Below are 131,752 nucleotides of genomic sequence, written 5' to 3'. Positions count from 1 at the left end.
GTTGTTGAAGTCAGGAGCCCGCCTGTAGAACAAAGTTTGTTATATTTGAAGTTGATGAAGTCAGGAGCCCGCATGTAGAATGGAGGTTGTTATATTTTCAAGTTGTGGTTGAAGTCAGGAGTCCGCCTGTTAGAACGGAGGTTGTTACAATTTCAAGTCGAAGTCAGGAGCCCGCCTGTAGAACGGAGGTTTGCCATATTTGAAGTTGAAGAAGTCAGGAGCCCGCCTGGAGAATGGAGGCCGTATTATCTTTTAAAGTCAAGTTGGAGTCAGGAGACCGCCTGTAGAACAAAGGAGTACACATTCAAGTTGAAGTCAGGAGTCCGCCTGCAGAACAGAGGGATACATTTCAAGATCAAGTCAGAAGTCAGTAATGCGGAGGGTTACAACAAAAATACCCCCAGCATGAATCCCAGTTCAGAAATCAGAAAGAAGACTACAAGAACAAGTCGGAGATAGATGAGATTTTGTAATCCCTAGTTTAGTCTAGCTTCTTGTTTTTCTTTAGCACGGTGTAATAAGGAGGTCGAAAAACAGTAGCAACAGCATGCAGTAACAGTAACAACAAAAATGCAGTCCCATGGTAGTCCCAGCTACCAAAACTTTCCGAACTACATTGACCTGATTCCCTTTTAGCCAGGGATATGTAGGAAACCTATGAAGCAAAGGTTCAGTTAAATCTTTTCAAAAAATGCTTCACACGGAGTATTCCAACAGGCAAAAATCGCTCACTTTATCTTTGCACGAAAACTCTTTGTGTTTTCGGACAAAGAGGGGCAGCTGTGAGCACGTGATTTTTGCTTCACGAAAACTGCTCCCAAAGAAATCGAAAAATAAAATAAATTGCCTTTGGGTACAATTTTGAGAACTTTGCGTGACATTTTGGATAATTATTTTTGTCTGTGAATGTTTAGTTTGTTTTAATTAATTAAAAATACAAAAATATATGTTGCATGCATATTTAAGATTTAATTGTGCACTTAAGAATTAATTGAACCATGTTTGGGTTTTAAGAGAAAGCAAATCACAAAATAATGTATTTTTCGCATTTTTAGCATTTCATGTCCAAGTTATGTAATTTTATTCGATTGTGTGTGTTAATTGTTATTAAAAGTTAGTAGTACTTTTGTAAATTAATCTAGTCCTATAAGTTAATTTAGGATTTTTGGAATTTTTAGTTTTATTAGTTTAAGAAAAGAAAGACAAAATAAAAGAGTGTTAAGTCATATTTGGGCCAAATCAATTTAAAGTCCAAATAATTTTTCTTCCCCTTTGAAATTGAAATCCGGATACCCAGCCCATATCCCATCCCCAACCCGGTCTGCCCCAAAGCCCAAACAACCACCCCCTTTCTTCATTTCATTTCCAAACCCCTAACAAAAAACCCTAAACCACCTGCCCCATCTTCTTCCCCTTCTCCAAAAGACCCCTCCAGCTCCCACGTCCATGGCTGCCCTCCTCCTCTCATCAAGCAAACGACCACCCATCGCTGCCTCTCCGTCAACCAGCCTCCCGCGCAGCAGCAAGTCCGGCAACAAACCAACAGCTTTCCACCTCTGGCCCTTCCAAAAACCAACGAAGAACAACCAGCTTCACGCCAGCTTTACTACCAATGCCCACTGCCACACGACCACCTCCCGTCAACAACCCACAGCCCAACGACCCTCCAGTCGCTAGCTCCAACCTTCTCCATCGACGTCCAACGCCATCTGAAACAGCCCGCCTCACCTTCTCCATAGCCACCCTCCAGTCGCGAGCTCTAGCCTTCTCTATCGACGTCCAACGCCACCTAAAATAGTTCGCCACTCCAGCTCCACAATCGTCAACCAACAACCATGAAACTCTGGCTCAAACCTTTAAAACCCTCCATTAAAAAATGACTCATTTTCAGTCTGTGAGTTCGAGTTTCCAACGGGGTCTTGGTTCCAGATTTGCTCGAGTTTCTTGGAACATTAGCTTGAAGCTTTTGTTCGTTATTTGCCTTTTCTGTACAGCTCTGCTCAAAGAGTTTTCTGTATTCAATCACTTGGGAAATCCATTTTTGGCAACAAGGAAGGTCCATTTCCTTTTTCTTTTCATCTTGTCTTTTGGTTAAACTGATATCAATGAGTTGCGTGTTTCCATGATCGTACGTAGTGAGTAGCAGTACAAGTTCATGAATCTGTCGTTCTTCTTGCTTGTTTTAATTATCTTGCCTTGTTCTAGTTTCTATCTTTCTTAGTTATGTTATGTTGTTTCTTTTCTTGTCGTTGTTCATCATTTCTTGCATATGAAGTCAGTTTGTTTTCATTCAGTATGTTGACAGTATTCATTTGTTCTTGTTTAGGTTTAATCTAGAAGTGTGTTAGTTTAATCACTGAATCTTTATTTTTGATGAATCTTAATGTTGTTCTGATATGAATCTGACCATGATGAATTGATTCCTAAGTGTTGTCAATTGGGAGTTAGTCTCATATGATTAGTCAATTGTTAGGATTTCTCAATTAAGATTGGTTATAGCTGCTATAGTTTGGTTAATTGATTAAGAGGATTGGATATAGCTGATGGAGTAGAATGGTAATTTCAGTAGTTTCAGGGGTATTTTGGGATTTAAAGTTTTAAAAATGATTAATTTGAGTGCTCTATCCACTAAGCACTAATAATATTAAAATAAGGCATTGTTTAATACATAGCGGGGGACAAGACATTTGCTAGTGGGGGACAAGACATTTGCTAGTGGGGAACAAGGCATTTGCTAGTGGGGAACAAGGTATGCAAGAGTGGGGAACAAGGCATGCAAGTGTGGGGAACAAAACATAATGGTATGAAAAGCTTAAAAGGGATTGATTAAAATATGTTGCCCATACCTGTTTTTGGGTTATAAATAGGGTCATTTCAAGACAGAAAAGGGTGGTTGGAGAAAGAAAATCGGTTATCTTTCATTTTTTAGAGAATCTAGGATGGATTTTTAACATTTAAAAGTTCAGTAATTTGAGAGTAAAAACAGGCTGGTTTTTTAATCCAAAAGGTTCAGTGTTTGGAGAGCTAAGAAGCTGAAAAGTGGGTCTTTTCTTTTACTGCTGAATATCAGAACTAGTACTGTTGCTGTTTTCATTGGGTGTTGCTGGAACTCTGCTGGTTCCTTCCTTTTTAATCTTTCACTGGGTTGTTCTGTCACTGCGTTGCTGTGTTATTACTGTTGCTGACTGCTCATTCATCTTCTTGTATTTCCGTTATCCAGGTACATGTTCTACAACTCTCAAATTTAAAGGAATGGAAGTAAAGAGTTGTTGGAATGGATTTCTGAAAATAACTGTTTCTTTGTGTTTAATTTGATATATAAGCAGTAGTTCATCTGATATTTCATAGTATGTATTGGAATGATTTTGAAATGCATAAACTGGACTGATTGAATCTATTTCTACAAACATGGAATATCAATTGTAATTAATCTTAGTTGGTGATTACTAGTTATGAAATATACTGTATTTAATTCTTTTGTTCAGTAGTCGTGAAACAGTTTCAAATAGTTTATGTCACAAAACAGGTTCAAATAGTTTATGGAAATCAGCATGTTGGTTTAATAGGTATAATTCTGAAATTGCGAGTTCACTTGAGTAAATAACATCATTTTAAATAGCAACATAAATAATGTTAGTAACTAATGTTAGTTCTCAAATGTTAGTGATTAATGTTAGCTTGATGACAGTTTTTTTTAAGCATTGATGCATTTTTCAATAAATCGTAAAAAGAGCTCAAAAATTGGCTTTGTATTCCACATAGTTAATTCCAATAGTCCAATTCATATAATAAAGCTAGGTTGAACTGAATCGAAATGGTAGTTGGTTTGTTAATATTTACAACGGCAGGCGGCGAATCTTAAGTTAGGTAGCGGGTTCAAACTAAAGGGTGTTTCTTTTTGTTTGGACCCGAACTTGAACTTGAAGCCCGAACTTTTAATACTAATTGATTAGGATTTTCTTTATTTTTAGAGGCAAATAAATAGAAAATTAGTCGCTTTAGGATATCCTTGAATAAAAATGAGATGCACCTCGCCGAATAAAAAATACAAAATTACGGGGCCCTCAATAAATATTTGTTTCAAAATACTTAGATTTAGGGACGGGCCGTTCAGCGAATTTCATGGCCTTCCCCAAAAGATAATAACGCGCAAGTAACTTCCGGCGCGCGTTAAAAATTTACTCTCTTAAACTCGGGTGCACATTTATGTGACCCAAATCCAAATCTCAACGAAGTCGAAATGTGTCGCTAATCACGGGTACATTGATTGTGACGTGGTTCGAGATGCATTTCCACGACGTTGCAAATTCCTTTAAAAAAAAATAATGAATGAGACGAGCCTCGACAAACAAAAATACACAAGTTGCGGGGCCCTCTATACGTGTTGGTAAAATTACTTAGACTTCGGGATGAGCCGTTTAGAAAAATTTCACGGCCCTACCCAAAAAAATAATGATACGCTAGTCGCTTTAGGCGCACCTTTAATAATTTACTTTCTTAAACTCGGGTGCACATTTATGTGACCCAAATCTAAATCTCAACAGAGTTGAAATGTGTCAATAACCACGGGTGCATTGATGTGACGTGGTTTGAGGTGAATTTTTACGACGTTGCAATTCTCGTTAAAAATAATAATAATAAAAGCGTTAAACAGTTAAAATTTGCACATAGGTTCAACATGTATTAAAACCAGATAAATAAGCCGAATATGACAGTTGAGCGACCGTGCTAGAACCACGGAACTCGAGAATGCCTAACACCTTCTCCCGGGTTAACAGAATTCCTTACTCGGATTTCTGGTTCGCGGACTATAATACAGAGTCAATCTTTTCCTCGATTCGGGATTCAACCGGTGACTTGGGACACCATAAATCTCCCAAGTGGCGACTCTGAATCTTTAAATAAAATCCTGTTTCGATTGTCCTTTAATTGGAAAAACTCCATTTTACGCCCCTTTGCGGGGTGTAGGTGAAAAATGAGGTGTGACAATACAGTCTCAAACTATGAATGTCTCAAAGTTTTGAATTTTGGCGCCCGCGGGGCGTCGTTCGTCCTCACCGCGGGCTTTGATGCAAGGCCCCTTTCCAGCTGTTCCAATTCGTACATGATTTGCTTCACAAATATCATCACCGCCGAGAAGAAAGTAGTGTGGTTCATGTTTTCACACACCCGACATTTCCTGGTAATAGCATGAGCAATAGTCAAAGTCTTGTCCTTGATGCGGTCTTTCTCCAGGAGTAGGCATTCTATTTGATCCCCTCTACCCTTCAAAACCCGAGAATCATGCAGATGTTGTTTCTGTAACTGCTGTATTTCATCTTCCATCAAGGCCATTAGATCATAGCAGTGTTCACTTTCGGTTTCAAAAGCCTTGGCTTGTTTAGCCGCCTCGCTTTCTAGGGTGGTCACCTTCCTTTTTAGCCTAACAATGGTCTTTTCATAATCTTTCCTCGCCTGCTGTAAGTACTGTGTGCGCTCTTTTGTTCTTTTTGCCCATTGTACCTGGAGTTGTGCTATGATACCCTCAGATTTCTTCAGATCATTCCGGCACTCACTGATTTCTTTTTTCAACCCTTTTATTAACCGCTCATCCGATCGACTCCTTTGTTGGTTGTAAGCATCTATCCTTATTTGTCGGATTTGGGCTTTCAGCGCCTCATTTTCTTGGGCCAATTTGTTCTTTTCTCCTTGATCAATGTCAACTTGCAGACTATTTTCAAATTCCAGGTCTCTAATCTGTTGCCTCAGCTTGCCTATTTCTGCCCTGTAACTCTCTTCTTTAGCCAACCGATCCCACTGTTCTTGCGACGCCTGGACGAACTCCTGGAGATGGGGTCTTTTGGCCGGTCTCCCAAACTCGATTTCTCTCCTAAACCAAGCACGATATCCCGGCGAAACTTCACCTTTGGATCGATCACGTACACATGTATTGGCTGTTAAGTATTGACATTCGCTCTAAATTTGACGGACTGCCGCTTCATGAAATTGTCCGTTGGGCCCGATCTCAACTACTTGGCCGCTAAGATCTTCATCTTTCGGAACTATTTGGCATCTCCCCAACTGCCTCAAAACTCGATATGGGGCATAGGGCTGGATACTCCTGAGCCCCATCAAAAGGAAATGGGGTCCGGTGGCTGGCATATATACGATTTCATCCACAGGTAGCCATCCAAATGTCCACTCTATTTGACTCACAATGACAGAACGGAGGCGCGCTGTCCACTTTGTGACCCCTTCTGGTAAGCTGATTCCGTCAACCCTCGTAGGAAATTCCTCTATGCACGTTTTCTCCGTCGACCCATAACTCATAAATTGAGGACGACGACATAGGTGTTCGATCATCCACATCTGCAGCAACGCGTTGCACCCCTCAAAAAAGTCTCCTCCGGCTTTGCAGCTGTAAGAGCGCGGAAGATTTCAGCTACTATCATGGGTGCGAGGGTACTGTTGGCTTGAGTAAGTAAAGTGCTGACAACTCCAGATACTCGTGTGTCAATGTTCCCGTCTTTTCTAGGAAACACCAGGAGTCCCAAAAAGGCTATCATGAATGCAAAACACCTATGTTCTTCCCACTTAAGGCGATTTCCTTTGCTACAAATTTTGTTTTATGGCTTGTTGAACCCCCCTATGTGGCCATATATGTTGTATATAAACCGCAAAGTACAAAAACCCGCTGCCAAGTCTGGATTGTGAACCCCCCTGCTTATTTTCAAAGAGTCTAAGAACTTGTGTACGGCTACGGCCCTTGGAGCAATCAGGTACTGGTGTCTCAGAGGAACCTTGGGACCCCCGATGTATCCGGCTATTTCTTCCAATATTGGGGTAAGTTCAAAATTCGAGAAGCGAAATACGTTGTGAGTCGGGTCCCAGAATGCGACCAAAGCCTTTATGATATCCCCCCTAGGATTAATCTTCAGCAACCTAGTGAGGCCTCCCAGGTATAGATTGACTGTGTCATGCCCTGATTCGCCCAAGTCATCCCACCACATCTACAACTCCAAAGGGATCTTGTTCACAATTGTTACGTGCAAATTTTGACTTGTTCTCATTCTGCACATTTATTAAGGTGATTAAGAAATAAATTTATTTGACTCAACAGATTGACTATTTTTTTTTTAATTTTTCACAGATTAAAAGGAAAATTCGGTTCCGAACACGGCTTTTCAGCACTTCGGGAATGAAAATTTTAAAGCTGGGTGAGTCAACCGGTCAAAATTCCAAATATGACTAAAAGTGGCCGTTTATGCAATGTCAGCCTTCCGACGTCCCTTTCGGGAACATTCGGCTATTTTTGCCAAAAACAGAATTACTCGATTTATTATTGACTCTTTTTTTTCTTTTTTCTTCAAATTGAATTAAAAAACCCGGTTGAAAACACAGCCTTTCAGCGCTTCTGGGAGGAAGATTTTAAGGCTGTGCCTGCAAACCATTTAAAAATGACTCAGGGTGGTTGTTCTTGCGAAAACAGCCTTCCGGTGCCCTTTTGGGGACATTCGGCTTATTTTATGCAAGAATGGCGTCACCCGACTTACTTATGACAAAAGTTTTGACCTTTTTGTGAAAGGTAGGTTGGACCCGATGAGGTTGCCTACGTATCTCGCACCAGGTGAGAATCAAACCGGCGTAGTTCGGGCCGCCAAAACAAACATCTTTTGAAAACCAGACTCTTTTCATTGGCAAAGAAAACTATATATTTTTTTTCCTTTTTTTTTCCTTTTCTCAAAAATTCAGCAGAGTTTCGACACTATTTGGGCATTGGTTTTTTCAAAACAGGTGATTAACTCTCTTTAACCCTCATACCGCTATTTCTCTTTCCTCAAAATATTCAGAAGTCGGTCAACATGCAAGTCCGAAGCAAATAAATGCACAAGTAGCAAGTAAGATGCATCAGGATGGTCTTTTTCATTTTTGGTACACCTGCCCTAGACAGACTCAACCCCTGTGTTGAGCCTCCAAAGTCAAATGCACGTGATGCAAACAAACGTTCCTACTAGGGATCCGACATGAGGCTGCGTTATTCTAGGTTCATAACCTGGGTATTTGTTCTAGACTGTGTACCCAAGCGGACAACTCGAGTCGAGGAGGGGGCTATGTACCAGGAACCAAAAGGCCATCCAGCTTAGTAACTTGTCCGAGCCTCTTTTTTACTTCAAGGTATGACATTAACAGAATAGAGAGTCTCAACCAGTGAGCACATCCCCGAAGATGAGAAGAGAAGGGTTTCATAGCAGTTTATATACAGTTCAGATAATATCAAAGCGGTAAAAGAAACATTTAGCACATTAGGCCCAAACATGTGAATAAAATCATATAATAAATAAATCCAAATACAATAATTATTCTAAGCTCGAATTCTGAACCCTGAACCAGAAATTCTGGGTTCGGTCCCCAGCAGAGTCGCCAGAGCTGTCACACCTCCTTTTTACTTGCGCCCGCATGGGCGTATGGGAGTTTTTCCACTTAAAGGACAATCGAAACGGGATTTATTATTATTTATTCAGAGTCTCCACTTGGGAGATTAATGGTGTCCCAAGTCACCGGTTGAATCCCGAACCGAGGAAAATATGACTATGTTAACAATCCGCGAACCAGAAATCCGAGTAAGGAATTCTGTTAACCCGGGAGAAGGTGTTAGACATTCCCGAGTTGCGTGGTTCTAGCACGGTCACTCAAATGTCATATTCGGCTTATTTATCTGATTTTAATACATGTTGAACCTATGTGCAAATTTTAACTTTAACCGCTTTTATCTATTTTTTAAGGAAAATTGCAACGTCATTAAAGCAAGTCTTGAACCACGTCACATAAATGCACCCGTGGTTTTTGACATATTTTAACATCGTTAAGATTTGGATTTGGGTCACATAAATGCGAACCCGAGTTTAGGAAGGTAACATTATTAAAATACGCGCCTACAGAGACTAGTGCGTTATTACTTTGAAAAAAAACCGTGAAACTCGTTAAACGGCTCGTCCCGAAATCTAGGTATTTTTATATATACATTTAATGAGGGCCCCGTAGTTTATTTGTTTGTTTAGCGAGGCTCATCCCATTTTTTATTATTCAAAAGGCAAGCCTAAAAGCTATGGTGATTTTCCTATTCTTACTTGTCTCTAATAATCAAATAAAACCTAACTAATTATTATCTTTTAAGAAATACTACATCTAGATCTGCAAACTCCAAACAGTCTACGTGAAGGAATCATAATCCAGGCCCAGCATAAACTGGACCAATCGCAGACATGGGTCCAGGCCCCAAACAGATATGCATGTCAGACCCAGGCCTGGGCCATTTATTTCGGCCCTGAAGCTTACACTTTATGCAAAGGGGTTGTCGAGCCCCAGTCGTTAAATTAAATAACGCTTCAGTTCAATGTGCACAAGTGTTCACTGAAATTTTTAGACCCTCCAATTTAATGAACTAGCTCAACGAGATGAACAATTATTCTGATTTTTTACCCCAACCCTTATGCTAATCAAAATTACCAACTCGAGTTCACGTATCTATCAGATTTAAAGCCGTTGTTCGTGCTAGAAATTAACACAGACAATCATAAAAAAAAACTTAACTTATTGAGGTGATTAGATATTATACCATGTTATTCGTACAATTAGTCATGTCTAAATTTATACCCGTTTGTGCTCCCAGCACCCTAAATATGGAAGCTATATCAATTAGCTATTACGATCCAGATTCACCTTCACATTAACGTCATATTTAACTAAATTAACTACAACAAATCTGAGTAGCTCATACAGTCCAGTATAGATTCATGGTCATATAATCAATAATCCACAATCTCCCTAGTTTAATTACAAGACAAGTTTCAGAAATTACTACTGCGTATTGGAAATCTATAACTACAAGCTATACTAATAGTGAAATGCAGAAGCAAATTCATATGGTGGCAGTGCCTCGTCATTTGATTCCATAATCGTTCAGATACATCGAATGAAACTTCAAGGCATTAGAGACAACAAGGTACCTGGAAATATAATCGAGTAGAAGAAGGAGTTAGCAACATAATAGCAAACAGCAGCAACCAGGAATTCAAACAGCAACCCTCACGGTTCAAGACCAATTTTTACCCAGAATCAACTCGATCACAACCCAGAACACGTTGCAAAATCAATAGCAACAGCAAATATCAACGAACAGACTCAATAGAGTTTCAATTAAACCAAAACTCAATCAGTAGGCTACTGAACCACTGCAGTAATGAGAATCACTGTCCAGAATTCAACTTACACCTAGGAATGCAATGAATCCCTATATTTTTCTGGTTTTATGTCCTTAAACTCACCAGAACTCTAAAAAAAACTGAATGTCTTAGCTTTTAAAATGTTGTCTGAGACTGCCTCTTCAAAGAACTCTCAAAAACTCCCTCTTTTCATATTGCTTTTCTCTTCTAAGGTTTGCCCAAAAGAAAAACCAAGACCATACTGAAGGAGCTCTCCCCTAATTCTGTCCAGACCCCTATTTATATCCAACACTGACCTTGCTCCCCTCTCAAAAGCATTCAAGCAGAATTCTTAAACTAATTCTGCCCATCATCTTCTTTTAATTCCACTAGAGTATGTCTTTTTCCCATTATCCCTTGTCCTTTCCTTATTTAAATTCAAATAGGTATGAACACCTATTTCTTAATCCATTTCCTGTAAACCTTCCCCTACTATTATGTTTTGTTCCCTATTAGCACTTAAACAATTCATTAGTTTAATGGTACTTTAGTACCTTACTGTCAGACTATTCAACTTAAACCAATTTCAAACCTTTTAAATCCCAAAATACCCTCCTAGAGTCCCTGAAATTACCGTCCTACCCAATCCCTTTTATCTCATCAGCTATAACCAATCTCTTTAATCAGATAACTAAACTGATTCCTAATTATCACCCAACTACAACAACTATAACCAATTTAATTCAATTCACCTAGTAGTTCGAACTTAGAACTCAGATTAGATCAAATAGCAGACTGATGTAAAGCTGCTAAGATGCACATGTATATGGGAATAACTGACTGCATTCACAATTCTAAATCAAACTTAGGCAAAATGAACGATCACTGTAAACGCACTGAATCGACAAACAAACTGAACTCATATGCAAAATGATGGACAACAAAGACAAGGGAACCAAACATCACATAAAATGAAGCAATTCGAACCAATAATAACAGCACACTCATAGTTCTAAATTAGCCTTAAACACAAAATGTAGGGGCCCTGAGGATATATTGAATGGAACCCTGAGGCTGAGAACAAAACAAACGACACCAAACAACTTGATGAGAACTACTAAACTATATACATGAATAGGTCAATCGACCAAGATGAGAAAAACTGGACCAGAAAAAAGGTCTGGAGGAGGAGGAGGATTAATTGACCTAAATGACGAACTAATCAGTCAGAAATAAAATAAAAAAAGAAAAAGAAAAAGGCAAACAAAAAGAAATACCTCGAAACTTCAGACCAAACCTAATCCGTTTCAGTCTGAACTTTGTCTTGAAACTTTTGAAGCCCAAACAGACCTTAATCGAGTGTTATCGACTGAGAACACTCGACTAAAGTCGGTTAAGACCTCAAACCTTTAACCTCGTACACAGTCTGAAGTTGGTTCCTCTAGGGTTTGCCTTCGATTTGAAATTCGAAAGGCTCTAACAAGATTTGGACAGAACCTGGGTGGGATTTGGGACGGGGGTAGCTAGGTGGTTCAGTGGTGTAATTTTGGGACTGATTAGGTAGGTTTGAGGTTTGAGGTCTTGCCTTCGATCTGAGATTCGAAGCAGTCGGCCACAATTCGAAGGTGATGGTTAGAGGGGTTAGGTTGGGGAGGTCGAGGGGAAGTTGTGGTGTAATTTTGGGGCTGTTTGGACGGATTTGGGTTTGGTTCGATTCTTTGATCTAAGATTCAAATCGTTGGGTACTGATTCGAGGAAAGCTGATAAGGGATTTGGAAAGAGGACGTCGTGGGGAGGCTATGGTGCTGTTTGGACCACCGGAATCACCGTGAGGCGATTTTCGGTGGGCGAAGAGCGGTGGTTGAAGGCGGCGGGTGTTGGGGCCTGTCTCTAGGTTAGAGACGAAGGCGAAGGGGGGGGGGTATGGCTTAGAGGGCGGGGTATGGTTTAGGAATATATAGTGGGGTGGGGATTTGATCTTGGCCGTTGGATCATTCACGATCAACGACCTTGATCACTTCACTAAGGAGGAACGGTGTCGTTTGGAGTAGTACTAGGGCGGTCCGAGTATTGGAACGGGTATGGGGAATGGGTCAACACGGGTTATGGGAGGGGTGATCTGGACCGTTGGATTGGATGATTGAACGGTCGAGATTGATTGGCGATGAAACGACGTCGTTTGGTATGGTCTCTTGGACCGGCCGGTTGGGCCTGGACATGAGGTGTGACATTGTGCCTGAACGTTTCCTTTTTTAAAACTGGCCCAGTCCGATTTTTACCCTTCTTCTCTTGTTTTTTTTTCCTTTTATCTTCTTTTTAATTCCTAATTACTAAAAATTCCAAAATAAATTGTAAAGCCAAAATTAACTTTAGAAAAATACTAATTAAATTTGATATTAAACGCCAAAAAATGCAAAGTACATATTTTTGTGATTTTCATTCTCGCAAATCCAAATATTGTTTAATTAACTCCTAATTGTAAAATTAAATCCTAAATGCACATGCAACACATATTTTTGTATTTTTCTTAATTAAAGTAGAAATAAACATGCACAGACAAAATACAAATAAATCACAAACAACACAAAACCATTTTATTTTGAATTTTTGGGAGTAGTTCTTGTAGGGCAAAAATCACGTGCTCACAAACACCAGCTCAGTTCAGTCATCAGTCAGGTGGTGGGTCTTCCTTCAAACGTACTCAGAGTAATGGAAATCAGTCTTGCAGAATCAGAATTTTAGGACATCATCCTCACATAGCCAGAATCATGTTGAGCAACATTCACACCAGCAAAGTCTTTGTGGAACATGTAAGCGGCAACATTCAGGTCAGTGTAAGCTCGGGTTTCATGGTTGCTACCATTGTGGAGACATTGGTCATATAAAGGCCAACTGCCCAAAGTTGCGACGTAATCTCAGTGGTGGACCAACTCGTCCTTCTAGTTCCTTAGCTACTGCAGTTGCACCACCTCAGGCTTGTGGTTCTCATAATCAGATCGGGCGTGGAGCAGGCAGAGGTGCAGACCGAGTTACTCAGGGAGGGGGACAACCCCGTTTGTTTGCTACACTTGATCGTCAGAGTGCAGAGGCATCTGCAGAAGTTATTACAGGTATACTTTTAGTCTGCTCACATAATGCTTATGCCATAATGGATCCAGGTTCAACACTTTCATATGTGACTCCATACTTTGCAATTAACCTCGGACTAGAACCTGAACAACTTAGTGAGTCATTCCTAGTATCTACTCCAATTGGCGAGTCAGTGAAAGTCACCAGAGTCTATAGAGGTTGTATAGTTTCAGTCCAAGGTCGCAACACCAAGGCCGATCTCATAGAATTAGAAATGGTGGATTTCGATGTGATCATGGGTATGGATTGGTTGTCTTCCTGCTATGCCATGTTAGATTGTCATGCCAAGATAATCAGGTTCCAATTTCCAAATGAATAAGTCTTAGAGTGGAAGGGTATTTCAGCATCACTTATAGGTAAGTTTATTTCTTACCTTAAGGCACAACGAATGATCGGTAAGGGATGTCTCGCCTATTTGGCCCACATTATTAATCCAGAATCAGAACCACCAGCTCTTCAGTCAGTGCCAGTTGTTAGAGAATTTTTAGAAGTTTTCCCAGATGACCTTCCCGGACTTTCTCCCGAAAGAATCATAGACTTCGGCATCGATCTCATGCCAAGCACTCAGCCCATATCTATACCTCCTTATAGGATGGCTCCAGCAGAACTTAATGAGTTGAGAGAACAGTTGAAAGACCTTCTTGACAAGGGTTTCATCAGACCGAGTGTTTCACCGTGGGGTGCCCCGGTCCTGTTTGTAAAGAAGAAAGATGGGTCTCTCAGAATGTATGTCGACTATCGGCAGTTGAATAAAGTTACCATTAAAAACAAGTATCCACTGCCAAGAATTGATGATTTATTTGATCAACTTCAGGGTGCAAATTACTTTTCAAAAATAGACTTGAGGTTGGGGTACCATCAGTTGAGAATCAGGGAAAAAGATAAATCTAAAACAGCCTTTAGAACTCGCTACGGGCACTATGAATTTCTAGTGATGTCCTTCGGGTTGACAAATGCCCCAGCTGCATTCATGGACCTCATGAATAGAGTTTTCAAGCCATTCCTAGATACCTTTATTATTGTGTTTATAGACGATATTTTGGTGTACTCTAAGAGCAAGGAAGATCATGCAGAACACCTCAGAATAGCCTTGCAGACCTTGAAGGAGAATGAGCTTTATGCCAAGTTTTCAAAATGTGAGTTCTGGTTGCAGTCAGTGGCATTCTTAGGCCATGTGGTATCTAGTGAAGGAATAAAAGTAGACCCTCATAAGACAGAAGCAATCAAGAACTGGCCTAGGCCGACAACGCCAACCGAAATCAGGAGTTTCTTGGGGTTAGCTGGCTACTATAGAAGGTTTATAGAGGGGTTTTCCTTACTTGCAGCTCCATTAACTAAGTTGACTCAGAAAGTAGTTAAGTTCCAATGGTCAGATGCTTGTGAGCAGAGTTTTCAAGAGTTAAAGAAGAGGTTGACCACTGCACCTGTATTAACCTTGCCGATAGGTTCGGGTGGGTTCACAGTGTATTGTGATGCCTCCAGAGTGGGCCTTGGTTGTGTTCTTATGCAAAATGGAAAAGTTATTGCTTATGCTTCCAGGCAGTTAAAGAATCATGAAAAGAACTACCACACACACGACTTAGAGCTCGCAGCAATGGTGTTTGCATTAAAGATATGGCGACATTACCTTTATGGCGAGCATTCTGAAGTGTTTACAGACCACAAAATCCTCCAGTACATTTTCAAGCAAAAAGAACTAAATTTGAGACAGAGAAGGTGGCTCGAGCTATTGAAAGATTATGACATCAATATCCTTTATCAACCAGGCAAAGCTAATGTGGTAGCAGATGTACTTAGTAGGAAGTCAATGGGCATGGCCCATTTTGCAGAACAAAGGCGATCTTTGGGTCGAGAAATTCAAAAACTAGCAAATGATGGAATTAGACTGGATGAGACCGAAGAAGGAGATATAACTGCTTATGCCTTAGCGCAATCCTCCCTTGTTGCGCATGTTAAGTCTAAGCAAGACGAAGATCCGTACTTAGTGAAATTAAAAGAAGGAGTCAGAAACAAAGAAATCACTGCTTTCACTCTAGGAAGTGATGGAGTTTTAAAGTTGAATGATCGGTTATGTGTGCATGATGTAGGTGGTCTTAGGAAGGCCATAATGGAGGAAGCTCACAGTTCGAGGTACTCTATCCACCCAGGTGCTACCAAAATGTATCTAGATTTGAAAGAGTTGTATTGGTGGAAAGGCATGAAGAAACAAGTAGCAGATCATGTGGCTAAATGTTTAAATTGCCAGCAAGTCAAAGTCGTGTATCAGAGGCCTAGTGGCCTAACTCAAGACATAGAGATACCACAGTGGAAGTGGGAGATGATTAATATGGACTTCGTAGTAGGTCTACCTCGCACATACCGTAAACATGATTCAATCTGGGTTATTGTAGACCGACTGACAAAGTCCGCACATTTCCTACCAATAAAGATGACAGATTCTGCAGAGCAGTATGCGCAGTTGTACATCAAAGAAATAGTCTGATTGCATGGTACTCCAGTTTCAATCATATCTGACAGAGGCCCTCAGTTCACGATGCATTTTTGGCAGGCATTTTAGAAAAGATTAGGTACCAAGGTCAATTTAAGCACTGTTTTCCATCCACAAATCGATGGGCACGCAGAAAGGACCATTCAGACTCTCGAAGATATGCTGCGTGCGTGTGTTATAGATTTTGGAGGTAATTGGGATGATCACTTTCCACATATAGAATTTGCTTACAATAACAACTATCAAGCCATCATTAATATGGCACCTTATGAAGCATTGTATGAGCGGAGATGTAGGTCTCTAGTGGGTTGGTTTGAACCAGCAGAGGTGTCGTTGATTGGTCTAGAGTTTGTTTGTGAGGCCTTGAAGAAAGTTCAGCTAATTAGGGAAAGACTTAAAGCGGCACAGAGTCGTCAAAAGTTTTATTCTGACAAGAGGCCTTATGAGTTAGAGTTCATGGTTGGTGATAAGGTGTTTTTGAAAGTTTCACCAATGAAATGAGTTATGAGGTTTGGTAAGAAAGGGAAACTTAGCCCTAGATTTATCGGACCTTATGAAATTCTAGAAAAGAAAGGAAACGTGGCTTATAAGCTAGAACTACCCATTGAGTTGTCCTCTGTTCATCCTGTCTTTCATGTGTCTATGCTTAGAAAGTACATTCATGATGAGTGGCATATAATACCTGCCGATACCATAGAAATTAAAGAAGGCTTGACTTATGAAGAGGTACCTATAGAAAATCTTGATAGGCAAGTAAGGAAGTTGAGAACAAAAGATTTAGCATCGGTAAAAGTTTTGTGGAGTAATCATGATTCAAAAGAGGCTACATGGGAGGTCGAGAAAGATATGAGAAAGAAATATCCATATTTATTTGAGGAAAAAGGTATGTGAACCTAAGTTCGGTTTTACATTTATATTCCATTTATTAAATACAAGTTAGCAAGTGTTTATGTCCTTCCTAGACTATATTTAGTTGTCTTAGTGATTTGGTTTATGTCAGAGTATATTTAATTCATTAAAGTGATTTACTTTTGCTAAAGTGTTGTGCTTTAGATTCTTGTTAGTTATTGTGGTACCTCCTTGTCGGAGTGTGAGTAATTAATTTATGAGCTGCGTATGGTGCCTATAAATGGCCTGTTATGGTATATTTGGTTGCTGTTGGTGTATTTGTGGTATTTGTGACAGGGATATTTTTGGATAGTTCAATTTACAAGGGAATTTCTGGCGAAATTTTTGAAAACTTAGGGAGTTAGCCAAAATTTTGAGTACCTTGCAAGAGTGAGTAGTGCTAAGAAAATTTAAGAGGTTCAAGGGCCTAAGGAATGATTGTTAGCTTAAGAATAAGGCCCTAGTAACATTCGAGGACGAATGTTTTTAAGGAGGAAAAATTGTAACACTCCTCAAATATATAAAAGTTTCGAGACACGCTGTTTATAAAATTAAATTATTATTATTTATTTCTTCTTGCCCACAGTGAAATATATATATATATATATATATATATATATATATATATATATATATATATATATATACAATTAAGTAGTTGGATGTACACTTAGGAGAATATTAATAATTTTGTTATTATTAAATATTAAAAGTATGTTATGTATAAGTAATACTAGTTAAGTTAAAACCAAAAAAAAAGGAAAAATAAATTTAAAAAAAAAGAAAGAAGGGAAAACGTGAACCTAAAAGCCCATAAAGGGCTGTTGGGACCAAAAAAGGGGTTCCTTTGCACATAAAAATCTACTGTTCACTCTAGAACAGAGAGTAACGAAAGCAGGAAAAAAATCCTATAGACTAGAATAGAGAGTAACGCAATAGAGGCAGCAAACCCAGGAAATATTTCACGCAGATAATACGGAAAGATTCTAGGGTTCTTTACAAATCATTAATTCTTAAATTCAGGTATATAAAATTCCCTATTCTCAATTATCCTAAAGTAGTAATATGTAAGAATTGAATAGCTAATTCCCTTCTTCCTCTATATCAACAATAAATTTCATATTTAGGTGTAGTACTTTAAAATTGATTAAAATATACTGGTTGTTGTAGAATCGATTGGTTGACTGGTGTCAATTTGACTGGGACTACGTATTGGCTCGAGAAGTTTTGAGGTGAGTTGATATAACCCTTTACTAAAGTGGTTTAACTCACAAAAACACGCATACAAGGTGTTTGACGAATTGCTTAAAAGAGTTTATCTTTATTTAATTAGAGCGAGTGAGTACCCATTAATTTAGAATTGTTCTAGCAAAAGTTTAGATGATCTATTATGCTATATGTGCTTAAATTTTCAGATTTTTGTGTTATTCTTATATGTTATTTTCATGTTGAAAATTATGAAGAAGAAAGAATTTTTAGAAATATTTTTATATGTTTATTTCATTCTTATGCCATGCTTTACATTTAAGGACACAAATATGAGCATGTGCATAATGTTCTATAAAGAAAATATTTAGACTTGAAAAGTCACAAGAAGAAGTTTTAGAAAGAAAAGATTTTTGGGGAGTATCCTTTATTCTGAGAAGGGGTCATCGTCCAGGCCGAGGGTCCTGACCAAGGCGTTGACTTCCCGAAACTACTTGTGTCAAAGTAGGGAGCATACGAGCCGAGGGTCTCATTGCTGAGAATTTACTTAGCCATGCTAAGGTATGATACATGAGCGCTGAGAACCATGAAGCGAGTGGCACCTCGTGGATTGGGCCTATTCGATCAGGTTGGGATCGAACCCGTGCCGATCACACGGTGACTAAGACAGAATTAAGTCAGGATAGTTGGAACTCCCAAAGTATAAAGTGAAGTATTTTTTTTAAAGAAAGAAAAAGAAAAGAATTTCTTTTAGGATATTCATAAATTGCTATTATGCAATTATTTTAGAATTATTCTTATAAGCTTTATGTTTTACATGCATTTAGAACCTTTGCTCGTAATGTATATGTTATTAAAGTTTCTCCCCATGTTGTTGAGACTCATTGAGTACAGTGGATGGTACTGACGTTCTCTTTTGGGAATCTACGTTGGTCTGCGGTACAACGTAGGAACCGGATTTGCAGGCGAGCAGGCTACGAGTTAGGACTTCCTTCCCTTCCAGTGATTTTGGTGAGCTCCGCTTTTGTTCGTGGAGTATTCTTAAAGTCATTTTCGTTTAGCTATTTCTTTGTTTATTTAGAGAACTGGCTAGGAAATCTCGTGTCCTGAGCAGTGCGTCAGTTTATCAGTAGAGGATTCATAGACATAGTCATTGGGTTGAGATTCAGATGTTATTTTATAATAACTTAGCAGTAATTCAGTAGTTACTACGAATAAAGCTTTGAAGTTGATTTACTTAAATATTTGAATTAATCAAAAGTATTTGGTTATAGTATTGCTTTGTTGCATATAAATTTTGGAGTTATAATAGGTTTGATAAGCAGAGATGGTTCGCTCGGTCATGTTTAGTGATCGAGTGCTGGTCTCGGCTTGTTCAGAAAATGGGTCGTGACAGGAAGATTCCACATTCCAGAAAGATTTTTACACCTGACGAGTATCCTTCTTGGGTTGTTTTCTCCAATCAGCAGAAGGTCAGTGTGTGTGTGTGTTTAAACTTATCTTTACTTAATGTTTCCTTATCATATTTGTGATTAATGTTTTTGTGAAAACAAAGTGTCTTTTTTTAATGTTTGTTTCATGTTTTTGACTCTTACAGTTGAAGTGGCATAATTCTCATCTTAAAAAGCTCTGGCCTTATGTAGATGAGGTTAGTCCAATTTGGTCTTTTGTTAGGGTGTCAGCATTTCTTTTTTAAATTTCTAATATTTGTGTTTTTTCCTTTTATTATTTTTTTGGTTAATTGAGTTGGTTCTGGTAATTCTTATTCAGGAAGCATCAGAATTGGTAAGGTCAAGTGTGGAGCCAATTTTGGAACAATATAGACCTATGATTTTGGCATCATTGAAATTTTCCAAGTTTACTCTTGGTACTGTTGCTCCTCAATTCATAGGTTAGATGATGACTCGTAATAAACTTTTTTCAGCAATTGCTTTTTACTTCTGTGTGTATAAACATGTGGTTTGGAAAATAATTTCTTATTGTTAGAAGGGAAGGAAATACATAGTACTACTTACTATTTAAAGTAGTTGTTCCATTTCCAAAACGAAAGATAAAACAATGAACATGTATTTAGCTTTCAACTCATCGTCGTCCCAATTCATGCTTTCCAATGTGTGGCGTATAAGTAGCTAATGTCTTCTTACATTTTTCTTTCACTCATGCTTTTCTTCTTACATTAAAAGCGCTTGCTTCTAATGGTAGCGCTTTTCTTGTAAAAAGGAGACTCACATTAGAAAAGCGAGAAGCGTCGCGTTAGAAAAAACGAGAAAAAGCTTGCTTAAGCGAGCAGAAGGCATCAACTAGGACTTTTTAAAAAATTTGGGTAAATAAACATACGAGCAGAAGGCATCTGATACCAAAACATACGAAGGTCTTCTTCTCCAGTCCGGCGAACTTCAGCGACGACTTCATCTCCAGATCTCAGTAAGTTTCTTCTTCTTCTTCTTCTTCTTCTTCATGCTCTGTTTTCTATCTTTTTCTGTTATTCTTCTTCTCTTTTGTTCTTCTTTCAATTTTTTTCACTTTTTAAGCGCTCATTTTTTGCCCTAAACGATTTCTTTTTCTTTTGTTATACTCTGTTTTCTGTTATTAAAAGTGCTCTTTATGCTCTGTTTTCTGTTTTTTTTGTGTGAATTAATTGCTATTAAAAGTGCTCTTTATGCTCTGTTTTGAAACATTTGCTTAATATGTTATTTTTAATGAGTTCTTAGCCATTTATCTATGCCTATTATATTTTTTTTATTTATGTGTAAAATTGCGCTTCACAACAAAAAAAGCGCGCGCTTCGCTTCTTGCTTCTGTGAAGCGAGGCCTTGTCGCTTTTTTGCGCTTAACGCTTTTCAAAACACTGCTCATATTACGTTAATACTCTTTTTGTCCTATCTTATGTTTCTGACATTTGGTGGTATACAAAGTTTAAGGATATGTCACAATTGAATATTATTTTGGTGGTAGTATAATAAGACACTTTTTGAGTACTAAATTCATTAAGTAGAGAAAATATCATATCATATTTAGAAAAGAAAAAGAACTTGGATTGTTTGAAACTTGTGTGGTTTGGACATTGTTGCTATTCATCTGTAAAATTGTGCCAAAAGAAGTGTTAGAAGATTAGAAATAGTGTCTCATAGGATGGAGGCTCCGTGCAATGTTAATGCCCTTTTATATCCTAAATAAGGAAGAATTTTATTGAAGCAATTATGGTTAGTATAATATTATTTACCAGCTCATGGTCCAACTCTTTTTTCTTGCACTCCTTTAATTCCCAATCTCTGTCTCTCCTGCTTTATCTCTCAAATAACATTGATCCTGTACTAAACAACTTTGAGCATGTTTTTCCTTGCACCAATTACGTTTTCTTTGCCATTAATTTACTTTTAGTTTATATATTCATTTGTACAAAAATTCAAACAGGCACATAGAGTGTTTGTTCTGTTAATTCCTAATATATAAATGGACTTATTTTCCAAAAAGGGATAGAAAGACTTAAAAGTGGTCATGGAGCAGGTAAAGAGAGAAATTATCGAGCTTTATACTCGCCTTGTTAGAGATTGCAAGTCGTCTTTTGTTTTTGCTCAAGCTGTTGGTTTTCCTTGAGCCTGTTATACTAGATTTTATCTTGCCTTTTCTGCTTATCCTACTTTCCCCTTTGATCCACCCATGAGTCTTGACTAGTTCCATAGATGGCAATTTGACCAGTTCTATTGACGCTTCATTTAATTATTCTAAAATTTTGCATATTAGACTACCTAAGAAATTACATCAGACGAGTTTTATCCTAATCGAAAGTCAAAAGTCATTACCCCTACCTCACTGTTGGATTTGTCATAATATTTCTGCAGTAATGTAGTCTCCGTTAAAGTTTGACAGAAATGTTTGTCCCACATCGGTGGGAAAAGAAGAGTTGGGGGGATTTTTCCCCTATAAAAGAAGGCTTAATGTTTAGGATTTAAATACACATCTCATTTGCCCTCTCATCTGTTTAAGGCATTTGTATCTTCTCTTTTTAGTATTATTTCACTTGTATTTTTGGAGTGAAATAAAATATTGGTTGTGTCCGAAGAGTAGGCAAAATTAGCCGAACCTCGTAAATTCTGGTGTTCCCTTTATTGTCTTATTTATTATTTGGTGGCTGTCATAATTTTTGGTATAGTAGTTGTGACTTATTCACACTATATACATTTGGCTTCCGCAACAATTGGTATCAGAGCCAAGGTACTGTCTAAGTATGCTCTGTGGTTGCAGCATAGTTTGATCTTCCACATCAGAAAAGATTTATCTTGGTAACTGAGTCAAGGTTCTGTCTGAGTATGCTCTATGGTTGCAGCATAGTCTGATCTTCTACATCAGAAAGGAAATAATCTTGATTTGTGTCGTCAGCTATTAAATAATATTTGTATCAAATATGAGAGACAATAAACAAGAAGAATCTACATCAAGTGTCAATAATTCGTCATCATTGGCATCTTCGCTTATGACAAGAATTGTGTCAAATGCGAAATTTGCGGTAGAAATATTTGACGGGTCCGGACATTTTGGGATGTGGCAAGGCGAGGTTCTAGATGTCCTTTTTCAACAAGGGCTAGATCTGGCCATTGAAGAAAGGAAACCAGATGTTATTGGAGAAGAAGATTGGAAGATTCTCAACCGTGTTGCTTGCGGTACCATTCGATCCTACCTTGCTAGAGAGCAGAAATATCTATACACAAAGGAAACTTCTGCAAGTAAATTATGGAAAGCACTGGAGGATAAATTTTTGAAGAAAAATAGTCAAAATAAATTGTACATGAAGAAGAGACTGTTTCACTTCACCTATGTTCCTGGTACCACGATGAATGAACATATCACCAGTTTCAATAAGTTGGTCACAGGTTTGCAAAATATGGATACAACTTATGATGATGGTGACTTGGCCTTGATGTTGTTGGCGTCACTTCCTGATGAGTACGAGCACCTTGAAACTACTCTACTCCATGAAAATGACGAAGTTTCTCTCGGAGAAGTTTGTTCGGCTTTGTACAGCTATGAACAAAGAAAGCGAGAAAAATAAAAGGGTGGAGAAGGAGAAGCACTATTTGTGAGGGGTCGTCCTCAAAATCAAACGAGGACAAAGAAGGGAAGATTCAAGTCAAGATCCAGACCCAGTAAAGATGAATGTGCCTTTTGTCGAGAAAAATGGCACTGGAAGAAAGACTGTCCGAAGTTGAAGAATAAGGCCAAACATAACAATGGAAAGGCCATTATGGATTCAAATGTAGCTGATTGTGATGATTCAGACTTCTCATTAGTTACAACAGAGTCATCAACATCATCAGACATATGGTTGATGGACTCGGCTTGTAGCCATCATATGTGTCCCAACAGGGACTGGTTTGTGGAATTTCAAGAAGGAGAATATGGAGTCATCCACACAGCGGATAACAACCCTCTTACCTCATATGACATTGGTTCAATACGATTAAGGAACCATGATGGAATGATCAGAACATTAACAGATGTTCGATTTGTACCGGATTTGAAGAAGAATCTCATCTCTGTAGGAGCCCTAGAATCAAAAGGGTTCAAAATCATTGCAGAAAATGGAGTGATGAGAGTATGCTCCGGTGCACTAGTGGTAATGAAGGCTAATCAGAAGAATACTAATATGTACCGCTATTGTGGCAGTACAGTTATTGGGACAGTGACAATAACATCTAGTGACGACAAAGAGGCAGAAGCAACCAAGCTATGGCACATGCGCTTGGGACATGCTGGAGGAAAATCCTTGAAAACTCTATCAGATCAAGGATTGTTAAAAGGATTAAAGGCTTGCAACTTGGAGTTTTGTGAGTATTGTGTCAAAGGGAAACAGACAAGGGTTAAATTTGGTACAACGGTCCATAATACTAAAGGCATTTTGGATTATGTACACTCTGATGTTTGGGGTCCTTCCAAAACACCTTCATTGGGTGGGAAGCACTATTTTGTAACCTTTGTTGATGATTTTTCCCGAAGAGTATGGGTGTATACAATGAAGAGTAAAGATGAAGTGTTGGGAATTTTTCTCAAATGGAAGACGATGGTGGAGAATCAAATAGGCAAGAGGATCAAGTGTATTCACACAGACAATGGAGGTGAATACAAAAATGATCATTTTAATAAGGTCTGTCAAAATGATGGCATCGTCCGACACTTCAATGTCAGACATACACCACAACAGAATGGGGTGGCAGAACGTATGAACCGGACCTTGCTAGAGAAGGTACGGTGTATGTTGTCCAATGCTGGCTTGGGCAAAGAATTTTGGGCTGAGGCAGTTACATATGCATGCCACCTCATTAATCGCTTACCATCTGCTGCTATTGATGGCAAGACACCATTTGAAAAATGGTATGGAAAGCCTGCTGTAGATTATGACTCTTTGCACGTGTTTGGCTCAACTGCATATTATCATGTGACAGAGTCAAAATTGGATCCAAGGGCAAAGAAGGCTATTTTTATGGGAATTACTTCTGGAGTCAAAGGATATCGCTTATGGTGTCCTATGACAAAGAAAGTAATATTGAGCAGGGATGTTACCTTTGATGAATATGCTATGGTAAATAAGGTAACAGAAGATACCAAACAAAATAAAGGTGCTTCTAAGCAGGTGGAGTTTGAGGGAAAATTTATTTTTCCTACACAAGAAACAGAGGAGGAAACAAATGAAGATTACCCTCTGGAAGGAGAGCCAGTAGAGGAGATTCCAACTCAGGAACCTCAACAACAACTTGAATCAATAGCAACCAGCAGGCCAAAAAGAACAATAACGAAACATGTTCGTCTCATAGAGACGGTTGCTTGTGCAACCTCAATTGTAGCTGATGATGTTCCTACCACTTATAAAGACGCTGTCCAAAGTTCAGAAGAAGATAAGTGGAGGATTGACATGAATGATGAAATACAGTCCTTCATCAGAATCATACATGGAGATTGGCTAATCTCCCGAAGGGAAAGAAAGCAATTGGGTGCAAATGGATATTCGCAAAGAAAGAAGGATTTCCTAACCAAGTAGATGTTCGCTACAAAGCAAGATTGGTGGCCAAAGGATATGCTCAAAAGGAGGGAATTGATTACAATGAAGTGTTTTCTCCAGTTGTAAAATATTCCTCCATTAGAATTATGTTGGCTTTGGTAGCACAATTGGATTTGGAACTAGTTCAGATGGATGTAAAAACTGCGTTTTTACATGGAAATTTGGAGGAGGAAATCTACATGACTCAGCCAGAAGGATTCAAAGTTGCTGGAAAAGAAAAATATGGTGTGCAAACTTGAAAAATCGTTGTACGGATTGAAACAATCTTCTAGACAATGGTACAAGCGATTTGACGAGTTTATGTTGCGGCAAGGGTACAAGAGAAGCAAATACGATCATTGTGTGTATTTGCACAAGCTTAAAGATGGTTCCTTTGTATATCTTCTCCTATATGTTGATGATATATTGATAGCTTCCAAGAATTCGGAACAAATTGATAAGTTGAAGATTCAACTGAAGAAGGAGTTCGAGATGAAGGATTTGGGTGAGGCAAAGAAAATTCTTGGCATGGAGATAATTAGAGATAGACGTTCAAAGAAACTCTGTTTATCTCAAAAGGAATATTTGAAGAGAGTACTTCAACGTTTTGGCATAGATGACAAGACTAAGCCAGTTAGTACTCCATTTGCTTCCCATTTTAAGCTAAGTACTACTATGTCGCCAATGGATGAAGCTGAACGAGAGTATATGTCAAAGGTACCATACGCAAATGTTGTTGGTAGCCTGATGTATGCAATGGTTTGCACAAGGCCTGACATTTCACAAGTTGTTGAAGTTATTAGCAGATATATGCACAATCCAGGGAAGGAGCATTGGCAAGCTGTGAAGTGGATTCTACGGTATATTCATAATACTATAGATGTCGGGTTAGTTTTTGAACAGGAAGACAATCAGTCTGTAGTTGGATATTGTGACTCAGATTTTGCGGGTGATCTGGACAAACGAAGATCAACTACTGGTTATGTGTTTACTTTTGCAAAGGCACCAGTTAGTTGGAAGTCTACTTTGCAGTAAACAGTTGCTTTGTCTACAACAGAGGCAGAGTACATGGCTATTACAGAGGCTGTGAAAGAGGCAATTTGGCTTCAAGGATTGCTAAAGGAGCTTGGTGTTGAAAAAAAAGGTATCACAATATTTTGTGATAGTCAAAGTGCTATTCAATTAGCGAAGAACCAAGTTTATCATGCAAGGACAAAGCACATTGATGTTCGGTATCATTTCGTATGAGAAATCATAGAAGAAGATGGAGTCACGGTGAAGAAAATTCATACTACGAAGAATCCTGCTGATATGCTGACAAAGGTGGTGACTGCGGTCAAGTTTCAACATTGTTTGGATTTGATCAACATTGTTGAAAACTGAAGATTGAAGATGAAGACACAATCAAAATTTGTTATTGAGAGAAAATTGAAGATGTGGAATTTTGCCAAGGTGGAGATTTGTTAAAGTTTGGCAGAAATGTTTGTCCCACATCGGTGGGAAAAGAAGAGTTGGGGGGATTTTCCCCCTATAAAAGAAGGCTTAATGTTTAGGATTTAAATACACCTCTCATTTGCCTTCTCATCTATTTAAGACATTTGTATCTTCTCTCTTTAGTATTATTTCACTTGTATTTTTGGAGTGAAATAAAATATTGGTTGTGTCCGAGGAGTAGGCAAAATTAGCCGAACCTCGTAAATTATGGTGTTCCCTTTAGTGTTGCTTTATTGTCTTATTTATTATTTGGTGGCTGTCATAATTTTTGGTATAATAGTTGTGACTTATTCACACTATATACATTTGACTTCAGCAACAGTCTCTTTGAGAAGTTAAAATGCGACAAATAAATTTGGAAAGAAAATGAAAGAAGAAGACAATTGAACCTGATGAAGCTATTTGAATAATAATCTAGTGCGTACTGTCATTTAAGCTCTAATAAAATATATTGCTTAGGGGGAGAAACACATATTTTATTCAACACATAATTGGTGCTCCCACCTGATTTTTCTTTACAAGAATTTCTATTCTTGAAGATGGAAGTGAAGGTATTACCATGGAATCAGAGATGCAATGGGATGGGAACCCTAGCATTATACTCGATATCAAGACATATGTTGGTGTGGTGTTACCAGTGCAGGTAAATTAGTTGGTAATTGCAGCTTAGACATTATACTAAATAGCTTGCGCTCCTCAGAGTAGTGACATTTTTCTTTCATTGCACACTCAATGTGATCTTAATTCGAATTAACATGCTAATTGCTTCTGAGATACCAATATGTTGCCATTGTAAATTACTCAACTTAAAAATGTCACTGAGCTCTTTGTTTAGTATTTGTGTTTATTAATCTCAGTCACAGCTACTTGTTAATATCTTTGAGCCTGTATTTTATTCCCAAATCTGTCCATTTCCGACACACGGTTCCACTCACAATAAGAGAAACATAATGAAACCTTCACAACATTCTCAGTAAAACCTATTTAAGCATACATAAATATCTCTTAACAGAGCATCCAACAAAAACAAGGACCGATGTAAGTACATGGAGCAATCTTGGCGTAACCTATACAACTTTGGATGATATGTATAGAAAAAGTCTGAAAAACATAAAGTGTTAGCTTCCACTGAACAAGTGTGGGGCTCATCAGAAGCCTTAACTATATCGGGGATCCGGGCTCTCTCGGCAAGCTTACTCGTCGAGAACAACCTTAGTCCCTGTATCTGTACGAAAGAGTCAGGATTGAGTCATCTGACCTAGCAAATGATAGAAAAAAAGTCATTATATACCTGGGAAAATTGTAGCTTTAAAAACATACATAATCGGGAGAAACTTCTCCACAGAATAACTGATAGTACGATATTGATAAAAATTATCTCAATACATTCTCCTTGTACTTTTTGTATTACATACCTGGTGTCATGTGTGCATTTTGCGTTCTATATTTGGAAGTTATTTCATGGAGTACAATGTTTACCATATTTTTGTATTGTGTAATGTATGAATTCAATTATAGCTACTTGCTTCAGCAACAATATTGCTATAATATTAAGGGGTCGTTTGGTAGGGCGTATAAGAATAATGCTAAATAAGATGCATATGTAATGCAGGGGTTAGTAATGCATGGGTTAGTAATGCAAGCATTAGTTATACAGATATTATTTCTTATGCATTGTTTGGTGTGGTGTATTAAAAATTAAAATGCATTGCATAATTTTTAAGAAATTTAATTGTTTACAAAAATGCCCTCCATATTCTTTAACTTAAGGGACTTTAAGGATAATTTTGTCTTTAATCATGCTAATGCATGCATTAATAGCCTTTGTCTAGCTAATGTCATGGTTTTCTATGCATTAGCTATATATAGGATAATACCAAATAGAGTGTATAACTAATGCTTGTATTAGTTATACATAGGTTGACAAAGTGTACCAAATAAAGCATTACTAATACACAAAGCTAATGCATGCATTATTTTCTCTAACACACTCTACCAAACGACCTCTAAGTATTCAGGATTAGCTTTTGTCTGTACATGGTGTCTTTGTTCACATGGTTGTGGTTGGCTACAGTCAACGCAATTAACAAGTCTTCTCAACTATCCTCTAGACATTCTATTACTCTAGTGTTCTCTGGTAGAGTTCTTTTTCCCGTTAATTCCCTGTAGTATCTACTTGTTCAAGGTCTCCATCTTAGAAAGATAGCTGGACCTATTTTCCACTTCTTAACTTGTATTTAACATGTTTTCTTGTCACCTTTTTTCCGACTTCATTTAGCTTACAAAAGTTTTCTAGCTTTTCTAAGGGAATTTGATTTCGGCAAGTTAATGTTTCCTTCTGTTTTAGGTGAAAAACATTGGGTTTACTGGGGTTTTCAGGCTGATCTTCAGGCCGCTTGTTGATGAGTTTCCCTGCTTTGGAGCTGTTTGTTATTCACTAAGGCAAAAGGTGTTGTATATACTTCTAACTTCACTTGTATCCTTCTAAGGTTATTGAGCATACTGAATTACATATTTGTTACCATACAAGTGTGTGCGTGTCACTTGTGTACATACAAGTACAGAATCAACTTATGAATGTCTAAAGCTATTTCTTGGGTTTAGAGTTAAATATTGGATTTGGATGATTTCTAACAGCAACTTGGTCAATAATTGATGGATTTGCCAAATGGCTTATGGATTAGATGCCGATCCTCCACAGTAAAGACATGCATGACACTTAGCATGTCAACATTAATCATCCTGTACTTGGTTTTGCTTGAAGTGTAAGGTTCACACAGTGGCAGAGCCACCTTAAGCTAAGAGGCGATACCCCTTCACCGAAAATTTACACCGTGTAGCTAAGTCAAAGTTTTTTTTAATATATATATATATATGCACACGCTATATGTTGAAGCTGCTCAATTTCTTCATGTGTTTACTTGTATTTTGACACCCCTTAGTAAAACTCTTGTCTCCGCCACCAGGTTCACAGTCACATAAGATGCAAGCTAACCTGGACAGCCACACACATGTACAACTAACACCACTTCTAAACTTAGTAGAAAAAAATAACTCGGAGATTTTGTGGTCTGCAGAAAAAGCTGGATTTTACGCTTAAAGTGGTTGGTGGTGACATGACAGAATACCTGGCATTTCTGATGCAATTGAGGTTTGGGCAAAATTTTACCATTTAATTTGTTTTTGTATATAGTCACATCTTGTTGTCCTTCAATAACTTCTGATGCTGCTTGATTAGATATAATAAGTCCCTTAGATGCTCGAAGTGCTGGAAATGGATAATGCTGGCACGGTCCACGCTTTATCTGTTCCCTCTCTCCTTTCCAGAAAAGAGTGAAAGAACTGAATGAATACTAAGTATCTATGTGATTGGTGGTGGGTAATAGTTACTAGTACATGTGCTAGTAGGAGGTAGCAGGTACCAGTGGAATACTCGAGGTGCACGCACGATGGCCCCGACACCATCGATATGAAAAAATCTATGTGATTGGTACAAGGATAGGTTTCTATGTGATTATACAAGGATATCTCATCTGTTTTGCATTTGGTTTCATAGTGTAGCTATGCACATTAATGATATGTGATGAGAGCGAAGGTGAAAATTTTCATCATTTTTTTTAATAGTCTCTTGGTGCATTTCAATATTTCATATCACTATCCTCATTGGTAAGAAATGAGAGGACAAACCGTTGGTTTGTTTGAACTGTTTTCTCATGTTTGCGATTTTTGCACTCAAGGTTTGGGAAAATTCTAAAATGCTTCTTATGGTTTGATACTATCCAGGTGTACTAAATGAATTTCTCTCTACAGGGCACCATCCGCGATGCCATTGAAGACTCTATCACATGGCCGGTTCGAAAAATTATTCCCATTTTGCCTGGAGATTATAGGTATTCTCGTCAATAAGGGAGCTTCAAATTTTAGTTCCAATCGAACACATTCGCTTCTCATTAAATATTATAAGGAACTTCTTCGATAAGATATCAGAAGACGGAATTTGGAATTTGGATATTGGAGAAGTACCCAAAATGCGGGAGAGTAATCGGCATGACTTTCTTCCATTTTGCTGATCAGTTTCCAACTTGAAAAGTTAACATGTTTAATTTCATAATGACCTAATGTCTTTGTGGAAGTTGTAAAAGTTAAATTTTGTACTAGATGTTTATCTAAATATTGACCTTAGCAGGACAAGTAAACGTTTGAACTTTTATGCAAAACTTGAACTTTGATTGCATTTTCAAAGTCTGAGGTACAGGTTTCTGTTTAACATTCTATTTTGTTGTTATTAGTGATCTTGACAAGAGGGATTACTCTGATGGTAAGCAACCTCCACTTCCAACCAAGAGGTTGTGAGTTCGAGTCTCCCCAAGAGCAAGGTGGGAAGTTCTTGGAGGGAAGGATGCCGAGGGTCTATTTGGAAACAGTCTCTCTACCCCAGGGTAGGGGTAAGGTCTGCGTATACACTACCCTCCCCAGACCCCCACTAAGTGGGATTATACTGGGTGGTTGTTGTTGTTGTTGTAGTGATCTTGAACTGAAGCCTACTGGAGTGTTGGAGGTGAAACTTGTTCAAGCAAAGGAGTTAACAAACAAAGACCTTATTGGTAAATCTGATCCTTTTGCCGAGTTATATGTCCGCCCTATACGAGATAGAATGAAAAAGAGCAAAACAATTGTAAGTTTTTCATTTCATCTGTTTGTACGGAAGAGATTTGGTAATACACTGATCAAGTTTAACATTAAGTAACCAATTGTTCTTTTCAGAACAACCAATTGAACCCAGTGTGGAATGAGCATTTCGAGTTTGTAGTTGAAGATCCGTTGACACAACACTTAGTGGTAAAGATCTATGACGATGAAGGGCTTCGGGCAGCTGAACTAATCGGATGCGCACATATCCGTTTAAATGAGCTTGAGCCTGGAAAGGTGAAGGATGTGTGGTTGAAATTGGTGAAAGATTTGGAGATCCAAAGAGACCAAAAGAATAGGGGACAGGCGACAATTGCAAACATAAACAAATTCATGCAATAGTCTATTTTACCTCTTTGTCTAAACTATCTCTTCATCTTTGGTTTAGGTGCACTTGGAGCTATTGTATTGTCCTTATGGCATGAAGAATGGGTTCAGTAACTCTTTTGCGCCGAATGTGTCAATGACTTCACTGGAGAAGGTATTTAAAAGTGGAGCAGAAAAAGAAGCTGCCCAAAACGGGGGTGAAATCAACAGGCGAAAGGACGTAACAGTGCGGGGTGTACTTTCTGTAACTGTGATATCAGCTGATCATTTGGCCCCAACGGGGGTGAAAGCTGATCCTTATGTTGTGGTTACTATGAAGAAGACTGAAACAAAGAACAAAACCAGGGTATCTTTTCTTCTTTTTAGTTAAATGTTTAGTTAGGTTTAAAGTTGTTTTAACGTTGCCTTCTTTCTGGTAAGCAGAGACAAGGACATTTTGTTGTGATACTCATCGCTTGGATTTCCGTCTAATATATCAAAGAATACTTTTCTAAAGTGATCTGCTTTAAACTTCATAATTCATAACTAAGTATAATGCTGATTTTTTCTTTTCCATATGTAGGTTGTGCCGGAAAGTTTAAATCCAGTGTGGAATCAGACTTTTGACTTTGTCGTTGGGTTACATGATATGCTAATTCTAGAAGTGTGGGACCATGACACCTTTGGAAAGGTAGAGTATCTTTCCCTATAACCAATTCCAAGTACTTATCCTATTACTATTGGTCTTGGTACAATATTTCATTAGCATTAATCTATGTTACTCGGACTCTCCAAAAATGTCGCGGGGCGTGTGTCGGATTCAAAAGTAGTATATTTTTGGCGGATCCAACACCAGTGATTCATTATTTTGGAGAGTCTGTGCAACATAGGCATTAATAAGCCAGTAAGTATTGTATCTATTCAGACACCAATGTTTCCTGATGTGAGATTTTCTTTAGCTGAAATAACCTCATTAAACCCATTGCTAATTTTTGCTTAAATTTAGAACAGGTAAAGTCTCCTATGCCTTGTTTGGAGTTGTCAGATGATCTGGGACATACTAGAATCTTTTTGGAAAATTCAAAGGCTTAATTGTTCAGATAGATTTAAGAAACCGACAACATAAGCAATTGAAACATTAAAAAGTTGAACCTCGATATTACAGATGTGTTCATCAGTTACCGTTTTCTTGAATTTTAATTGAATGATCAGCATCTAAATTTTGTTGATAAATTCAACATTTCTCTAGATTGTTGTAGGTGTAGTGGCTGCAGTCTGGGATGATAGAATAAGGGCATGTCCTCGGGTGGGGCAGAGTGTGGGGCTGGGTTCAGGGGGTGGGTCGGGTAGCAGGGGAGGTAGAGGGGGCAAGGGAGCCTATAGGTTGAGAATCGGGTCATGGAACATAGGTTCACTAACGAGTAAATCCATAGAGTTGGCGAAAATCCTGCAGAAGAGGAAGATTAATATAGCGTGTGTCCAGGAGACTAGGTGGGTCGGATCGAGGGCGAAAAACGTGGATGGGTATAAGTTGTGGTACTCTGGTGTCCAGAGGGGTAAGAATGGAGTGGGTATCCTGGTAGATAGCCATCTTAGAGAGTCCATAATAGAGGTCAGGCGGGTGAATGATAGACTAATGACTATTAAGTTGGTGATGAGTGAGGGTACTTTAAATGTCGTTAGCGCGTACGCACCGCAAGCAGGCTTGGATGAGGATATTAAAAGGCGCTTTTGGGAGGGGTTGGATGAGATTGTTCGTAGTATACCGCCTTCTGAGAGGTTATTCATAGGAGGAGATTTCAATGGTCATATTGGGTCATCTGCAGGTGGGTACACTGAGGTGCATGGCGGATTTGGTTTCGAAGAGCGGAACGGAGGGGGCATTGCGCTGTTGGACTTTGCCAAGGCTTTCGATCTAATCATTGCAAACTCGAGTTTTACGAAGCGGGATGAACATTTGGTTACTTACCAAAGTTCGGTGGCAAAGACTCAGATTGACTATCTCCTCCTCAGGAGATGCGACAGAGGGTTGTGCGAGGACTGCAAGGTTATCCCAGGTGAGACCCTCTCGACGCAGCATAGGCTTTTGGTGATGGACATTTGTATTAGGATAAGGAGGAAGAAGAGGTCAATACAAGGACGCCCCAGGATTAGGTGGGGCGCCTTAACTAAGGATAAAGCTAAGGAGTTGGAAGGAAGGCTATCGACAATGGGAGCTTGGAGAAGTAATGGGGACGCAAACATAATGTGGTCGACGACGGCGGACTGTATAAGAAAGGCGGTGAGAGAGGTGTTAGGGATATCTACGGGCCACAATGGTGGCCACAAAGGAGATTGGTGGTGGAATGCAGTTGTCCAAGGTAAAGTGGAAGCAAAGAAGGCGGCTTACCTGCGGTTAGTAGGGAGCACTGACGAGGAAGAGAAGAGAGAGAACAGTCAAAGGTATAAGGTAGCTAGGAAGGAGGCGAAGATGGCAGTGATGGAGGCTAAGACGACAACTTTTGCTCGTCTGTATGAGGAACTAAGGAACAAAGGTAAGGAGAAGAAGTTATTCCGACTCGCTAAGGCGAGAGAGAGGACAACTCGGGATCTGGACCAAGTGAGGTGCATAAAAGATGATGACGGCAAAGTTTTAATGGGAGATGACCAAATTAAGAGGAATTGACAGACCTACTTTCATAAACTTCTAAGTGAAGAAGGGGATCAGGATATTATACTTGGGGAATCGAGGAATGCCGACAGTCACCATGAATTAAGTAATTGTAGGGACATTGAGATCGATGAAGTCATGGAGGCAATGCGTAAGATGAGAAGGGGCAGAGCTACCGGACCAGACGAAATTCCGGTTGAACTGTAGAGGTGCGTGGTTAGAGCAGGCTTGCAATGACTTACTGCATTGTTTAATGTTATATTCAAGACTAATAGGATGCCTGAAGAGTGGAGGTGGAGTACAATGGTCCCGTTGTATAAGAACAAAGGTGATGTCCAGAGCTGTAACAACTATAGGGGCATCAAATTACTAAGTCATACCATGAAAGTTTGGGAGAGAGTGATAGACATGAGAGTGCGAAGTGTCACACCTCCTTTTTCCGCGCCCGCGAGGGTGCGTGGGGAGTTTTCTCCAATTAAAGGACAGTCGAAACGGGATTTGTTTATTTGTTTCAGAGTCGCCACCTGGGAACTTTAAGGCGTCCCAAGTCACCAGTTTTAATCCCTGAATCGAGGAGAATATGACTCTGTTTGTTATTCTGCGAACCAGAAATCCTGAGTAAGGAATTCTGTTAATCCGGAAGAAGGTGTTAGGCATTTCCGAATTCCGTGGTTCTAGCACGGTCGCTCAACTGTTTTTATTCTTGGCTTAATTATCTTGATTTTACTAAATACCCTTTTTCTTGCTACTTGATTTTATTACCGCTTTTGTTTAGATTATTTACAATTATATAAACGAATTACGCGTACGTATATTCGTATTATATACCTTTTATAATTGCAGAGAATCGTGCCTCGCATACGTGTACACAAAAGGTTGATAATATTTTTTATATTTTTATTATATAAAAAAAATCATATGTTCGAAGTTAGAAATAAAATTAAGAACATCGTCGCCCTTGTATGATTAAACAGTGATCTGCACATCTCGGGTTATATGAAATTATTTTAACATCCTTGGATAAATCCCTTTTATTAAATATTCGATTGAAGTTGCGCGAACGCATAATCCGAATTTGCTTTTAGAAATATAATCAGGTTACGCGAATGTATCCCTAATCACAAAAATATTCTTGATGGTAGTGTAAATTTGTTTACAAATTGTTTATTACATCCATATTATTTTTATATGAAAGGTCATGGTAAATCACTATTTGAGACGCCTCTAAATTTCTTGAAGAGAATTCTCAATTTATTGAGTGTCAACCACAGATTATATATATATATATATATATTTTTATGAATTATATTCCGCAAAAACCATTCGTATTTATGGAGTAAAAATGAACAACGAGTAATTAATACTACCATTTTTCTCGTAAATGCAATACATATGTGCCAAAAATGAATTGCGTATGAAACTAAAAAAAATTGATTTATGAAAGGAAAAGAGATGTTTTCGAAGAATTTTCATTATTTTATTTAATGCAAACTCTATTTCTACATACCATTGATATAAAATGTTGCAATTCGTGCTTATACATCCCATCTCATTCTCATATACTTGTTTTTAATCCAAAATTTGTAATCGTTTGGTTAATTTGTTTACGATGGTAGATAGGCATCAAGTTGATAAGAAAGGAATTATTATACAAACCGATTCAATAAAATTGTCTTACATGCAACCTAACTGTACGTCGGAAACATTCATAACATTCTAACATCGTAACGAGCTATATCAAATCACCTTTCGCTAATGGTTATACCCACATCTGTTATCTTATATATGAAAAACACCACCAACATCATTTTAACCTTATTTAACAACAGAGGTTAGTAATGTAGTTTTCTTGATATTTCTACATTACTCTTTACTTAGCTAACAACACCATACAATTTAAATAATGGCCAACTTTATGCCATGTTCCCTACCTTGACAACTTAATTATATCTTCCCTTAATGAAAATTTCGAAAGTAACCTTATTACAACACTTATACAAACTTCAAGAAATGACATTTAACTTATAGTCATCACGTAAAAATATACTACTATTTAACCAACATGAAACAAAGCTGAATTTTAAACTAATGAGCTTAAACGAATAGAAGACAGTATTACAATTCAAACTTCATTTATTTGTCATGTTGAAGCTCTTCACAACATGAGTTTAAAAGATATGTACCTGGAAATGAAGGTAGAAGGAGTAAATTTCAGCAATAATAGCAGCAACAAAACACCGGTAGAATATACCAATAACACAGCAAGTCTGAACAAGACCCGTTAAACCAGATGAACAGTGACAGAAACTTGAGAAAAATTTCAGATTTGAACTGAACAATATTCACAAGCAAACAACAGACAGATTCTGGAAAAATAACATTTCAGATTTCAGTTTCTTTCCTCTATCTGTTTCAGATTCCTATTTCTGATTTTTCTGTTTCTGCTTTTGTATCTGTTTCAGATTTTGTGTGTGTGTGTGAATGTTCTCTTTTCTATTTCTTTTTCTGTTTTCTTCCTCTCTTTCTTTTTCTTTTAAAAAAAATCTGAGCTCTTTTCTTTTCTTCAAAATCTCAGTCCTTAAAATCTCTTTCAAAAATCTCTCTCTTAAAATCTGTCATGTTTCCTGTATTTATACAGGTCTGCCCCTTTCTTTTTAAGTGCTGACTGGACCCCCCTTTTGTTATCTAAGGCAGATTTTCCCTTAAAATCTGCCACTGAACTGCTTTTTCTTATTCAAACAACACTAAGGATACCTTTACTTTATTTTCAGCCCCTCCACTTCCTTTGGTTTCCTATTATCCTATTAGATTAACAGCCACTAACATTCCACTTCCAGCACACTAGCACTAACACTGTTTTTTACTGTTTCATTCCCAAAAATGCCCTGAAATCCTACTGTTATTACTGCCCATTAATACAAGATCAGAATCTATTACGAAACAGATTTAAAAATCTGTTCAAACCTAATTATCAACCTGATTTAAAACAGCTAATACCAATTCTCTTAAGTTTTTAACACAGTTGTATCTACCCAACAATTGTGAAATTGAATTTAAACCTAACATCACAACAGCATTATATTGAATTCAGCATATCAATCAAACTGAATTTCAATAATGGACTAAAATCAAACAAACACAGGAGCATTGTCAGTTTGAAACCAACTGCCCAGAAATCAATACATAAATGATCGACAATCTTTCTGAATTATTAAACAAGAAATAACTAGTTGGGAAGAACTAATTAACTGACTTCAACAAAAAATGCTAACAACCAAAATAGACAACAGAGTATTACAATCAGCATTAAAGGCAATAATAATTTACAAAACAACTAATCGACGAACTTAATCGAGTCGATTACACATATTATAAACAATCATAATTAACAGAAACAATAGTATAATTAGGATCAAATAGACGGGTATAAGGCAAAATCACAGAATTGACTAGAAAAATATGAAAAATTATACAGACTAATGAAACAAACATAAAATACACGTAGAATACACAAAAGAAATAGAAAAAAATACCTCTGAATCTTCAAATTTATTCAGACACAGACTCAACTTGGATTCGGACATTTTTGAGACTGAACAGACTTTATTCGAAGTATTCTCAGTTGAGAATACCTCGATTAAAGTCTCTTAGACCTCAATCCTTCACTCGAATCGGAAAAATTCCAAGATTGGAAATTTTTTAGGGTTTCAGATTTTTGGATCTTAAATCCGAACACTTCTGGGCAGATTCGAATCAAACCAATGGTATTCTAGGCACGAGGGAGGTCAGGTAGGTAACTGGTGTGAGTTTGAGGTAGGTTGGGATAGGGTCAGGTTTTACTCGAATCTTCAAATGAAGATTCGAGCAGTTCCAGTAGGATTCGAGCCATACAACTAACAGATCCGTGGTGAGGGTATTTAGGGGAAGTTGTGGTGTTATTTTGGAAGCCATTGGAAAGGGTTGAGTTTTCAGACCAACCTTCGATTTAAGATTCGAAGAGTTGGGGTCTGATTCGAAGGAAACTAAGGCCAGATCCGTGAAGAGGAGGTTGTGAGGAGTCTGGGGTGTTAAGGTGGTGACCGGCGGCGTTGTTGCCGCCGGGTTTCAGGCGGTGGGGAATGAGGGCGGCTAGGGTTAGGGGTATGTTCTTGGAGACGATGATGAATAGTGGAGATGGGGGTGTTTAGTTAGGGGGCCGGGGTAAGGATTTGGATTTATATAGGGATGGGGTGGATTGATTTCATCCGTTGGATCAGGCAGAATGGATGGCTAAGATCTATTCACTTAACCAAACGATGTCGTTTGGTTTAAGTTGGGGGGACGGGTTGAACCGGGGCAGTGGGTCGGGTAAGGATCACGGGTTAGGGTGATGAGATCTCAGCCGTTGGATGGATTTAATCCAACGGCCATTGATGAAATACGCCCAAACGCTGTCGTTTTGGTTCGTTTAAATTGGACCGGACATGGGAGTGTTGGGATTGGGCTGTGAAGGGGATTAATTTGGTTGGGCCTGATTTTGTTTAGAAATTTTGGCCCAGATCCGTTTTTGCCCATTTAATTTCCACTCTTTTTAATTTCCAATTTAATTCTTCAATTATTAAAATCCTAATAAAAATTATAAAAACAAAATTACTCCTTCAAAATATTAATCAACCTTTAACAATTATTAACACATAGACAAAAATATTAATCACATAGTGAAACATTAAAATTAGAACAAATGCATATTTTTGTAATTTTATTTTTAATCAATTATTAAATACATAATTAAATCCTAGATATGCATGAAACATGTATTTTTTATTTTATTTGTTGTTTAATTATAACAAAGCAAACATTTACGGACAACACAAATAATTAACAAACACCACCCAAATTCTAAAAATTGCACAGTAAAAGAGATTTATTTTATTTTTGATTTATTTTGGAGTAGTTTTCGTGAGACAAAAATCACGTGCTCACAGCTGCCCCTCTTTGTGCGGAAACTCAAAGAGTTTTCGTGCAAAGATAAAGTGAGCGGATACGAGCGATTTTTGCCCGTTCAGATACTCCGTGGGAAGCATTTTTTTTTGAAAGATTTGACCGAACCTCTGCTTCAAAGGTTTACTACATATCCTTGGCTATAAAGGAATCAGGTCAATGTAGTTCGGGAAATTTTGGGTAGCTGGGACTACCATGGGACTGTGAAGTTACTATTGTTTTGTGCTGCTTTTACTGCTTGCTGAACTCCTTATTACACCTTGCTTCAAAGGTAATACAAAAAGCTAAACTAGACTATGGTACATGAATTATAAAATCTTATCTAGAACATGCCTTTGCGTTTCTTGTTGTCTTGATATCTTGGTGACTCTTGGGCATTTGGCTTATTCCGCATTCCCTTTCATTGTGTCCCGTATTTTCTTTCTCTGTTTGGGACTCTTGTTGTTTCCTGTCGGGGACTTTGTTGGACTCCTCTGTTTTATTAACTCTAAGTGTGCTCCTTTCTCATACGAGCGGGCTTTTGATTTCAATACTTCAATTATATTCCCTTGTTCTCCAGGTGGGCGCCTGACTTCTGTTGCTTCAATTCTTCATCCTCATTCTCCAGGTGGACGCCTGATTTCTTCTTCTTAAATTTTTCATCCTCATTCTCCAGGTGGACGCCTGATTTCTTCAATTCTTCATCCTCATTCTCCAGGTGGACGCCTGATTTCTTCTTAAACTCTCATCCTCATTATCCAGGTGGACGCCTGACTTCTTCTTAAATTTTTCATCCTTATTCTCCAGGTGGACGCCTGATTTCTTCAATTCTTCATCCTCATTCTCCAGGTGGACGCCTGATTTCTTCTTAAACTCTCATCCTCATTATCCAGGTGGACGCCTGATTTCTTCTTTAACTCTTCATCCTCATTCTCCAGGTGGACGCCTGACTTCTTCTTAAATTTTTCATCCTCATTCTCCAGGTGGACGCCTGATTTCTTCTTTAATTCTTCATCCTCATTCTCCAGGTGGACGCCTGACTTCTTCTTAAATTTTTCATCCTCATTCTCCAGGTGGACGCCTGACTTCTTCTTAAATTTTTCATCCTCATTCTCCAGGTGGACGCCTGACTTCTTAAATTTTTCATCCTTATTCTCCAGGTGGACGCATGATTTCTTCAATTCTTCATCCTCATTCTCCAGGTGGACGCCTGATTTCCTCTTAAACTCTCATCCTCATTATCCAGGTGGACGCCTGATTTCTTCTTAAATTTTTCATCCTCATTCTCCAGGTGGACGCCTGACTTCTTCTTAAATTTTTCATCCTCATTCTCCAGGTGGACGCCTGACTTCTTCTTAAATTTTTTCATTCTCATTCTCCAGGTGGACGGCTGACTTCCTCTTTAATTCTTCATCCTCATTCTTCAGGTGGACGCCTGACTTCTTCTTAAATTTTTCATCCTGATTCTCCAGGTGGACGCCTGACTTCTTCTTAAATTCTTCATCTTCATTCTCCAGGTGGACGCCTGACTTCTTCTTAAATTTTTCATCCTCATTCTCCAGGTGGACGCCTGATTTCTTCTTAAATTTTTCATCCTCATTCTCCAGGTGGACGCCTGACTTCTTCTTTAATTCTTCATCCTCATTCTCCAGGTGGACGCCTGACTTCTCTTAAATTCTTCATCCTCATTCTCCAGGTGGACGCCTGACTTCTTCTTAATTCTTCATCGGGTGTTTCCTGACACAAATGTTGTTTTTGCCCCTGTTTTAAATCAAAGAAAACTTCGTTAGTTTAAAGCAGGGTGGTTAACTGGGGCATTCTTGCCGATGGTGGGGCTTCTCTTCGTCTTGTTTTATCGCCTTGGAATGGTTGAAAAGACTGTTTTGTCCTTGTAATTGATCCTTGACTATAGGATCACCAACTGTTGTTTTTTACTTCAAACCCTTTTAATCGTAATCATACGTCTCTCCTGACATTGCTGATCCACTTTTGATTCCACTTTTCTTCCACCCATATCTTATTTTTTATCCTATTACCTCTGCCCATCCTGGCCGTATTTCTGTCCTATGCAACCCTGAATTTTGGTAGTATACCTTGACATTCCTTCTTATTTGTTTGGAATAAAACTCATCTCAAAAACTTTAGAAGAGTAAGATTATTAGTGACGAAAACATGATGATTTCGACAATCTAGAATGAAAAGAAAAATCCAATGGATGATTGTTGGAGAAAGAATAAAGGACTTATCTGATTGGAGTCACTGGCGCCAATGATCATGGTATGCAATTTGGATTAATCAACCCAGTCTTTTAATCAATCTCCTTTTAATTGTCTCATTTTGTTTTTCCAAAATTTCCATAACCCAACTTCATTTTTTATTTTACAGACATGTTTGACTTGCCATATCTCAAAGAGTTTTCACCGACAAACCTTCCTCATTTATTTCTTACTTCCTTTTCGCCTTATGGTGCCTGTGAAGGTTTTCACCAATAAGACTCTCTCATTTTATTTTCTCTCAACTTCCGTCGTCTTGTGGTGCCTGTATGGGTTTTCACCTATAAGACTCTCTCATTTTACTTTCTTTTCTGGTTTGTACCAGAGTGTTATGAACCATCTTCATTTGCTTGACTCAACATTTTTCTAAGATTGATCAAAAGGTCTTTTGGTATGTGGTTGGAAATGAAAAGGTATCAAAAAAGTTAAATAGTTTTGATATGGGTTTAAAATTACAACTCTTGGAATCTTTTTCTTATTTCCAATACAATTCCCGCCCCAGTTTCTTGATTGGGGTCTCTTAATGTTTCTTTTTGTGCACATTATGCATATTGTGCACCCTATGACCGAGCCGTGAGGCGCCTACATATCCTTCTTTGAGGAATCAGGTCAAACGTAGTTCACTCAATAATAGTGATTTTTTTTATTTATTATTATTTCATATTTGATTTTCGTCGATTCCAAGAGAGGATAGGAAAGAAACAAATATGGATCAAAGGGGAACCAAAGGGTGTAGTGTTTGGATAGCAGAATAAATTGTCTTTGTCATTCCAATCTTCGAAATAATGCTAAATACAAACATTCAAAAAGTTATGCATAATATCTCTTTACCGCGTCAGAATTGATAGTCATGTCTATGCATTTGCCTTCAATATCTGTTAAGCATAGTGCACCATTCGATAATACTCTGGTCACAATGAATGGTCCTTGCCAATTCGGGGCAAATTTGCCTTTTGCCTCAACCTGATGTGGAAGAATACGTTTCAGCACATGTTGACCCACTTCAAACTTCCGGGGACGCACATTTTTGTTGTATGCTCTTGCTATTCTTCTTTGATACAATTGGCCATGACATATTGCGGCCAATCGTTTTTCATCAATCAAGTTTAACTGTTCCAGACGGGTTTTGACCCATTCATCATCATCAATCTTTGCTTCGGCGATGATCCGAAGTGAAGGAATTTCAACTTCTGCAGGAATTACTGCTTCAGTGCCATATACCAACAAATAAGGAGTTGCTCCTACTGAAGTACGAACAGTAGTGCGATATCCCAATAACGCAAATGGTAGTTTTTCATGCCATTGTCTTGAACCTTCTACCATTTTCCGAAGTATCTTCTTTATATTTTTGTTGGCTGCCTCGACTGCTCCATTCGCCTTGGGCCGATATGGGGTAGAGTTGCGATGTGTAATCTTAAACTGTTGATATACTTCCCTCATTAAGTTACTGTTAAGATTAGCACCGTTATCTGTGATGATCACCTTTGGGATTCCGAATCGACATATGATATTTGAGTGAACAAAATCGACCACAGCTTTCTTGGTCACTGATTTGAATGTTTTGGCCTCAACCCATTTGGTAAAATAATCAATGGCTACCAGAATGAACCTGTGCCCATTGGATGTTGCCGGCTCAATTGGTCCAATCACATCCATGCCCCAGGCGACGAAAGGCCATGGTGCTGACATTGTGTGCAACTCGGATGGTGGAGAATGAATCAAATCTCCGTGTATCTGCCATTGATGACACTTGCGCACAAAACTGATACAATCTCGCTCCATGGTAAGCCAATAATAACCAGCTCGGAGGATTTTCTTTGCCAATACATATCCGCTCATGTGGGGTCCGCAAACTCCCGAATGTACTTCCGACATGACAGCTGTAGCTTGTCTGGCATCTATGCATCTTAATAATCCAAGGTCTGGTGTTCTTTTATACAAAACTCCTCCGCTTAAGAAGAATCCATTTGCCAATCGCCTAATGGTTCTCTTTTGATCCTCTGTGGCTTGTGCTGGATATATCCCCATCTTGATATACTCCTTGATGTCGTGGAACCACGGTTCACCGTCAAATTCTTCTTCAACCGTATTGCAATAAGCGTGCTGATCGTGGACTTGAATATGTAGTGGATCCATGTAAGCTTTGTCTGGATGGTGCAACATTGATGCCAAGGTAGCCAATGCATCGGCAACCTCATTATGGATTCTTGGAATATGCCGGAACTCCACTGATTGAAACCGCTGACAAAGATCATGGAGACATTGCCGGTATGGTATGAGCTTCAAATCTCGGGTTTCCCATTCTCCTTGAATTTGATGTACCAGAAGATCCGAATCTCCCATGACTAAGATTTCTTGGATACCCATGTCTGCGGCTAGCCTTAACCCCAAAATACAAGCTTCATATTCAGCCATATTATTGGTGCAATAAAATCGCAATTGAGCCGTAACAGGATAGTGATGCCCTGTTTCAGAAATGATTACAGCTCCTATCCCGACTCCTTTCAAGTTAGCGGCCCCATCAAAGAAGAGTTTCCAGCCAGGTATTTCAATTCGCTCGATCTCATCGATATGCATTATTTCTTCATCGGGAAAATAGGTTTTCAATGGCTCGTACTCCTCGTCGACCGGGTTTTCGGCTAAATGATCGGCTAATGCTTGGGCTTTCATTGCAATCCGAGTCACATAGATGATGTCAAATTCTGTGAGCAATATCTGCCACTTTGCAAGTCTTCCTGTTGGCATCGGCTTTTGAAAAATATATTTCAATAGATCCAGACGCGAAATGAGGTAAGTAGTGTAGGATGACAAATAGTGTTTCAATTTCTGAGCTACCCAAGTTAGGGCGCAACATGTCCTTTCCAGATGAGTATACTTAACCTCATAAGCTGTAAATTTCTTGCTAAGGTAGTAGATGGCCTGTTCTTTTCTGCCGGTGAGGTCATGTTGCCCCAATACACAACCAAATGAATTTTCCAAAACCGTTAAGTAAAGAATCAGAGGTCTTCCTGGCTCTGGCGGGACCAACACGGGTGGGTTTGACAGGTATCCTTTTATCTTATCAAACGCCTCCTGACACTCATCGGTCCATTTGACCGCAACATCTTTTTTCAACTATTTGAAAATAGGCTCACAGGTTGTCGTAAGCTGAGCAATAAACCTACTGATGTAATTCAGCCTTCCCAACAAACTCATTACTTCAGTTTTGTTCCTTGGAGGTGGCAATTCTTGGATGGCTTTGATTTTTGATGGGTCTAGCTCGATGCCGCGCCGACTGACTATGAATCCCAGCAACTTTCCAGATGGAACTCCAAATGCGCATTTGGCAGGGTTAAGCTTGAGGTTGTACCTGCGAAATCTTAAGAAGAATTTCCTCAAATCCCCAACGTGGTCGGCCTGATGCTTTGATTTTATGATCACATCGTCCACGTATACCTCAATCTCCTTGTGTATCATATCATGAAACACTGTGGTCATTGCTCTCATGTAGGTTGCTCCGGCGTTCTTCAAACCGAATGGCATTACCCGGTAGCAATAAGTTCCCCATGGTGTGATGAATGCCGTCTTTTCTGCATCCTCTTCATCCATTAGAATTTGATGATACCCGACATAACAATCCACGAAAGATCCTATATCATGCTTGGCACAATTATCGATCAAAATATGGATATTGGGTAATGGGAAATTATCCTTCGGACTTGCTTTGTTGAGATTGCGGTAGTCGACGCATACTCTAATTTTGCCGTCTTTCTTTGGCACAGGAACGATATTAGCTAACCAAACAGGATATCGAGTGACTCGAATGACCTTTGCTTCCAATTGTTTGGTGATTTCTTCCTTAATTCTCACACTCATATCAGGCTTGAATTTTCTCAGCCTCTGCTTGACAGGAGGCACCGTTGGATCGGTGGGCAATTTGTGAACCACTAAGTCAGTGCTCAAACCTGGCATGTCGTCATACGACCATGCAAAAACATCTTTGAATTCTATGAGTGCTTTAATTAACTCTTCCCGTATCTCTGGTTCAAGGTGGACACTTATTTTAGTCTCTTGGATGTTATCCGTGTCCCCTATATTGATGTCTTCGGTATCACCCAAGTTAGGTTTGGTTTTTTCTTCAAAATGAATTAACTCTTTACTAATCTCTTCGAAAGCCTCATCCTCATCATATTCTGATTCTTAATCACAATATATTTCTTGAATTATTATTTCGGAACCAGATTGATTTTTAAGACTGGGCTGAGGATTCCTCATGCATGCCATATCACTAGAGCCAGCGTAAAAAGAACTGTACAGGAAAGAAGACATTGGATGATGAAAGATAACAAGGTTTGCACACTTCAAACAAACTGTAAGATAGACATTGGGGTTATAACCCTGAAGTAACCCAAACAAACTGAAGGAAAATCAAAATAAACTACCAAGACCCCTTTCGAACGGGGAGAGGAGTGGTTTCCCAATTATTGAGCCTTGTCTCTGGCCTGACGAATTGCACTTCTGTGTTGCTAGAACTTTCACTGCTTTCCACCATATTCACATCGTCGAACAATTTCTCGAATTTTTCAATTAATTCCTCCTCAGGCTTTACCAAGGATTTAGGAATTGTTGTTATCGGGCGATTTTTAGCAGCGATCTTGACAAAAGACTTTGATAGATGTGGGACTGGTTTTGGAAGAACCCATGCCTTTTGTTTCAGCTTTCTGGCCTTTCTCACGTCGGTGACAGTGGGTATGAATCCCAAACCAAATGTTCCCCAGTTCTCGGGGAGAGATACTGGTTGTATAATTCCTTGCAAAGATGAGCCCAGGCCTTTGCCGGGTATAAAACCATTTTTTAACATTTCATAGGCTACCATGACTGATGCAGAGGTTATCTTTGGATTCAGAATGTACTTCCCCTCTGGAATTTTCTCTACCGACACTGTGTCGGACACCTGGTAAACCCATGGTCCCTGGTCATTTTCTATTCCCTCGATCGGTACAATGGTACTGCTGTGAGCATTTAAACTTTCTTCCCCATGCACAACTATTTCTTGATGATCCCATTCAAACTTGACCGCCTGGTGTAGTGTTGACGGGACTGCTTTAGCAGCATGGATCCATGGTCGACCCAACAACAAGTTATAAGAAACAGTTATGTCCAGTATTTGAAACTCCATTGTGAATTCAACTGGCCCTATTGTCAGTTCCAACACTATATCGCCAAATGAATCTCTGCTTCCACCGTCAAACCCCTGTACGCAAATACTATTCTTCTGGATCCTCTCCTCTTTGATTTTCAATTTGCTTAAAGTGGAGAGAGGGCAGATGTTTGCACTTGACCCGTTGTCAACCAATACCCGGGTTACTACGGAGTTTTCACATTTCACGGTGAGGTAAAGAGCTCTGTTGTGCTCAGTCCCTTCCACAGGCAATTCGTCATCAGAAAATGTAATTCTGTTCGCCTCAAAGATTCTGTTGGCTATTCTTCCCAAATGATTTACAGAGATTTTATCGGGAACGTGAGCCTCATTCAAGATTTTCATCAAAGCCAGCCGGTGCTCCTCTGAATGGATCAGTAATGACAATAATGAAATTTGAGCGGGCGTCTTTTTCAGTTGATCCACAACAGAATAGTCATGGAGCTTCATTTTTCTTAAAAACTCTTCCGCTTCTTCTTCCGTCACAGCTCTTGTTATTGGTGTTGGATTATTTTTAGTTTTTCTTAACTCTTCGGGAGTAAAACATCTTCCCGAACGAGTCAAGCCTTGCACCTCACAGACTTCTTCCTTGACTTCTTTTCCCTTGTACATTACAGTCACCCGTTCATAGTTCCATGGAATGGCTTTGTTGTTGATCACTGGTAGCTGGGTTACAGGTTTGATAATAACCCGATCTATACTGGCTCCTTCCACGACTATAATGGGTTTGCTGGCAACCCCTGGTACTATCACTTTCAACCTTTCCTACTTTGTGTCAACTTTGCTCGGAGACCCCTTTTCGACTACCACAGATGGTTCATCACCATTTCTGTTCTACTTAGGTACCGGCTTCTCCTCTGTTAACTGCTTATCTGGCTTGGCTTCATGAGACCTGATCATCATGACAGTTTGTGACGGCTTCTTTGTCTCCCCATCAACCTGTACTATTTCTATCATATTAGCCTCCTGATGGGCTGACATTGGATTTCTGTTGATATTGGGAGTTTCGGGGGTTTGAACCTCGATTTTATTAGTATCAATCAGCTCTTGTATTGCATTTTTTAAATGCCAGCATTTTTCCGTATCATGGCCTTGTGTACCGGAACAATACTCACAGCTAATGGTGTAGTCCAAATTCTTTGGAGGAGGATTGGGTAGCTTGGATTGTATTGGTCTTAGCATGTCCAGCTGTCTCAACCTGTGGAACATACTAGTGTAAGACTCTCCCAATGGAGTGTAGGTTTTCTTTTTCTGTTCCCTTTCTCCCCTGAATGCTGGCCTAGGCCTGAAACCTGGTCCGGGATAGGCTCGTGGGTAAGTACCTGGTATGGCAGGAGCACGCCAATTAGTGTGAACAGGTGGCTGATTGTATGCTTGTGCATAGTTAATGGAAAAATGAGGTTCCGAAGGATGATAGTAGTGTTGAGATGAATTGTGGTGGTGAGTTGATTGGTGAGGTCGATGTTGATTATAGTAAGTAGGTGAGCCTCTTGATCCCAACCAAGTTCCTGAATCAACTACCGCTGCTTCTTCCCTTTTCTTTCTTCCGATTCCTCCTACCCCGCCTTGAATAGCTTGAGTAGTTGCCTTAATTGCTGAATAGCTCATAATTTTATTTGTCTTGAGGCCTTCTTCCACCATACCTCACATCTTCACTACTTCGTTGAATGATTTCCCTACCGCTGAAACCAAATGGGCATAGTAAGTTGGTTTCAAGGCTTGGAGGAAGTAGTCTACCATTTCACTCTCCTTCATAGGGGGATCCACTCTTGCTGCCTGTTCTCTACACCGGAAGCCATACTCTCTGAAACTTTCATTGTGTTTCTTCTCAAATTTTGTCAAAGATAGTCGATCTGGGATGATTTCCAGATTGTATTGGAAATGGTATGCAAATGCATGTGCCAGGTTATCCCAGGTGTACCATCTCTCATGGTCCTGGCGTGTATACCACTCCAAAGCTGATCCACTTAAACTTTGATTGAAGTAAGCCATCAATAATTCGTCCTTTCCCCCAGCTCCTCGCATCTTGCTGCAGAAACCCCTTAAGTGGGCTACTGGGTCGCTGTGCCCATTGTATAGGTCAAATTTAGGCATCTTGAAGCCAACTGGTAATTGTACATTTGGGAACAAACACAAATCCTTATATGCTACACTGACTTGCCCACCTAACCCTCGCATGTCTCGGAACGATTGTTCTAGACTTTTGACCTTCCTGAACATCTCTTCTTGTTCAGCATTTTTGGCTGGCTTGTCACTTTCGGTTGGGAGGTAAAAACGAGGAGTAATTGAATGGATTTCGGAGGCCTTGAAGGTGGGTTCCGGGGGGTAATATTGATTGTCCTGGGCCTGGAATATGGGCTCACTAGGAGATTTGTGGAATGTAGCCGGGGGAGGTGCTACGAAAACAGGAGTCACAGGTGGAGGAAAGTATGGAACTGGTTTCGGAGGTGGAGACTGCGGTGTCTGAGAGGTGGTGCCTCGGTAGTGTTGGTAGATGGGGAAATTTGGGGATAATTCAGTGGTAAGATTATCCTGAGTTTGGGCCATTGATAGAGCAGGATTAGTTGGGTAAGATGGGGGTAACTGCCCTGTAGACCAGGCCTGGTACATCTCAGCCATTTGCTGCTTGAGTTTAAACATCTCTTCTTTCATTTTCCCGACATCCATCTCCTCTAGCTCAATACCTGTGTCAACATCTGGGATAGACATACTTTCGGGTATTGGTCCTTTTGATCTCGTGTGATAATGATAATATGCCAGTATACTCTTTAGAGAAACTAACTGCTTGAATTCTGGAAATGAACAAACTTGTTAGTTTTGAGAGTTTAACACATATATAATTACACGTTGAGATGCAATGTTCCTAGACAAGTAACCCCTTTCTATTATGTACTTTCTTGGCTGCTTGTGTCGTCCCAGCTTTCTTGAAATTTTTACTGTTACTCACTTTTATTTTATTTATTATATTCCTTATTGTGGTCGAATCTTATAGAGATTGCTTACGTGTCATGCCCCTGCATGAATCAGACCTTGCGTAGTTCGGACTGTAAGGCAAACACTTTTATTCATTATACAAAGATGGAACAAACATTACATTTGAAAACCTTATAAGAAAATGGTTTGAAACACACACACTTAAATCAAAATAAAAGATACAACTCTTAACATCTCACAACATGCCCCACTTTCCACTTTTGTTGTCAATTATTGGATTATCTGCTCAATGTGGGGCTTGACCTGGATGACCTCCCAGTGTACGATACATCCTTTCCAACTCCATTGCTAGATGACGGGCAAAAATGGGTGCATGCTCTGTAAACCTTTCATACTCCATTCCTTGGCAGTTTACATAACTTTGAGAGGTGTAGACCGCCAGGTCATGGATTTGTGCCCTGAAATCTTGGAGACGTTGGTTTTGGTTCTGCAATTGCTGCCGGCGAGTGGTGGCTATATCTCTGACATGGTCTTCATGATCTAGAGCTGACTCTAATAGAGCTCGGAGTCTGGCCTGCTCTAATCTTGCCTGCGCTCTTTCTCTGTCGATGTCCGCTTGTTGATGTTCTCTGTTGTATCTTCTTGCCTCTTCTAGTTGTGCACGAAGTTGGTCTTCTGATCGTATCCAATGGTCTTTTACCTTCTTAAATTGTGCCCTGTCTTCTTCGGATTGCCTATCTTGGCGTTCCTTATTAGATCTGGCTTCTTCGTTTAATTGTTGGATTCTTTCTTTTGCTTTGCTCAACGCCCTTTCGTTTGTAGCAAGAATGGAATCATAATCTTGCATTCTTTCAAAAAGATTGGCGATGGTTTTTTGATCCTTCCAACTCCTCATTGGTGTTTCAGAAGCCTTTTTCATTTTTTGGAATCGAGCATGAAGATTTTCATTCTCACAAGCTAGACTCTTTTTCTCGCCTTCAGCTTCTTGTGCTTGCAAATCTTTCTCCAAACTGAGGCTCCTCAGATTTTCCTTAAGGGCATGGATAGTTGCTTTGTACCCTTTTTCCTTTTCTCCCCAGATTAACCGCTCTTGGATTTTATCATTAAAGTTTTGAATATGGGGTCTTTTTGTTGGCCTTCTTAGCTCAGGTTCTGGTACATCATCCACGCGAGACCGTTTCTCAAACCACCTTACATATCCAGGATTTATCTCACCCTTTGTAGTGTTTGGGACTTGAGTATCACTTTTCAAGTATCGACATCCATTCCACATCTGCTGAATTAGAGCCTCGGGAATAGTGGCTTCCGGGTGTAATTCAATTACTTGCATACTCAAATCTTCATCATCAGGAACTACTTGGTATCTCCCTAGTTGTCTTAGGACTCTTAGTGGCGCATATGGCTGGATGCTTCTCAATCCCAATAGTAGCAGATAACTATTTGAGGTTGACATGTGTATCACTTCCCTCATCGGGAGCCATCCCAAAGTCCACTCAATTTGATTTGCTGTTAAAGCCCTTAGATGAGATACCCATGCTTCTATCCCTTCTGGAGACTTATAATCTTTTATTCTTTCCTCATAACTCTCGATGCAATTATCATTGCTTGGCCCATATTGTATGATCTTGGGCTGTTGTTGGAGATGTTCAATCACCCACATTTGCAACAAAATTTTGCATCCTTCGAAGACTTTCGCTCCTGATTTACATAAAGTCAACGCCCGATAAATGTCTAAGAGAATGATGGGGACAGGGGTGTGATTTTCCTTGGTGGTGAGGACCTGTACAACTTTTGCCGTGCGAATATCAATTGTTAGCTCTTTGTTTGGGAAGACCATGATTCCTAGAAAAGCCACCATGAAGGCGAAGCGACGGTGAATCTGCCAGGTATCTTTGTTTTGCTTGTTAGTAAGGCCTTTCTCATGAATTTCAAATCCATCTGGCTTTCCGAACCTTGAATACAAGAAGTTGAAAGAACAACATCCATTGATGACATTGTTTCTCCTGATTTGACTGCTGATGTTCAGAATACCGAAGAATCGATGTACCGAGGGAGCCTTTGTGAATATCAGGCTTTGATTTCTTAGACTTCCGTCAAAACCAGCATATCCAGCTATCTCCTCTAATGTAGGAGTAAGCTCGAAGTCAGAGAAACGAAAGACATTGTGAACAGGGTCCCAAAAATTTACTAACGCCGCAATCAGATCATCACGGGGTTTAACTTTCATAATATCCGTGAGATTTCCCAAATGCTTGACGACCTATTTTTGACCATCTTCGCCTAATTCATACCACCACATTTGAAGCTGAAATAGAAACTCTTCTGTATTCGTGGATGGGGGGTTTTGTGTGGTGCTCATTTTGTATCTGAAATTTAATTTTAATAAAGTCAAGACTCATTTTGAAAATATACACTAAAAAAATCATTTTCAATTTTTTATTTATTAAACACCTTTATTTCAAGATTTAAAACTATTTTTGGGAATTTTTTAAAACAACCCATTTTATTCCTCGGTTCTCACAATGATTTCAATTAAGCTGGTCAACAAGCATGTTCGAGGCAAATGAATGCACAGGTAGCAAGTAGGATGCATCAGGATGGTCTTTTTATTTCGGGTTCACCTGTCCTAGACAGACCCAACCCCTGTGTTGAGTCTCCAAGGTCAGATGTACATGATGCAAATAGACGTTCCTACTAGGGATCCGGTACATGGCTGAGTTATTCTAGGTAAAAACCTGAGGCATATTGTTCTAAACCTGGCTTACCCAAACGGACAGTTTGAGCCGAAGTGGGGCAACGTACCGGGAGCACAAAAGTCTACCCGGCCTAGTTACTTGTCCCAACTTCGTCTTATTTGGTATGACCTTAACATAAAGGTAGGCCACGCGCACGTGTACACCATAAATTCAGAAGACTCAGAAAGAAGGGGGTTTCGTAGCAGTTGTATATATTCACAATTCAAATAATATTAAAGCGGTAAAAAGCAACATTTAGCATATTAAGCATATAAACAGTTGAAAATCATATAGTAAATAAAGTCAATTATCACAGTTATTTTAAGCTCGAATTCTTTAAACCCTGAACCAGTGGTTCTGGGTTACAGTTTTCACAATACTTTGTTCCCCAGTAGAGTCGCCAGAGCTATCACACCTCTTTTTTCCGCGCCCGCGAGGGTGCGTGGGGAGTTTTCTCCAATTAAAGGACAGTCGAAACGAGATTTGTTTATTTGTTTCAGAGTCGCCACCTGGGAATTTTAAGGCGTCCCAAGTCACCAGTTTTAATCTCTGAATCGAGGAGAATATGACTCTGTTTGTTATTCTGCGAACCAAAAATCCTGAGTAAGGAATTCTGTTAATCCGGAAGAAGGTGTTAGGCATTTCCGAATTCCGTGGTTCTAGCACGGTCGCTCAACTGTTTTTATTCTTGGCTTAATTATCTTAATTTTACTAAATACCCTTTTTCTTGCTACTTGATTTTATTACCGCTTTTGTTTAGATTATTTACAATTATATAAACGAATTACGCGTACGTATATTCGTATTATATACCTTTTATAATTGCAGAGAATCGTGTCACGCATACGTGTACACAAAAGGTTGATAATATTTTTTATATTTTTATTATATAAAAAAAATTATATGTTCGAAGTTAGAAATAAAATTAAGAACATCGTCGCCCTTGTATGATTAAATAGTGATCTGCACATCTCGGGTTATATGAAATTATTTTAACATCCTTGGATAAATCCCTTTTATTAAATATTCGATTGAAGTTGCGCGAATGCATAATCCGAATTTGCTTTTAGAAATATAATCAGGTTACGCGAACGTATCCCTAATCACAAAAATATTCTTGATGGTAGGTAAATTTGTTTACAAATTGTTTATTACATCCATATTATTTTTATATGAAAGGTCATGGTAAATCACTATTTGAGACGCCTCTAAATTTCTTGAAGAGAATTCTCAATTTATTGAGTGTCAACCACAGATTATATATATATATATTTTTATGAATTATATTCCGCAAAAACCATTCGTATTTATGGAGTAAAAATGAACAACGAGTAATTAATACTACCATTTTTCTCGTAAATGCAATACATATGTGCCAAAAATGAATTGCGTATGAAACTAAAAAAAATTGATTTATGAAAGGAAAAGAGATGTTTTCGAAGAATTTTCATTATTTTATTTAATGCAAACTCTATTTCTACATACCATTGATATAAAATGTTGCAATTCGTGCTTATACATCCCATCTCATTCTCATATACTTGTTTTTAATCCAAAATTTGTAATCGTTTGGTTAATTTGTTTACGATGGTAGATAGGCATCAAGTTGATAAGAAAGGAATTATTATACAAACCGATTCAATAAAATTGTCTTACATGCAACCTAACTGTACGTCGGAAACATTCATAACATTCTAACATCGTAACGAGCTATATCAAATCACCTTTCGCTAATGGTTATACCCACATCTGTTATCTTATATATGAAAAACACCACCAACATCATTTTAACCTTATTTAACAACAGAGGTTAGTAATGTAGTTTTCTTGATATTTCTACATTACTCTTTACTTAGCTAACAACACCATACAATTTAAATAATGGCCAACTTTATGCCATGTTCCCTACCTTGACAACTTAATTATATCTTCCCTTAATGAAAATTTCGAAAGTAACCTTATTACAACACTTATACAAACTTCAAGAAATGACATTTAACTTATAGTCATCACGTAAAAATATACTACTATTTAACCAACATGAAACAAAGCTGAATTTTAAACTAATGAGCTTAAACGAATAGAAGACAGTATTACAATTCAAACTTCATTTATTTGTCATGTTGAAGCTCTTCACAACATGAGTTTAAAAGATATGTACCTGGAAATGAAGGTAGAAGGAGTAAATTTCAGCAATAATAGCAGCAACAAAACACCGGTAGAATATACCAATAACACAGCAAGTCTGAACAAGACCCGTTAAACCAGATGAACAGTGACAGAAACTTGAGAAAAATTTCAGATTTGAACTGAACAATATTCACAAGCAAACAACAGACAGATTCTGGAAAAATAACATTTCAGATTTCAGTTTCTTTCCTCTATCTGTTTCAGATTCCTATTTCTGATTTTTCTGTTTCTGCTTTTGTATCTGTTTCAGATTTTGTGTGTGTGTGTGAATGTTCTCTTTTCTATTTCTTTTTCTGTTTTCTTCCTCTCTTTCTTTTTCTTTTAAAAAAAATCTGAGCTCTTTTCTTTTCTTCAAAATCTCAGTCCTTAAAATCTCTTTCAAAAATCTCTCTCTTAAAATCTGTCATGTTTCCTGTATTTATACATGTCTGCCCCTTTCTTTTTAAGTGCTGACTGGACCCCCCTTTTGTTATCTAAGGCAGATTTTCCCTTAAAATCTGCCACTGAACTGCTTTTTCTTATTCAAACAACACTAAGGATACCTTTACTCTATCTGTTTCAGATTCTGTCACACCTCCTTTTTCCGTACCCGAGAGGGTACAAGGGAGTTTTTTCCAATTAAAGGACAATCGAAACGGGATTGGTTTGTTTATTTCAGAGTCGCCACTTGGGAGTTTTAGGGTGTCCCAAGTCACCAATTTTAATCCCGAATCGAGGAAAAGAATGACTCCATATTACAGTCTGCGTACCAGAAATCCGGATAAGGAATTCTGTTAACCCGGGAGAAGGTGTTAGGCATTCCCGAATTCCGTGGTTCTAGCACGGTCGCTCAACTGTTATATTCGGCTTGATTATCTGATTTTATACAAATATGAACTTATGTGCAAATTTTAACTTTTTACCGCTTTCATAATTGTTATTATTATTTTCTACAAGGAATTGCAACGTTGTGAAAATATATCCCGAACCGCGTTACAATCAATGTACCCGTGGTCGTCGACACATTTTGACTCTATTGAGATTTGGATTTGGGTCACATCAATGTGCACCCGTGTTTAAGAAGGTTAAATTATTAAAGGTGCGCCTAAAGCAACTAGTGTATTGTTATTTTGGGAAGGCCGTAAAATTCGCTAAACGGCCTGTCCCGAATTCTAAGTATTTTAATATATACATTTAGAGGGCCCCGCAGCTTGTGCATTTTTGTTTGTCGAGGCTCGTCTCATTTTTATTTAAAAGGATAAACCTACAGTGACTATATTTTCCTATTAAGTTCGTCTCTAAAATAAAAGAAAATCTCTTAATTAATTACATGCTAAAAACGTAACTTATTAATTATTAGTTTACGGCTAATGCGAATGGAAAATTGCGACCGAGTTTGTACAAAGAAAAACTGCTTTCATTCTATATTCTATTATTCAATAATACTAAAACGTGAGATTGACACACCATAATATCAAAACAGATTAACTATTCTTTGATTAATTTAAACTAACATTATTAGATGAAAAAGTTATACATATGTGACATCGTTACTAATTTAATCAATCAACTACATTTTTATACAAAGAAAAGAAAATTATATTCAACCACAAATCTAAACAGGAGGAATTCAACAGGAACAAAGCCTGATTAATATTTCATTTTTGCTTCAAGCCGAGATTGTACAAATGTGTACCTGGAAACAGCAGTACAAGAACAAAAGAAGGAGAAGTCAGCAGCAGTAATAACACAGCAACAGCAGATTCAGCAACACCGCAAACCAGTACAGTAGGAATAGCAGAAAACCCAGGAGACTATAAACGACTCCAAGTATAGAGAAGAAGTAAAAGGTAGGAAGGTTCTGACTATTTCAGATCTTAAGCGAGGCAATGAAGCAGTAACTATTCTTTTTCAACTTCAAAACTCTCCAAAATGAATTCTGCCCATGTATATTCAGTGTATCCAGAATGTATATCGGGTGTATACTTCTCACTCCGCCCCCTCTTTTTTCTTCTCTCTATCTAGTTTTTCCTCTTTTTTTCCACCCTTCTTCCTAAATTTTCTCTTCTATTTATAGCAAAATTTCAGAAATTTTCAGATTTGTTTTTTTATTATTTTTATTATTTTTCTAATTAAAAGAAATCCCACTTACAAATTGCTTTTATTTTTTTATAAAAAGAAATCTCACCTTTATTTACTTTTATTTTTAAAATTCCAACTTTAATTACTTTATCTTATTTAAAATCCCACTTTTTATTTTTTTAAAAGAGAATCTCACTTTATTTAACTTTTCTTTAAAAAACAAACCACTATCTTTTCTTTTACTTTTAAAAATGCTACTTTCAATTACTATAAATTTTTTAAATTTTCAGATACCTTTATATTTATTTTTTAATTCCATTCTTCTTTTACTTTTAAATTTTTTAAAAATTTCCACAAAACTTTTTATTTTTTTTAAAATTTTGTACATTCTTTTACTTTTTAAAAAAAAAGAAAGAGAATTTCACCTATTTTTACTTTTATATTTTTTTTTATTCAATACTTCCCTTTTTCTTATTTTTTTAAATCATTCCCGAAATTATTATATATATTTTTAAATAAAAATAAAAATAAAAATAAAATAAAATAAAATAAAATATTTTCGGATTTTTTATATATAAAAAAAACAAAAAATAAAACTATTAATAGTGATAATTCACCTTTTATTTTTTATTTTTTTTGGTTTTGTTTTGTGTTGGACAAAATGAAGAAGAGGTGTTGGGTTAATGGAGCGGACCGGGTTGACCCGGTTTGAAGTGGACTGGGTCATGGGGAAAGTTGGGCAATTATTTGGGCCTGTGGTTTGAAATTGAAGAAATGGCCCAATCCGATTTTTCTTTGTATTTTTGTTCTCTTTTCTTCTTTTATTTTTCTAAAACTAAATTATAAAAGTACTTAAATTATTATTAAGAACTAAATTAAGTTATAAAAGCGCAAATTAACTTTCAATAACAATTAACGGACAATTAAGTAATAATTAAGCATAAAATTATTCATTTGGACATTAAATGCTAAAAATGCAAAAGATGCATATTTTTGTAAGTTTTAATTTTTGTAAACAAATTTAATTACTAACAATTGTAGAATTAAATCCTACATGCAAAAATGCGACATATTTTGTATTTTTTATTAATCAAATAAACATGCATAGACAAACATACAAATAGTTACACAAAATATCACAAAATATCACAAAAATTGCACACCAAAAAAAATTATTTTATTTTTGAATTTTTTGGGAGTAATTCTCATATAGGGCAAAAATCACGTGCTTACAGCTGCCCCTCTTTGCCTGGAGACACGAAGGGTTTTCGTGCAAAGATAAAGCGAGCGATTTTTGCCCATCCGAGTACTCCGTGTGAAGCATTTTTTTTTTTGAAAAAGATTTGACCGAACCTTTGCTTCAAAGGTTTCCTACATATCCTGGGCTAAACAGGAATCAGGTCAATGTAGTTCGGGAAGTTTTTGGTAGCTGGGACTACCGTGGGACTGCGATGTTACTGCTGTTGCATGCTGTTATCACTGCTTACCGATCTCCTTGTTACACTGTGCTTAAAAGAAAACAAGAAGCTAGGCTAGACTAAAATTTGTTCTTGTTGCCTTGCTTTCTTGTCGGCTTGTGTTTCCTTCGGTGCTTTTCTTCCTTGAATTTTGGAATGATACTGGCCCTTTGCTTTTCTGAATACCAGTTTTCATCATTTTGCTCGGTCCACTGGGGACATGGCTTTCTTCATCAAGCTTTTCGGCGGTTCCTCTGGTGGGTACGGCTTTCTTCATCTGACTTGTTATGCTGGGCATGATTTAATGTTCACCAGCTGCTTCTTTCAAGACACGTCATTTCTTCCTTTTGACTCATGCGCCTGAATTTGTGCTGGGACATCTTGTTGCAACCTTCTGTTTCCCGGTGCTGGGGATTTTTATTGTTTCCTGCTGGGGATTCTTGTTGTAACCCTCTATTTTATTGTTTTCTGACTTGATCTTGAAATGTATGCCTCTATTATATGGGCGGGCTCCCAACTTCAACGCTTGTAATGAAAAAGACTGAATGTATTCCCGCATTATATTGGTGGGCGACCTAGAACATGAATGTATTCCCGCATTTTACTAGTGGGCGACCTAGAACAGAATGTATTCCCGCATTTTACTGGTGGGCAACCTAGAACAGAAAGTATTCCCACATTTTACTGGTGGGCGACCTAGAACAGAATGAAAGGACAGAAATGTATGCCTCTGTTATATGGGCGGGCTCCCAACTTCAATACTAACTTAGGAGGAAATGCCTCTCCTATGGGTAAAACTAAACTTAGGAGGAAATATCTCTCCTATGGATAAAATAAACTTTAGGAGGAAATGCATCTCCTGTGGGTAAAACTAAACTTTAGGAGGAAATGTGTCTCCTATGGGTAAAACTAAACTTAGGAGGAAATGCATCTCCTATGGGTAAAACTAAACTTAGGAGGAAATGCGTCTCCTATGGGTAAAAGTAAACTTAGGAGGAAATGCATCTCCTATGGGTAAAATGAACTTAGGAGGAAATGCGTCTCCTATTGGTAAAGGCGTGGAATGTATTCCCTTGTTATACAGGTGGGCGCCTAAAATATGAAATGGACAGACAAAAAGTATTCCTCTCGTTATACAGGTGGGCGCCTGGCTTCAACAACAATTTAGAAAATAAAATCCTATTCGAGGGCGGATGAACCCAAAATATCCTATTCGAGGGCGGATGAACCCAAAATATCCTATTCGAGGGCGGATGAACCCAAAATAACCTATTCGAGGGCGGATGAACCCAAAATATCCTATTCGAGGGCGGATGAACCCAAAATATCCTATTCGAGGGCGGATGAACCCAAAATATCCTATTCGAGGGCGGATGAACCCAAAATATCCTACTCGAGGGCGGATGAACCCAAAATATCCTACTCGAGGGCGGATGAACCCAAAATATCGGATGAACCCAAAATATCCTCTTCGAGGGCGGATGAACCCAAAATATCCTATTCGAGGGCGGATGAACCCAAAATATCCTATTCGAGGGCGGATGAACCCAAAATATCCTATTCGAGGGCGGATGAACCCAAAATATCCTATTCGAGGCCGGATGAACCCAAAATATCCTATTCGAGGGCGGATGAACCCAAAATATCCTATTCGAGGGCGGATGAACCCAAAATATCCTATTCGAGGGCGGATGAACCCAAAATATCCTATTCGAGGGAGGATGAACCCAAAATATCCTATTCGAGGGCGGATGAACCCAAAATATCCTATTCGAGGGCGGATGAACCCAAAATATCCTATTCGAGGGCGGATGAACCCAAAATATCCTATTCGAGGGCGGATGAACCCATCTTCAAAAACTTGGAATTGTCTTACCTCCGACTGTCTTTCTTAGAATCGTGTTGTCTTGCTATCTCTTAAAACTTGAATTGATTTCCTCGTTCCTTCGAGAAAATTTTCGACAAATGGCAGAAAATTTTTTGCCCCAGTGTTGGTGCTTTTCCTTGTGGCATGTTTTTTCGCCATTAACAAGATTTCCTTTTCCTGCTTCAAATCAAAGAAAATTTGTTAGTTTTAACACATGGTGAGTGGTCGTGCCACTCCTACTGGGGATGAGTTTTTTTCTTTCTCTCTTCCCCGCTCTGTGCTTCATTACGCTATCAAAACTTGCTGGGGATGAATTTTCCTTTTCTTCCTTCCCCATTCTGTGTTGTCCGACCCTCTTGGAACTTGGTCGAAAATCTGTCGGGGATGCTTCTACATCTCGATGATCTGCTGGGGGCCCTCTTGGAATTAGGTCCACAATTTTCTCAACTGTTGTTTTCCTGTTTTTCTCCAACTTCCCTTGGAAATTTGGTCCTCTGGGGATCTAGACCCATTCATCATTTGGTGTTTGCGACCAACTTCTTTTCACTTTATCGCCTTATCTTTGGCCTATTGTATTCGCCTTTTGCTTTGCATCATTTTGGTAACTGGTAGTAAACTCTGAAAATCCTTTTCAAAAACAAACTGCTGGGGAGGTAAAATCTTTAAACCAAGAAATGAAAAAGTGAAGAATTTCAAAAATAGAAAAAGAAGAAGTCTTTCTGAACAAATGCTGGGGAAAAGGAAAGAAAAGAACTTATCTGAATGATATAACTGATCCCAACGATCATGTCACGCATTCCGGATTAATCAACCCAGTCTATTTGTATCAATCAACCCTTCGGACGGCCTCATGTTGCTGGGGATAAACAGGCACCCAACTCTTTGCTAAATGCGGATCCTTCCCGCCAATCTTGTCTTGTCGCCTCATAGTGCCCTTCGAGGGGTTTTCACTAATAAGACTCTCTCATTTCTCTCAACTCTCGTCGCCTTATGGTGCCTGTGAAGGTTTTCACCGATAAGACTCTCTCATTTTATTTTATTTTTCAGCTGGGGATTGGAGTGCTGCCGATATGACTCTCTCTGTTGGGGGATTCTTTCGGCTATCAATTCATTTCCAGCTTATGATCTTCTTCTTTGCTGGGGATCAGAGTGTTATTCCCGACTTCCATTTGCATTAACTTAGCACTTCTCAGTTACTGATCGGGAGGTCTTTTTTGGACATCAATAGAGGTTTTTGTGTATGGCTGAAAGGAGAAAGGGTATCCAAAGTTCAAAAATAATTTTTAGGGGTAAAATAGTACAACTCTTGGAATCAAACTTTCTTGCCTAAAATTACAAGCGCCAACTTCTGCCCCAGTTTTTCTTGCTTGGGGATTTTTATTTTGTCACACTATGTTATCTTATGCACACTATGACCGAGCCGTGAGGCGCCTACGTATCCTCTTCGAGGAATCAGGTCAAACGTAGTTCCCAATTCCTTTGTTTTTTTTTGTGTGACTTTTCTTTTGTTCTTATTATCATTACTTTTTTTTCTTTCATTTTCATTACTGATTCCAAAAGAGGGGTATGAAAGAATAAATAAGGCTCAAAAGGGGAAGCAAAGGTTAAAGTGTTTGGATAGAAGAAAGAATTGCCTCCGTCATTTCATTCTCTGATAAATGCTAAATACAAACAAACAACAATTACAATCATACATAATATCTCTTAACTGCGTCAGAATTGATAGCCATGTCGACGCATTTCCCTTAGATATTTGTTGATCACAAAGCGTCATTGGGCTTGCTCTGTTTAGATTGCAATAATCAACACACACCCGGATTTTCCATCTCCTTTTTTTTTTTACACTGGCACCACATTAGCCAACCAATCAGGATATCGAGCGACCCGAATAACCTTAGCGTTCAGCTGTTTGGTTACTTCTTCCTTAATCTTCACACTTACGTTGGTTTTGGACTTCCTCAATTTTGCTTGACGGGGTGAAATGCTGGGTCAGTGGGCAATTTTTGAACCACTAAATTGGTGCTTCAACCCGGCATGTCGTCGTATGACCATGCAAAATGTTTTGAATTCAGTAAGTGCTTTGATTAGTTCTTCCCTGATGTTTGGTTCCATATGGACGCTTATCTTAGCTTCCCTGATGTCATCCGCATCCTCTAGATTGACAGCTTCCGTGTCAGTTGGGCTCTTTTTTTAAATTGGCTCAACTCTCTGTTAATTTCTTCGAAGGCTTCATCCTTATCGTATTCCGACTTATCATCACAACCTTGTACTATAAGTTCTAAATCAAATTGATTTTTTAGACTAGGTTGAAGATCCGTCGTACATGCCATGTCATTAGAACCAGTATAAAGAGAACTGTTCAGAAGAGAAAAATAAGAAGAAAAATTAAAACAAAATAAGGAATGAGGAAAAAAACTTTCACTTTATTAAAATACGGGATAGCAAGGTTTCACACTTTGGCGAGCACAAGAAAAATCTGGATTACAACCCTGGAATAATCCAGACAACAAAAAAGAAAATCAGAGCCCACTACCAAGACTCCCTTCGTATAGGAAGAGGAGTAGTCGTTCAATTGTTGATTTTTGCTTTCAACCCCACAAACTGCACATCTGCCTCGTTGGACCCTTTTCCAACACCATAACTGGCTTGTCATCCACCTTTTCCAACTATACCACCGCTTTTCCACTGGTTAACATTTCTTTTGAACCGACAGGATCATCATCACTGTTTGTGAGGGTTTCTTTAGCTCCCCTCCTTCGTGCACTAGCTCAATCATGTGGGTTTCAAGGTGTGCCGGCAACGGGTTCTGATTGATGTTGGGCGCCTCTGGTGTCTGAACCTCAATCTTGTTGGTGTCAATAAGATTTTGTACTGCATGTTTCAACTTCCAACACTTCTCGGTATCATGTCCGGGAGCCCCCGAACAATACTCACAGCTTACCGAGTGGTCCATATTTTTGGGAAGGGGATTTGGCAATCTGGGCTCAACAGGACTCAACAAGCCTAACTGCCTTAATTTGTGGAACACGGCAGTATAGGTTTCTCCCAACTCAGTGAATGTTCTTTGTATTCTTTCATTTCTGAAAGCCTGATTTCCCCGGAAACCTGCCCCTAGAGGGTTCCTGTAAGCTCTTGGCAGTGGATAGGTGTTTTGCGATGGTGTATGTGTGTTATGGGGAGCCGGCGCGCGCCATTGCGGGCGAACCGGAGGCTGAGTGTATGTTTGGGCTTGGTGCACGGAGAAGTGTGGTTCTTGAGGTGGATAGTAGTATTGTGGTGGGCTGTATGGGTAGTTTGGCCTGTGGGGTCTGGGTTGGTTGTAGTATGGTTTACCAGACCTTGACCAACTGCTTGCCTCAATCGTGGCAATTTCTTCTTTCTTCTTTCTTCCCAGCGCACCTCCCGTGCCGCTCTGAATAGCCTGGGTTGTTGCCTTGAGTGCTGAGTAATTCAGGATTTTGTCAGACCTCAGACCCTCCTCTATCATGACCCCTATCTTTACTACTTCATTGAAGGATTTCCCAACCGTCGTCACCAAGTGACCAAAGTAAGTTGGATCCAGTGTCTGCAAGAAGTAGTCCACCATTTCTCCCTCTCTCATGGGAGGATCAACTCTGGCTGCTTGCTCTCTCCAGCGGAACCCGAACTCGCGAAAACTTTCCCCGGGCTTCTTCCCGGTCCTCAACAATGTGAGACGGTCAGGGACTATCTCGATATTGTATTGGAAATGACCTGCGAAAGCCTGCGCCAGATCATCCCAAGTGTACCATCTGCTGAAATCCTGCCTGGTATACCATTCGAGTGCCGATCCGCTCAGACTTTGGCCAAAATAGGCTATCATAAGTTCATCTTTACCGCCTGCCCCTCTCATTTTGCTACAGAAACCCCGCAAATGTGCCATGGGGTCACCGTGCCCTTCATATAAATCAAACTTAGGCATCTTGAACCCAGCCGGGAGTTGGACGTCCGGGAAAGGGCATAGATCTTTGTAGGCCACACCGACCTGGTTGCCCAATCCGTGCAGGTTCCTGAAGGACTGCTCCAGGCTTTTGAACTTCCTCAATACCTCCTCTTGTTCTGGGACTTTAACCGGCTTTTCAATCTCTGCCGGTACCTCCAATTGTGGATTGTAGGCATGCGGTTCGGGGGCATGGAATGTGGGCTCAGTGGGATAGTATTGCGTATCGTGAGCCTGAAACAATGGCTCGTTGGAGGATCTTTGCAACGTGGCTGGCAGAGGTGCCCCGACGACGGGGACGATTGGCGGAGGAGGGTTTTGTTTGGGTGGTGGAGCTTGGGGATTATAGGAAGTATCCCCTTGGTAGTATTGGGCAACGGGGAAGCTCGTTGAAGGGCCGGGTAAAGGGTATTTCGGTGTGTGTCACGGTGGGGAAGTAGGAGTGACGAGTGGTTCGGGCCCCTTTTGCGCCTTAGCCATGGCTAGCTGCATTTCATGCATTTCCAATCTCATTTTTTCTATATTGGCCATCGCTTCCTTCAGCATCTGATGTGCCGCCCCTTCCGACTCAACACTATTTTCTGAGCCAGTCATGCTTTCTGGTATAATCCCTTTTGATCTTGTTTGATAATGGTATGGTGCCAGTACGTTTTAACAACTAACTGTTTGGATTTGGACAAACAACAAACTTGTTAGCGTTAAAGTTTTAACAGATATTGCAATTGCATGTTGGGGAACGCAATTTTCTTAGGCAGTTAACCATTTCTAACATATATTTTTTTCTACCGCGTGCATCCTCCCGCGTGAAACCCTTCATTCCACCTATTTTTATTTATTCTTTGTGCCTTTTTTATTTATTCACTTTCTTTTTCTTTTTTTCTTTTTTTTTGTTGTGGTCGAATCTTATGGAGATTGCCTACGTATTATGCCCCCGCATGAATCAGACCTTGCGTAGTTCGGACCAATAATAGATAAACAATAATGAACATTTTTTTTCAGTTTTCATATTAAAACAAACTGAGTTTCAAAGGTTTGAAGATGACCTACAAACTCGAAAATCAAACAACCCACATATTCTAATCAAAAGATTTACAAACTCAAAAACAAACGGCCAGCTTCCTTTCCCCGTTTGTCAAATGCAACCAAACGGCTATTTTTGCAAATGTTGCCCCTTCCAAATCTCACATGAATTTTGAGGCTGGGGAGGATTATTTTGACACTTTACAAACTTGTCCATTCTTTTACGAAAATAACCTTTCGACAACTGAAAGATACTCTAAGGCTATTTCGGCGAGAACGGTTTAAGACGCGGCCGAAGCTGGCTCGGCTTATTATGACAAATTTCAAACGGTATTCACCTGACCGCTGACTCTTTGTTTTTTTTTTCTTTTCAAAATTACGAAAAAAACTGGTGTTGCAAACACGACCCTTCAGCGCCTCGGGGACGAAGATTTCTAAGGCTGTGTGGGTCCACTGGACAAAAAATCCTAAACATGACCCAAAAGGTGGCTGTTTATGCAAAGTCAGCCTTTCGGCGTCCCTTTAGGGAACATTCGGCTATTTATGACAAAACAACATCACCTGACTTATTTATGACTCTTTTTATCGATTTTCAAATTAGAAAACTCAATATTGCAAGCACGGCCTTTCAACGTCTCGGGGACGAAGATTTTTAAGGCTGAGTGGGTCAACTGGATCAAAATCCTAAAATGACCCAAAGGTGGCTGTTTATGCAAAGTCAGCCTTCCGGCGTCCCTTTCGGGAACATTCGGCTATTTATGACAAAACAACATCACCTGACTTATTCATGACTCTTTTTATCGTTTTCAAATTAGCAAACTCAATATTGCAAACACGGCCTTTCAACATCTCGGGGACGAAGATTTTTAAGGCTGAGTGGGTCAACTGGATCAAAATCCTAAAATGACCCAAAGGTGGCTGTTTATGCAAAGTCAGCCTTCCGGCGTCCCTTTCGGGAACATTCGGCTATTTATGACAAAATAACATCACCTAACTTCTTTATGACATATTATTTTTATTATTATTTATTTGTTTTGGTTATTTTAGCAAAAATGGGGGTTGGACCCGATGAGGGTTGCCTACGTATCTCACATCCGGTGAGAATCAAACCCGCGTAGTTCGGGAAAAGGTAAATAAACTAATTTTAAATTATTATTTTGAATTTGTAAAACAACTGCTTTGAAAAAAGAAAGGAAGTATTTATTTTTTTGGATTTTTGATTGATTTTCTTTTTGAAAGAAAGATTTCTAAAAATTCCTTTTCTTTTGATTAGAACTTTGAGAATTTCAAAAGTAAAAGGAAGATATATTTTTTGAATTTTCATTTGTTTTCTCTTATTCTAAAGAAGAAAGAAAATATTTTTTGTAATTTTACCTTTAATAAAAGAGATGCTTTCTAAAAAAATATTTTTTGAAATTTGAACTCCTTTTCAATTTTTTAAAGAAGAAGGAAATATTTTCGGATTTTTTTATTATATATATATTTTTTTTTAAAATAATTAAAAAAAACTTTCTAAAGAAGTCAATAATGGAAAATATTTTTTGGATTTTTTTTGTTTTGAAAATTGGGAGTCTAAAAACTTTTCTAGACTTTTTGACAAGAAAAATATTTTTGCAACAAATAAATATATATATATACATTTTTGGAAATAAATAAAAACTTTTTGGATTTTTTTTTATATATATATATATTTGCAACAAATAATAAAGCCACTTTCAACGCCCAACTCTTTTTTTTTTATTTTTTGACATTTTCATAAACAAATAGATAAAAATAAAAAACATTTTTTTAAAAAATAAGACTCTTTTTTATTTTCATTTTCATGGCAAGACAAACTATTTTTTTTCTATATTTTTTATTTTTGAAAAACAAAAACAGAACAACGACTTTTTTTTTCTTTTCTTAGCTTTTAATAAAACAAACTAATAAGACATTTTTTTTCATTTTCTTAAAATTTCGGCAGAGTTTTGACAGTATTTGGGCATTTGTTTTCTTTTCAAAAATAAACAATCAATTCCCTAACCGCTATTTCGTTTTTTTTTCAATTTCAAAATATTATTCCTGATATTCACAAGTCAGTCAGCACACAAGTTCGAATCAAATAAATGCGCAAGTAGTAGCAAGTAAGATGCATCAGGATGGTCATTTTCATTTTTGGTACACCTGTCCTAGACAGACCCAACCCCTGTGTTGGGCCTCCAAAGTCAAATGCACGTGATGCAAATAAACGTTCCTACTAGGGATCCGGCATGTGGCTTTGTTATACTAGGTTCAGAACCTGGGTGTTTGTTCTAGACCTGACTTACCCGAGCGGACAGCTCGAGCCGAGGAGGAGGAGGCAGTCCGGGAATACAGAAGCTTCACCGGCTTTGCGACTTATCCAAACCTCGTTCTAAATTGGGACTTGACACTATACAGAAAAGAAGTCGTACGAAGTACACCCTTCTTCATGATTCAGAAGACTCAGAGAGAAGATGGGTTTCGGCACAATTTATATACAGTTCACATAATATCAAAGCGGTAAAAGCATTATTTAGCACATTAGGCTCAAACACATGTAAAAATTAGATAAAGCCAAATATAACAATTTATCTAAGCTCGAATTTCTAACCCTGAACCAGTGGTTCTGGGTGTCTGATCCCCAGCAGACTCGCCAGAGCTGTCACACCTCCTTTTTCCGTACCCGAGAGGGTACAAGGGAGTTTTTTCCAATTAAAGGACAATCGAAACGGGATTGGTTTGTTTATTTCAGAGTCGCCACTTGGGAGTTTTAGGGTGTCCCAAGTCACCAATTTTAATCCCGAATCGAGGAAAAGAATGACTCCATATTATAGTCTGCATACCAGAAATCCGGATAAGGAATTCTGTTAACCCGGGAGAAGGTGTTAGGCATTCCCGAATTCCGTGGTTCTAGCACGGTCGCTCAACTGTTATATTCGGCTTGATTATCTGATTTTATACAAATATGAACTTATGTGCAAATTTTAACTTTTTACCGCTTTCATAATTGTTATTATTATTTTCTACAAGGAATTGCAACGTTGTGAAAATATATCCCGAACCGCGTTACAATCAATGTACTCGTGGTCGTCGACACATTTTGACTCTATTGAGATTTGGATTTGGGTCACATCAATGTGCACCCGTGTTTAAGAAGGTTAAATTATTAAAGGTGCGCCTAAAGCAACTAGCATATTGTTATTTTGGGAAGGCCGTAAAATTCGCTAAACGGCCTGTCCCGAATTCTAAGTATTTTAATATATACATTTAGAGGGCCCCGCAGCTTGTGCATTTTTGTTTGTCGAGGCTCGTCTCATTTTTATTTAAAAGGATAAACCTACAGTGACTATATTTTCCTATTAAGTTCGTCTCTAAAATAAAAGAAAATCTTTTAATTAATTACATGCTAAAAACGTAACTTATTAATTATTAGTTTACGGCTAATGCGAATGGAAAATTGCGACCGAGTTTGTACAAAGAAAAACTGCTTTCATTCTATATTCTATTATTCAATAATACTAAAACGTGAGATTGACACACCATAATATCAAAGCAGATTAACTATTCTTTGATTAATTTAAACTAACATTATTAGATGAAAAAGTTATACATATGTGACATCGTTACTAATTTAATCAATCAACTACATTTTTATACAAAGAAAAGAAAATTATATTCAACCACAAATCTAAACAGGAGGAATTCAACAGGAACAAAGCCTGATTAATATTTCATTTTTGCTTCAAGCCGAGATTGTACAAATGTGTACCTGGAAACAGCAGTACAAGAACAAAAGAAGGAGAAGTCAGCAGCAGTAATAACACAGCAACAGCAGATTCAGCAACACCGCAAACCAGTACAGTAGGAATAGCAGAAAACCCAGGAGACTATAAACGACTCCAAGTATAGAGAAGAAGTAAAAGGTAGGAAGGTTCTGACTATTTCAGATCTTAAGCGAGACAATGAAGCAGTAACTATTCTTTTTCAACTTCAAAACTCTCCAAAATGAATTCTGCCCATGTATATTCAGTGTATCCAGAATGTATATCAGGTGTATACTTCTCACTCCGCCCCCTCTTTTTTTCTTCTCTCTATCTAGTTTTTCCTCTTTTTTCCCCCTTCTTCCTAAATTTTCTCTTCTATTTATAGAAAAATTTTTGAAATTTTCAGATTTGTTTTTTTATTATTTTTATTATTTTTTTTAATTAAAAGAAATCCCACTTAGAAATTGCTTTTATTTTTTTAGAAAAAGAAATCTCACCTTTATTTACTTTTATTTTTAAAATTCCAACTTTAATTACTTTATCTTATTTAAAATCCCACTTTTTATTTTTTTAAAAGAGAATCTCACTTTATTTAACTTTTCTTTAAAAAACAAACCACTATCTTTTCTTTTTCTTTTAAAAATGCTACTTTCAATTACTTTAAATTTTTTAAATTTTCAGATACCTTTATATTTATTTTTTAATTCCAACCTTCTTTTACTTTTAAATTTTTTAAAAATTTCCACAAAACTTTTTATTTTTTTAAAATTTTCTACATTCTTTTACTTTTTTTTTTAAAAAAGAAGAAGAGAATTTCACCTATTTTTACTTTTATATTTTTTTTATTCAATACTTCCCTTTTTCTTATTTTTTTTAAATCATTCCCGAAATTATTATATATTTTTTTAAAAAAATAAAAATAAAAATAAAAATAAAAATAAAAATAAAATAAAATAAAATATTTTCGATATAAAAAAAACAAAAAATAAAACTATTAATAGTGATAATTCACCTTTTATTTTTTATTTTTTTGGTTTTGTTTTGTGTTGGACAAAAATGAAGAAGGGGTGTTGGGTTAATGGAGCGGACCGGGTCGACCCGGTTTGAAGTGGACCGGGTCATGGGGAAAGTTGGGCAATTATTTGGGCCTGTGGTTTGAAATTGAAGAAGTGGCCCAATCCGATTTTTCTTTGTATTTTTGTTCTCTTTTCTTCTTTTATTTTTCTAAAATTAAATTATAAAAATACTTAAATTATTATTAAGAACTAAATTAAGTTATAAAAGCGCAAATTAACTTTCAATAACAATTAACGCACAATTAAGTAATAATTAAGCATAAAATTATTCATTTGGACATTAAATGCTAAAAATGCAAAAGATGCCTATTTTTGTAAGTTTTAATTTTTGTAAACAAATTTAATTACTAACAATTGTAGAATTAAATCCTACATGCAAAATGCGACATATTTTGTATTTTTTATTAATCAAATAAACATGCATAGACAAACATACAAATAGTTACACAAAATATCACAAAATAATCACAAAAATTGCACACCAAGAAAAATTATTTTATATTTCAGATTTCAGTTTCTTTCCTCTATCTGTTTCAGATTCCTATTTCTGATTTTTCTGTTTCTGCTTTTGTATCTGTTTCAGATTTTGTGTGTGTGTGTGAATGTTCTCTTTTCTATTTCTTTTTCTGTTTTCTTCCTCTCTTTCTTTTTCTTTTAAAAAAAATCTGAGCTCTTTTCTTTTCTTCAAAATCTCAGTCCTTAAAATCTCTTTCAAAAATCTCTCTCTTAAAATCTGTCATGTTTCCTGTATTTATACAGGTCTGCCCCTTTCTTTTTAAGTGCTGCCTGGACCCCCCTTTTTTTATCTAAGGCAGATTTTCCCTTAAAATCTAAATCTGCCACTGAACTGCGTTTTCTTATTCAAACAGCACTAAGGATACCTTTACTTTATTTTCAGCCCCTCCACTTCCTTTGGTTTCCTATTATCCTATTAGATTAACAGCCACTAACATTCCACTTCCAGCACACTAGCACTAACACTGTTTTTTACTGTTTCATTCCCAAAAATGCCCTGAAATCCTACTGTTATTACTGCCCATTAATACAAGATCAGAATCTATTACGAAACAGATTTAAAAATCTGTTCAAACCTAATTATCAACCTGATTTAAAACAGCTAATACCAATTCTCTTAAGTTTTTAACACAGTTGTATCTACCCAACAATTGTGAAATTGAATTTAAACCTAACATCACAACAACATTATATTGAATTTAGCATATCAATCAAACTGAATTTCAACAATGGACTAAAATCAAACAAACACAGGAGCATTGTCAGTTTGAAACCAACTGCCCAGAAATCAATACATAAATGATCGACAATCTTTCTGAATTATTAAACAAGAAATAACTAGTTGGGAAGAACTAATTAACTGACTTCAACAAAAAATGTTAACAACCAAAATAGACAACAGAGTATTACAATCAGCATTAAAGGCAATAAGAATTTACAAAACAACTAATCGACGAACTTAATCGAGTCGATTACACATATTATAAACAATCATAATTAACAGAAACAATAGTATAATTAGGATCAAATAGACGGGTATAAGGCAGAATCACAGAATTGACTAGAAAAATATGAAAAATTATACAGACTAATGAAACAAACATAAAATACACGTAGAATACACAAAAGAAATAGAAAAAATACCTCTGAATCTTCAAATTTATTCAGACACATACTCAACTTGGATTCGGACCTGAACAGACTTTATTCGAAGTATTCTCAGTTGAGAATACCTCGATTAAAGTCTCTTAGACCTCAATCCTTCACTCGAATCGGAAAAATTCCAAGATTGGAAATTTTTTAGGGTTTCAGATTTTTGGATCTTAAATCCGAACACTTCTGGGCAGATTCGAATCAAACCAATGGTATTCTAGGCACGAGGGAGGTCAGGTGGGTAACTGGTGTGAGTTTGAGGTAGGTTGGGATAGGGTCAGGTTTTACTCGAATCTTCATTCCAGTAGGATTCGAGCCATGCAACTAACAGATCCGTGGTGAGGGTATTTAGGGGAAGCTGTGGTGTTATTTTGGAAGCCATTGGAAAGGGTTGAGTTTTCAGACCAACCTTCGATTTAAGATTCGAAGAGTTGGGGTCTGATTCGAAGGAAACTAAGGCCAGATCCGTGAAGAGGAGGTTGTGAGGAGTCTGGGGTGTTAAGGTGGTGACCGGCGGCGTTGTTGCCGCCGGGTTTCAGGCGGTGGGGAATGAGGGCGGCTAGGGTTAGGGGTATGTTCTTGGAGACGATGATGAATAGTGGAGATGGGGGTGTTTAGTTAGGGGGCCGGGGTAGGGATTTGGATTTATATAGGGATGGGGTGGATTGATTTCATCCGTTGGATCAGGCAGAATGGATGACTAAGATCTATTCACTTAACCAAACGATGTCGTTTGGTTTAAGTTGGGGGGACGGGTTGAACCGGGGCAGTGGGTCGGGTAAGGATCACGGGTTAGGGTGAAGAGATCTCAGCCGTTGGATGGATTTAATCCAACGGCCATTGATGAAATACGCCCAAACGCTGTCGTTTTGGTTCGTTTAAATTGGACCGGACATGGGAGTGTTGGGATTGGGCTGTGAAGGGGATTAATTTGGTTGGGCCTGATTTTGTTTAGAAATTTTGGCCCAGATCCGTTTTTGCCCATTTAATTTCCACTCTTTTTAATTTCCAATTTAATTCTTCAATTATTAAAATCCTAATAAAAATTATAAAAATAAAATTACTCCTTCAAAATATTAATCAACTTTTAACAATTATTAACACATAGACAAAAATATTAATCACCTAGTGAAACATTAAAATTAGAACAAATGCATATTTTTGTAATTCTATTTTTAATCAATTATTAAATGCATAATTAAATCCTAGATATGCATGAAACATGTATTTTTTATTTTATTTTTTGTTTAATTATAACAAAGCAAACATTTACGGACAACACAAATAATTAACAAACACCACCCAAATTCTAAAAATTTCACAGTAAAAGAGATTTATTTTATTTTTGATTTATTTTGGAGTAGTTTTCGTGAGACAAAAATCACGTGCTCACACGAAGGACGGTGTCTATTTCAGACAACCAGTTCAGGTTCATGCCGGGACGATCTACCACAGAAGCTATCCACTTTATTAGGAGGATGGTGGAACAGTACAGAGATAGGAAGAAGGATCTCCACATGGTGTTTATTGATCTGGAGAAAACGTACGATAAGGTTCCTAGGGAGGTCTTATGGAGCTTCTTAGAGGATAAAGGGGTCCCGATTGACTATATTAGGGTGATTAAAGACATGTATGATGGAGCTAAGACTCGGGTTAGGACAGTAGGAGGCGACTCTGAACACTTTTCAGTTATTACGGGGTTGCACCAAGGGTCTGCGCTCAGCCCATTCCTATTTGTCCTGGTGATGGATGCATTGACTCATCATATTCAAGGGGAGGTGCCATGGTGCATGCTATTTGCTGATGACATTATTCTAATTGACGAGACAAGAGGCGGCGTCAACGAGAGGCTAGAGATTTGGAGACATGATCTTGAGTCTAAAGGTTTCAAGTTGAGCAGGACAAAGACAGAATACCTCGAGTGCAAATTTGGAGTTGAGTCGACGGAAGCGGGAGTTGAAGTGAGGCTTGACTCTCAAGTCATTCCCAAGAGAGGTAGTTTCAAGTACCTTAGATCGGTTATTCAGGGGATCGTGGAGATTGACGAGGATGTCACACACCGTATAAGGGTGGGGTGGATGAAGTGGAGGTTAGCGTCGGGAGTCTTGTGTGACAAGAAAGTGCCACCGTTACTAAAAGGTAAGTTTTATAGGGCAGTGGTTAGGCCTGCCATGTTATATGGAACTGAATGTTGGCCGGTAAAGAACTCACACATCCAGAAGATGAAAGTAGCAGAGATGAGGATGTTGAGGTGGATGTGCGGGCATACAAGGATGTATAAGATTAGGAATGAAGATATTCGAGAGAAGGTGGGTGTGGCCCCCATGGAGGACAAGATGCGGGAAGTAAGACTCAGATGGTTCGGGCACATTCAGAGGAGGAGCACTGATGCACCGGTGAGGAGGTGTGAGCGACTGGCTGTAGTGGACACGCAGAGAGGTAGAGGATGACCTAAGAAGTATTGGGGAGAGGTGATCAGACAGGACATGGCGCGACTTAGGATTACTGAGGACATGGCCCTTGACAGGGAATTATGGAGGTCGAGCATTAAGGTTGTAGGTTAGGGGAGAGTTGGGAATATTTCTACAGCACAATAGAGTGAGACTAGCCAGTTAGGAGTTAGACTAAGAATGTCATTGGTCGTCTATTGATGCAGGGCTTTACCTTCTAGTTTTACTATACCAGCCATCTATTTCGTATTTCGTATTCTGTATTTCATATCTCTTATATATTGCTGTTATTTTATTATGCATTTTTATGGTACTAATATATCGGCTCCTGTTGCTTTTTTGAGCCGAGGGTCTCTTGGAAACAGCCTCTCTACCCTTCGGGGTAGGGGTAAGGTCTGCGTACATATTACCCTCCCCAAACCCCACTTGTGGGATTATACTGAGTCGTTGTTGTTGTTGTTGTTGTTGTATACTTTGTGTTTAAAGAATAAGATGAAAAGGGCAAACAACAAATTATCTAGCTTTCATCCAGACAAAAATCATGCCTTGTCTATTCCTCTAATAACCATTTGCCTTATCGTCAACCGACCAGCAAAACAATGTAGTCATCTCCAATTATTTTCTTGATATACAAATGCTGATTAGTACAAAGAAACTGCCGAGGTCAAAGGTGAGGCTGGTTCGGATCAGGCATTTGTTACTTTCTTTTTTGGTTTACTCATCTTTTTATATATTTGTGCTATTCATTGTGTGGGGAGCAGTTATTAGTTAGTATTTCTCCCTTAGCATGTCAAACTGCTTAGACATGCGATACCAATAGAAACGTTAGGGTTATTCATTATAGTATAATTGAATTGTAGGATAGAGGATGATTTTGAGGGATTTTCCCCTTATTTTTAAGTGGGGATTTGGGGAAGGGCCTGGGGCGGAGACATTGTTCTGTAAGGAAAAAACTTACTGACGCTCGATGTTTGCACCATACCACATTAATTTATTATGATTAAGTGATGGATTGAGGTGAAAGTACATACTAATCGACCATGGTTGGCAATAAAATTATATATGAACGATACATGCCATGTATTCTCTAGTTTGATGTAAACACTGGATGTCGGTAAGTTTTAAACAGCTAACATAAATGGTATTACATTGATTCATTTCCAACAAAAACTACATACTAACTATGGTTAGCGGTAAAAGTTTTATATGAAAGACATGTGTTGTGTATTTATTAGTTTGATATAAACACCGGGCGTCTGTAGTTTTTACCGCTGCTATATAAATGTGATTACAATGATTCATTTCCTTTATTTACATTTTCATGCTGTTGGCAGGATTACATGGGAAGATGCATACTGACATTGACAAGAGTACTAATGGAAGGAGAATATAAAGAAACCTTTGAATTAGATGGAGCTAAATCAGGAAAACTGAACTTGCATCTCAAATGGGCACCACAGCCCATATACAGGGACTCCTAACAATAAAAAAAAGTATAGGAATGTTTTTTTGTTGTTGTAAGACTTGTACACAATAGAAGTTATTCTGTATCTGTCATAGGCAGTGACAATTTGTAGAATTGAACATTTTTGTAGATAATTGTTTGATTAGTGCAGAGGAGAGATAAATGTAAAGCTGTAAAACTTCTGAAGTAAAGCTGAAGCTGGAGAAAGAATAAAATGTAGTATAAGCTTACATATATAAACTTAAGAGTAAGGTGTTTGTTTGGTTAGATGTATTATTAGAAATAATATAGGGATTTAATTATGAATTAATAATATTGTACTCCCCTTAAGAATGTAGTTGCTTTTTTACTTGTTCATAATGCATTTTGTACTATCCTTAAGAAAACATCAATTAAGTATTTATTTTACTAAATTACCCTTATTAATGATAATTAATACTAGTATCACTTTTGACTACTAATTCTCAAATAATTTGAAAAATTACGACTTGATGTATAAGAGTGAATTAGAAAAAAAATAAATTGATTTTCTATTGATTCTCTTGAATGGAGAAGTGAAAAAGAACTTTTATCTTAGTAGGCTATTCTTTTTTAACGCTCATTAACAGAGTTATCATATAAAACTATCCTAAAAGTGGGAACCTTAAAAGTTAGAATTTGAATTACCAAAATATTGACAAAACCTAGTCCAAAAACATGTGCCCTAAGATACAAGTGCAACGCACGTATCCAAAAACTAGTCAATCAAATAACACAACAATAAAAATGTAATACGCAGCTGTTTCAACATGAAAGAGTTTCAATCATCTTCGGGGAACTTTACAAGGACTTAACACTTCCATAATGACATGATGCTGCCACAAACATCATAAATTCTTGTTTTTATGACCAATACAACTAGTGCAGCACGAGAGTTAGCACGAGAGTTTAGTGTCCTGGGCTGCCCTTTCAATACAACTAGTAGTAAGGTAGCTGGATCCTTTCTTCAACAAAGTACATAGATTTTGAAACTGGACAGTAGGACCACGGCATAAAACTGCCTCTAGGTTGACAACATGCTTGATAAACTATGTTTCAGAACCGTGCAGGCCTTTCTGAGATGACAGTGTAGATGATTCTTATTCAACTTTCTCCTGCGACGAGCACTTCCCCTGCATAATCATGACTTGCACTCATTAGTCAATGGGAGACATCAACGATAAAAAAAAAAAAAACAGGAATCATTTACTGCTTTGTAGCACTCAAGAGTGTGGCTTAGCGGTTAATAAATTGGGTGATAACTATGGGAGATCGGTACTCAAATTCCAGCATAAACAAGACGCTAGGTGATTCATTCCCATCTGCTTAAGCATTGGCGGACAAAGTTAGCGATACCTGTGATGATGGGAGGTAGTAGGTACTTAGTGGTACAGCCGAGTGCAAGAAAGTTGACTCAGACACCACTGTTGTAAAAGACACCACTGTTGTAAAAGAATGATCATACACCAATTTGTATTTCAAATAATATAATGGTCTTAAGAGCTGAGACATATAGTGACATTGACAAGTGCAACTATGGTAGAATCAATAAGCGGTGAATGCATAGAGCTGAGGTACAAGTACTAACTTCTCAAGATTTATCAGTAAAAAATGACGCTTCACTTGTGAGAGTAGAACTCCATGGAAACTTAATGCATTATATTTTAGCGAAACCAATTACTTGCCATCACAGTGCATCAAAAGCATTTCTTTAGATCTTTCCATGTAGGATTAAATGCAGAAATGTTATTTCAGTTTTGTTCAATAACTAAATTTATCAAAAAGAATCACAAGGTCAGTCGATCGAATAGAAAATAAGAGCAAGTGCATTAGATATGCTTAGCCATCCTAGTCATGGTATCTACTATTCCGGACTCTTTTGGTTAAACATCAGTATCTCACACAAGACGCAGTGTTGTTTACAAAAGTACCTTCTAGTCTGGAGAATGATTTCAAGATTGAGTGTTGTTTACATAAAGTAACACCACATTTGTTCACTATTTTACAGCATGGATCTAAAGTCTGAAAGCTATATGAGTGTGAAGTTCTTCAATGTTATCAAGTTTTGACTAGTGTGTTCCAACTAGACGGGGCGTACAATAAGTAAATTAATAGCGGAGAGATGAAAGAAATGTTATGAAAATGCTTGAAGGGGATGACACTGACCAATACTGGTTGTGCAACGTGAACGAGTCAGTTGTAACTTTAATTCCATCGTCATTTCGGTTCCAGTGGTAGAATGCATGTGTTCTATTCTTGATCTCTAACGTCGAATGACCCTAACTAGTTTCACGGAAAGCAGAATAATCTGGCTGTGGATCTCTAAATCTGCATAGAAAGGGAAATGATAATATAGTTCAACATCATGTACAAAGCCACATTAGTTGGATAGCATAAAATGTACAGTAATAAAATTCCGTAAACTCAGGCTGTTACAAGAGGCAGAGTCAGATAAATCAATTATATGTTAAACAGACAAAGGTCCTTGGACAGGATCCCTTGTGCAAATTGTGCTGGTTGGAGATATTTTTGGAAGGACAAAAAGAAGCAAAAACAAACGACAAAACATAACTCAAACTTATCAGATAAGGTGGATCACATAATTCAACAAGAGCGCGTAAGGTGTCATAGACTAGGGTAATCCCTGCAATCTGTGTAACTTACCTTGAAGCAAGACCTTCTTGATTTCCTCCATCACCAACAGTTATGTAAATAGGAGCTGTTTTATCCGGTACGGGATAAGCATCACCACCCGAGACATTATAGTGTATATTAGATATGCGATACTGAAAAGGATAAAAAATAGGAGGTCTCAACATCACAGCATAATTATTACGATACCGATAAAGTTTGAAAATTGAAAAAAGACACGACAGAAGAAATGTGCAACTGATTTCTGTAACTAAATTCTCTCTAAGGCAACAGTGTGTCACATACACTGACTTAAAATTTCATCTTCAATAAAAGAAAGGAGGCGTTTATGTGTCTCTAGCCTATATCCTGATAGCCTCATATTACTGCAATTTGTGCTCAAATATTTTGAGTAAAATGTTAGGTCATCCCAGAATTTATATCAGTTTGGCAATAAACATAATACTTCTTAGTGAATTAGTCCAGATATACAAAGCGAGAGTATTGCTTCTGGGGAAAACTCAGCATTCTTCTCTATTGCGCCTAAAATCTCTATTTTTGCTAATATTAGACGTGTTTCTATTTGTCTGCTAAGATGCTCCAATCTTTGGTTGACAATATTATGTGGAAAAGACCGCGATTTACTCAAAAGATATAGAGCATTATCGGTTGAACTTTGTCAATAGATTTTCTTAGCTTCCCATTGATCTTGATTAGTTTTTGCTGATTTTTTTTTCTTTTCGCGGGAGTTAATTTCATCTATGACCAAAGCCCCACTAGCTAATGGTCATACAAAAAGCTACATATATATATATATATATATATATATACATATATATATATATATATATATATATATATATATATATATATATATATATATATATATATATATATATAAAATCAAATCTTCTTCTTTGAAGAGACAAGCAGCGATGACGAGTATGATGATGAGATAAGACAACTTACTGATCTTTCATAAGCATGGACATGGCCAGCAAAGATCACATCAACCCTGTGTTTGATAAACCATCTTTCAAAGACGGATCTCATGCTTTCCCCTTCCATGAAATGAGCTTCATTACTATTGTAGATGGGAACATGCATAAGGACTATAAGCCAAGGAGTTTTCTCTCTATTCACATTTTTAAGTTCCTGCTTCAGCCAATGCCATTGAGGTGTATATTTTACTGCAAGCCAAGAGACACAGCGACTGAGTAGCTATCCAATCAAAAGAACCATTTTTATGGTTGATGATGCTCAAAGGTATAGTAAAACAAGAACAACTAGAAACATTTTCAGGTTTTAGACAATTCAAAACTAGGTCCTAAAGCTTTAAGCTTGTTCTTTGCATTATAAAACCAGCGGAAATTACTTTGTTCTAAGCTTGAAGAGCCTATATGTGAAAGAAAAATTCCCTCGCCAAATGCACCAAATAATTACTGGAATTTTTATCTTCCTTCACATGGACATGGTTCGGCAGTACAAGAATGAATAATTGGTAATGAAGAAAACAACTTGCAAAAAAGAAGCCAGCAAATCATCTTGGCAAAACTGCAACGCAAAAGCTAGTGAGCACGAGTTCGAGGATTTTTACTTACAGATGCATATACTTAGTTGATTACATGATGTTTTGCATTTCATTTCGAAAGTTCATTAGTCCATCTTAAAACCATTAAGTTGCAAATATTTTGTTTGTGTGGCCTTTTAAGTCTTCTGAAACTAGAGAATCTACAACTTCGCGTTTAACGGCAAGATATCGCAACAAGCATTGCACCTACTAAAGCAAGAGAAAAAGGACAGATGTATTATTTACAAAGAAGCAAAAGATAAGAGGGAACAATTACTTACCAAAAGGAGAGTAGCTTGATAGGACAATTATGTGAGTGGATGCCCTTCTGATGGCATACCAAAGGGGATTACTGCTTCTTGAAACTTGATAAGGTGTTGGGTATCTATATAGAAATGATTTGAATGGAACTACTTCCCCTGTACATAATGAGAAGTATTGTCAATGGGCATCAGAATATTTTAAGTGGACACAGTGTAGTGGTCCTTAAGAAGGGAGAAACTTTTATATGACTCATCGGAGGTGTTTTTATGTTATTCTAATTTAGTACATTTTAAAACATTGCTCTCAAAGACATGAGCTCATATGAGGTCTGAATTAGAAATGAATATGGGGATTTTGCTCAATATAGAATTATGGTCCTGCTTGGCATATCCAGCCATCACGGCCTCAGGTCCATCTGAGGATTGTGAAAGAATCGCCATTGTTCAACACAAGCGCAGAACATCTTTAAGTCATCTTTTCGAGTGAATGGAGTGCTTGTGGCTACTAGAATGTTGCAACATACACTGACATCTGAGAACAAAATGAAGTAAATCTCATTTTGTAACTAGAAAGCAGTAGCAACAATGAGAAGAAAACATGTCGTGCAGTAGTGCTGATGTTATAAAAAGCCAAAAACTTTGTGAAATAACTAGAAAGCACTAGCAACAATGAGAAGAAAACATGTCGTACAGTAGTGCTGACGTTATAAAAAGCCAAAAACTTTGTGAAACATATGTAAAGTCATTACCATATTTGGAAAGAACTCTATCTCATGATTCCCAGAGGACCAAATCCATGGCTGGTGTGCTGCACTTTGTTCAACGAAGCGGCCCCATGTATCCCAACGAACTCCAACATCATTATACTCATATCTGTCAGCATAAGAGAGATCTCCAACAAACAATACACTTTTGGCTCCACTTTGCATGTAGTGCTGAAGAGTAGAAAGAGAATTATATGTTTGACCAAGATCACCTGCAAAGAACGTCGATGAATTTCAAATAAGAATCCTGCCATGATAATGTCATAACATAATGCATAAAATATGTGAAAAAACTCGAATGCTTTTTGATACACGGTCTCAGTTTAAATATGGTGAACAGATAAAGAAACATTAGCTAACTTCTCACCCAAAAATAGAGTCGCAGATTTCTAATGTTGCTTCCTATGAGTGGTTGACTTGTTTTACAATAGCAAGAAAAACACAAAGAAACTTGTTCATATTGTTAAATCAAATAAACTATGTTTCCGTCGTAACAAAGGTATGTGATGTCTGTTGCGGAAGCCAAATGTATATAGTGTGAATAAGTCACAACTACTATACCAAAAATTATGACAGCCACCAAATAATAAATAAGACAATAAAGCAACAATAAAGGGAACACCAGAATTTACGAGGTTCGGCTAATTTTGCCTACTCCTCGGACACAACCAATATTTTATTCCACTCCAAAAATACAAGTGAAATAATACTAAAGAGAGAAGATACAAATGCCTTAAACAGATGAGAAGGCAAATGAGAGGTGTGTTTAAATCCTAAACATTAAGCCTTCTTTTATAGGGGGAAAATCCCCCCAACTTTTATTTTCCCACCGATGTCGGACAAACATTTTGTCAAATTCAACAAATCTCCACCTTGGCAAAATTCCACATCTTCAATTTTCTCTCAATAACAGATTTGGTTGTGTCTTCATCTTCAATCTTCAGTGTTCAACAATGTTGATCAAATCCAAACAATGTTGAAACTTGATCGCAGTCACCACCTTTGTCAGCATATCAGCAGGATTCTCCGTAGTATGAATTTTCTTCACTGTGACTCCACCTTCTTCTATGATTTCTCGTACAAAATGATACCGAACATCAATGTGCTTCGTCCTTGCATGATAAACTTGGTTCTTCGCTAATTGAATAGCACTTTGACTATCACAAAAAATTGTGATACCTTTTTGTTCAACACCAAGCTCCTTTAGCAATCCTTGAAGCCAAATTGCCTCTTTCACAGCCTCTGTAATAGCCATGTACTCTGCCTCTGTTGTAGACAAAGCAACTGTTGACTGCAAAGTAGACTTCCAACTAACTGGTGCCTTTGCAAAAGTAAACACATAACCAGTAGTTGATCTTCGTTTGTCCAGATCACCCGCAAAATCTGAGTCACAATATCCAACTACAGACTGATTGTCTTCCTGCTCAAAAACTAACCCGACATCTACAGTATTATGAATATACCGTAGAATCCACTTCACAGCTTGCCAATGCTCCTTCCCTGGATTGTGCATATATCTGCTAATAACTCCAACAGCTTGTGAAATGTCAGGCCTTGTGCAAACCATTGCATACATCAAGCTACCAACAGCATTTGCGTATGGTACCTTTAACATATACTTTCGTTCAGCTTCATCCATTGGCGACATAGTAGTACTTAGCTTAAAATGGGAAGCAAGTGGAGTACTAACTGGCTTAGTCTTGTCATCTATGCCAAAACGTTGAAGTACTCTCTTCAAATATTTCTTTTGAGATAAACAGAGTTTCTTTGAACGTCTATCTCTAATTATCTCCATGCCAAGAATTTTCTTTGCCTCACCCAAATCCTTCATCTCGAACTCCTTCTTCAGTTGAATCTTCAACTTATCAATTTCTTCCAAATTCTTGGAAGTTATCAACATATCATCAACATATAGGAGAAGATATACAAAGGAACCATCTTTAAGCTTGTGCAAATACACACAATGATCGTATTTGCTTCTCTTGTACCCTTGCCGCAACATAAACTCGTCAAATCGCTTGTACCATTGTCTAGAAGATTGTTTCAATCCGTACAACGATTTTTCAAGTTTGCACACCATATTTTCTTTTCCAGCAACTTTGAATCCTTCTGGCTGAGTCATGTAGATTTCCTCCTCCAAGTTTCCATGTAAAAACGCAGTTTTTACATCCATCTGAACTAGTTCCAAATCCAATTGTGCTACCAAAGCCAACATAATTCTAATAGAGGAATGTTTTACAACTGGAGAAAACACTTCATTGTAATCAATTCCCTCATTTTGAGCATATCATTTGGCCACCAATCTTGCTTTGTAGCGAACATCTACTTGGTTAGGAAATCCTTCCTTCTTTGCAAATACCCATTTGCACCCAATTGCTTTCTTTCCCTTCGGGAGATTGGCCAATCTCCATGTATGATTCTGATGAAGGGACTGTATTTCATCATTCATGGCAATCCTCCACTTATCTTCTTCTGAACTTTGGACAACGTCTTTATAAGTAGTAGGAACATCATCAGCTACAATTGAGGTTGCACAAGCAACCGTCTCTATGAGACGAACAGGTTTCGTTATTGTTCTTTTTGTCCTGCTGGTTGCTATTGATTCAAGTTGTTGTTGAGGTTCCTGAGTTGGAATCTCCTCTACTGGCTCTCCTTCTAGAGGATAATCTTCATTTGTTTCCTCATCTGCTTCTTGTGTAGGAAAAATAAATTTTCCCTCAAACTCCACCTGCTTAGAAGCACCTTCATTTTGTTTGGTATCTTCTGTTACCTTATTTACCATAGCAGATTCATCAAAGGTAACATCCCTGCTGAATATTACTTTCTTTGTCATAGGACACCATAAGTGATATCCTTTGACTCCAGAAGTAATTCCCATAAAAATAGCCTTCTTTGCCCTTGGATCCAATTTTGACTCCGTCACATGATAATATGCAGTTGAGCCAAACACGTGCAAAGAGTTATAATCTATAGCAGGTTTTCCATACCATTTTTCAAATGGTGTCTTGTCATTAATAGCAGCATATGGTAAGCGATTAATGAGGTGGCATGCATATGTAATTGCCTCAGCCCAAAATTCTTTGCCCAAGCCAGCATTGGACAACATACACCGTACCTTCTCCAGCAAGGTCCGGTTCATACGTTCTGCCACTCCATTTTGTTGTGGTGTATGTCTAACAGTGAAGTGTCGGATGATGCCATCATTTTCACATACCTTATTGAAATGATCATTTTTGTATTCACCTCCATTGTCTGTGCGAATACACTTGATCCTCCTGCCTGTCTGATTCTCCACCATCGTCTTCCATTTGAGAAAAATTCTCAACACTTCATCTTTGCTCTTCATTGTATACACCCATACTCTTCGGGAAAAATCATCAACAAAGGTTACAAAATAGTGCTTCCCACCCAATGAAGGTGTTTTGGAAGGACCCCAAACATCAGAGTGTACATAATCCAAAATGCCTTTAGTATTATGGATCGCTGTACCAAATTTAACCCTTGTCTGTTTCCCTTTGACACAATGCTCACAAAACTCCAAGTTGCAAGCCTTTACTCCTTTTAACAATCCTTGATCTGATAGAGTTTTCAAGGATTTTCCTCCAGCATGTCCCAAGCGCATGTGCCATAGCTTGGTTGCTTCTGCCTCTTTGTCGTCACTGGATGTCACTGTCGCTGTCCCAATAACTGTACTGCCACGATAGCGGTACATATTATTATTCTTCCGATTAGCCTTCATTACCACTAGTGCACCGGAGCATACTCTCATCACTCCATTTTTTGCAATAATTTTGAACCCTTTTGATTCTAGGGCTCCCACAGAGATGAGATTCTTCTTCAAATCCGGTACATATCGAACATCTGTTAATGTTCTGATCATTCCATCATGGTTCCTTAATCGTATTGAACCAATGCCATATGAGGTAAGAGGGCTGTTATCCGCTGTGTGGATGACTCCATATTCTCCTTCTTGAAATTCCACAAACCAATCCCTGTTGGGACACATATGATGGCTACAAGCCGAGTCCATCAACCATATGTCTGATGATGTTGATGACTCTGTTGTAACTAATGAGAAGTCTGAATCATCACAATCAGCTACATTTGAATCCATAATGGCCTTTCCATTATTATATTTGGCCTTATTCTTCAACTTCGGACAGTCTTTCTTCCAGTGCCCTTTTTCTCGACAAAAGGCACATTCATCTTTGCTGGGTCTGGATTTTGACTTGGATCTTCCCTTCTTTGTCCTCGTTTGATTTTGAGGACGACCCCTCACAAATAGTGCTTCTCCTTCTCCGCCCTTCTGTTTTTCTCGCTTTCTTTGTTCATAGCTATACAAAGCCGAACAAACTTCTCTGAGAGAAACTTCGTCATTTCCATGGAGTAGAGTAGTTTCAAGGTGCTCGTACTCATCAGGAAGTGACGCCAACAACATCAAGGCCAAGTCACCATCATCATAAGTTGTATCCATATTTTGCAAATCTGTGACCAACTTATTGAAACTGGTGATATGTTTATTCATCGTGCTACCAGGAACATAGGTGAAGTGAAACAGTCTCTTCTTCATGTACAATTTATTTTGACTGTTTTTCTTCAAAAATTTATCCTCCAGTGCTTTCCATAATCTACTTGCAGAAGTTTCCTTTGTGTATGGATATTTCTGCTCTCTAGCAAGGTAGGATCGAATGGTACCGCAAGCAACACGATTGATAATTCTCCAATCTTCTTCTCCAATAGCATCTGGTCTCTTTTCTTCAATAGCAAGATCTAGCCCTTGTTGAAAAAGGACATCTAGAACCTCGCCTTGCCACATCCCAAAATGTCCGGACCCGTCAAATATTTCTACCGCAATTGCGAAATGTTAGTTGACCTATTATTCTTAATACTTTTTCAGTTAAGGCCCTTGTTCTTAGTCTTGTGCCAGTCTTTGCCTTGTTGAAATGAAACAGAGGAAATCATGTAATAGGAGCTAAGAAGAGAGATTATCCGTACCAATTATATATATTGCCAGAGAAATGAAATACCACCCTCCCACAAACAGAAAACTGAGCAGTACTTATTTGGCTGTGGGAAAAGTATATGAGAATGCTCACCTATATGCTACGAAAATGCACTGGACGTGATGTTTATTAGCCCATAGCCAACAAGATAAAAATGATGAATGTTTCAGTTTTCAAAAGAGGATAACAAAAATGTTGGTGTTGACTACCTGAAGGTCACTAACAAGGCACTGATGTATATAACCGGACTTGTAGTTGTAAAATGTGTAGTTTGTTACAGTCCCCTCAGCAGTAAAATCATATTTCCCCTCAGATAAGCCGTAACGCACTTGGCTAGACCCTGGTTCATCAGGAGTTATCCATGAAATTATGACAGCCTTCCCATCATAGTCACCCTGTGTAATATGTGTTGAAGTTTGGCAAATTTGTCCCACATCGGTGGGCTCTTGAATTTTGGGGGGATTTTCCCCCTATAAAAGAAGGCCTAATGTTTAGGATTTAGATACACCTCTCATTTGCCTTCTCATCTGTTTAAGGCATTTGTATTTTCTCTCTTTAGTATTATTTCACTTGTATTTTTGGAGTGGAATAAAATATTGGTTGTGTCCGAGGAGTAGGCAAAATTAGCCGAACCTCGTAAATTCTGGTGTTCCCTTTATTGTTGCTTTATTGTCTTATTTATTATTTGATGGCTGTCATAATTTTTTGTATAGTAGTTGTGACTTATTCACACTATATACATTTAGCTTCCGCAACAATATGCACCTACAAAAATGAATGGAAGTCATTAGCACTAATGACACATAACCCATTGTAATCTCAAAGGCATGTTTATGAAAAATAAAACATATCAGAGCAAGACTTCTGCATTGGAAACAGCTTGTTGTTTGAACTAGTCTCAAAGAAACTATGGTCAAATTTAAAAAAATAAGTGGAGTTTAAGCTTCTCGTGTTCTGGGAAACGATGAGCATGACAAGACTTATAGATTAGAGCACAACAACATTATACTGTTTTTTATTTCACAATTTTCTCATTTCGTTCAGAAAGTGATCGTAAAGAACTTTGCAATCTGAAGCATGAATACTAAACATCGAACAACTGATTAATCTTTTTGACCAGGTTGAACTAAGACATGGACTTAAAGCAGTCGAATAAGAACTGACTATGAAAAAAGACTTTTAACCAAACAAATACTTCTTTAAGAAAGTTTTGAATGATCCAACCAGAAAGTACGTCTTAGGACTCCAAACTTACTTGCTGTGGAGCATTATAACCCTTTGGAACTGCAAATACTTCATTTTCAAGAGGAATATCCACAGACGGCCACCGAGTTCGAACAAATGCACTTGTTATACCAGCATTCCCATTGTCTATGAATGTCAAGACGAGAGATAACAAAAAAAAGAGATGAAGCAACATTGGCTCCTCTCCCCCTAACTTCCAAGACGAGCACTGCTCAATCAGAGAAGAGTTCGGGCAACTCAAGTTTTAATTGACTGCATCCAAGAAGAACCAACACAGGGATCAGAAGGAGTATCATTTTTCTCCAAGACTCATTCCAGTTCAGATCACATCATCAAATAAAATAAAAAATGAAAACCATGTCAGTTATCGATTTCCAAAATGCAATCTTTTGAATTGGGTATTTACTAGAACTATTACAAATCAATAAAGAATGTATAATTTTTTTTTTATGGACAGTGTCCAGCTTGCGCGCCCCTCAACTATTCCATCAGGTGTCTCGAACAGATACGAGATACCGAGCAACTTTGCCAACAAGGCTTAGGCAGATAAGAAGAAATCACATAATATTTTTTTGCTCTCTAGTGGGATTTGAATCTAAGATCTCATGGTTCTCCTCCGACTTTATTAACCACTAAGTCACGTCCTTGGATGCATAACGAATGTATAAGTTTCCGGCTCATTGATAACATTTATAGTTCTTAACCTCTATGACTAAACCACATATCTTAAGAAAATCTACACTCATATGAATGAATGTAACTAGAACATCAAGAAAGTGATATGGGCAGGGCGAAACTAGAGTATAACTTACGGATTCGGCGGAACCCAGTAGTTTTAGTCCAAACTCTATATTTGTCTTAAGAAATCCATTGAGTATGTACAAATAACTACTTTAGAACCAATAATTTAAAAGAACAAGAATCCCGAACCCATAAACTTCAAATCCTGGCTCCGCCTCTGGATATTGTTCCTCGACGGTTGAAACCAGAGGGGAGTGAACCAGCAAGTCTACGGGGTTTGATATCAGCACAGCTTAATTCATAACAAAAATGCATTCTTTTGAACTGGGTATTACTAGAATCATTACAATTTACAAATGTAAAATGTGGATCTTAGCTCAACTAAACTAAGCAGAAAATGAAGATCATATATCAATTATCAATATCAAAACATGCTATTTTCAAGATTGGGTGTACAAATTAAAACTTATCACAAATGTAATACAAATGTATCAAAATACAATCTTTCTTAACGAACAATCAAGAAAATAAAGGGAGTGATTGTTAGGATTTGCACTGAATTTCTAATCTATTAGGACTCTCTTTCTTGAAGGACTAGAAAAATACTCCTAAAAGGATTAAATTTCCTTATTATGTCTTATCCTTTTCTTGGAATACAAGTTTTGCACATCTATAAATTAAGGATCTCTACTTCTCACAAGGGCACAACAAAAAATATCCACAATGTAATCATTAAAGAGTTTTGTTTAGGGGAAGATTTTTCTCTCGATAATTTTCTTCTTTTATATTAGTTTTATCATATGTAGATCAATTGACCAAACCATTATAAACTATTATGCTTAGTTTAGTATATTTTTCTTTTGTCGTTTGATTTATCGTCCACCAAACTTGTTATTGTTAGTTTCCGCATGCACCATGTTATTTCGATCCCACCAGTAGTGATAAGGGTATTGTACCTTAAATGCTGAAACCACAAGGGAGTCAACGAGCAAGTCTTAGGTAAGCTTTTCTATACTAGAAATATCAAATCTTTTGAAATGGGTATATCAAAAATCTGATCTTTGAATTGGGTGTAGTAAAAATATTGAAAATTAGTCTACTACAACAGCATATGAATTTTGTGGTTTAATGTTGGTTCAATGGCGTGAAATTACAAGAATGTACTACCGTGTCAAGAGAATAATGTGGTTACGTGGCAAGATGTGATTGGTGATCTCTTCTGTGAACCAGACGATTGTTATCGGCCCCCTCTGGACCCGTTGGATGAGTTTAGGACTAATGAAATATCTTGTTCTTTTTTCACGTAATCCTCTCTCATGGGATCTTTTATCTTTTTTTGGTCTAATAATCTTTTTTTGAATTTTTTATTGGATTAACACCCTAAAATTCCCTTAAGCTATTATATTTTTTTGTCAGTTTCCTACTAAAACGATTTGTTGTCCTCAAAATCTTCATGAATTATATTGCCCTTCATATTAAAAATCCATTGTTGATGACTTAGCGTAATGTGTGTAAATACTCGCTTGGGAGTGTGTGACGGCTGAAAAAATCCATCAAAATAGCCCACCTGACAAAAAATAATGGCTAATTAGCCTAACCATCTTTCAAATTTATTTTTTAAAAATAAATATTCTCCTTATTTCAATTATATCCACTTTTCTTCCTCATTTTTTCACCACTCTTCCTTATTTTTTTCACCTTTCTTCTTCTTTTTCACCTTCTTCATCATTTTTTAACTTTTTTTCTTCAGTTCTCCATATGAGTTTTCTCGATAAAATTTTTATCCCTCTCTTATTTCCTTTGAAATTGTTTATTCTCTTTCTTGTTTTAGTCTTGTTTCATGTTTTATACATATTATTGAAAGAATACTGATTTAAATCTTCTTATTAAACTCAATACATTGTCAAAGCCGGTTGAAGGGTAAGGCAACCCCAGCAATGGCTTTGGGACCCCAAATTCTGGGGGGTCCACTTACTATCCATAGTAATTATATATATATATATATATATATATATATATATATATATTATTTAAAATAATTTATTTTTAAGTATAAAAAGGAAAGAGAAAATTTTAATTTTTTACTGACATTGATTGTTGAGATTTGAATAATCTAAAGGGTATAAAGTAAATGCAACTGATAGTCGGATTTATCACAATAAATCTAACGTTCTACTTACAATAATCCATCGGATAAGAGTACGTTTTGTTCCTCTACTATCATAAATAGGCCTTATTTACCCACGGTTTAAATTTTTTATCGAAAATATCCCTACAGTTATACATTAGGTTCATATTTATCCTTTATATGTTAAAACGGGTTACATTTGCCCTTCGTTATATTTTAGGATCATATTTATTCATCTACTCTTCAAAAAGGGTTACATTTGCTCTTCGTTATACTTTCTTGACATATTTATCCTTACAATTATAATTTAAGATCATATTTGTCCCTCATCTGTTAGATCGTCATGTCTCACCTTTGTTTTCCTACATGACACCTATGTGGATTTCTTTTTCTTCCAATTTAAATATGGTCACCTATTTAAGATAATTTAATCCACCCACCTAATTTAAATAAGACTTCATTAACTTTATTATTGTGCAACTTCTCATAATTTACTTTGGTTACTGCAATAATTATGAGCTGTATTAGATTAGTGATTTTGAGTTCAAAGTTATTGTTTGTCGATATGTTGTCGATGCTATAACTATTGTATTTCGCACAATCTTCATAAATTCCGTATTAGGAAATTGCTTTTCGTGGATTAATCATGGTCAATTGACCCAGTTTAGACTTTACCGAGTTGTATCTCTACAAACACTTCAAAACATCATTGAGTGATTCATGTCTCTTAACTCCTAAGTATTAAGTGGAGACAAATTAACATAGACAAAGGTGAAATAATTAAATAAATCAATTAGAGATAACACTATAGTTTCGTTCACTCACTGTCCAAAATTTTCTCGCTCTCCGAAACATATGGAGCTGACCCGGAGGAGAGAGATGGACGGGTGGGTGGGTGGGCGTGGGGGGATTGGAAATTATGATTTCCATTTGGTTTAGTTAGTGTGTCTTATTTAAATTGGGTAAGCGGGTTAAATTATCTTAAATAGGTGACCATATTTAAATTGGAAGAAAAAGAAACCACATAGGCGCCATGTAGGAAAACAAAGGTGGGACATGGCGATCTAACAGATGAGGGGAAAATATGATACTAAAGTATAATTGTAAAGATAAATATGTCAATAAAGTATAACGAAGGGCAAATATAATCCATTTTGAAGAGTATCGGTCCTAAATTATAACAAAGGGAAAATGTAATCTTTTTAACGTGCAAGGGATAAATATGAACCTAATGTATTACGGTAAGGATATTTTTGTGATAAAAACATTAAACGGATGGTAAATAAGGCCTATTTATGATAGTAGAGTGCCAAATCAAACCCTTATCCGATAATCCATTTACTCCATTAAATTCCCAGTCATTTCTTTTAGAGAAAAGGGCAAAATATATCACTGTACTTTCAAAAAACATTTAAAATTTACCTTCGTTATACTATGAGTCCAAATATACCCCTACTGTTATACTTTGGGTGCAAATATATCCCCATTTAAACGGAGTGACACGTGTCATCGTCCTTTTGGCCAATTCTGAGTATCCCCTAATTAACTAAAAGGGAAAAAGGCTAGATTTGTCCCTCTACTTTAGTAAATTATCCATGTTTGTCCCTAGTTCTACTATCCGTCCAAATACAGTCCTACCGTTAAAAAAGTAGACAAAATCGCCCCTAACCCTAAGAGAGATCCAATGTGGAACTGGGACCCTTTTCTTTGACTGCCAACTAGGCAAATTAAAAAACCCATACCCATTCAAATAACCCATTACCCGGTCAAACCCATTTTCCCTCTTAAAAACCGTCCACCCCACCCAAAACGGCCTCCAACTAGCATCACAATCCTAAAGCAAATGATTTTCCATCAATGTGAAGCTTCCTCAACAACTTCAATGCCTAGGCAAAATCGGGATTATTTCAGCCTTTGCGTTGAGGGAGTCTTTTATGATTTTTCCCTTCAACTGAAAGCCATCTCCGACAGACAAGAGAGAATTTTCTACGACACCGAAGGTGAAGGCGACGGCGGTGGCCGGGGGTGGGGGTTGGGTAGGCGTTGGTAGCTGCAACTTTTTATATAGTTCATCATTAGATATATAAATCTTCAAGTTCTTTATGTTCATATTTACAGATCTGAGATAAGGTACCTTAGGCTTTGATTTCTTTTCTTCTATTTATTCATTTTTCTGATCTTCAACTCTTCACAAAACTAAAAATAATTTTGCAGCTTAAAGGTTTGCGATTTTGAATCTCGCTTCATCTATTAAGAAGTTAAAATTTGTAAACACCACATTGTTAATTAGCACCCTTTATTTGGTAAATTGGCACTATTGAGTTGTAAAGGAACTTTAATATGATTCCATAACCATTTTTATTTCATAACAGTCCGAGGTATCAGTTTTTTTCAGATCCAGTTAAATCGGGTCATGAATAGGAGGGTCGAAGCGAGTTTTTTAAAATTGGGTTCAAAATTTGTCTAGTTGGCAGTTTAAGATAAGGCTCTCAGTGCCACGGTGGATTTGTGTTAAGCTTAGGAATGATTTTGTCTATTTTCTTAACGGTGGGGACGAATTTGGACGGATAGTAGAACTAGGGACAAACGTGAATAATTTACTAAAGTAGAGGAACAAATCTAGTCTTTTTCCCTAATTAAAAGACCCACACCAATTGTCCATACCCGAAAAACAGTTTTCTAAAGCAATTTTTTTTGTCAAAATTGAAAAAAAAAACTGAAATTATTTTTACTAAAAGCTGAAAAAACGAAAATATTTTTTTTTCAATTAAAAATTACTTTTAAAAAAAATTGAAAAACTGAAAAATATTTTCTAAAGCAATCTATCTATACTATATTAAAAGCACGAAGGCCCTTAGCGAAATGTCGTTCGATTTTTTTACCCTTAAAAAATTAAGTTTATACTGGACAAAGTAGTAATTTAATTAATTTTTAATATTTAGGAATAGTAATTTAACTCATCCTAAAATTTAGGACTTCAAAATCAATTAAAGATTGCGTACCAAATCCTTTCTTATTTAAGCTGTGTAATGTAATATAACATATCTGTAAAAGATAATTGTACGTTTCATTAACATGTAAAAATCTTTGGATGGAACACTTTCAATTCCTAAAGTCATAGGAGTATTAGGAAACGTATCAGCACTTTGGAATCCTTTTAGCTATAGGAGTCTCTTTTTTTTTTTTAACACTAACCCATTATATTTCTATAAATATTTTAAGCAAAAGTTTAATTAAGTATTTATATATTTTTTAGGTTATAATCCATTATTTTCAATCATTTTACTTAGGAGTTTTATTAATATACTTTTGGCTAAAAGAAAGGGAGGATGAGGGTGTGAATCGGAAAAAGGAAGAAAAAAACATATACCAAATTATTTCTCTTAGGTAAAATACGAATAATTTGTTTATATTATAAATATATATATATATATATGTCCAGAAAATAGTAAATGTCTTTCGCCTTTTACCCTTTTTAACTTTTACGGAAAAGGGTTCAAAATGCCCCTAAACTATTAGAAAAGGTTTAAAAATACCCTTCATCCACCTATTTGGCTAAAAATACCCCTCCATCCACCTTTTTGGTTCACTTATGCCTTTTCACCGTTAGGTCAATGCTGAATTAAAAATAATTATTATTCTTTTTCTAAAATTTTAAAAAAAATATTTTACAAAATATTTTCGTTTTTTAAACTATTGCACCAGTAGTCCACTAATTTAGTAAAGTCCTCTTCTTCTTTTTTCTTTTTTTTTCAGTTTTTACAAAAAACAATTCAGTTTTTACAAAAAATATTTTTTTACATTTTTTCAGTTCTTTTAAAGAATTCCTTTGTAAAAACTGATATTTTTTTTGTAAAAACAGAAAAAAATATTTCTATTAAAATATTTTCGTTTTTAAAAACTGGAAAAAAAATTTCAACAAAAAAATTGTTTTTGGAAAATATTCTTTTTTTCATTTTTCAGATTTTTAAAAAAATCAAAAATATTTTTTCTTTAAAAAAAATGAAAAACGAAAATAAAACTAAATGCTTTACAAATACTGAAAAAATGAAGAAAAAAAATATTTTTCAAAAACAAAAATATTTTGTTGAAAATATTTTTATCAGTTTTTAAAAACGAAAATATTTTATTAAAAACATTTTTTTCTATATTTACAAAAAAAAAATAGTTTTTACAAAAAAAAAAATTGAAAAAAATATTTTTTTGTAAAAACTGATTTTTTTTTTTGTAAAAAATGAAAAAAAAGTAGAAGAGTTTACTAAATTAGTGGACTATTGGTGCATTAGTTTAAAAAAATAAAAATATTTTGCTATTTTATTTTATGTTTTACAAAAAGAATAATAATTATTTTAATTTAGCATTGACCTAACGGTCAAAGGGCATAAGTGAACCAAAAAGGTGGATGATGGGGTATTTTTAGCCCAATAGGTAGATGAAGGGTATTTTTAAACCTTTTCCAATAGTTTAGGGGCATTTTGAACCATTTTCCATAACTTTTATAATGGACAAATTTGTAACTTCGGTTAGTTTCCTAATATTTAGGACTTTGAAATTAATTAAAATTTTGCATGTTAAATCTTTCCTTATTAAAATAGGTAGAAAATACTAATATTTAGGAGTTTAAAATTAATAAATAGTTTACCTTATGTAAATTGTACTAATGGACAATACATCCTTTGTGCAATGCGTATAAAATCAAGATGACAACAATGGCGACTTCAATTAATTTCTAATTAAAAATAAAAAAATGGAGATATAAAATTACATACATTAAATTAAAATTAAATTATTTAATACAATAACGTCTAACTAAAATTATTTCAGTGCATAATAATTAAATATGTATTCTAAGTATTCTTATTTAATCATATAAAGTAATTAATTCATGTTCAATTAAGCACCTAAATTATTATTTAATATCATACTTAATTATAACAAATTATACAAGCCTATTATCTATATTTATGTATGTCTATACTATATTAAAAGTATTAAGCCCCTATCGAAATGTCGTTCGCCTTTTTTACCCTTTAAAAGTTAATTTTATACCAGACAAAATAGTCATTTAATTATTTTTTTAATATTTAGGACTTCAAAATCAACTATTATTTTATTTAAGAAGATCCTAATATTTAGGTCTTCAAATTCAATTAAAATTTACATTATTAATTCTTTTCCTTATTTGACCAGTTTTTATAAATATTCTTTTGGAGTTTAGTACGTGGCCATTAAAATTTATTTTTTAATTCTTAGCCTCTAAAGTATATAGTAGTATTTTTCTCTCCAAATTACCAATAATTGATTACCTAAAAATATGAACTATCCATCAGCAACGTATGTTCGCTTTTTCCTGTTAAATTTTTAAGAGTTTTGATTTAATCTTAATTTTAAATTTCTAGAAGTCTGAACTAATATGGTGTTAATTTAGAAATAATTTAAGCTACAACCATACTATGTGAATTTGCAACTACAGTTAACTTTTTACTTCTAAGTTAAACTAATGTATTTGGAACTCTTGAAATAACTATAAATTGGTCATTTTCCCCTCGATAATTTTGAAAAATTGGCCTCAACATTATGAACTCTTGAAGTTTTAAAATTGTTATTAGAAGAGTGCATTCAGAGTGAGTTTAGGATAGTATTGACTTTTAATTGATATTGGATGAGCGTGCAAAGAAGAAAATTTAGAGTTAAATCAATAAGAATCTGGATAACTATTTCACACAAGAAGAGGTTCATTTGGCTATAATTTTGATTAACTTTGAATGGAGAAATATTTTTTTGCACAATGACATTATGAGCGTAGACTTTACAAAGAGATGCTGGATGAGATACAACACTATAGCATATTCGTATCTTATATAATAAAATATTTATAATGATAAATACTATAGAACTAATTACACTAAATTCATTCGGAAAATGTTGAATTCAGCTATATATTAGATTAATGTACTAATATCTTTTTCATCATTTAAACATATATTGCGTTTAGTTTTATCTCCATTGCTATTTTATTAATAATTTGTTTACGTTTTATATTGATTAACGTGATGCACACGTGCAACGCACGTGCACTAAAACTAGTATTTATAAAAACTGAAAAGCCTTTTTTTAAAATGAATTTTTTTTACTAAAAACTGAAAATAAAACGGAAAAGCAATAAGTTTAAAAAGACTGATTTTTTTTTACTAAAAACTGAAAAAAACGAAAATATTTTTTTCTTCAGTTTTTACGAAAGAATTGCTTTAAAAAAACTGGAACAAGTGAAAAATATTTTCTAAAAATAATGTTTTATTAAAGAATAAAAAAACCCGGAAAAGCAATTTTTTTTTAAAAAGCAGATATTTTTTACTAAAACTTTAAAAAACGAAAATATTTTTTTCAGTTTTTACAAAAGAATTGCCTTAAAAAACTTGATAACTGAAAAATGTTTTCTAAAACAATTTTAGGAAAAATAATTTCAAATTTTTCCAATTTTTACAAAAAGAAATTGCTTTAAAAATTGCTTTTCAGGCATGGGTAATGGGTATGCTTATGAACGAGCCTTTTTAATTAATTAGGAAATAATTAAAATTGACCAATAGAATGATAACATGTGGTACTCTGGTTAAATAAGGGGTATATTGAACCCAAAGTATAACGGCATGAATATATTTGGACTTATACTATAATATTTTTTATACATTTTTCGAAAGTACAAGGTATATTTAGCCCTTTCCATTTCTTTTACCATAGACGACGACAACCATTCAGATCCAATCTGAACCGTGGATCACACGACAAACGCGTCCAATCCAACGGTGAACATTCCATCACCAGTAATTCCTTAATCAAATCACATTTTCCAGTCTTTACCATTAGCTTCGTGTCTCGATCTTCTCGTTTGTTGTTACTCCCGACCTTTGACTGCGCACGCAGTTTAAGAAATATGAATACTTTTGAAATTTGTGGTTTTAAACAAGTAAAAAAGGGGCAGATTATTTATGTGATTATAAAAGTTTTAAGGGTAGAATTGTAAGTTTAAGCTAAATTGTTACCAAATTTAGTAAAGGTTTATTTTTTTTGGAACGGACCAAAAAGAAAATATATTTACAAAAGCTCCAAACAACTCTCTGTGTGTGTGGTGATTTAGAGAGAAGCTTCTAGAGAGAGAAAGAGGCGGAGTTTGTACTCTACGCTTTTGGATTCACTGTGTGTGTGTGTGTGGATCTAGATCTCGGTGAGAGAAAGCTATGGAGGTAGCGAGACCTCAGTTGATTCACCGATGGATCTCGGTTTTGGTGCTGATATGTCTCTTCTCCTATGAAGCTCACTGTTTTTACCTCCCTGGTGTTGCTCCTCAGGATTTCCAGAAGGTGAATTTTCAGCTCTGTTCTCTCCAAATGTGTGTGCGTGTGTTTTTGTGTATGCGATATGTTGTAATTACATGATTCTGTAGTGAAAATCCGAGGTTAGAGCTAGCACGATAGACAGAATGATTTTCATTGTTGAATCTCGATGCTAATTTTTGTGCTATTCATTGCACACATATAGCGGTTATTTGTAAATCGGATACTTCTAATAGGAGTAGGTTATAATTGAGATGGTTTTTGGATGAATTGCTATTGTAGTACATGTGCTATTTGATGTTTGAGGTTTTGATTTGGATAATTGGCGGCTTATGTGTTGGATCTGGTATACATTAGCGATTTTGCTGATAAATCTATTAAATTTTCTGTTAGATCTATAAAAGCATCAAATGGATTTTATTGGTTTTGGTCGTTTAAGGACGGTACATTCTACTGTTTCCTCTGTTAGATTCAATGGGCTTGTTGTTGGTTGAATCTAACTTCCCTTTATACAAGTGGAACACATAAGCTTCGGACGTAAGATTGTAGTTATGGTTTAAGTGAGTGGCATCAACATTCAGTTCTGGAAAACAGTATACAAATGCTTGATCCCAGCATCCAACATTTGTTGAAATCAGGAGTTCATGGACAAAGGACACTCAGTTGCATATTGACTCGATACATTTGATTGTCTATGTCTACATATGGACCTATGGTTTTACTACAGTGCGAATGGTGCTTCATGTATTTTGTCTCTACCTTGCTTTCAGCTGATTACCGCTGTTTTCTTTTCAATGTTGTTTGTTTGTTTTACTTCTAGCCTTTGATTGATATATAAGATATCAAGTGTTTTGCTGTGTCCATAGAGGATTAGGAAATTCTTGAATATTTCAACTGAATAAAAGATAACACAAATTTCATAATCATAGAGTGTCAGTTGAATATTGGAATAACAAATCGAGCTAAATGGATTCTGAGGATTCATATAGCTGACCTCAGCTAGCTTGGAATTGAGGTGTATAAGCAGCTGTCCTTTCTTGAGACTTCTAGTTGTGGGTGCAGATATCTAGTTAGCATGCTTTGTTGTTGGAATATTCCAAGTGGTCCACAGATTATCAAAGACAGATCTTCACACAGTAGTGCAAAATATGCCTCTGATAGATTTATATTATGAAAAAAAGGAATCTTTTTAATAGCTCGTATTGTTGGTAGGAGCAATTTCAGAGCGAGACATTTTGGAGGACAGTGTTCAGTATAATGCTATAAAAGTATGAAATATATCTTGTGATTGTCCAAAGAAGTCTGGTACAAGTTTCCTGAAGTTAAACAGTGATTCTATCAACTTTTAAGAAGCTCCTTGGCACGCTAAATTTTCCACTTCAATCTGGCCAAAAATGTTATTTTGTCTGAATCAACTTCTTGTAAGATGACTTTTCACTTTTCTCTTTTTTGGGGCAGGGTGACCCTCTGATGGTGAAAGTGAACAAGTTGACCTCTACAAAAAATGCAGCTTCCTTATTCCTATTATTCCCTTGATCCCTTCCTTACTGCAAGCCGGAACAAATTGTTGACAGTGCAGAGAATCTTGGTGAAGTTCTTCGTGGTGACCATATTGAGAATTCCCCTTATGAGGTTAGTTTCTTTTCTCAGATTTGTTTTTTCCCTGATTGTTCTTTGTTCCTTTTTCTTCTTTTTTTTTGTGGGGGTGGGTTACTAGTGTGCTTTGTCTTATGCTTTGAATAAGGGGGAGTTGATTGACTGGACAATCTATTATGCAGTTCCATATGAGAGAACCACAGATGTGCAATGTTTATGTCGTACTGTTCTTAATGCAAAAACTGCAAAACAGCTGAAGGAGAAGATTGAAGATGAATATCGGGTCAACATGTGAGAGTTATCCTGTGATATCTTTGTATATTAAATTTGTTTCCTCTTTTCTGGTTGTATAATATTGCATCTAAAATGAGATGTGACGTTTTAACAGGATTTTGGATAATCTTCCTCTTGTTATGCCCATAAAAAGGCTTGGCCTGGACACTACAGTCTATCAGCATGTTTTTCATGTTGGTCTAAAGGGGCAATATGCTGGAGTATGTATCAGATTATTTCATCTTTTTCTCTGGTGGTTTGGTTTATAAATATTCTGGAGGCATCGTGAACTTATTTCCTCTGCATCTTTTCTATTCTTTAGAGCAAGGAGGAGAAGCATTTTATCCATAATCATTTGACATTCACTGTCAAGTTTCACAGGGATCCACAAACTGATGCTGCAAGCGTTGTAGGATTTGGAGACCATTCTGGTAGTTATGTGTAGTTCATATGTTTTGACTTCAATTATTGTTTCTTTGTTATGAATGTTGAATTGGATATTGTGTTTTCTTTTCCAGTGTGAAATATGAATACGATGGGGAATGGAATGACAAAAATCGGTTGACCACTTGTGATCCCCATGCCAAGTGTACTGTTACAAGTTAGGATTCTCCCCAAGAGGTTGAAGATAAAAAGGAAATCATCTTCACATATGATGTTGAATTTAAGGTAAAACACGTCTAATTATGGAGATCAGATTTTATTATCTTTCTAAGTGGCAGTTGATGTTTGAATCTACTACTGATAAAGTGCCTATTACTACAAGCTTAACTACCCTGATCAGCCATTATTTGTTATGCTCAAAATTACCTCCCATGTCCAATTAATAACTTTACCGGTGATACTACTTATTTTCTTGTTACACTCTACTTCCTATATTCTAGCCAATAGCACCTATTATTTAATGTTGAATTTCTCATGAAACTTTTTCAAGACAATATCTTAATTTTAAACAAGTTATATTTAATACGGAGTATTGAAGTTCTTTACAATGTAAAAATGCACATGCATGTGGGCTGGTTGTGATGAATTTGTATCCTTGTATCTGTTCTCCAACTCTCAGGAAAGTGATATCAATTGGGCATCGAGATGGGATACATACCTTTTAATGACCGATGATCAGATCCACTGGTTTTCAATTGTTAATTCATTGATGATTGGGCATGGTAGCAATGATCATGTCACGGACCCTCTACCGTGACATCTCCAAGTACAATCAGTTAGAGAGCCAGGAAGAGGCTCAAGAGGAAACAGGATGGAAATTGGTTCACGGGGATGTTTTTAGGCCTCCAATTAACCCAGATCTGTTGTGTGTTTATGTTGGGACTGGTGTTCAGTTCTTTGGAATGACAGTAGTTACAATGACGTTTGCTGTCCTGGGATTCTTGTCCCCTTCAAACAGGGGAGGATTGATGACCGCAATGTTGCTTCTCTGGGCATTCATGGGTGTTTTTGCTGGGTATGCTTCAGCCCGCCTTTACAAGATGTACAAAGGAACTGAGTGGAAGAAAATTACTCTCAAGACAGCACTCATGTTCCCCGGAGTTGTTTTTGTTCTTTTCTTTGTGTTGAATGCTCTAATTTGGGGAGAGAAATCATCTGGGGCAGTACCATTTGGAACCATGTTTGCATTAGTATTCTTGTGGTTTGGCATCGCAGTACCACTCGTTTTTGTTGGTAGTTATGTAGGTTTTAAGAAGTCAGCTATTCTTCATCCTCACCTCAATCTGGTTGCAGCAGTTCTATTACATATTCATTGTGCTCGTCATCCTTATCATTGCCTGTGCCGAGATCACAATTGTGCTCTGCTATTTCCAGCTATGCAGTGAGGACTACCTTTGGTGGTGGAGATCATACCTCACTTCAGGGTCATCGGCTCTCTACCTATTCCTTTATGCAGCATTCTATTTCTTCACGAAGCTTGAGATCACAAAGCCCGTATCTGGTATGCTGTACTTCGGCTACATGTTGATCGCATCATATGCTTTCTTTGTCTTGACTGGCACAATTGGGTTCTACGCATGCTTCTGGTTCGCGAGGCTCATCTACTCATCAGTGAAGATTGACTAGAAGTGTCGTGTTGCAGTTCCACGAGATTTTAGTTGACAATATGATTCTTGTACCAAAAGATTGAAAAGGATGTATTGTTTGTTAATTAGCCAGTTAATCCTCTTATTTACTTGAACTTTTATAGATGGAAATTTTGTTAATGAAGGTGTTTTAGAGATGGCAATGGGGCGGCCCGCCCCGCATAACAAAATCTTATGTTTTCAACCCGCTCCGCCCCGCCCCGCATAAACCCGCACCGCATAGTACAAAACTTTCTCTTTTCTTTTTAATTATTAATTTTAATGAGTAACTTTTCCCAAACATTTTTTTGTTAACTTGTACTAACAGAGCTAGTTGTTTTTATTTTTATTTTAGGGCTTTTAAAATCAAAAATCAAAAGCATTATTAGAAAGAAAGCAAACCCAGAAAATTGAAGGAGTAAAAGGTTTTGGTATGACGTCTCATTTTCAAATCTTCTTAGGATTAGTTTCTGGACAAATGTGAATTCAATAAAGTGAATTGGTCTTATAGTAATAATGATGATCTAAATGCATAACTGATTTGATAATGCAAACTAAATATAGCAATTTTTTTGTAATATATCAATTTAAGATGATGGAATAAACAACGGATATAATATGGTAAAGCCTAAAGGAATTGATAAGGAAGATTGATCAAAATTGCATGCTTAGCGGAAGAATTTTATAATCAGATTCTAGGAAAGATAAAATTATCCCAAAATCCGCAACCGCCCCGCAATCACGTTCATTTTCGTAAAAGAAATTCAACCTGCCCCGCGTCCATCTACCCCCGCCCCGCACCCGCCCCGCCCCGTTGCCATCCCTAAGGTGTTTGTTGTATTCACTAATTTTATATGATGTTAGCTCCAACCACCAAAAATGGAAGATGCTATCTTGATTCAGATAAAGAGCAGCAAAGTATGAGGTAGTTAAATTGGGCAATTGAGTATTCTTGAGGGGAGAAGACGGGCCAGATGCAGCAGAGCAACAACTAAGGAGCAAGTTCCTCCTATAAGGAGACCGCCGTCTCAAGGAGCATCACGACCCACATGCTAAAGGCAAAACGATTGGCTCTCTATAGCCCAATCCCCTCAGGGTTCCCCTCCTAAAAGAGTGCCAACTCAAGGCTCATCATGGCCGTTAGTTGGCCAACTTATCATGCTCTCATGATTGCAGGTTCCAATTCTGTCCCCCAAAGTCGTGAAACATTGTTCACGGAATAGAAAGCTGGCTCTAACCCTCTACAAAAGGTGATTAATGTTCAGTTTTGGTCCACCTCTTTGCAAGATGGCAACCCAATTGGCTCTATACCCCTGCAGACAATTCAATTGGCTATATACCTGAATCTAATTTACCCTTACCCCTGCTATATACCTGAATCTAATTTACCCTTAGCCCTGGGTCCTTTCTATTCCTTTATATGCTCACCATGGGAGCATAGGTAAAGTTCAATCAGGACATTATATAGGAATAATTTTTAAAAGGGGAGAGGTGGGAAGGGGTCAAAAGTTCATATCCGGACATTATGTAAATTATCATAAATAGACTTCCGCAAATTCATAGGAGGTCCAAAGTAGGTTTACACGCATGTAGAAATAGTCAAATTTTAATAAATTTGAGCAACTGTTAATGTTCCAAAATAGTTAGCACCCCTTCCCAGTCTTGTCTTATCCACAGTTGAGATATAATCCTAAAGAGTCGAAATAGGGACATACTAAACATATTTAATTACAGAAATACTGTTGCAATAACTCTCTAAACATAAATTATACATGGAAGCCTTTTGAAAACCTCACGAGACCAGTAAACAAGTCAAAACAAAAATCAAAATGAGCAGATATCTTTTTCAAGTAAAACTTCAATTTTTCTCATAAGATTATGATATTTTTTCAAGTAAAATGCATGTCCAAATATAATTTTTAGTTTTTAATATCCTTTTTAATTAACTTAACTCAAAATACTATTTTTTTCTTCTAAAACCTATACTTTTATGTCCAAATTGCAGTATTTTTTATCCATATGCTTAAAATTTAAATCCACCTAATTAAGGCATTGTTTATTTCACATATAAATCTGAGTAATTGTTAATTTGTTATAGCTCTATTAGGCGAATTAAGTACACATTTTTATGTAATATATGAGTTCTGTTATAAATATATTATATTATGGATGTTCATTTAGTACTCCATTGTAAATAAGCTTCCTGAAGAAGCTTATCCATATGGGACTCCACCGTAAATATGTTTATCTATTTAAGTACTCTATTGGAAATAAGCTTCCTGAAGAAGCTTATCACTTCGATACCCGGTTATGGATAAACATTACCCCCGGTAGAAGATTATCCATACCGGGTATAATAAGCTTATTCTTTCAGTACCCAGTTATGGATAAATATTATCCCCGGTAGAAGATTATCCATACCGGGTATAATAAACTTATCTTTTCAGTACTCCGTTATTGATAAACATTGCTCTCAGTAGAAGATTATCCATATCTGGTATAGTAGCAGCTTACACAACAGCTTCCTTTCTTCTATAAATAGAAGAGATTTCAGTTCATTATGTACATCAGTTTGAATTCGAATAATATATCAGTTTCTCTTTATACTTGTCTTTACTTTATAGTCTTTATTTTATAACACGTTATCAGCACGAGACTCTGCCATCTCGAGCAAATATTTTGAAAGTATCTGAGGTAAGAACTTTCTTTTCCTAAATAATGTCAAATCTTTCTAAACTTGAATTTGTAGCCCTGGATATATCGGGCAAAAGCTACATGTCTTGGGTGCTTGATGCTGAAATTCATCTTGATGCGATGGATCTGGCAGACACCATCAAAGACAAAAATCAGGCATCAAACCAAGACCGTGCCAAAGCAATGATATTCCTTCGTCATCGCCTTGATGAGGGCCTGAAAATGGAATATCTTAATGTTAAAGATCTAGTCATACTGTGGAATAATTTGAAAGATAGATATGACCACCTGAAGATGGTCGTTCTTCCACAGGCACGATATGATTGGACTCATCTAAGGCTACAAGATTTTAAATCTATCAGTGAGTATAATTCTGTTATGTTCAGAATTATTTCCCAATTGAAGTTATGTGGTGATAATATTACTGATCATGATATGTTGGAGAAAACTTTCACCACTTTTCATGCCTCGAATATGCTCCTGCAGCAGCAATATCGAGAGATGGGATTTAAAAAGTATTCTGAACTTATCTCACATCTTCTTATAGCCGAGCAACATAATGGGCTATTAATGAAAAATCATGAAAGCCGACCTACTGGTTCTTGTCCATTCCCTGAAGTGAATGAGACGAACTTTCACCAGGCTAAACGCGGAAAAGATCATGGCCCCAGTCGTGGTCATGGTCGTGGTCGGGAAAGAAACTTTAATCATGGTAATAATAATGCACCAAAGAACACTCCTCACCACCAGCAGTGGAAAAAGAAGGAACAAAAGCATGAAGCGGTGCAAACACCAAATTCAGAAAATGCATGCTATAGATGTGGAGAAAAAGGGCACTGATCACGTACCTGTCGTACGCCAAAGCACCTGGTTGAGCTTTATCAAGCCTCCCTAAAGAAGACAAAGAAAAATGCTGAAGCAAATTTTATTTCTGAAGATAATTTAGACTTCATGCATTTGGATGTAACTGATTACCTTGCACTCCCAGAAGGAGAAACAAGTCATGTAATCTGTGGTGAATATGTAGAAATGTAAATATTTTAATTTTTGTTATTTGTAATAGATAGTATGGTTATGTAATTGTTGTACATAAAGAAAAATTATGATTTGATAATGATGTTTACTATAATATATCTTGTTTATGTCATTTTGAAGAATATGGATAACATTATTAGATCAACTTAAACTCTAGCAGAGTTTGCAAGAAATATACAACCACAAGAAGTGGTTATATTTCGTATATCTCATTGTAATTATATTTTGTTAACTACCAGAAGTGGTATATGCCTATGATCACCAGAAGTGATAATTTAGGCTTTCTATGGTTACAATTGAAGATAAGCTACATAAATATTTTCTATATTAAATGCACGCCTCGATTTGCTCATGAAGTAGTAAATATTTTAAAAGAGGTTGAGGCATCACAATTTGATGTGATTAATGCACATTTAGATAATTATGTTCGATTTCCTGAAGGATGAGAATTTTTGATAATATTAATCCATTCCCTGAAGTGAATGTGACAATACTAATAAGTCGGGTAAATATGAACGCGCTCTTGATGGGAATACATTACAATTCACCTCCAGAAGAGTTAATATAATTGAGAGAATATATACTCAATATTTCGTATTTTAAATTTTCTCTTGAAGAAGTAACACAATTGAAATTGCCTCCTAAAGTGGAAAAATATTATGAAGAGGAGTTTTCGTGTGCTTAAACAATTGTTTTACATTGTTTATTTGATTGTGATTTTCTCTCATGACACCAGCAGTGTCTGAGCAATATTTGATAGTACAAAATGTATCAACAACTCCTGAAGAGCTAAATGTTTGCCTAAAGAATACATGACACCAGTAGTGCCAGATAAATATTAGATTGTGGATAATAAATGAAGGCTCTCGAAGAGCTTATACACAAATATGTCATTCATATTATATGATTATGGTCAAAACATATGTTGTAGTAAACCTGAAGTTTACTAATACAAATGACTATCATATTGAGACTACAAATGATTGGAAGATTGATAATCTTCATGTTTCCACAATCATAGGGGGTAAAACAATATGTATGTGAGAAGTTACCCGCTTTATTCTTTAATTTGTACTATATCATGTATCACAGTAAACCAGAAGTTTACTAAAGCAAAAGTTTATGCCATAGTAAACCAGAAGTTTACTAAGAGATAGCACATGACATGATAAACTTGAAGTTTTCATTTGCCATTTTTAAATGAGCTATTTGAGAATTCAGATAAGCATATACTAAAGAACTAGAAGATTCTTCAGGAATTCTCATGTGTTGCTTGTTCTCATAATGAATTGATTATACCAGCTAAAGTTGGGACTAAGACCCCTCATTCTGAAATATATAAAAGGTGAATATAGGCTCGTTCACCTATTATGTAAACCACTTATAGGTGCATATATGAGATGGTTACATGTGTAATTATTGTCAACCTCCAGTTTGGCATTTGGAATTGCTTTTCTCGATTAAGAGCATAATTTTCAGATTATTGATAATGCTGGTTTATATCCAAGCTGGTTTAGCATTGAATACCTCTTATTAATGGCTAAACCATTGCTTATGAGAACAAAGCTTCATGTGTTGGTCTAAGATTTTCTAAATTGCATATAGCAGCACTTGTATGCATCAGATCAACAATATATGATAAGTCCTCCCTTCACAATTGGTTTAGGATCAGAAACCAAATATTTTTACTATCTTTTGTTGCGTGGTATATGATTAATTTCTCTACCATAATACACAAAGATATGTTTCCCAAAGATGATTGGGGATATATGTTAGCTTTTCTAACATTTGGGGGATGGAATAAACAGTTGAAAAATATGCTATATGAATCGAATTATCATGATCCTCACTTAGAAGATAATTCAAGTCGAATGCCAGAAGCATTTGCTGATCCAAAATTAAATATCATATTTCAGCTGCAAATGCTCCTATTAAAATTAAAGTCCCTGTAGGATAGAGTTTACTGTACGCATGAAGCGTGGTAGACCAATCGGTTCCAAAGGTAGCAATCCTTGAAAAATAGTAGGAGCTAATGATCAAAATGATCATAATGAGGAGGAAATAAGCTCTAGAAGAGCACACGACATAACATTTCATGAAACTCCCGAAAAAGTTCAGGTACCTGGAAATAAAGAAAGTGATGAGATCTCCACAAGTTATGTCGCTTCGGTACTGACACAAAATGATCGTCGACGATATATTTAATACAATATAGTGTACAATATTGTAAAAGATTGTGAGGATCGGACTAGCAGTCCAGACACTTGAAGAAGTCATACCATTTAGATACAAGTCTTAACCTATATGACTTATTTGGCTAAATCTATATGAAGATCCTTGAAGGATTGAAAATGCCCGAAGCATATAATTCAAAGTCTTGAGAAATGTACTCGATCAAATTATAAAGATCTTTGTACGGTTTAAAGCAATCTGTGCGCGTGTGGTATAATCGTCTCAGTAAATATTTGCTGAAAGAAAGTTACATAAATTATGTTATTTGTCCATGTATTTTTATAAAGAAAATGTCATCAAAATTTGTTACACTTGTTGTTTATGTTGGTGACATAAATCTTATTGGAACTCCGGAAGAGCTCCAAGAGGGTTTTAAAAATATTTTTACATGGACAAAGTGTACCCATTAAGTACACCAATGAATATTCAATCACTTGAAGTGAATAAGGATCCGTTCCAAACTCTAGAAGAGGATGATGAGCTCCTTGGTCCTGAAATACTCTATCTCGGTGTAGATGGTGCACTTATTTATCTTGCTAATGCTAACAAAAGTGGTGCAGATCGTATTGGTAATGCAGATGCAGGTTATTTATCCGATACCCATAAAGCTCGATTTCAAACCGGCAAGCAGGGAGTGCATATGATTGAGATCAGTGATTCATTCGAGAAACATGTGGGTTGGAATGTGATAAAAGACCCACAATTTTATACAGAGACAATGTTTCATGCGTAGCACTATTAAAGGAAGGATTTATAAAAGGAGATAGAACGAAGAACATTTCACCAGAATTATTCTACATACATGATCTTCAGGAAAATTGTGACATTGATGTGCATCAAATTAGTTCAAGTGACAATCCAACAGATTGTCTTTACCAACATCAATTTTTGAGAATATGGTATACAAGATTGGAATGCGGAGACTCAAATATTTGAAATAAGGTTTTCTTCAGGGGGAGTAAAATGTGCGTTGTACTCTTTTTCCCTTACTAAGGTTTTTCCCACAGGGTTTTCCTTATAAGGTTTTTAATGAGGCAACCAACAATGCGTATTACTAAATATGTGTACTCTTTTTCTTTCACTAGGATTTTTTTCCCACGTGGTTTTTCCTAGTAAGGTTTTAATGAGGCACGTTATCTTTTAATGAACATCCAAGGGGGAGTGTTATAAATATATTATATTATGAATGTTCATTTAGTACTCCGTTGTAAATAAGCTTCCTGAAGAAGCTTATCCATATGGGATTCCACCGTAAATATGTTTATCTATTTAAGTACTCTATTGGAAATAAGCTTCCTGAAGAAGCTTATCACTTCGATACCCGGTTATGGATAAACATTACCCCCGGTAGAAGATTATCCATACAAGGTATAATAAGCTTATCCTTTCAGTACCCAGTTATGGATAAATATTATCCCCGGTAGAAGATTATCCATACCGGGTATAATAAGCTTATCCTTTCAGTACCCAGTTATGAATAAACATTACCTCTGGTAGAAGATTATTCATACCGGGTATAATAAGTTTATCCTTTCAGTACCCAGTTATGGATAAACATTACCCCCGGTAGAAGATTATCCATATCGGGTATAATAAGCTTATCTTTTCAGTACTCCGTTATGGATAAACATTGCTCTCGATAGAAGATTATCCATAGCTGGTATAGTAGCAGCTTACACAACAGCTTCCTCTCTTCTATAAATAGAAGAGATTTCAGTCCATTATGTACGTCAGTTTGAATTCGAATAATATATCAGTTTCTCTCTATACTTGTCTTTACTTTATAGTCTTTATTTTATAACAAGTTCGGCCTTAGTTTTGAATAGATTGAAACAAAAGGAACAAAGAAAAGGCATGTACTCATGTAGGGGCGTAGTGGTCTTTCTACATAGCGGGGACCAAGACCAGACCTCACTCGCCGTTGGGTTATCAGTAACTTTTGTCATTTCTCTTCTGTGCAAAACTTCATTTCTTTACTGCTCCCAACTCTCACTGGTTTTATACCAACCTTCTCACTTCATTTTTTCATTGCATTTTTGTGCAAGAATATCTCTCCCTGTATATACATATTTTCTTAACGATCTCATTCACTAACTCTCTTCAGCTTCCACAGCATTTCTACATAACTCAGTGTCTTTAATTTCAGCATATACGACGATAGGTCTAAACAAAGCTTTCATTTTCTCTCTTACGATCTTCTTTTTATTTCTTACTTCAATCCTCAATCGTGCACGTGAATACTATCTCTAACTCTTTCTCTCTGTGTGTAAGTGTGTGTGTATAGACGGGAAGGGATATATGGCAGTTAGGGTTTCTTCATTTTTGATGCTGTAAGTGTTTTTCCAAAAAATAATCTTGTTTTTTTTTTCTCGGGAAAGAAAAATGGAGTACTCTAGGGTGTTCGAAATTGCAACCATTTCATGTGTTGATTCTCTTTAGTAAACTAAAATCTCCAAAACAAAACAAAAAGATCACTTCCTCTCTTTTTTTCATCTATGAATATCAAAGTTCATGAATCATGCATTTATTAGCGATTTCCGTAAGTTTAGTCAAAAAGCACTTGTATTTTTCACCTTTTTTATCAGTGCTTGCACTGCTTGTGTATGGATGAATATTATTATAAATATACAAATATTCAGTTGGCGTATACAGAAGAGCATGAGAGTGCTAGCAGTTTTTGTCTGTCCGTATGAGTGCTTTTGATCTTTTTGCTTTTCAGCCATTATCTTTAATGCATTGCTATTCACGGAACTGATCATTTCTGGGGAAAACAGCTCAACACCACTTCTCCACTTTTCTTTTGATTTCTGTTTTACCCAGATAGTCATTTTAAACTTTTAGAAATCTAACCCCAAAAAATCCAACTTTTTTTATGCAAATCTTTATCTTTAAGCACTCATATATAATTGTTCTTTGCTTACAGATTTTGCCAACAATGAAAGTGTACACCAGAAAAGCCAAGCTAGTAAGCAGAGGCGGATCCCTCTCTCTGTATATACGCTTTTTCTCTCTCTAAATAGGTGCACCACTTCAGGCATGGAGGTGGGTTTTTATCAGAAAAGCAGTATCTGAAAGTTTCCTTTTTTCTGTTATGCTACTCTTCGGTATGTTTATGCATATGTTAATATAATATTTTAAGTGATCATAGTGTATATAATAAACTCGTGTAGGCTGTAGAGTATATTTTGTGACATTTTTGAAGAAAAGAGAGAGAGAGAGAGTACGTGCATATATATTGTACTAGTCTGAAAGAAAGGATAATAATGGTGGCAGTGGGTGTTTGTCCTTGGTAATACAGCTTTATTTATATTATACGTACAGGAATCGGATTACCTGAAACAGAAAAAGCAAAGCAGTGTTGCCGCAGACAACCAACCTCTTCTGCCCACATCTCATCTCTGTACCCTAAAACGCAATGGTACTCACTCACTCTCTTTATGTAGTTGTACTGTATTTTAACCTCATATGAATTTCTTAAACCCCATTTCGGCAGTCTCCCCAAGAGCAAGGTGGGAAGTTTTTGGAGGGAAAGATGCGGGGGGTTTATTTGGAAACAACCTCTTTACCCCAGGTAGGGGTAAGGTCTGCGTATACACTACCCTCCCCAGACCCCACTAAGTGGGATTATACTGAGTTGTTATTGTTGTCGTCGTCTTTGTGTATATATATATATATCTAATAAGTAAGCTTTTGGGTTTTCAAAAGTAGTGCGATACGCGCATAATTGGACTGGACAGAATATTAATCTTATCAAATTATGATTTAATATATCATATTATTTTAATAAATATTATTATTATTTATTATTTAATGCAGTGTACATAAATATAACAAAATTTATACAATTGGTTTATAATTCCACTTCTCTTAAAGTTGCAAGTAGTTTATTCGATTGGCTTCATCTGTAATGACTTCGTCACATAAAGCATGCACGCTATATTTTATATATTTTTATTTTTTTCGCTAATTTTCGTTTTGTTTTGTATGTGCAGAACCCGATACGAGTGCAAGTTCATCCCAACAATTAGAGTGGTTAACTATGATTACATGGAACGTTAATGCTAAATGTTCAAAAAGTGATGAGGACCAAAACAAATCTGCCCAAAAGAAGAGGTCTGGCAAACATAATGAAGAAAGCGAGGAAGAAAGTGATGAGGAGCAACACACATCTGCCCAAAAGAAGAAAAGGTCCAAACATAGTGAAGAAAGAGAGGAAGAAAGAAAGGGCAAAAGTTTAGCGATAAGAAATGTGTTGTCCCAATTTTCTCCACATATAATTATTCTACAAGAGACAAGTGAGACTCAAGGATGGGACAACACAAGATTTGAAGTTATGTCCCTAAGTGAAGGCGCCGGTATAGTTTTGTTGTGGGATAAACAACATCTCAAATGTATCGGCTAATGTCTGCAAAGTGGGAGCAAGGAAGATTTATGCCTAAGTGCAACATTTAGTTTAGTCACTAATCCAAGTGTCAAATTCAAATTTTATGGCGTGTATGGGGATTCGATACATGGCTTTCAATTTTATGGGGACAGTCTAGATTTGCATAAATGCACCGACCCTTGGATACTAATGGGTGATATTAATCTCACCAGTGATCTTGAACAAGATAAGCGGCAGGCAAAAAAGAAACACTGGAAAACTTTTCAAAAGTTCCTGGATCTACCACATGTTGTAGAACCGAAATAAATTTACACACAGAGATTTTCAGGAAGTGGAAAGACTATCTAAGATAGATTCCGTTATTTGCAGTAAAAAGTTTATTGAGCTTTTTAAGAGCTATCAAGTAGATACCTGTGCAACCAGTCTATCTGACCATAAGCCAGTAATAGCATTATGGAAATTTTAAAGTAAATAAATGTAATGGGCTAAGAGGTTTCTTCCTTAATGAAGATACGTTCAAGAAAGATTATGTTTGTGTTAGCTCTAGCTTTCCGCATTTATGTTTGCAAATAAATAAGTTTGTTTTTATGACCATTTGCATGATCGATTTTCATAATAATTTTTGTGTTTGTCGTCTTTAGTTGTGGATAAACTGGCTTAAAAGGAGGGGTGTGTAGATGGACAAGGTGTTTAGCCAAGGGGAAGAGGAGACACTATATATGTGGTAAGATCTTAATTAAGTAGAAGGGATGATTCCACATTAAATGCAGATCAAATTAAAGATAATTTGACCAAGTATATTAATCTTGTGATCTACTTTTTCTTTTTGAGATTTAATTGAAGTGAAAAAAAAAACAATTTAAGCATGCATATAATATAATTGTCATTCAACAAGAATTGGGATATGCATGTTTTATGAAACGTGTTAAACAAAGCACTTCTCTTTTTGTTTTTAGTATAATGGTTGAATCAATATATCAGCCTTTTTTGGGGTTTTAAGATTTAACCATGGAATAACTGAAACCCATGACTGATATTTACTCACCCCTATCTCTAAAGGGGCTTAGTTACACGTTTGGCCAAAAACATTTACATTTCCTAGTCATCATACATTTCTTATACATCACTTTATACAAAATATATACGTTCTTTGGCTGTAATTTTTCGCGGACGACTATTTAATTTAGTTCTGTTTCCTAATGCAGCAGATTTGTTGCAAGTTGAGGCGTTAGAGTCTTCAGTGTTTGCTCTTCCGTGGTCGTTACTTTTCAATGCCGCAGATTCAAGTTGCTACTTTTCTCTTCGGGGTCGTTTTGAAGACAAGTTATGCTGGAATTAGTTATATCGAGATTATAAGTTATTCTGCTATTATTTTTTATTGACTGTTTGGTATGTTGTATTAATCCTGCTTATCTTGAGATTGCTATTCCACCGTTTGGTAAGTATAAGTTATCCCGATACCATTTTTTATCTTGGGATAACTTATACCTGGATTAGTTCCAAACAAGGGATAAGGTGGTCTAAATTTTTATCCCAAGCAAATGACCCCCCAATTTTTTTTAATGTCTCAAATTGGATGCTGCTTATGATCTTGCTTTACTAACTTATTCATCTTGCTGCTGAAATTTAATTGATTCTTTTTACTGTGAAATAGAACATAACCTTTGAAGCACAAATGTAAATTTGCTGGAACATATGAGGCATAGTGTTAGATCTCAGATAAAGCTTGAGATGAAGGACCCTAGTAAAGGAAGAAGCATGAACATAGAGAGAATGAGTTGGAGAAGAAGAGAACGAGAGAAATATCTTTCGTATATCTTCAATGTAACAGTACAAGGTATTTATACATGTACAATTAATTAACAACTCTCTAACAGACTAGTGGTCCCTACAATATTCCTAATAACTTAATACAATATCTGTACACTAACTAACTAACTGCATCTCTCACTCTTTATCATGTTACTCCTACTGTTTCTACACTCTCCCTCAAGCTAGGTGGTATGAAAATATCAAGTAAACCTAGCTGGGACACTAAGTACTCATGTTGAGCTCTAGGCAGTCCTTTAGTTAGCACATCTGCCAACTGTTCTTTGGTTCCCACATACTTTGTCTTGATTAGCCCCTGCTGAATTTTTTGTCTTATGAAATGGAAATCAATCTCTATGTGTTTGGTCCTTTCATGAAAGACAGGGTTGACAGCTATTTGTATGGCTGCTTTACTGTCAGTGAAGATAGTAGCTGGCAATTCAAACACCACTCCAATGTCCTTGAGTAATCCAAATATTCATACTAGTTCAGCCACTATTGTTGCAATACTTCTGTACTCTGATTCTGCAGAGCTTCTAGAAATAGTGCTTTGCTTCTTTGACTTCCATGATATCAGTGAATTCCCATACTTTATGAAAAACCCAGACACATACTTCCTAGTCAATGGGCATGCTGCCTAATCAGCATCACAGAAAGCTGAGATTACATTTCTCTTTTGGCTAGACAGAAGCACACATTGCCCAAGGTGATTCTTAACATACTTGACCACCCTGAGCGCTGTCTCCATACGAGATTTCTTAGGCTTTTGCATAAACTGACTGAGAATTTGAACACTAAATGCAATGTTTGGTCTTGTTACTGTCAGATATAGAAGTTTGCCCAGTAGCCTTTGATAGCTAGTAACATCTGGTAATAATGCATCATCTAATTAAGGTATTGATTGTGCATGTGTGTTCATTATACTCTTGAGTAGTGAGTTTCACATGTACTTCAAGAGGTGTAGTAGCAGGTTTTGCAGCACCTAAGCCAAGTTTAGAAACAAGTTCTAATGCATACTTTCTTTGATGCATTAGAATACCCTGTGATGATCTTACAAATTCTATCCCAAGGAAGTATTTCAACTCCCCTAGGTCCTTCATCTTAAAAGTCTTCTGAAGTGTTGCTTTGGTTTCTTCTACTAAGCTCAAATCAGGTCCTGGGATGAGCATATCATCCACATAAACTAATATAACCACAATGCAACTCCTAGTCCCTTGTACAAACAAAGAGTGATCATGTTGACTTTGTATAAAGCCAAAACTAATCAGTGCCTCTGATAACTTTGCATTCCATTGCGTGAGTGCTTGTTTATAGACCATACAAGGATTTCAAGAGTCTGCAAGCTGACCTACTCTCCCTAAGGGTGTATTGTGGGCTCCCCGGTCTCGCGTGCCAAACAGGCCGGTTCAAACGGGCTGGTCCTTACCAAAAAGCCCGTGAGCCCGGGACCGGCAGGCGAGCTTGGGCCGGTTCAACTGGGCCCAACGGCTAATTTTTTAAAAAAAAAAATTAAAAAAAAGGGACAACGGTCAGATATTTAAAATATAGCCATTGGACTGCATTTTTAGCCATTTGGCACTTTCAAAAATAGCCATTTGGCCCCCAAACTTTGTTTTAACCCCAAACTTTTTATAATTACACTTTTTCCCTATTCTCAACTATAAATACGCCCCCTTCTTTTATTTTTACTCACAAATTCATCAATCTCTCTCATTTCTCAAACTCAAATTGAAGTATTCAAGTCTTCACTCATCTCTCATTTCTCAAACTCCAATTCTTAATTCAAGTTAAATCATGGCCGGTGATTCTAGATTGCACCCATTTGTTTTGGAACACTTTAATGTGGTAGAAGAAAATGAAGAAGTTTACATAATAAAGTGCAAGAACTGCGTTCTCCAGACATTCGCATTTAAGATTTTAAGTTGATTTGAGATAATTTGTGTTATTTTAAAATTATTAGACGTATTATTCTTAATGTTCTAGTTTGTTAGATTAATTTAAAGTATTATGTTGAAGGTATTGAACTTTAATTTGAAGTATTAAATGTAAACTTTAATTTGCAGCTTTGATACCGAGTATTAAATGTAAACTTTAATTTGAACTATATCTATAGCTTATATATATTATATATATATATATATATATATAGTGCCTTATATATAGCTTATATGTATTAGATATATCTATAGCAAAGACAAGAAAATCCAAATAATGTACATGCCCAACAAAACAGTATGTGCTCTTGTATGAAAAATGAGATAATACACTAGAAAAGAATGCGTGTTTCGTTAATCTTCCCTTTTATTAAGAGGTAGAGGCCAAAACAGTTGATTCTTTCTTCATTCCCTGTTAAAGGTATCTGCACATTGTTTGCCAAAATGTGATTGAACAGTTACTGACAGAGTAATTAATTGTAGGAAAGAAGGAGAAAATAAAAGAAAGAAAGAAAAAAATAAGAGAGGAAATTTTATCTCTTTTATCTCAAATTTTTAAAAACGTAATAATAATTCACCTATATCATTTATAATTGCGCGCGAAGCACGTCCAGTTTACTAGTACTAAATATAGTTAAGCATTCAAATACCAAATTTAACATACAATCTAATTCATTTCATAAACAACAACTAATCAATCTATTTCATAATCAATATCCAACTAATCAGAAAGTAGAACAAAACTCAAAATATCCAACATTCAACATTCAACATCTAGGTACCGTCCAAGACAAGCTAATAAAAGAAACTACTCCTTAATTATCATCAGGTGCCTGAGAACGGGGCACAGGAAATGCACCAGATGCTAAGAGGGAGTTTATCTGAGACTTGAGACTTTTAACATCACTAGTGACAAGTCTTAATGCATCGTCCTTTTGCCTCATTTCTTCCTTCCTTCGCCTTTCCTCTTCCCCTCTTCGCCTATCTTCTTCCTCCCTCCGCTTTGCCTCTTCTTCCCTTGCATCTCTTTCTTGAAGATACAACTCAGTAATTTTCGCTACTTTCCTATTCAATTCCTCAAACTCATCCAGATCAACCGAGCAATGTGAGGAAGAATAATAACCAGACAATCCAAAAGTACGACGACTGGAGACTAAACTCTGATCCAACCACATAGGAAATATTTGATGCAAGGAGATGATTTTCTAATGCAATATCCTAACTATTCTCTAGTGCTACTGCTTAAGGCACAGTGAACCCCAATATCCTTTTCATATCAATCTGCTGAATTTACGAAATTTTTGCTTACAATTATTTAAGATTATAATGTGGTGTTTGTATTGGGAAAAAACTGAGTTTATATTAAAGATGATGTGGCATGACACGTGGATTAGTTAAATGGTCAAAGCACAGCAATTGACTAAGAGGCACGGATGGAGACAGCCACGGGAAGAAGAATTTAAATAGGCACGAGACGACGTATAGATACGAGTCTCGTACCAATTTAAATTATTTATAGCCAACGGATTAGAAGGCATTGAAGGCAAAGATCTGATGACAGAAAGGAGTCCAAATTCATTATTAAATACTTGATACGCTACAAAATTGGTATTTAATAGGAATGATTGTATAACGGCTTATTTAATGTCATTTATTACTCATGATTATATCATTAAAGCTGAGGCTTCATTCCTTTATCTAGAATTATCTATAAAAGGAAGAAGTATCATCATTTGTAAGGACACGGAATACTATTGAGAATTTATTGAAATACACATCTATTTGCTTTTTTACCATCGTTCTCAAAAGTATTTTATTTTTGTCTCCTGATTATCAGTAACCCGAATTTCTTTTTAGCTTTGACCAAAGACTCAGATTTTTGGTTAAACAAATTGGTTTCGTTACCGGGAATCTGATAATCTTTCCTTTTGAGCTATATCTTATCTATTGTCGTCACCATGTCAAACAACAACGCCGACAACAATAGTAATAACACATTGGGAAACCATGAGAATCAAATACATCAAAATCAAGATGACGTGGTTCCCTCTCCTCTAAATTCACCACGTCAATCTCGTGAAGGCACTCCTGTTACTGAATCCCGTGCTGATCAACAAGAGCAATCTGAACATTTTGAAGGAGTTACAACTGAAGCTTTGCAAAAGCTAATTGATGCACAGGTCGGCAAAGCTCTTCAGGCACTTGTTAGTCGATTGCCTGCTGCGCCACCTACACCAACTCCTAATAATAATACATTAGAGAACCCCCGTTCTGGTCTTGATAATTCTGGAAACGGAGCAACCCCCAGTGAACCACAAGAAGGGGGACCAGGTAATTTAAATAATTCGTATTTGCAAAATTTAGTACTAACCTTGCAGAAACAGCTTAAGGAATAAAATGAGCGTATTGAACAAATCCCTGGAGTTCCGCCTGTAATAAAAGGAGTAGACATGGACAAATACTCACAACAACCATGGAAGCCTAGTGCTGCTCCCCTTCCAATTCCGAAAAAGTTCAAAATGCCTGACATCCCGAAATATGATGGTACTACAGATCCACGTGACCACGTGACTGCATATACAACCGGCGTAAAAGGCAACTACTTGACTAAACAAGAAATTGAATCAGTATTGGTCAAGAAATTTGGAGAAACACTCACCAAGGGTGCATTAACCTGGTATTCTCTTTTATCTGAAAATTCTATTAATTCTTTTGCTGAGCTTGCAGATTCTTTTATTAAAGCACATTCGGGAGCACAAAAGGTTGAGAAAAAAATGGAAGATATTTTCAAAATCAAACAAAGGGATTCGGAGTTGCTTAGAAACTTCGTTGATAGATTCCAGCGTGAAAGAATGACTCTACCTCGTGTGCCTGACAATTGGGCTGCTATAGCTTTTGCAAGTAATCTAAATGACATAAGTTCTGAAGCCACGAGACGACTCAAAGAAAGTCTTCGAGAATTTCCTGCAACCACATGGAATGATGTTTACAACAGGTATAGCACGAAGCTGCGAATCGAAGAAGATACCATACCTAAGCTTCATCATGAAGAAAGGGGCGGTACCCGAAGGTCAGAAACCGAAAAAAGATCAGGTAAAAACAGGTACGATCCATATATGGGACCCGCAGGAAAGGACCCACGGTCGAAACAAGATAGCCAGCAATATGATCAAAAATCGAGGAACCGGGATTCTGGCTCTTCTTCAAAGTTCAGGAATGATCGGAACAGACAAGAATCACGAGATGATGACAGAAGTTTAAAGGCACGATTCGGTGGATATAATTTTAATATCTCTACCTCCAAGCTCGTAGCTGTTTTAAGAAGCATGGGAAATAAGGTACGGTGGCCAAAAGAGATGCGGTCAAATCCAAGTAGACGCAATCCGGATCATTGGTGCGAATTTCACAACGATCACAGGCACAAAACTTCAGAATGTAGATTCCTGCAGAGTGAAGTGGATCATTTATTGAAGCAAGGGTACCTCACTGAGCTATTTAGTGAGAAAGGAAAACAAGCTTATATGAAAAACAGACAAGAGCCACCACAACTTCCTTCACCCAAGAGGACAGTGAATGTCATAAGCGGGGGAGAAGATATTCACGGCGTAACCTACACAGCCTCCAACAAGGTTTCTAAGGTAACGATTACACACGGGAAACGGGTGCGGCAGGTCCTTGAAAATGAAAGTATTTCGTTCGATGACGCAGATACCGAAGGAGTGACAACTCCACATAATGACGCACTGGTAATATCTTTACTTGTACATGATACTAATGTAAAACGAGTTTTGATTGATCCAGGGAGTTCTGTAAATATTATATTACTAAGGGTACTACGAGAAATGCAAGCTGAAGACAAAATGATACCCAAGGCGCACACCTTGTCAGGCTTCGACAATTCAAGTGTAGTAATAAAAGGTGAGGTATTTCTAACAACTTTTGCTATGGGTGTTGTGAAGGAAACTAAATTTCAGGTAGTTGATATGGAAATGGCCTACAATATGATCATGGGGAGACCATGGATACACGATATGGACGTTATCCCATTAACTTTACATCAGGTTATTAAATTCCCATCACCATGGGGAATTTGCCAAATTCGTGGGGATCAGCAGATGGCTAAAAGTGTCAACGTTGTAACAAGTACGAGCGCCGAAAATAAAGAAAAGTAGCAATTACAGGAAACAGTTGAAGGTAAAAAAGATCAAACTTCAACTGAACAGGAAAAGACGGATTTGGACTCAAGACCTGACACAATTCAAGAACCTGAAGAAAATGAAAGCATCAAAACGACAATTGAAGAGCTTGAGGCAGTGATGTTATTTGATCAATGGCCTGAACGGAAGGTTTATGTCGGGGCCAATTTAAGCACGAACATGCGAGGTATGATAATCGAATTTTTAAAAGCTAATTTAGACTGATTTGCTTGGTCCCACGCTGATATGACAGGGATACCACCAAATGTGATGACTCACAAACTCAATGAGGACCCTTCTTTCACACCAATAAAGCAAAAGAAACGGAAACAAGGTGCTTTCAAGAACCAGGTGATTCAGGATGAAGTCCAAAAATTATTAAAAATCGGATCAATCCGTGAGGTAAAATATCCTACTTGGTTAGCTAACACTGTGGTTGTACCCAAGAAAAATGGTAAGTGGCGTGTTTGTGTAGATTATACTGATTTAAATAAAGCCTGTCCAAAAGATTCCTTTCCCTTACCGCATATAGACCAACTAATTGATGCAACCGCAGGTCATGAACTTTTAAGTTTTTTAGATGCATACTCGGGATATAATCAAATTAAAATGGATCCTGGTGATGAAGAAAAAACTTCTTTCATCACAGACAGGGGGACTTACTGTTATAAAGTAATGCCTTTTTGGCCTCAAAAATGTTGGGGCAACCTATCAAAGGTTGGTCACCAAAATGTTCCAAGAACATTTAGGGAAAACAATGGAGGTATATATAGACGATATGCTCGTCAAAACCCAGCAATCTCATGATCATATTTCTCATCTATCTGTTACTTTTGAAATTTTGCGAAAATTTAATATGAAACTCAACCCAGAAAAATGTGCATTAGGAGTTGCATCAGGTAAGTTTTTGAGTTTTCTTGTTTCTAATCGTGGTATTGAAGTGAATCCTTCTCATATCAAAGCAATAGAAGAAATCCCGGATATCCTTACTAATAAAAAGGAAGTACAAAGATTAACGGGAAGAATTGCAGCTTTGGGGAGATTTATTTCCAAATCCTCAGAAAGGTGTTTTAAGTTTTTTTCTGCACTTAAAAAGCAAGATCATTTTGAATGGAATGAAGATTGTCAACAAGCCCTTAGAAAATTTGAAAGCTTATTTGTCAAAACCACCGTTGTTGGCAAAACCGAAGGTGGGGGAAAAACTTCTCATTTATCTGGTCGTATCTGAAGTCGCAGTAAGTGCTGTTTTAGTCCGCGAGGACCAAGGTAAACAATCTCTTATTTATTATGTAAGTAAGTCCTTATTGGAAGCTGAGACACGATACCCACAACTAGAAAAATTAGCATTAGCTTTGATCATGGCATCTAGAAAGTTAAGACCTTATTTTCAATGTCATCCCATTGTTGTAGTTACTGCTTTTCCGCTTCGAAATATTTTGCATAAACACGAACTTTCAGGAAGATTAGCAAAATGGGCTATAGAACTAAGTGAGTATGAAGTTATTTATCAACCCAGGACCGCTATAAAGTCTCAAGTACTAGCTGATTTCGTGGCTGATTTTAGCCAGGGGATGCATTTAGAAGCAGAAAAATAATTACTAGTTTTTAATGGTGCGAACCCGGGGACTTGGGTTTTATACACTGACGGTTCATCTAATGTAAAAGGGGCAGGCCTAGGAATAGTCCTCGTACCACCTGCGGGTGAGACCATTAGACAGGCTATAAAATGTCATTCTATAACTAACAATGAAGCAGAGTATGAGGCTGTAATTGCAGGTTTAGAATTGGCACGAGAACTCGGCATAACACAGATTATAATCAAGAGTGATTCTCAACTCGTGGTTAATCAGATGCTGGGGACTTATACAGCCAGAGAGTCACGAATGCAAGAATACCTCGCAAAGGTACGGGAGTTAATAAAGCAATTCCAAACTTGGAAAGTAGTGCAGATCCTAAGAGATGAGAATGTAGAGGCAGATGCTTTAGCAAACCTTGCATCCGCAGCAGACGTGGCAAACAATACAGATGCTTCAGTTATATATCTATTTCATTCCGTTCTTGAATCTGATAAAAACGAGGTAAATTTTAATCATCTAACATGGGATTGGAGAAATGAAATTGTTGCCTTTTTACAGCACGGAACCGTGCCTAATGACAAAGGAAAGGCTTACGCGCTTCGCAAAAAAGTTGCACGATATTGTTTATATCAAGAAAATCTTTATCGAAAGATGTTTGGAGGACCACTAGCAAGGTGTCTCGGACCCTCTCAAACCGAATATGTCATGAGAGAAGTACATGAAGGACATTGTGGGAATCACGCAGGAGGACGGTCACTGGTAAGAACGTTAATTCGCACAGGATATTATTGGCCTAAGATGGAAGAAGAGGTAACCAGTTTCGTGTCCAAATGTGATAAATGTCAAAGGTACGGCAATAATATGCAAAGACCAGCTGAGTTACTACATCCTGTTTTAGCCCCATGGCCCTTTATGAAATGGGGAATGGATATCGTAGGTCCACTTCTACAAGCAAAAGGTCAGGTAAAATTTCTACTTGTACTTACAGATTATTTCACTAAATGGGTAGAAGCAGGGGCATTTAAACAGGTACGAGAAAAAGAAGTTAAAGACTTCATATGGCGAAATATAATATGCCGCTTTGGAGTACCAAAGGAGATCGTGTGTGACAATGGACCACAATTCATTGGAGCTCAAGTTACAGAATTTCTTCGAAGTTGGCAGATCAAAAGAATAACGTCTACGCCATATCATCCAGTAGGGAATGGACAAGCAGAATCAACTAACAAAGTTATTATCAATAACTTGAAAAAGAGGGTACAAGATTCAAAAGGTAATTGGCCTGAGGTGTTACCTGGAGTATTATGGGCTTATCGTACAACGACCAAAACAGGCACTGGAGAAACACCATTTTCAATGGTTTATGGTACGGAAGCCTTAATTCCAGTTGAAATAGGTGAGCCAAGCACACGATACGATCAGGCAATGGAGGAATCTAATAATGAAGAGATGCGGGTTAGCCTAGATTTACTTGAAGGAAGAAGAGAAGCTGCTTTGATAAGGATGGCAGCACAAAAACAAGTAATAGAACGATATTACAATAGGAAAGCACGCCTCAGATTTTTCAAAATTGGGGACTTCGTGCTTAAAAAGGTGTTCCAATCTGCAAAAGCTGCTAACTCAGGAAAGCTAAGTCCAACATGGGAAGGACCATACAAAGTCCGTGGCATTGCGGGAAAAAGAGCATACCAGTTGGAAACAATGGATGGTAAAGTTTTACCCTCACATTGGAATGTTGTCCACTTAAAAAGATACTACTTTTGAGAAAGTACCTACGGTCAGGTATCATCGTGTTAAAATTTCTCTCTTGGTTTATTAATATTTTACTAACGATTTTAGATGCTAGGCAAAATATCCTAACTCGTGCCAAATGATGAGTCACAACCTGCAAGGCAAAATGGAGTATTCTTAAATTCCTAGCCCAGGGTTACAATTAATCTGATGGAAATACACACGAGTTAGGCGGTCTTCATCTATAATCGCACCTTCGGGTCCCGCATATCTTTCTGTTTCAGGAAAAAGGGCTAAAGTAAAAGAAATAAACAAGTGTTCGAGGCTTCATACTTCACCGCTCAAACACTTGGGGGACTACAATATTGTACACAGATACGTGTAGAAATGCAGATACGAATATCGAACGATAGAAGTCAAGTTTTGAGAAAACTTCAGCATTCATGAGAACAACGGAGTCATCTCTCAAACTCATAAACAAAGTCACCTCTCAAACCCTTCTTAATATGTAAAGATATGGTCATGACTATGTACTGAAACAGGTTATGAAGAAAAACCTTGTTTATTTTATGTTATTCACAAATCTGTTACAAGAAAAACAGTTACGAGAAAGTTATAGATGTATTGTAATACATGTAACAGTCAAACACTTGTTAAAAGTTTATAAAAAAAAACTTGCCAAAGTTGTTTCATACAAAACGTGTGTATTCCTATTTCTTTCATCGTATTATAACACCATTATGAAGTTGAGACGTCTTCTTCATTAAGTGTCGATAAAATAAAAGGGCTCTCTTTTATAAGCCTCATGTTAATAAGTCATGAGAAGAATCATAAAGCATTTTCAAAAGATAAAAATGTTAAACTACTCTATAAGTCCTAAATAAGTAAGGAAAAGGCAAGAATAGAACACATTGAAGTACTAACGAAACTTCTTAATATAATTAAAAAGACTAAGTAGAAACTTAGTCAATAAAGGTTTATACAAGTGCCCCATTTTGATAACTGGGGACTTTCACCAAAAAATCCCTTAAAAACTAAGGGATAAAACCATCATCCAATTGAAGGGGTTAGCACATCCGAAGTTGCAATATTAATTTCACTTTCAGCCACAGGCACGGTGGCAACTTCTGAAGAAGCAGCAACATGAACGGTTTCAGCTGAAGCGGGAATTGTAATCCCAATTGCTGCAGTAGTTACTTCTTCATTTAAAAGTTCTTCTGTTCCAGGAACTTCAAGTGCAGGAGAAGGAGTATCAGTAGACTGTTGGCTTTTCTCGATGGTATCTATGACTCTGGCCAGTTCAGACTGCAAGTCAAAACCTTCTTGAGCAGCTTCCGTCAAAGCATCACGACGAGATTTCAGGAAAGCCCAACTCACCTCTATGTTAAAATTTTCCTCTAGAAGTCCATATTCCTTTTCCCACATAGCAAGATCGTTTTTTATGATTTGATATTCAGCTAAATGGGAATCAAGGGAAGCTTCAAGAAAAGCATGAGAACTCTTCAAGGCATGAATCTCGTCAGAAGAAGTCTGTAAGTCAGCCTGAGCTTGAGTCAAGCTTTGCACTAACTCTCTTGCATATTCTTCCTTCCTAGCCAAAAGTGCCTTCAGCTCCCTAACTTCTTCACTAGCCCTGGATAATTGTTCTGACAAAGAGCATTCCAAAAGCTTTTTGTCTCTTTTCAATTGGCTTGAAGAGCCTTTTGCCAGTTCAGAAGTTAAACCACGGTTTTGTTGCTCCAGGAGATTTTTATCTTCTTGCAACTCCTCTATAGTCCCTTGAGCATTCTCGAACTGCTCCTTCCAATTGGTTGCTTCAAGCTGGGCTCCCCTAGCTATTTCTTCGGCCTCGTGGACAGTATTTTCAGACTCACGGGCTTTTCTTTCCAGTAGGGAAATTCTTCCCATTAATTCCGTGCCAATAAGGTTAGCCTACAGAGATAACTCATAGAAATGAGAGATTGAAGATAATTAAAAAAAACTTGTTGGTAAAAATACCTTCAAAGTAGAATGAACTACGTCATTCATCAGAGTTAAGCAGCTATGGCTCTCCATCTTCTTCTTCTTGATATCTCCAATTAGAGGTTCGAGCCAAACATCGGCTCTACCGGTCTTCCTCAAGAGGCTATGATTGGCAGGAACCTCCAAAGTAACACTTCTCATAGTCATACTTCCACTGCTAGAACCTGTCTCTGTATGATGAACAGAGGGAAGAGGAGCAACGGAAGGAATGGAAGGAAAAGATGTAGAAACCAACGCAGGAGCGAAAGCAGGTGCGGTAGAAACAGCCAAGGGAACGGATATATGAGCGGTAGAAACTCGCAAAAGAACGGAAGTCGTCAAAACTGGTAAAGAAATACTTACGGTTGGCAGAGGAATGGAGGAAATAGGAACAAATGAGAAAAGATGAGCTTCATCAAAAACAGGGTCGAGCTCGCCACTCCCGAAACCACTGTCAAAAAGATGCTGAATTGACTCATTATTATCTCTTGGTTCGGCGTCCTCGTCAGAATGAATCAAAACAGGCTCGGTGGTGGAGGTTCGAGCAGGAGTGTTTTCAATTTCATCATCAATGATTATTCGTCTCCTGACCCTTGGCCTGGTAATTAGGGAGGTACCCTCCTCTTCTTCTTCAGAACTTTCCTTTGTAGCTTTCCTTTTAGGCAGCAAGGCTCGAGCCTTATCCAAATCAAGAGCAGCATTCGCAGACATACGAATGGTCATAGCTACTTCAGCCGTCATTCCTCTAATGCCAAATCTTGGTTAAAGGATGGATATACATGATTAAAGTTGAGGAAAAAGTGCTTAACATGTAAAAAAAAATTCATATAAAAAGGGGGATACCATGTGTTTTGACCTTCCAACCATGTAAGGAAGAAATTGATTTCCAAGTTCTCTGCTCCCTAGAAGCAATCTTCAAAAGTGAGTCTACCCAACCACGGAAGTTGGGAATAGGTTCCACATCTCCCATGGTTGCTACAAAAAACCAAGAAGGGACCAGGTTAAAAACAAACTTTCTTTTGAAATTCTCAAAAGTAGGTACGGTAAATAAAAGGAAACCTACGTTCAAAATTCCACTTCTCAGGGAAGGGAATATTTGTTTCGCCAATCAAATCCACCGTACGAACAGCAACATAACGGATATACCATCCACGATCTTTGTCATCCTCAGGATTTACCAAAACTTTTTTGCTCCTTGCAGTTAAGGTAAAAAACCCATGGCGTATTAAGTTAGGACGGTATAGATGAATGAGGTGAGAAAAGGTGAAATTGACAATGGCCTTGGAGGATAAATATCTCAAACAAGCCACTGTTCTCCACACTAATAGACCGATTTGGGCCAAACAAATTGTAAAGAAACGACAAAAATCGAGAATAACTGGGTCAATCGGAGGATTAAAACCTAAAGTGAAGGGGTAAGTATAAACAGAAGAATACCCACTTCTAAAAGAGGAAATTCTTTGATTTGGGGAAGGAATTGACATTCGGAGACTATCCTTCCAGTTACAATCTCTTCTTATGGTGGGGATTGTAAGCTCGATTACTATTGTTGGGTAAGTATCGGCTTTTTCTAAATTTTTAATTTGTTTTTGAAGAGACGTTTTGTCACTTTCAAAAGACAAATCGCTGGGAACTATATCATCAACTGAGAGTTCTTGAGAAGAATCAAGAATTTCCCTACTTTTAGAAGAAGGGGCTTTTGGGATAGAACTCCTTGAAGAAGAACCAGAGGAGCCGCCTCGCGTAGATTCTAACCCTGTTCGAAGCCTACCTCCTCCGCCTCTTCTGTGTCTAACAGGGGCGTTGGGGAATTGATCTAGAATTGGAACTTTTTTACGGTTAGGGTTTGAAGAAGACATTGTTAAGAAGGAAGTATGTGCTGAAGATTTGTGAAGAAGACAAAGGAAGAAAAAGTTATGTATAAAATGGGAACCGTTAACTTTAGAAGTGTAATGATGAAAAGCCTATAATAAAGGCAGCTATCACTTCGTAAATAGTGAGAATGGAGAAGTCTCGAAAAAGGGTATGAATAGCGGAATCAATTAGAAAATGACACATGGGCAGAACATTAAATGGAAAAGACTGCCGAGGCGTTAATACTGTCATGAGCATTAATTGTGGCAAAAATTCTTTTTACATGAAGATCCACTTCCCAATTATTTAATTGATAAAAAAATGGAAAGTAGGGGGACTATCTGTACTGGGAAAAAACTGAGTTTATATTAAAGATGATGTGGCATGACACGTGGATTAGTTAAATGGTCAAAGCGCAGCAATTGACTAAGAGGCACGGACGGAGACAGTCACGGGAAGAAGAATTTAAATAGGCACGAGACGACGTATAGATACGAGTCTCGTACCAATTTAAATTATTTATAGCCAACGGATTAGAAGGCATTGAAGGCAAAGATCTGATGACAGAAATGAGTCCAAATTCATTATTAAATACTTGATACGTTACAAAATTGGTATTTAATACGAATGATTGTATAACGGCTTATTTAATGTCATTTATTACTCATGATTATATCATTAAAGCTGAGGCTTCATTCCTTTATCTAGAATTATCTATAAAAGGAAGAAGTATCATCATTTGTAAGGACACGGAATACTATTGAGAATTTATTGAAATACACATCTATTTGCTTTTTTACCATCATTCTCAAAAGTATTTTATTTTTGTCTCCTGATTATCAGTAACCCGAATTTCTTTTTAGCTTTGACCAAAGACTCAGATTTTTGGTTAAACAGTGTTCTTCTCTGTAACTACAATACAGAGAAGTACCCAAAAGCTAGAGTAAACATATTGAACCGACACACCTGTAGTAATTACAACATATGTCTGAATGTGTCTGTGATGACTGACCAGAAAGGAGAAAAAAGGTATTTCTTTGATAATAATGTTGTCTTTTCCCATTTTACTATTTCCTTTAGATTAATCTTCAGGGCATACAGTCACATTAGCCGAAGCATGATCCACTGCTATCCTATTTAGAACCTTACAAGGAGAGGAAGATCTTTTTTGCTATTTCAAAAGTTCACTCGCGTTTTGCTTTGTACATCCTCCACACAAGACAAGTCAACTTCTTGCAGTTAGCATAAAAACAGAGGGAACTAATAACTACTCATATCTATTTTTTGCTAACTTTCCAACAATGTGGTAGTAGTTTCTTCAGCAAAATTAGCAAAAGAGGTAACAAGAACACAAGATTTAGAATTTTGTAGTAGACCTTATGTTCTTTGCCAACAATTTAGCAGTTAGATAACTTATTCAAGTTGATAACAACTGAGTGTTACCAACAAATAAAGATTAACTTTAACATCCTCAGGTATCAACAACTTTATACAATTGCACTTAGCACAAGGACACCTAATTGTTCCTTCATTACGGAATTCAGGAAGTGTTTTTTCATAAGCAATAAAATCCTTTTCAATGTATACATTACTATGATATGCAGGAGTTATTTCAGACTTCTTCAGTACATTAGGCTTAATATCCCACCTTTATGACAAAGTTATACTATTATTTTTAACTACTTCAAAATCTCTCATCCCAAAAAAAGAGACATCAGAAGGATTATGCACTAAACTTGAAAAGAGACCTAAGCATATAAGCAAAAGGCTTACCAAAAGTGTTAGCTCAGCATCCTCTATATATATCAGCACAAACTTTGGTATCCAAGACCTGATACAAAACAATAAGGAACAATAACTATACTTCTACTTAAAAGTCACAAAATGAAGAACAAAAATTGACAAGTTCAGTAGCAGTGACGGTCGTGAAGTAGGATTGAGCTGGCCATTTCTAGGAATAATCAGGATTAACAATTCAGTAAGTTGCTATCAATGAAGATCTTTAACTGAAAATGTAGAAAAGAAAGTAAACTGTTATAGAATTAGGAGAAAACAAGATAGGCCTGCAATCTAAAATCACTATGATAAGAAAAACATTCATGGAGTTATTCAATCTTCTTGATACAAGGTAATAAAAGGTGCTGGTAATTTTTTTGGAACAAAAAAAATGAGTAGAGGAATTAATTACCGATCCGTCTTGGGTATTCTATACTCTCCAGAACTGATAAATCGCAACCCTGGAGTTATTGAACCACCATAACCGATCCTCATAGCTGGAACTAAACCATGGAGACCCTGTACCTGTAAGGATGCATTATTAAAGAGAACTCTGTAATATTGGTGAAGCAACGTAACAAGACTTCGAAGATTGTATTGAGATGAGGAATTTGCAGCCATGATCACCAATAAAATAGGTATCGCTCAGAAGTAGATGTGAGTTTTAAATATTTTTCAAGCAAAAGGAAGGACACAACTGTTGGAACTCTTGAAAGTATCTTTATAAGAATGGCTGTTCTGCAGTCACAAAGAAACTCTTCCTATTTCTTCACATATGGCTAAATCTACTTTTTCTTTGTGATATCTTTTAGAGATTATACTCTTTTCTTGAAAAGAAAGAAAGATAGGATTAATTAAAGACATATCTCCTTCCCTTTGTGTATTGAATTGAATGGAAAGTTTCTGAATTGGAAATTGCATAAATAGTTTTGCTTGGCACTTTTTAAACAACCAAACAAATTGATTCTTGATAGAAATAATGTTAATGACTATTCAGTAAGCTGGCTGCAGGCCAACCAATGTTCTCAGTACAACACTTGTCTGATATGCAAGCAATTGCCAAAACTAGAACTATACTGCATGATGGCGTGGAGTTTTGGAGTAAACACTTTCCTATTTGATGAAATATGAATATCTTAGGAGGTTAGATCCCCCCCCCCCCCACACACACACACCCATACACATTCACTTTATATTATAACTTGGAAAGAGAAACATTCCAAAGATCTGTTAATACTCATTGAATTCCTGTAGGATATTGTTATCCACCAAAGAATACATGGGCTCCGAGCTATTAAATATCATAGCTTTTTAACTAGTATATATTATTTGAATGGATTGCTCTAATTTTGAACAATTGAAGGTAACTTTACAACATATTGTAGTAATTCTTGAACAGATTGTGAGGAGATTGCAGTAGCTAATCTTTTTGAGCTGCTCTTTCATTTCAACAACAATACCAACCAGAAAACAAGTTTGGCTAAATATTAAGAACAAAAGGTTTTGGTGCCTTCTTTTTAAGGAAATTAGGCCTGCAAGTATTTTGATTCTTCATCGGAATTAATTTGACATCCTGAACTATATAATGGGTTATAAAGAAATTAACTTCATGTCATAATTACGGCATCGGTTGCTCCATCGTCCGCTCAGTTAGCTAGAGGTGGGGATCAGGAACCCAAAGGTAGTGGTTAGGGCATTACTAGTGGAGGCTAGCCAGGGAAAGGGCGTCCGAGAGACGAATGCCATACTGTTGGGGCTTAACTCCGTTTTTATGCATTCCTAGCTAGACCCGAGGCAGAGTCATCTGGTGTGTTCGCCACAAGTATTATTCCGGCTTGACATAGAGATGTATCAGTTTTATTTGACCCGTCTCTAATTATTCATATGTGTCATCCTATTTTGCTTCATATTTAGATATGTCTCGTGATTATTTGAATGCTCCTGTTTATGTGTCTATGTCTATTTGGGATTCTATTGTGTAGAACTGGGTCTAACATGCTTGTTTGGTCACTATCAGGGGCTAGGAGACTAGGGTAGACCTTCTATTACTTGATATGGTTGATTTTGATGTGAAGGACATGGATTGGTTGTCGCTTTTATCATTCTATTTTTGGATTGTCACTCCAAGACTACTACATTAGTTATGTCGGGGTTGCCTCGATTGAATTGGGGAGAGACTCCTAGTCATTTCACTAGTAGGGTCATTTCATATGTGGAAGTTCGGTGTACGGTCGAAAAGGGGTGTCTGGCTTATTTGGTAGGGACGGCAAGTGGTGCGGTGCGGTTGCGGGACAAACCCGCATAAACCCGCGAAGATCTCAACCCGCCCTGCCCCGCATAGTATTTTCACCCGCGTACACCCGCACCCACACAGACCTGCGTCCACCCGCCCCGCATAATTTTTTTTTCATTTTGTTTGCTTATTTCCTTTTTATATTTTGGATGGAATTCAATTTAATCAACCAAAAAATTAAAAGTTTTTTTTTTGTTTTTTAAGTACTGTAATACTATTTCTAATACTCTTATGAATGTATTTGCATCACAATTCAGTGCATCATTATCCAAACATTCACATTTATCGATAAAATAGTCATTTATACAACTGCATAAAATGTGTATAATCAGTATAATTGATAAAATAATCACTTACACATGATAACTCTCTACATTTCATTTCTAACATTAGTTTTTTTTTTATGTAAATATGCTTTTTAAATTGGTATAAGGAAAAAGGCTACTTCAGAGGTATCGATTAAAGGTTACAGCGAGCTAATTGATGGCTCTAAGGGCGGTCTCAGAGACTATTCGGAATGCTCCCGTTGTCGGAAAAGGCCAGTCTCTCAACCGGATGCGGGAGCCGGAGCAATTTTTGAAGTGGGTTTTGCACAAATTCGGTAGAAGGAGGAGGAGATCGGAAATTTTAATGGGATAAGGGAAGAGAATGAGATGTATCAAAATAGAGTGAGAGAAAGAAAATAGTGTAATTGATTAGCGTATATAGTGGCTTAGGGCTAGGAGGTAACTAAAATTAAATATTTTGCTATAAACCTTAAAATATATCTATATAATATAATTTTTTTAAAATAAATAAAGTGTTAACCTTTGCTGAGGTAAAAATTCTATTAAAGAACAGCCTTATCATTGGGTCGTGGGCCTTTATTGGTTAGTGGACTTTCACATTCCCAACCCACACAAAGACGATCCAAGCCCTTATAATTCTTCTTTAGGACTTTTACTGAAAAATTTCAACTATTTTCTGCAATTGTTGCGTCAGTTGAGAGCAATTCAAAGGATCGAAGACAATGGCTTCTCAGATTGCGAGAAGACTTCTACGTAGCCGCGCTAATTCGTCGTTTAGGTATTTGGATCGGAGCTTCAGTTCGGAGTCCAATTCGAATTTGATTCGCGCTACTCTTTTCCCCGGCGATGGTATTGGCCCTGAGATCGCCGATTCCGTCAGGCAGGTCAGATTCGAAATTGTTCGATTTCCAATGGATCTGATGAATATCAACATATTTGCTTATAATCTGCTCGTTGACATGTAGTAACACACTTATTGCAATGAATAGACCAAAATTTGAACATATTTGGATGTGGTTTATAACCTGCTTCTTAGGCTCTTTATTACTTCATTAAATGTATATATGTATAATTTTGTTTAACTGTAGTGTTCGGACCAGCTTTGGGATATTTTTACCTCCCGCCAACAAAACTCTGTCCACCAAGGCTTGGACAGATAGAGAAGAAATCACCTAGTGTGTGCGTCATTAAATATAT

The 131,752-nt window shown here is 37.1% G+C and overlaps 2 protein-coding genes and 3 pseudogenes across 3 annotated transcripts in view; 4 read left to right on the top strand and 1 right to left on the bottom strand.

Annotated features, from left to right (window-relative positions):
* The first annotated feature begins 17,515 nt into the window (after positions 1-17,515).
* On the top strand, positions 17,516-75,371 carry LOC107761985 (synaptotagmin-5-like; annotated as a pseudogene).
* A 638-nt stretch (positions 75,372-76,009) lies between these two features.
* Positions 76,010-89,084, bottom strand: LOC107817948 (bifunctional purple acid phosphatase 26-like; annotated as a pseudogene).
* Positions 89,085-96,588: 7,504 nt separating this feature from the next.
* On the top strand, positions 96,589-100,893 carry LOC107800567 (transmembrane 9 superfamily member 9-like; annotated as a pseudogene).
* Positions 100,894-108,682: 7,789 nt separating this feature from the next.
* LOC142164348 (uncharacterized) lies at positions 108,683-111,569 on the top strand. 2 transcript variants are annotated; one of them, XM_075222327.1, is made up of 4 exons: positions 108,683-108,874; positions 109,637-109,755; positions 110,035-110,131; positions 110,706-111,569. In XM_075222327.1, exons 2-4 carry the CDS (start codon positions 109,750-109,752, stop codon positions 111,113-111,115), a joined length of 513 nt encoding a protein of 170 aa, XP_075078428.1. In that variant the 5' UTR covers positions 108,683-108,874; positions 109,637-109,749; the 3' UTR covers positions 111,116-111,569. The 2 variants fall into 2 exon arrangements, with proteins under 2 accessions (XP_075078428.1, XP_075078427.1); XM_075222326.1 differs by having other exon boundaries at positions 108,683-109,043.
* Positions 111,570-131,138: 19,569 nt separating this feature from the next.
* Positions 131,139-131,752, top strand: part of LOC107813330 (3-isopropylmalate dehydrogenase, chloroplastic-like) — a 4,281-nt gene continuing 3,667 nt past the window's right edge. The window contains exon 1 of the mRNA XM_016638584.2: positions 131,139-131,439. Within this exon, the coding sequence (XP_016494070.1) occupies positions 131,278-131,439 (162 nt within the window). The 5' untranslated portion in view covers positions 131,139-131,277. The remainder of the gene's footprint in view (positions 131,440-131,752) is intronic.

Source organism: Nicotiana tabacum, chromosome 9 (genome assembly GCF_000715075.1).
Source record: "Nicotiana tabacum cultivar K326 chromosome 9, ASM71507v2, whole genome shotgun sequence".
Taxonomy (NCBI): domain Eukaryota; kingdom Viridiplantae; phylum Streptophyta; class Magnoliopsida; order Solanales; family Solanaceae; genus Nicotiana; species Nicotiana tabacum.
This window is presented reverse-complemented; position numbering and strand designations above follow the sequence as displayed.

Coding starts and splice junctions, on each gene's coding strand:
- LOC142164348 (XM_075222327.1), top strand. Junction 110,132..110,705: donor CTGTACCCTAAAACGCAATG/GTACTCACTCAC, acceptor TTGTATGTGCAG/AACCCGATACGAGTGCAAGT.